A 143,594-nucleotide genomic window follows, 5' to 3' on the forward strand; every position below is an offset into this window, starting at 1 on the left:
TGTGCTGCACAAGGTGATCCAGTGATAGTTTTGCAAAAAACTAAGTACTCCCTGAATTAACAGGACTTGAGAGACACTGTTAAAGGGACAAGACACTGAGAAATGCACAGAGAAGTTTATGCCCTTTCCTGGCAGCCACAAATAGCCTTATACAACAAAGTGAGATCTGATGTATCAGTCTAATAATATATTTCAGTATTTAAAACCACATCTGAGAATAAAAATGTGTATAAAGAGAAAACACTCATTACATTAATGAAATAATGTTGGTTCTTGCAGTTTCTAACCTAATAATAGACTTTCCCCCACTCCGAGAACAAAACACATTTTCTTGTTAAGCTGTTTTTAACAAATATGTTCGCTAGTTCATTAGTCACTACTGTACACACAAGTATGTTTCAGTGAGCACAAATGCATGAATAGGATTCATTTTATATTATTCTATGATTCAACTCACACAGCCAAAGCTTGGAAGTTGGCTTGGAAGTTCACTTGCTGTGGTTGCAGCACGTAAAGACAAACATACTTGAACTAATCAAGGTGAATGCTCTGGGGTTTCAGTACTTACAGACCTTTCATCAGTGTGACCTGAGACTAAATGAAAAAGTTGAAAGTTCTGTGTATGCTGCTCAACAGAGTTAAACAAGATGGAATAAATATGTATTAAATTAAATGCACAGTCACAGCTATACTAAATGCACAATCACAGCTTTGTACATAATACTAAATATGAGAAAACTGTAGTCCGTAAAAAGTACTTCACAATGCTATCTCTAAACAAAGCTGAGCATACTTTACTACCCTGTACTACCCATTTTGAAACAGATACAGTGAAATCAAAATAGAATTAGGCAGATATAGAGTTACTACTCAGCTGAATCTGGCATATGCAGATTATTGCGTATTTCATACTTTCATATCTCAAACACTAACACTTTTTCTTCCTTTCTGAGAAATGTCTTTCCTTTCTGTGGCCCTTGTCTGCCATTAAGCACTAAGGAACTCAAAACTGTGCATCAGGTAAAAAACAGAGTTCTACTTTCAAACCTCATGAAACTTGGGAGATGACAGAATTTGACCTTGATCCCAAGTCCAATAGTTGTGATTTAAACCACTCTTTTGAGTCAGCCAGTCCGGGTCAGTCACCAAAGGAGCAGAACTGCTGTCTAGTTTTGCTTTGTAGGAGTGGGCTATATGTCCAATAAATTGAGCATGGGATTGAAAGTCACAAGCCTCACAAACTGTTTATTCTATTTCAAGCTCATCATATGACAGTGACCAAGTCATCCAACTTCCCCATCTTCTCATTCTTTAAAATGTCACTGTAAATATTTGCCGGTTTGAAGGTTTAAAGGGCTCATGATAAAAGCATGCATAAGTAAAAATCTTTGCTGAGTGAAAATCATGAATAACCACACTGGTCAGAGAGTTCCCTATAACTATAGAGAAATCCACAATGCTATGCTTTGCAAGTGACTAAATGCTGCCATTGGCAGCTAAATTATGCTTAGCCTTTCTGCATTCAAGCTTTACATTTGCCCTCAGTGGTTCATCTGTCTACACTAGTGCTGAACACCAAAGGCAGAAAGTCTTGTTTTCAACCTCCTATCTCATTGGACAATACTTTGCTTAATCTCTTTATGTTTTAATTTCTTCACCTGGCACTTTATCTGTTTTTCTAAAGAACTCCCTTGTCAACAAAATACAACCTGCTTAGTAATGTTTCCCGTATTGCAGCAAGCTAAGGCACGTTCACAAGTCAGAGTTCCAGGACTCAATTTTTCTGATGCCCTATTAAAAATATATAGAGTCTGTTTATTCTCTTCTTCATGTTCTTTCTTTTATAAAAGATCCTGAAAATAAAATTCTATAGTGTTATTAAGCCTGTCTTGTGTGAAAGATTGAGGCATTATATTCAGCTAGGCAGAGAGGTGTTGTGGTCATCTCACTGAGGATATAGGGATTAGTGTCACACTGAGAATTATGTACCAGCCACACTGCATTCACCAGCAATCCAATAAGATAGACCTGCTCTTCCCCTTTCCTGCATGCAAGAATTTTCTGAAGGAAATTCATATTATAAGGTTCTGATGGGATCATTACAGAATCACAACTACTTGGAGCATGGCACACTTGCAAATATGTATTCTTTTTTTTTTTAAACAAGTTTAAAATAACAATGCAGTGAAGGTGTGTAAGATCAATAACACTATGCCTTGCCCACTAAGTGAGCTGGGACATGCCCAGCTTTAGCTGTGCCGGCTGAAGAGGCTGTGCCCAGCTGCTCATCACCTGGCTGACTAAGGCAAGTCAGTGGGAGCTCTCACATGGAGATCTGCCAGCTGATCCAAGGGTTGGCAACACCCACCATGTGGGTGCTGATGAGCAGATGCAGATGCACGGGGGTGCAGATGCCTCTGCTGAAGGCTGGAAAGGTCATATACTCACAGCCTGGGGTCCACTGCATGACTGTGCATGGGTGGGTGTCTGTGCTTGTCAAACCTCCTGATTCTTATCCTTGAATTGGATGAAAATTTGGAGATAGTCAAATATGAGTCAAGAGGAAGAGACAAGAAACCTCAGAGGAAAGGTTGTTGGACCTGATATACATAGTCAAATGCAAGAGCTGTTACACAGACAGCCAGGTTATATGTTCCAGCATCTTCTCTTGGTCTTGAAGCCTAGTAAATCTATGGACAAAACACCTGTTCTTTGTGGAGTCACACAAAGCAATTACAAAAAAACTAAAGCAACTTCTACTAAAGTAAATAAAACCCATATCAAAGGTTTCTAATTCACTTTAGGGCTTAAGTTGTTAAAAAATGGACTAATTGGAACACTAGGAAGAGATTCACAGTGCAGTGAATGACTGAAAATGGTGAGGTTTGAAAGTGGCATCTGGAAATGAAAAGAGAAAATAATGCTGGGAATGTTTGTGACTTTTTCTTTCTGTGTCTGACTATGAAACAGCTGTGGGATTTTTTTGTCTTACTGTAATATTCTTTGTGGTGGTCATATGCTGTGGGAAAAACACTTTCCTGGCATTTCCAACATGTTGGATGGTGGCAGGTGATGCTACCAGTTGCCAGTTCAGTGTGACTATGGTTATACTTCCTTCCTTCCTCACAAATCTAGATTCAGGTCCTTCCTGGAATAACAGCCTTTTAGGTGCCAGTGTTCCAAGTCTCCCATTTTTCACTGTAATGGGTGGCTCCTGCTGGGAAGGGAGCAGGGCTATAGTAATACCAGATATCTCAGTGGCATTCCTCCAAGGTACAGTAAATGCCTGCAGTGCCTGCTCTGTCTCTTCCCATCCAAAGCTGTGTGTTTACAATGCATGTAAACCTTACAAATAAGGCTGGCAGATATGGAATATATATTGCTGTACAGTAATCTTAATCCAGATACTAGCATGGGAGAAAGTTAGCTCTGCATTTAATTTTTGGTTCTGCCACAGATCTCCTTCAGATGAGACACATTGTCTACCCTGTGGTTCAATTCCCACCTTTGTAAAATAGAACTAATATTTTCACATCTCTCCGAGATGATATCAAGCACAGTGCAAGGCAAGATAATGTCAATTAATTTCAAGAAAACTGGTATGTCTTGTATATCCACTGCAACACACAACCACACAGGGCTGCTAGCTGGAAGACAATATGTGCAATTCAACCTTGAGGAGAACTATGGAGAGTTATAACAATGTTACAAGTATTCTTTCAGGTCCATAACTAAACTGGACTAAGGTTGGGAATCTCTGGCTCTGGCTAACATACATGGTGTTTGCACTTGCCACAGGATTTTTTCTTTTATGTAAATATATAAAGGTCAGGAATAAAATGACGAGCTCTCTCAGAGTATGTTGACAAAATTATTCTCTAAAGTGATTCCATATTTTTTTTACATGTAAATCTTCAGAAATAAGAAAAAAAAATCCGTAATTCAAATCAGCCTCTACGTATCTGTGGGTTTCAAGACCAAACTCCTTCAAATGAAGAGTAGACACTGCCTGGTTTAGGCCACAGATTAACTGAGTTGCCTTCAGGGTGCTTATTTGCTCTTTTGACCAAGGAAGGTACATTTGGTGACGGTGTGCCTAACTTGAGTACCAAAACCTAAGGAAAGTAAATACATTATGAATGGATAAATATTTTTATTCTGTTTTGGACCAGTTACCTAGAGCAAAATTGACACTTCTTCCCTTGCTCTCTATCTTAGACTAATTAATCTACACTCAGAAATACTGTAATAACCCAACATTTATCTGGGTTCTGCAAGGGACCAAATATCTCCTAAAATTATAAATCACTAAAAACTAATCACTATAGATAAAACCTTATTCAGCATGCATATTTTGTATCCCTCTCTCCGGGACACCTTTTAACACTTCTTGAAAGAATAAGTCCTACAAATAATAAGGAATGTTGAAACTCAATGTAATGGCAAGAGACACAATGGTATCACCAAGAGGAAAAACATTGACATGTGGCAGTGTGTGTCTTCCTTTATCAGGCCTGTGTTTTCACATTGGCAAGAATCGAACTTGTTTTGAGTTAGGACCCAGCTGAACTTCTCTCCAGCAAAAATTCCTCTCTTTGACAAATTGTCTCACTATTTACATCATTTAATACCTTATCTCCAATGTTGCTGGAGGACTTACAGGTTTAAAGAGATCTTTTATTTTAAGATAATGAACTGATGATGATGACAGTCATGATGATAGGGGTTTTATATACACATAAAGGGCATTGAGATATAATGGTAGCCAACACATAGTGGAACATTAGATGAAGAGATATGAGAAAAAGAGATGACCCCATAGCTAGGTTACTTCAACTGACATTTGTATTTCATGCAAAATGTGCAAGGAAACTTGTTCAGACTATGTCCTTGACAGAAAATGCATGAATGCCCTTCTGCTACTATCCTTTAAAAACTAGTTTTGGAAGAAAACGTCTGAGTGCAGGAGTCAGCTGACAGTGTAGGCTTACACTGCTCATTCTGGAGCTCCTCACATAAGGCTGCCTTGTGACCACAGGAAACCAGCAGACTGAACTCATAGCATCACTAAGAATGTTCCTTTTTCTCATGACTCGTTTTTCATCACTTTTCCATCATATGTTTTCACCTCCTTTTCCATAATAGTACTATTCAGTTCTGATAAGACCAGATTCTCTGCAGTCACAGCACATTAGATTTCATAATATCAATAATGAATTTAAGTGTCGTCATCCAGTGCAGTTTTATGAGGACTCTAAGCTAGAAAGACTGCACAATACTGCAAAGACTTTTACTAACCTTGGGCTGGCACACTCCCAGGAAGACATGCTCAGAGGAAGGCATACAAACATGGTTTTTCTGCAGTCATCCCTCTCTGACTGCTACAGGATGAAATACCTGCAACATTTACTCATGAAGTCACAGTGACAACAACTGCGTTAGACTCAAATCCATGTATGGGAACTAAAATGGAGGTCAGGGCATTGTTTATCAGCTATTTTAACTAGAGGTCAGTTTATCTAAAGAATGCTGTAATTTTCCACTGGTTTCTACAAGGATGGGAATTACTTTTTTTTTCTCAGCACAGCCCTGCATCACTCTGTGATCCTGTGAGCATAATCCCTTGGCACTAAAGCCTCTTATTGACAGTGCAGTAAACCTGCTCTGTAAGCATCAGAAAAGGGAAGTAAAAGATGTTCGAAATTTGTATTTCACAAAATATGACACTGAAATCAATTAGATGTTTACAGATCAATAGGTGCTTCAGTCAATAAACCTCTTGTCAACAGTGTCTAGAAGACCTATTGACAGCATTCAAAAGCTCCAGATTTAAAATCTCTGTTGGGGTTGTTATTAAAGCTGTTACTCAGTTCCTTATCCATTTGCTGCTACTCATAGACACCATTTTTGGGGGAAGCATGAAGGTCTTGACTGAAAGTTTTGGCTGTTGCACATAAAACTTAATTACAAGGCTCTTTTTGTTCAGGATTTACAGGAGGAAAATAAAAGCTTCTGAAATTTTGTTTCAGAAGACAGATGCTGTTAGGGAGTCTTCTGTAGTTGGGGGCTGTGTCATTCCTGCAGTTCAAACTCTGAACTTAATTAACCCAAAGCCAAATACTGCTGAAAGTATTTGCAGAATTTGAAGAAATTTCCTTTCAGAGTCAGCCAAGTAATTCTAGGAACCTGCTGCATCCTAAGGTCTTGATTCAACAAGATAAGTAAGCAGGAATTCATTTATTTAGCACTGAATTCATTGCCAAACTGAAGTTCAGAAGCTATCAGAGAACTGAATTCCTGAAGGATTGAGTTGATGAGGAAGGAGTTCCACATCAGACAATGAGGACCAGTACAGAATCAGAAGGGAGCTCACAAGTTCTAGTTACCATGTGGGCTGCTAAAGCCTCTGACCTTCCTGAAGGGCAAGAGGGAGAAGTTTCTCTGTGCCCTGAAAGCAGCATGAGGCAGGACTAACGCCTGCCTGCCCACCACAGATGAATAAGCCCTCCAAACAGCGAGACTTTTCTAGGAAGATGAATTTACACAGCTCAACTACTGCTGAATGTGCTTTGAAGTGCTTTGAGCAATACAGGCCCACGCTAGTGATGAGCTGCTGTTTGTTCTTTCAGATAAATCAATTCCCGTCCCTCCTGGCTTTATTTCAGGTATGTCCCAATCTCTGAGTCAGCAGGACCCTGGGGTGCCCCATACCAGTAAGCCAGCATGTTGTGTCTGCTCTGCCCTCTGCCTAAGTGTCCCATGGTTCCAGCAGAGTCTGTGTCTTTCTGCATCTCACAGCCCGGCTGCGGGGCTGTTCTGAACGCTGTCATGGTGAAGAGCTTGATGAGCATCTGTTTACCTAGTGCTACTCGTACATAGAATACAAATACTTGGCAGAGCCAAATCCTTCACATTAGGTTACAAAATCAAATCAGTTCTCTTCCTTCTTGCCAGTGAGCAGCAGTTCCTGGAGTTTTGTGGTACAAATAAAACAGTATCATGCCACCCAGAAGTGCAGTACAAGATTGTCAGAAGGTGAGTATGTGCCCAAAGTCCATGCAGGTCAGTCCGGGTTACTGGGTTAGCTGGTCACTTATCATTATCTAATACTGCAATATTACATGAGAAGGAAAAAACAGACAACTATTCAGGGATATGCTTCAACCCATCCCTGGCTTACAGGGATTTGTGGTACAGGAACATTTCAGGTCAGACATGCTGCCTGTGTAGTTAAATCTTGGGTGTTTTTTTCCTACTGATTTGTCCATCCATTCTTGAACTCACCCATTCTTTTGGAGTGTGCATATCCTGGGGCAAAGAGTTTTATCAACTTTTAGTATTCTGTTTGTGGAGTTTCTCTTCTATTTTCAGCATCTATCTTATTCTTTATTATTATTCATTTTGCTTTGAAAGACTCTTAATTTAGAATTTCAGGACAGTTTGTCAATTTTTTTAGGCTGAGGTAGAAGAGTAACATGAGTGTGGAACATCACTGTGATTCTTTGATTCTTTTCTTGTATTTACTTTTTAGCTGTACATTGTCTCTACAAATTTTTGATGCAATTTATTGAGATATTCTGATGCTCTCCTGTAAGACTCGGCATCTGAGAAATGGGATCTTTGATTACTTGTTCCTTTCTCGTGTTCTCTCGTGCCTTTTAACTCTTGAGGCTTGCTGCCGTCATGGTTAGGAAAAGTTTAAAAACGCAACTTTAGGACACCCCAGGCTTTGGAGAACTCTGTTCATCAGCTTAAAACGCTGAACTAAATTTAACTAATAAAATGATAATAATTCGTCCCTTGGGTGGCATTCCTCCCACGTTAAGGACATCGCTGCTACGAGGGCCCTGCGCGGAAGGCAGCAGGTGTGTGCCGCACGCAGGGACAGCGGCAGGGACAGCGGCTTCCCGCGGCGGGGCGCGGCCGGGGTGCGCGGCGCCGGGCCGGGCGGCGGGCGGCGCGCCCCCCGCGGGCAGCAGCCCCCGCCCCGCCCCTGCCCGTGCCGGAGGAGAGGGGAGGGGGCGCAGGGCCGCGCCGTGGGTGCTCGCACCGCGCCCCGGCCGGGGGAGCGTGGGCAGCGCAAGCTTCCGTGGGGCAGGGCCGGCCGCGGCCGGCAGGTCAGGGAGGGCCGGAGCGGCCCCCCCGCCCCGCTCCGCCCGTGCGTGTGTTTGTGTGCGCGCTGATTACAGTAATTTTGAGGGTGATGTTGCAACGGGGCAGAGTGTGCGGGGCGGCCCGTGCTGAACTTTATAACGCTCCCGCATGTCAGCCGCCCTCGATAGTGCGTCCATAAAGGGGTCAGCGGGAGCGCCGGCCGGCCTCGCCGCCCTCGCCGCCTCCCTCCTGCCTGCGGGCCGCCCGGCCAGGAAGGGGAGTTATTCGGGATCGCAGCAGCGGCCGGGAGCGGGAGCCCAGGCACAGCCTCCGCGCCGCCGCGCCGCGCCCGGGGTCCCGGCTGGCAGCAAGATGAGGGGCAAAGAGGAGAAGTCGTCGCTGAAAGGTGGGTTCACCGCTCCGCCCTGCCAGGAGAACTGTTCTCCGCGGGGAAAAGAACCCTCCCAGCAGCGGGGTCCCCGCGCAGCGATGCAGCGGGGGATACAGGCGGGTGCGTGCGGGGGACAGCCGAGGCAGCGCTTGGCACGAACAGAGCCCAGGTGACTTGGCGAGAGCAGCGGAGTCCTTGCAAAAAGAGCGACGCAGAGCGGGGGCGAGGGCGCTGGTGTAGCCGGCTGGAGCGGGGGCGCTTGCGGGCGGTGTGTGGGGCCGCGGCTAAGCCCGGAGCACGGCAGTGGGTGTCAGCCTCTGGCAAGCTGTGCAGAACTGCGGGTGGGTTGTGCCCGAGGCTGCCCGGGGGCTGGGAGCCGCTTGCCTCTCTGCAGAGTCGGCAGGAACGTGGCGGGGGGACATCGTCATGTAGCCTGGAGATGCCAGGGGACAGGGGACGGGGATTCTGGTGACCCTCTAAACTGTGAATCTCGAGTGGTTTTTAACAGCAGTACTCTGAAAACAGTACGAAGGAGCAGAGAAAACGGTCTGCATCTTTCAATCTATCAAGGGGGATTTTTTGAGGATAGTTTTAAATCCCAAAGTTTATTGTGGGAATTTTTTTGTTGTTGTTCTCCACTTACATTAATGAGAGTGGCAATTTCTATGTGTAACAGAGTGAGGAAAGCCACAAGTGGGAAAACTTAGAGCCCCGCCAGCTGCAGTCGGCATTTCCTTGCTTCTCCCGTCGCCGCTTCCTTCCCTGGCGCCGGCTCCCTTCCACTTCCCCGAGCCGGGACGGCGGGGCCGGGCAAGGGCCCCTTGATCCGGGAAGGCCACCGGAGGCTCGGAGCGGAGCCAGCAATCCTCCCTCTTTGCTTTTTCCCTATAACGCCTTTGCAGCGCGTTTGAAAGACCCGTGCCCAAGTGGCAGGGGTCTCTCTCTCCGGCTCTTCAGCTCACCTTTGCACAGCTCATCTTGCTGTTCAGGGTGCGCTGCTGCCTTTGCCGGCTGCCGTGCTCGCCATCCCCCCGAGGCGGAGGGTGCAGCGGCTGCCAAGGGATGCCACCCAGCGGCCGGCAGTGCTTGAGGGGGGAGGCAGCAGCATCGGGCACAGAGAAGAAAATAAAGAGTAAAAAGACGATCTCCGGGTGGGGGGAGGACGGGGGCAGGTTGCAGCTGGAGGCGCTGGCCGCAACCCAGCGCCTTTCGTTCAGACAGCGAGGCGAAACACGCGCATGAATAACACCCCGTCGGGTGGAAACTTCCAGCCGCCTGTAGGGCGCAGGAGCTCGGCAGCCCCGGACGCGCCTGACCCGTGCCAGGGCTGCGGGTGGGGATGTGCCCCGGCGGGGGAGCCTGGCGGGCGGCCGTGCTCCTTCCCGTGTCCCCCGGGAGGAGGGCTCCGGATGCATCCTTTCACCTTGGGCATCGTGCATGCACCAGAGCTCCCGGTGTGCCCCCGGCGCGCCCGTAGGGAAGCGACTGAGCCATTAAATCCCTGGTACACGGTGTTCCCAAATGACCGTGTACAGTAAAAACAAAATCTGCAGAGCGGGACTGTTTCCTTTTCTCACCCCCATCCCCCGGTTACTGCACTTGTCCAGCCCTGGGTCATCTCCCCATCTTTTATAGAAGCAGATTTCTGCTCTCTCTTCCTAGTTCAGAGAACGGAGTATTTTTTCCCCGTTGTTTCCCTTTTTGGCATTAAAAAATACTTTTTTTTTTTTCCTTTTAGTTATGTCCCAGCCAGGATTAGGGCAGTGCACAGAAGGGACATTTGTTTGTTTTATTGAAAACCGGGCAGGAAATTTTGTTCTTCTGAGTCACTGCGGCTCCTTGAGGGAGACGTCAGCGTCCCTTATCGCCGCTCAGCCGGTGCGGCGGGACCGGGAGCGGACGCAGGCTGCGGGGTGGTGGGGGGACACCCACACTTTCGGGAAAAGGTGGTCGTCCTAAAGACAGAGCCAGATTTCAACTTTATATAACCGTAAAATAAGTAGAGCCGGATGAAAAAAGGGGGGGAGGGGGAGAGAGAAAGTCGGGGTTACGCGAGTTTGCTGTCAAGGGGAAAAAAAAAAGGATTTGATTCGTTTGCCTGTGGATGCTCGGCATCCTGAGGCAAGGTACTGTGTGGGGGCTCCCCTGAGGGTTGCGCCCAAGGTAGGGCGGTAGTAAAGACAGCGACGATTGCCTTCCCCTCCCACCCTCGGCGTCCCCGAGGCGGCCACTGGCCGCCCCCCCAAGGACGTCGAGGGGGGCGCGATCGTCGCCGCCCCGCCCCGGTCCCGCCCATCACCGCCGCCACTTAAACGCCGTCGGGCGCCTCTCCGAGCTAGTGCGGTGCTGGGAGCTGGTGGTGCTGTGCTCTGGCAGTGGAGCCCCCTCTCGCTTCAAAATGACCGTGAAAGCAGCTGAGGCGTCTGGTCCTACCTTAACTTACTCGAAGATGAGGGGCATGGTGGCCATCCTCATCGGTGAGCGGCGTGGGGACTTCTTCGAAGATGCTCAAGGGGCTGTGATTTTTCTGTCAGGGTGGCTTAACGATTTTGTTTCTCCTTTCCTTTTACTTTATAGCTTTCATGAAGCAGAGAAGAATGGGACTAAACGATTTCATTCAGAAGATAGCCACCAACTCCTATGCATGCAAGCAGTAAGTGTCAGAAATCGTAGCGGGGGGTTTCAGTCACAAATATGATTAGATATTGGGAGATCTAGTTTAAAAATAATGTTTGTTTACTGTAATTCCTCCGGCATTACTGTTACGGAAGAGTTTATTTGTCTTGTTGAGGTGTTAGTCACTTCGCAACCATCTCCATGAGCTGGGTTTGGAACAAATAAGTCAGAGACTTCTAGTGACTTGTCCCTATTTTGTGCTGTACTTAAGAGTATATAAATTTCTTTGCATGATGGAACTTTCTGTCATTAGGAAAATTTACCCATAGAAAAATCAAATAGATTGTTTTGGTTGCCTTCTGTAGTAGGCTCGACCAGAACTCTTCAGCAATACATGCTTGCCCTCTGGCGGAAAGATCTGCCTGTGCTGCTCCTGGTAACTCCTAATCATGTGTGCTCTTATCCTTGCAGCCCTGAAGTTCAGTCTATCTTGAAAATCTCTCAGCCTCAAGAGCCTGAACTTATGAATGCTAATCCTTCTCCTCCGGTAAGTAGATTTTACTCAGTATGACGTTTTTAGAACATCAGTTCGGCCACTAATAGAAGTGTAGTGAAATTAGCATCATGAGAATTGCATTAGTGCAATCTCGTAGCACACTAATGTAAACAAGAAAGAGTAATTGGGTTAGACTGAAACTTTCTGTTTCAACATAAAGAAATGTTTAAAAAGTGTTATGAGTTGTTATTATGGCATGTATGTAAGACTTCAAGCATTTTTAAGTAAGCTTTGGTTGTTAGTTCTTAGTCATTAGTTGTTTGGTTCTTAGTCATTAGTTTAAGATACCTGTTAAAGATCAACTTTTAGTGGCAATAAGAGTGTTATTCTTTATTTTCAAGGTCACTTATCCTTTTTAAAAAGATAAATGTTGAGACTCTCACTGCTGAACTGTTTTAATGAGCATGGTTTCTGTTTATCTTTTTAGCCCAGTCCTTCACAGCAGATCAATCTCGGTCCATCATCCAACCCACATGCCAAACCATCAGACTTTCATTTCTTAAAAGTGATTGGAAAAGGCAGTTTTGGGAAGGTAAGCGTAACTGTTATTTTCATTTAACTTTTTATTTTCATTCATTTACTCTTGAGCTCTTCTGTGAAATACCGGAGAGTGGGGTTTGTACTGCTTTTGGTGAATGGTGGTCACTTAAACCAAACCTGAGCACATCGAGTGCAGGAGCAGGGACGCTGCATTTGAATGAGTCCTAGAAGAGCCAGGGAGTTCAGTCCGCTAGTGCTGGGAAGAATAGATAGACTTTGCTTTTGGAAGAGAAAGAAAGTAGATGTAGTACCTTTGGGCTAGATAATTCTGCCAGAATGGCAACAGTGTCAGGCATTTCCAGCAAGGGGCTTGCACATTGAACCAGAGGGATGTGGCAGTGCTCAGAATCTGACATAAAGGCTTGTTGTTGGTTGTCATTACAAGTTGTTCCATATTTCAGTATTGCTCAGTTCTACAATTTTATGCACTTTCAGGTCCTCCTTGCACGGCATAAGGCAGAAGAGCAGTTCTATGCTGTTAAAGTCCTGCAGAAAAAAGCAATCCTGAAGAAGAAAGAGGTAAATTGCCCTGCACAATGCCGTTGCAATGTTCATCAAAAAACATTTTTACTGTTACCACTAAGCAAGTGTCCTAAATGTTAATGGATTATTTCTGATGTTTTCAGGAGAAGCACATTATGTCAGAGCGCAATGTCTTGCTGAAAAATGTGAAACACCCCTTCCTGGTTGGGCTTCACTTTTCCTTCCAAACTGCAGACAAATTGTATTTTGTCCTGGATTACATCAATGGTGGAGAGGTAAGCAGTAAGAAAATTTTTAGTATTTCCTATCATGTGCACGGTGGCAAGGTAGACATTTTCACCCTTCCTTTTAAATACAAAAAAAAAAGTTGCAAGGGGAAAAGTCAAGCAGGAGAAGTTGCTAGATTCAATGTTTCTGCCTGCCAAGTTTTGAATTACCAAAGGATCCTTAGGCCATTTCCTGCTATTGTTCTCCTGTGCTATATATGTTGAGTATAATTAAGTGCATTGTTAACAGGCTTTGGCGCCGTTTACACAACTTTGTTCTTTCTGTCTCCTGTAGTTGTTCTACCATCTCCAGAGGGAGCGTTGCTTCCTGGAGCCGAGAGCCCGATTTTATGCTGCTGAAATTGCCAGTGCACTGGGCTATCTGCACTCCCTGAACATCGTTTATCGGTGAGCAGCCTTGTTCAGTTTGTGTACAGAAAAAAACATGTTCTTTGTTAAATAAGCATTGAAAAGTTCAGCTCAGTAGGAGTTTGGAATTGCTTTTAATATTTCGTGGTGGCTTAGTGAACTTCTCTAAACAGCTGCACCTAAAATATTCTCACTGCATCTCCTGTAACATTTATCTTTTTCATCTCTTCCTGCAGAGACCTGAAGCCAGAGAACATCCTGCTTGATTCACAGGGGCATATTGTCTTGACTGACTTTGGACTCTGCAAAGAAAACATAGAGCACAATGGCACGACCTCCACCTTCTGCGGCACACCAGAGGTACGACCAGCCCTCAGCCCCCCGCTCTCAGAGGGACAGCAAGAGCTTTCATTGATAAGACCGTTGTTATCAATGAAAACTGACTTCTCCCATGTGTATGTAAGGCTGGTTACATGAGCAGGGAGCATTACGGGCCTTCTAATAATAGGGCTGCCAGTGAGGACATCTAGGGTGCATGGAGCTTGCTGAGCAGGAGAGACCAGCTCTCAAGCCTCTGCCCATTTGTAAAAATACTGTAGCTTTCCTTTAGCTTAAATGTTGCTGGGATTCAGTAAGCTGCTTTTATTCATGAATGAGAAGGCTTTCTTGATTGTAAAGATCCCTGTGGCTCACATGGCTCTTTCCCTTTTCTTACACAGTATCTTGCTCCTGAAGTTCTCCATAAGCAGCCCTATGACCGGACTGTGGACTGGTGGTGCCTTGGAGCAGTCCTGTACGAGATGCTTTATGGCTTGGTAAGCAACAAATCCTTCATGACAGATTAAACTAGCTTACTTGACCTTTTCCCACAAGAAACCCCATGCCTGCCTGTCAGCCTCAATAACTCCTCCTTTTCTGCTTCCCACAGCCACCCTTTTACAGCAGAAACACTGCAGAAATGTACGACAATATCTTGAACAAACCCTTGCAGCTGAAGCCAAATATAACCAACTCAGCTAGACATCTCCTGGAAGGCCTCTTGCAGAAGGACAGGACAAAGAGACTTGGTGCCAAGGAGGACTTTGTAAGTGCAAACTGGCCAGTGCCCACATGCAGTGCTGGAGGATGACTGGGCTGTACTGTTTACATTAACTTGGGTTTGAATTAATCTATTTTTCTCTGTCTCTTAACAGATGGAGATTAAGAATCACATCTTCTTCTCCCCAATTAACTGGGATGATCTCATTAATAAGAAGATTACACCCCCTTTTAACCCAAATGTGGTACGTATCACTTCTAATTATAGAGTGCATGGAGAGTGTCTTTCTACCCCTTGTCTTTGTGGGGTGCCCAGGAGCCAGGTGCAAGTGCCGGATGGCTGTGTTTAGGGAATGCAACTTTCCTTCCCCCGTGTCTGACCACAATAAAGTTAAAATAGGTGGTAATTGACTTTTTGCTGATGATCCATCTGAATTTGGCTGGTTTTTTTTTTGTTGTCTCACATGTTTCATATGCATGGCAATTTTAAAATAATGCCCAGCCTCCCCATTTTGCCAAAGGGGAAGTTAAGGTATAGGGAACAAGTGGCTTCCCTGTGGCAGAGTTACAATTGGCTTGTCAGATACTAACATGTGTTAAGTGAGGGATCAGGTTGTGGAGGTTGTTCTCCATCATTTCCTGAGCATTTTATAAACTTCATTTAATAACTACGAGATCAAAGTCCTGCTATGCAAACTGCTGTGTGCAGAGTGGCATGTTTACATTTAGCTTCTGTTGCATGAGCTTAGTGGAGGGTAGCGATACTAAATCAAATCATCTTGTTTTTAGTGAGACAAATGTGCAACAGGATACAAAATGGCCAAACTAAAACTGTCAAAGGCTGCTAAACAGTGGGCCTGAGGTGATAACACTGTGAGTCTCTGTGCAAGGGTGCTTCTCTCCATATTGAATTGAATTGTGCTCTCAGAAAAATCTTTGGGTCTAAATTCCTTTTCTGTCCTTTCCACAGAGTGGCCCCAGTGACCTGCGACACTTTGATCCGGAGTTTACAGATGAGCCAGTCCCTAACTCCATTGGCCAGTCCCCAGACAGCATCCTCATCACTGCCAGCGTCAAAGAAGCCGCTGAGGCTTTTTTGGGCTTCTCGTATGCCCCACCCGTGGACTCTTTCTTGTGAACATTTTTCTTTTATTCTTTTTTAATAATAATAACTATTATTTTTATTTTTTGTTTGGCCTTCTGGTGGAACTGCCAGTTGACCAGTCACCTTGAAAGAGAATTTGCACATTTCCACCATGGCAGCTTTGCAGCCTTAATTTCAACTACACTGTTTGCTGGAAGCTTTTTTGAAGAGCACATCACTCTCTAAATGAGCTTTACAGGCTTTTCATTTCCATTTGTTCTTCCCCCAAAGTGGTGCTGTCTCCTTGGGAAAGAAATAACATGACTGCTGCCATAGACTGCTATGGCAGATCGTAGGAGTAAGAACAAGCTGTTTTGTAATCGTGCTCGAAAAGCCTTGCCTGAAGATCTATCTGAACGTGATATGGATTTTATGAAATGTGCCTTTTTTCTGATGAGATCTTGTGAGCTCCAAAGCTTTCCCTGTTGCAGAGTGTGTTTCTCAGTTCATTTATGTGGGTTTACTATGTGAACAAATGGTATGCGTGTGGTCTGCGTACTACAGATGGACTTAGTTTAAAGCATCAGTGTGACACTTGCAGGATACCACAATGTGGGGCATTGTTTGTTTCTTCCATATTTGGAAGATAAATTAAGTGTAATTTTGAAATTTCTTTTGTAAATCTATACTGTTAACTAAAATTATTGAAATGGGCTCACAATTACTTGTATCCAAATGCTTGAAGAAAGCATTGCTGCTATGAAAAAAGATTTCTATTTTTAGAAAGGGTTTTTATGGACCAAAATGCCCCAGCTGCAGTCGGTCAAAGCTGTTGGTTTCTTTTCTTATTTTATTTTTTTCTCTTTTAGTTTAAAATATATCATCTGTAAAATGGGCATTATTTATGGTCTTGGGGTTTGAGGGATTTTCATTCCTGATTGTATGTATTGTAAAAAAGATCTGTACATTCAGTTGTAACTCTAGATGTATATTTAAACTTACAGACTTACTTGTAATGTATACCATCATTGTAATGTAATATAATTAACATGGTTATATGTATCATATTTTTTGTGACCAGACCCATAGGTTTGCAGTAAAATCCTGAAAAATACTTCCATGAACTCTGTCTTATTTTAAAACAAAGGTTTTAGTAGGATTTTAAAAAAATTAAGTCCAAGCTGCCAGTCAGCTAAGATGATTTTGATTAGGCGTGTGATGGTTATTCCATCAAACTGCACCCATAGAATTCTTACCATGGATACAACTTTGCAAAGTACACGAATATGACTTGGTCTGCCAACTATGGGTGTTCAGAGGGATTGTGTATCAGTGTGGGTGTTCTTTCCTGGTACATATGCTCCCATTCCTGCAAAATTATTTTCTTTGCCTCAAGCAAAGTGAAGGTACTCCTCTCTGGTGTGGACAAGGCACAGCTACACTTAAATTATGTCCTTAGGTAACAAAGACAGGAGCTGTTTTAGCACAGCATTGCAGACATACACTAGAAACAGACTATTGTGGGACTTTGGAAACAGCTCCTGCTGGGAGTGCATCCACGAGCATCTAACCTTGCTGCTGTGATGCAGGGCAGTGCACTGTACCCTGAGTTTACCAGTGTTCCAAAATCTATTCAGGAGCTGGACTTCACTCTTGTGAAATCATATGATTGCAGCTGGAGTAAAACTGACTGTTTACCTAAAACTGTTAAATAGTTTTTTATTACTGAGTACTACTACCAGATGGCCTGCAAGAGGGTCTTCTGGCCAAGAAGCACGATAACCACTTCTGGGGTGATCCTATTCAGTTTCTTTTGTGTGGTGATAGATGGCTTTTTTTCCTGAGGAACTGAGCATCTGCACCTTCTTTACAGCTCCCATTATCCATTGGGTATTTCAGTTGTTGTTAGTGATTCTGAGAAACCAGAGGAGCAGTTGCTGAGAAAAGTTGGACAGCCAAATGTTGCTCAGGCTGCTGTGATAACAGCAGTGTAAGCAATTCGCTAATAGGGGTGGTATTTCTATTCATTACATTTCTGAGATAAAAGCCTGCAGTAATTTTCCAGCTTTTATTATGCGTTCGATGTAGGAACAGAAAAATGTGTATGGCTTTAGCTATAAACTGTTTCTGGGAGACCACACTCAGAGCTGAAAATGCTAATTTATAGCAGCCAAGAAACCTTTCAGATCCCGTTATTATCTGAAAGAGATGCAGTCACCTCCCCCTCAAACTCCCAACAAACTCTCAAATTCATGCATTCAAAAACTCTTTGAATAGTGCACTGACAGGCTCTGCAAAGTCCTCCACTGCTATAATGCTCCCGAAACATCTTTTGTGCCCATGACTTTGTAGACTAGAGATGTTAAAATATATAGTGCTAATTTGTCTCTACAGAAAATGAAACTGTACTTGCCAAGCAACCAAGCCGTGCATACACATTATCTTTGCCTCACATTTCCCAGTCATGAGCAAGGTGCTGTGTGCAGATACGCGAGCAGAGAGCTGCAGCTCCAGGGTAACAGAACATTAAATACTGCCTATCGTTTTCAGGGGAAAAAACCCGCTGGAGCAATTAATAGCGAAGAACTATAAAACTTCAGTGACTCAAAGGTGTACATCATGTGCTTTTCATCTCTGCCAAGATGTAGGGTATTATTTTAATGGGTTCCTTTTAAAAAACAATGTCTGATTGTAATTCTAAATGTTCTGCCATGCGTAGGCTTATTATGCTGCTGCTGTTTTCTGCAAAAGTCTGCAACTGCTAGCAATGAATATTCAACACATGCCACCTCAATTGTTTGGTGTAGGAAAGGGGAAAAAGTTGTCCATGATTTTAATCTCGCCGATCTTGATGTATTACAGTCATGCCTGTAGGAGTAATCTGTGGAAGTCACCTGGGTTTTGGGTTTGTTGTTCTGTTTGTTTTATGGAATTCTGTGTCTATAAGATCTGTATTTCCTTTAGAAAAAAGTCTCTGCACTGAGACGCAAAGTGCTAGCATTCCTGAAATCACAGGTGACATAGGTGTTATGAGCTGTTTTGACTAAGACCTGAATCTGTAGTTTAATTTCACACATTTGTAAAATGGAAGTAGTCATCCACACTTTTTGCTGGTGGCAGTGCGGTAACCACCACCAGCTTGAATAGTTTTATTTAGCAGAATGGTCAATGCAACTAAACTTCAAACACTTATTATATTGTACTCTGCACAGTGAGCATAGCATGCTTGGGCTTTCATATGCTCCTTGGGTGGAGTGTATTGATAATACATGCAAAAAAATTTAATACCTAAATGCAGATATCTCACGTGGTTTAGTATGTGCCACTTATCTCCGTGTACCAAAAGCCATGAACCGTTTCATGAGCCTTAGGGAGATAAGAGAAACTTCTTAGTGACTATTTTTCTTGTGCTCCTTATACTCAGTAGGCTGGAGGACAGACTGGATCATAAGCAAATAAAGCAGGAGATTCCTGTCTCTCCCCCAAAAAAATTCTTAAAAAGTAGTTTATGCCTATCCTCTGTAGACTTATAACAAGCCTGGAGAAATTAATGGAAAAAACCAAGATTTTAGTACAGCCTTGCATCTCTAGTGAAACATTTATACAGATAGGTGCAAAAATGAGGGACCCTGCTCAGAAAAGAGCTTTGGCTAGTGGCCCTAAATCCAGCATCGTACCTGGGGTACCTAAAGGTAGGCCAGATAAATGCAGCCCCATCTGGACTCTTCTAAGGAGAGAAATGAAATATTGCATAAAATTATGTTCCTATTTAACTGCAGTACCAGATCTACAGATGTTTATGTGATACCACGTGGCTGTAGTTACCCTGATAGGGCTGGTATGACAGCTTACAGTAAAAATGCTTTCTGATGCTCCCCACAGCTGCAGTTTCAGCTTTGAAGGCCTACATTTCAAGATCAGGATAAAATTTTCCATGCTGGCTAGGCCTGGTTATGGAAAATTTCTGCAAAAATGCTTCCAAAACATTCCAAAAACGGTGGGGGGACGACACGGCCATATCTGAAATAGCAAGCTTCAGACAATTAATCCAAATATGTAAAATCTGTCCAGCAACTGCCTGAGAGTCAGGCCGGGCTCTGAAAGGTCGGTGTCTTCTTGGAGAGACTGAAATGTGGTGGCTTCTGGCTGTCCTGCAAAGGAACGGGAGCACGCAGTGCCAGCGCAGGGTCCCCAGGCGTGTCCTGCAGCTGTGTGCAGTCACTTTTGCAGCTCTGGTGGCCGGGAGCCCCGGGGAGAGCAGGATCCCGCTGCCTGCCCGGAGCGCCCGCGCTGGCGGCCCGGGCCGAGGGTGACACCCTGTGGTGCCGCTGGGAAAGGGTGGGAGCCTGTGGGAGCTCAGGAACAGCAGGGAAGGGAGACGGTGCCTCTGGGAAATGGTGCCCTCGTCCAGCACCTGTATGAGGCATTGGTTCAAGCTGGTGCTGAGAGAGGGGCGGGAGCCATGTCACAGCTCCGGTTCCTCTCGCAGACAGGCATCCACCCGAGATGACAGAGCAGCTGCCTTCCTGGAGCTGTGCAGGCCTTGCTGAGCCCAGGTTTCCTTGTCAGATTCAGTCTCCCCTGTAACATCCCCATCTGGACTCATCCGCCTCTGGAAAGCACCAGGCTGGCACAAGAGTTTCCTCCTGAGTATTTTTGGTGCCTAGATCGCCAGCTGCTACAATGAGTGCTGCCCCTCTCCTCCTCCAGCAGGAGGGATAAGCAGCACCAGGGGAGAACAGCACTGCGCTGTGTCCATGGCTCCTTCAGCAGGTCCTTGTTTGGAAAGGTTGGACTGTTTAGGGAGTGATCCACAGCTTTGGCCAGTTTATTTCGTAGGGATCTGTTCACTGAATTATCTCTCCCCATGAGTGAGGATGTGAAGAACTCCCTACTCTGTGGAGGGTCTCTCGCATGTTGATGAGGAGATATCCCACGGTTCAGGCCATCTTTTATGAATGTAGTATATGAAGCACACAAATAAGTAGTTTATAGGATAAAGCCTAAGGCTTCTTAGACTTTTTCTGCTTTCTCAGTTCTTGTAAACATCCTTTCCTCTGCACTTTATAGTTATGATTTGTCTCTTATGGTTTGGTATTGAGATTTTCTACCCTGGTACAGAAAATCCATATATTTTTAAAATCTACAGAAATGTATCTTTACTTTTGTAAAGAAGTAATATTATTTATAGTCTACCAGAGAGTAGAAATCTAGCACACAGTCCTGTATATATTTTTTCAAAAATATAAGTCAGTCAGTTACCATTTTTTCTTTTCTTAGGGAAATAAATTATTAGTTCAGGTAAATCCACATACTGCTCTGAAGGCAGCTGTACAGCTAATAAAAAATACATAGTATTTTGTATACTATATGTATTCTATACTACTTGGTATACTATACAAAATATATGCTATACAGAGTAGTTTCCTGCTGAGAACTGCTCTGTATCAATTCAATTATAGATGCAAAAAATAGTCTTTGTACGGATTTGAACATATGTAATATATACCATACAACCACAGTTAATGACTGATTGTGCTGAAGTGAACACTGAAATGAAAAAAAAAGAACGATGTGTGGGTATACAGGGACCTAGCTTTTCGGAAGGGACAAAGTAATCCATATACTTCTTTTAAGTAATACCATGAGACTATGGGACATGCTTAATTGGCTACTGCAAAAGAGGGTCTCAAATGTGACTTATGTTTCCAGATTTGGGTCCAAAGTTTCTCTATATTCCAGGATCAGTTTGGCTTCCCGATGTCTGGTTGGTACTAAGGTTATATTTTACTGATGTGCTGTGAATGATAATTTTTCAGACTTGTAAGAACCATTCCTGCTTAATAAGGGATTATCCAGTTGTTAATTTTTCAACTCTGAATGTGGAACATAATCTCATTAAGAAACACTGGGCCACATGTCAGTTAACAGTCTATGGCTAAATTAATAGAATTTATTAATCATACCTCTTGATCAGTATGAGTCAGACCTGAGCATGCAACATAATCTCTCCTTACAGCGACTTTCCAGGTACCCAGAGAGAGAAAGTGATCTCACTTGTCTTAAACAGACATGTTGGGTGCTCTGGAGGGGATGGTTTCTTTCCATTGCCTATAAATGGAGTTTTCACTGACTTGTAAATGCACTTGCTTAAAACAGATTCCTCCTCCCTCTCAGATGATCATTCAGCATGTGCATATTTTGCTTACCATCTATGTGTGTTTAGCAGATCACATCCTAGGCACGTGGGATTGCTATCAAAAGACATGGAACTAACTGGAAATGATGCAGCTCACTAGGGAGTTGAAGTATTTTACCTCTGCAGATGCTGATAAGCTCTGCAAGCAATTAAAAACATTTAGCAGAGAAAAACTGTATTTGTTTAAAACATGACTGCAAGCCAGAAGAAGGCTTAACAGATTTGACAACCAGCTTCCAAAGCACAGATTTTTAAATTAAGGTTTACAGATGACTAGTGATATACTGCTCCTTATTTTGTGGCCACTACAAAGAAGTATTTCAGCAACTGACAACAAGGACATGAGAAGTAGAACAAGCATCCTATAAAATGGAAAGTGCTGGAGAACAAATATGAAAAGAAAAAAAAGTTTTATTATTTCTAAAATACTTATCACTTTGGATATCTGCCCTGTTATATATTAACAATTATAAATGTGACATTGCATCCCTTGGCACGTTCCCATCATGCACAGTATTATGACAGGTAATGGCAAAGAGCTGAAAATAGATAAGCCACTGAGACACTCCACTAAAAAATCAGGAAAGTAGTTCTTGTGCCAAGATCTACAGGGAGTTATACTAAATCATGTAAACCTGTAAACCATTTTTTCATGTAACATGAGAGCATCATTAGCATAGCCATTCAGCTGGCATGAGTCAAACAAAACATTTGATGGGGCCCTGTTACCATCTGGGTCAAAAATAATTCACCAACTGTTCACGTTAAAATACTGTGGTTAGTCACTCTGAACTAGTTTTTAGAGCCTTACAACAACAAAGCCCATAGCATGTTCACTCCACTGGGACTATTTACATAAATAAAAGTTAATGCTGGTAACTACCTGCTTTACTGCTGCATGTACTATAGCTCTCACTGATACTTTCTGATGTGTATTTGTCATATAATCACAGAATGCTTTGGGTTGGAAGGGAACTTAAAGATCATCTAGTTCCAGCCCTCCTGCCCTGGGCAGGGACACCTTCCACTAGACCAGGTTGCTCTGGGCCCTATCCAACATGGCTGTGAACACTTTCAAGGAAGGGGCGTCCACAGCTTTTCTGGGCACCTTCCTTCAGTGCCTTACCACCCTCATAGTAAAGAGTTATGTATTTACTTTTTTCCTTCACTCCAACTGTGCAGCGTCTGTTGCAGCGGACAGATGTACATGTTTATTGGTTTCCCTGTCACCTTGACTGGAACAGTCTGGTAAGAAAAACTGCTAATAGTGCTCGTGAATTCCCTCCCTTGCCTTATGGAGCCATTGCTGAGGTGGCTTTTGTCCCTCCTGGAGGCTGTAAAATAAAACAGGGTCAAGCTGCTCAGGTGCTGTTTTACTTCACAACTGGCTTAGACCAACAGCGCTGATGTGTTTCCACAGACCACTGGGCCAAAATAGCAGTTTATTTAAACAAAAGAGAAGGGTCCCATAACACCCCTCATTTTCCTTATTATGGCACAGAATAATGGTCCAGCATAGGGGTGGAGTAGTAAAGGGGAGTAGAACAGTAAAGGGGAGTAGAACAGCAATATTCTGGTAAAAGTGAAACTTGTCTCAGCATTCTCACATATGCATTAAGGCCACTGATGGTCACCCACCTGGGCTATGGAAAATCAATCCCTTTGAGTCATATGATTGTAGCTGCAGGTTAGAGATGCTGACCCGACGCTGCAGGCTTTTGGCTGTTGGCAGCAGGACCTTTGTTGTTGCTTTGTCTGTGTACAGCCCTATGTGTCAGGGCCCGAGGCTATGGAACACAACAGCCATCCTCCAGCATGCACTTGGAATGTTCATGGATTGTGCAACCTTTTGAAATAGTTCCTATGTTTCAACTATAGTGTCCCCATGAAGGCTCTGAGAGAAACATTTATCTTCCACATGAGCATAGATTAAAGATAATCTTCTCCTAAAGATGTTCGTGCATCCAAGCTTTTCTTCTTCTCATTATGTAGTCAGGTCTCCAGTCATTTCAGAAATCCAAGAATGCTCATCTTGACTGTCTGAATGCCCCTCACATCTTTTAACTTGATAAATTTGATAAATATATATTGCTAAAATTATTTTGGAAATGTCACTGATTGTGAAGTAAGAAAAAACAGAGTGAGCTTTATTTTCACCTCTCTTTCTGTCTGTTTGGTTCTGGCACAAGATTGGCTTTATGGAAATTAGTCTGAGCTTCCTGTGCAATTAAAAAAATTTGGTCCCACAACCACTTGAAAATTAAAAGCAGGTTTTTATAATGCAAATATTTTTTGACGATATGTACTTACCATTTTCTGTTAAGAGACAGTTTTATGAGACAGTTTTATAAGACAGTTCTAAATTAGACAAACCACAAATATCTACCAAGTGTGAGAAATTGCAAATAGATTACTTGCATCTATCCTCTAGCATTTTATGGATGCACGTGAACGAAGCAGTGATTATTTTTCCCTCGTGTAGCCAAGTATGGTCTCTATTCAGTGTTTTCATTTCAGCTAAGCTCTTTCATCTGTTTGCAGCAAATATACCTTAATGTTATGAAATCATCCTGAGAATCCTCTTCAAGTAAAGAAAAAAAAGTGCTGCATCAGTTCCAGAATTGCCTTTTTGAATAGACTATTTTAAAAAAGATAGCAATATCCTTCCCTGGATGAGAATTCAAGACCTCAGTTTTCAGTGCTCTTGTTCTCCTGTCTCAGTGTTCACTGCTGATGGATGACACTTGGATATACTGTATTAGTCACACAGGCACGTGCAGTACCCAAACCCATGACACGTGGAGATAAGATACACATTGCTTCCAGTTTGGAATTCAGCAGCTACTCGTGTAACCTCATATTAAAAGTAGGATCTATTATACCTCTCTATTTATCCAACACTGAGTTGTGTTTAGAATTTGATTTCACAAGGATGACACCTGAAAACCCATCACCCCAGTTGCCTGTGACCCCCTCTATTTGTCTGCCCTTTGTCACACCCTCATCTCTGAGTCCTTGTCAGATTCAGACACATTTTCTCTGCAACAAAGAAATCTCACACCTTCTCTTTTCCCTCTGTAGATACTATCTTAATGTTCTGTAGTGTACATTTGACAGCTTTCTTTCTGATTCTTTTGATTCAGGCTCTGCCCTGACCATGGCATAGCAAACCTCTCCAATCTGACCCAAATGTTTTAAAGTTATAGACATCGCTTACAATATCCTATCAGATCTAAAAAGTAAGGCCTTGCACATCTCAGCTTTTCCCGGCTCTATTGCCCATTTTTTATTACCAGGAAAACTTTAATTCTAACTGAAATTTTTAATTCATAAACTCACAAACAATTTGTTGCAGAATAATTATATTCCAAATTAGTCCTGGAGGCTCTAAATCCAAATAGAAATTTATTTCTATCCGAAAGACTGAAAATATTTAAATCTTTTTTGAACAGGCCAGTTTTCAAAGAATTTTAAATATTAAAAAAGGAAAAAAGGAGAAAAACCTGCTGTTATTGATGTTAACATAAGTTACAGTAAGGCTGAAGAGTCCTGTGGGTTTTCACAGTTAAAACTGAAAGCAGAATTTGGCCACCATGGTTGTTATCATCACAAAATATGGGAGTCCTGCTTAAGAACTGAAACACCTGACAGTACCCTGTTCCCACAATGCCATTAGCTCTGACTACAATGCTTTCTGTTGCCTTTCCTAAATTTAGGCTGTCAGTCTACAATTTTAGATTCTCCCCCTTATGCTCACCATAAATCAGGAGTCTTTTTCAACCGATCTAAATCAGGTGAAGTGCTAATGCCAAATTACTTGCTGGCTAAAGACAAAAATACACTGATTAAATCTTCAGGATATAAAAAGAATGTTAAGAAGCTTGTGAATTCAATTGTGGTATTTCCAGGAAGCTTAGTCCTCTATAGGCCTTTTTTTTTAATTGAAATCAATACTTTGAAAAGGCAGCTGGAAAGGCACCGTCACTAAAATGAAGAATCAATTCAGAACCTAGCTGATCACATCAAATGCAAAATCTAATCCCCTTCCCTCCTTTGAATATAATGCATTTTGCCAATATGTCTTTCAGAACTAGGATTATAGAACTTTTCTAAACTCTTCATCAAAGAGCATTTTTATTGCATTTATTTTAAATATTCTGTAATGATTTTCCACAAATAAACTTATCAATGACTTATCCTTAGGGAATTGTATGACAAGTTGATTTACACTTCAAATATAACAAAATAGAAGGTGTAGAAGCACAAGCACAAACACAAACACTGATAGTAGCTGCATCTTGAAATGAGCAGAGGTGTACCCTGATATTTTCTCACTCCACATACGCTACTTCTATCTTAATCCTTTTTACCTCAATAGCATGAAGAGCACTATAGGTCAGGTTTTCTAACTTCCAGGTAAGTGATATAAGAAGCTTTTCCCATTTGGGTTAATCCAAAACCACATGACAAAAGCACCATTTTGCCATGCTTAGGAGGAGGCATGGTATTGCGTGTCAGCAGTAGGAAATCCTCTTTCCCAAACTGTAGGTAGAACCCTCCCCTGGGAGGGTATACACCCTGTAACCAGAGCATGCCTGCATGAATGCACAGGCAGCCTTGAACTAAATTTAAGGCACCTGTAAGCTGCTGTGCCAAAGGAGATGATGTGAACATCCCCAACCCTAGGCAGGGGGCTGCTAGCAGGGAGCTTGACAGGTCAAGTACTTACTGTGCTTCTTAGCTGCTTTTGACAGCCTGCACTCAGTTCTGCTGCAGGGACATCATTAGCTTGATGGATGTTTACCCTGGTCAGCTCTGACAGCAACAGAGAGCAAGGTGAGACAGCCAGGCTTTCAGTCTCGGCTCTGCAGGCCCACAGGGGACATACGGTCCTCACTTCAGCAGTGAGCTTGTGCAGAAACCACAGAAAATGTTCTTCACTACTGCTTGTATTCCGGCTCGCCAGATTAAGTTTCAACAAAGTGCAGTTCCTTGTCCTGTCATCGCACCTTCTTGGGGCAACAGATTTCCCACGTTTCCTGATATGAGAGAAAAGCGTCCAGTCGAACAGCACAGGTCATGTCTTGTCTGTCAGTTTCTAATGTGAGAGGACAGCTGTGGTGCTTGTCTGTGGCTGTGAATTATCTCTTCTCCCAGATCTCTCTTCTACCTCTTTTCCCTGATGAATTACTTTGTTAAAACAACAGTGAATGATCAATCCCTGTTCAGCCTGTCCATGATACTGTGATTTATAAATTAGCTGAAGGAGAGAATAAGTAAGGAAGGTGAACATCCATGATTAGCCAAAAAAGGCTAATTTTATTCCATCCAGGAGCCTTACTTAAGCTGTGCACATTGGTTCTTTGACCCTGAACAAGAAAGGGCAAAATTGATGTTAGCAAAGACCAAGAGGAGAACTAGAGAAGCACCGTGTTCTTCCTAAACCACACAGACTTCATTGCAGTGGCAGTGCTGCTGAGGGGCACTAGCTGCCATGAAATAAAGACAGCTGATGTTTGTGTAAGTGTGGAATAAAAGTGGTCATGTGTGCAGTGGCCTAGCTGTTCCTTCCAAAATCATAGTTCACAATGGAGCACTGGAAAGGCTCTGCTTCAGTTCCTGTTCCAGCCATCCCAAACATGAGTGGCTGAGCTAAGCAGGTGAGGGTTTTGCTGTCTCTGAATCCTCTAACTCTAACTCTGAGTCTCTAACTCCTTGCTGCCAGAAACATGGCTGAGCTAAGCAGGTGAGGGTTTTGCTGCCTCTGATCCTCTACACCACTCTTGCTGCCAGAAACACTAGGAGGTTGCAGCTACCTTCTCTATCTCTCTTCCATGTTCTTCCCACAGCTGGGTGTTCAAAGGAGTAACATTTTGGTAAGAACTCAAAAAGCCCAGAAACAATACAGCCAACACATTTAGTGCTCTGTCATGAATTGCTCCCTGCCTGACACCTGCTGCTCTCTCACAAGCAGGAGTTGAACTGCTCCATTGCTGATGGGGATTGTGGGGGCTCTGAGTTTCATGCAGGAGGATGATCCCTTGTCTCCTGACCTCCTTTGGTGGAGCACAGACAAGGTGATGTCCATGGAGGAGTGAGGTTAGGAATGTGGGTAGACCCAAAAGTGGACGAGAGAACAAGGAGATAACTGGGATAAGGCTTTGAAAATTGTTGGGGACAGAACATAGAAGGGGAAGATTTCTGCAAAGGCAGAAAAGGCATTAAATGGTTCATGTGTAAGCCATTGCTCGTGGAGCTGCACAATGTTTGGCAGCTGTATTTGCCGTTGATGTCTGTTGATTCATGAGCAAGGCACAACTTTCTGGGAAGAGACTCTTTTAGTTTCCCGTTGCCTGGCCTCTGACCTGGTCTGTCAGCAAAGGTGAAGTTCCTTTTGATATGCTATGGGCTGTGCATCATGGACTGGGCTATTGTGCACCCTTATCTCCTGGAGCAGCAGGATGTGTGATGGCCCTGCTCCCCTCTGGAAAAGCATGCTGAGGCCTGTGATTGCATTATCCATGGAAAAATACAACCTGGACCAATACAGATAGGCTGTGGCTCTGCTGCAGGACCTGATCCTTTCTAAACGATGAGGCCTTAGGCTAACAGGTTAAGCAGGGCTTCAACTTGACATTGCTGCAATGACATGGAGAGAGAAAACTGCACAGAGCAGCTCAGGGGGAAGAAAAGTGGACGCAACATTGCTGCAGAGAAACGAGGGGAGCTGTGAGAAGCCTCAGATTGCTGCAGTTGAAGGCCAGTTTTGGTGCTCCCTTTGGGATACTCCTATCTCCAGATATGTAAGGGACAGAGAACCAGTTTAATAACTGTTGCTGCCATCCTTGGTTCTGATGAGGGTGTTGTATAACTTATCACAACAAATTTGATATTAGTCATCTGTGATTCCACTCACAATGGAGAGGTGACAACCACTTGCTGAGCTCAGCTCCGAGCCCGCAGGAAGAGGCAAAGTAGCTGAGAGCACAGCAAAAGCAGTGCCTGACCTGAGTGTGTCCCTCATGAGTTCAACTGTTGCTGTGACCCCAGACTAGGTCCCCACATGGCAGTGCCTGACCTGAGTGTGTCCCTCATGAGTTTAATTGTTGCTGTGACCTCAGACTAGGACCCCACATTGCTGCAGTGAGGAGGCAGCAGAAGTGTCACAGGTAGGGGTATCAGCCAGCCTAGTCCAAAGTGTTACAGACTCTGGAGTAACCACAGGGCCAGTCTCAAATCTGGATTAATGTATCTTGACATAAAATATCCTCATTTACTGAGCTGGCAAAGGAGGACCACAGACCAGCCTAGTCCAAAGTGTTACAGACTCTGGAGTAACCACAGGGCCAGTCTCAAGTCTGGGTTAATGTATCTTGACATAAAATATCCTTTCTGGTCCTCATTTACTGAGCTGGTTAAGGAGGAGCACAGAATCTAATTTTAAATCCTTATTTTAATTTACACTTCTGTTAGAGAGTATAGTTGTGGCCTCAGCAGTTTGAAATAACTGCTCAGTGCACTTATTTTGGTATGATCTAACTTTTCTAAGCTATCCTTTATGGCGTGAACAAACTAGTACAAAGTTAAAGTGCTGGGGTATTGTTGGTTGGTTGAGGGGTGGTGGGGTGTTTTTTTCTGTGGCTTGATTTCACTTGGTTGGGGTTTTTTTCCTAGAAAAATTATCAGCTACCAAAGCAGAAATCTTGTGAGATGGTTCTCAAAAGTAGTTTGGTACAGCTATTCTGGAATGATTAGCTGGTCAATTGTTAAGTTCCAAGTGAAGTTCTTGAAGTGAAATTAGCTTGTTCTTTCCTGTAGTATTCTTTGAAAAATATAGTGCTGGTGACCTCTAGTGGAGTAAAAAAATAGACCTTTTTATTTATTTATATTTTTTATTTTAAGAATGTTCCCAAAAATCCCCATTAAAAGCAGAGGACTTTTCTCCCCTCCAAACTGTACTAAACTGCAACACATACAACAGAAGCTTATTTTGCTTGTCTATGTTCAAGAAGCTGAAAGCAACCATACAAAATCTGCTCCTGTGAGCTCACAGTTCTGATAGATTTATGTAATGCAAAGATTTTGATACGATTCTGATAAAGAAGACACATAACATTTGTGTCATGCATTTAGCTGTGGATTTTGAGAAAAGGCAAAGAACATAATGGATAATTCCCTCCAAACCTCTGATTCTAGGGAAGTTGCTTACATCAGACTTTCCGAGTGAGTTTGTTCATTGGTAGATGCCTTGTTTCTTAAATGTGTGGAAAATAATTGCAGTAGGGATACTACAATTATTTGTTATTAATTCTTAATAAATATGAAGAATTATTAACAAAAAATTGTCAAGTTGGAGAAAAATCTGTGGTTGCTTCTACAGTGGTCTCTCCTGGATTTACTTCTTTTCTCTTGGTTCTCTTCCACCACTCATGTCATTAGCAGATGTGTGTATTGACTTCGTGTGGGAGACCACAAACAACACCCAGCTGGGAGGGGAGCTGCAGGCACACAGGAGGGCAGAACACTGACAAATTAGTATACAGAGTTGTAAAAGTGTGAGTAATAACTCAGACCACAAAATTATACATTTAAATAAGAGTAATTTACTACAGAATTATGACATGGGATATTGCAGGCTGACTAATAGTTCTTTAGGAATTGAGGTTGTAGCATACCCCATGTTATTAATGTTGACACTGTTGGGCAGAAATGTGAGCATCACATCTGTGACGTATAAGCAGAAAAGCAACACATAAGAGTCATGAAAAAAAGTAAAAAAAATTGCCTTACTCAGCAGCCCTGAGGCATCCACTGGTGTTTCATGTCCCATTCTGGGCAGCATTCCCCAAAGAGGGTGTGATTCAGTGAGGAGTCTTGTCAGAGTCAGCGGCAGATATCCAACATCTTCAAATAGCAGAGAAATATACAGTTCTTCATGTCCCCTGGGGACAAGGAAAGGAAAGATGGACTAGCACTTGTACAGAGGGTTTAAGATAATCATGAGTCTAACAACGAACATAATTAGGCACTGGAAGAGACCTGCCTCAGAAGACAGTGAGATCTCTGTGTTTAGGCATTTTTAAAGAGCAGGTTAGACAGGAAAAATTTAGGAATAAAAATAACCAGCAAAGACTGAGATAGCTGACCTTTTGTTAGAGCAGGAAGATGGACTATATGGCCTACAGGGGACGCTGTCAGACTTATTTTTCCCCTTGGCATGCTCTGAAATGCTTAAGCTTTATTTTCATCTGTGTTCCAGACTCCCAAGTGTGAACCAAGTGAACATTATCTGCCTTTATATGTTTTAAGGCTTGGTTGATACTAAATCACAAGGACAGAGTCTAGGTTTCCCAAACTGGATGTCCAAATATAAAGGATGTTTTGGGTTTTAAAATGACACATCTTGGTTCCTGAACTCCAATGCAGAGTTAATGCTATCCATTCATCTTTTTGTCATGTTGTAAAGGTGGATTAATTCAGTCTTATGAAATTTTTATCTATTACTGTACCATGTAGCATATTATGGGGAAACTGTTAACTATATTTCCATGACGGATTATCTCTATTTCCAAGGTTAATACCACAGGCTGGAAAAAACAAACATCGTAATGCTCACCATCACTGTAGGTTATAAAGGAAGCAACAGTGGTTGTAGTTTTGTAGACTGAGTTCTGATGTACCACAGACCTCCACAATATTATTAGCTAATAATTATCTTCTTTGTGTACTGAACAAGGTGAGAGTGTGTGAAAAAACCCGTATGCAGTACAGATTTTAAACAATCTGTTATGCATGTGCACAAAAGTGCAGAGTAAGAGAGACATGAATATCCTCTGCTTCTGGGATTCACCAGCTTGCACACAGCTGTCCTTTGTAATAGTGTTTCCAGGTGCCCCCATGCCTGAAATCAACCTATGCAGTACTCAAACATGAAGAACAAATTTATAGGATCCTGAGATTGGCTCAGCTGGTCAGAGTATGGTGTTAATAACACCAAAGTGATGGGTTTGATCCCCATACCGGCCTTTTACTTTAGAGTTGGACTCGATGATCCTTGTGGGTTCCTTTCAACTCCGAATATCTGTGATTACCAGGGATATGACTCATTGAGACAAACCTGCGTTGTCTTCAAGAGGAAGCTATTTGGTTTATTTCCTGCTCAGTTAAGCTGGGAGGCACAACACAAGCTGTAGCTGAGATACTTGTGAGCTGCTCCCTAGCTTCCTTTTTCCCAGAGTGGCACAGTCCAGGCAGGAGCCCCATCTACAGGGAACCAAGTGGCCCCTAGCCTGTTGGGCTGCTCAGAAATCTCTCCTGTCTAAACTCACAGCAACCTACAGAGATCAAACCTCAATTTGATCTGGCAGTCACTTGGAAATGAAACTGGAGGGATGGAATGATGTGGGAAGTCTCTGAAAGCTGTCTGAAAGCAGACTTGCCAAATCTGAGAGCAGCTTGTGCAGCTCCAGCAGACTGCAGGGTCCATGCAGAAGGTGCAAACCCATCTGTTGGCTGCAAGCACCTGGCCAGCTGCAGTTACCATGCAGAGCAATAACACTTCTGCTTTTTCTCCAAAATGTTCCTTCCAAATCCCACTTGCTCCATGACACTCATTATCTCTGAGGAACTGCATTCAATAAAGAGGTGGAGACTTTGATAAGTTGCTCTGCTCCTTCCCCAACCTCCCAACACGTGCAAAAAGACATAGGAAAATAGTTAAGGGGAATTCCACTGCAGCTGTGTTGCCCAGCCCTCACTGCTCTAGCTTGCCACTGGCACAGGTGTTTCCCTTGGCAGGGAGGATTTCAGGTGAATGAAGCATTTGTAAGGTGTGCTCAGGCCCTCCCTTTTAAGTGGCAAATTGAAAACTTGCCTTTTAGGGGTGTTGTGTTTTAACCCCACACAGCAATTACGTACCATGCAGCATCCCATCCACTCCCCTAGCTTGTCCCAGTGTGATGAAGACAAGAATAAGGGGAAAAAAGGTAAAACTGGTGGGTTGAGATATGAGTAGTCTAATAACTGAAATGAAGTAAATAATAATCATCATCATCAAATGAGAAGGGAGGAAGAGGTGAAACCTAAAAAGCCCCACATGATGTACAATCTGAGCACTGTCCCTAGGGTACCTGCCCACTGCTGCCTCATCCTTATCAGTGGTCCAAGGACTGAACTGTTCCAACTATCCTGCATTCATAAACCTGAAGGATTAAATGTCTTCTACCCATAAAACTGATTATTGTCCTCAATTTTAATGTCTTGTATGTTCAAGCTGAAGATAAACTGTTAAACACATAAATGTTATACCTTTCAGAACATAATCATAATACTGGTTTAGAAAAACATGGCTTTTAGAACTAGAAAGTGCTGAGTTATTTAATTCATGTTCTCACTCTCAAGTTTCTTTGAATGAAGCTTAACTAACTCAGGCTTTTAAGTTTTTACAGCTAAGAGGGAGGTTTGTGTAGACGTGATAATCATAAGACTCCAGGAATTAGGCACTTTAATATGTTGCTTCTGATTTCCATGGCATGTGTCCAAGAGATTGAGAGCTGGCACAAGTGTATTAGCTTCTAGAATTGGCAAGGGATCCAAACCCCACAGCGGTAAACATGGATATATAGGTCTAAACATGTTAGTCAGGAAAAAATCTCTAAATCACCTAGAAAGCCATTTTGGAGTCAGATGTCTTGCAGTGAACTGGGACCTTTTTCAATAGGGTACTGAAGGTCTGATTTCCTTTCCTTACTGCTTTGCCCCTTTGGGTGGGGCTCAGGTAGAGGAGAGAACATGGTCAAAGAGCTTGGAATATGAAAACGCTTGGAGTGTGTATGTGGTAGACAGTGTGAGGTCATATTCACTGAGAACAACTGAAATTTCAGAGCTGCTATCTGGAAGGAGCAGATACCCACTGCAAAAAGCCAAGGTGCAGCTCAGGCAAGCCACAGACCAGGAAGGAGAGAGTTTCCTTTGAGAGGTGGAGTGCATTTTGATAACTACCTAGGAAAGGGTAAGATTTGGAAAAGAAGGTGAAGCATGAGAGATATATTCAAAGCTCCCAGTCTGAAGGGGGAGATGTTGAAGGCAGTGCCAAAACTCATCACCAGCTCTCTCAAAGATCAGTGAGATGAGGTTGGAGAAGGAAAAAGAGTCTTTCACTTTCTCAGAGGAGCCAGAAAGAGACTTGCAAGTTTCCTTGCTCTCATAAGAGTAGCTGCAAGTAAGCAGCAAGTCTAGTGCTGCTCTGTAGTTTCTGATTACTTTTTGTGGTGTGAAATTAGCCTTCAGCCAAGTCAGCAGCTTTCTGCCTATTGACTCCACGAACCCAAAAATCTTCCTCATGCATTATATCCGTGGTAGGAAAGTCCTTTCCAAGAGCTAAACTTTATCAGAGCTAACTCCAAAACTATGGTGTGTTCCCTCTTGTTTGACAAGACCCGCTGAAGTTAGAAGCTGTATTGGAAGGCTAAAGCACTGTGTGCACCCTGTTTGCTGTGAACCCAATTCTTTCCTTGGGGCATTCCTGCTCAGAGGCAGTGCAGTGCTCTTCAGGACACTGTGAGTGCCCAGCACAGCACATGCTGTACCACTGAAAGTCCCTTGGGCTTTGCCAGCACCTATTTCATCAGTGTGAGTTTAAACAACTAACGCTTCAGAGATTAGTCTGCAAGAGAGAGGTTTAAGCCAAGCTGAGCAGCACAGAGTCTGAATCTGAATGAGAAGGGAGGGAGGAGGGTGTCTGCTGAGTGGAGTCGCTCATAGGCTGGCAGCCTCTGCCGTGTAGGAGGCAAATGAGTGCACCAGGACTTCTGTAGTCTTCAGAGAGGCCCGAGTCCTGATGCTAAAGTCTCTTGCACAGAAGTAAGTCAGCCAAGAAGCCGTGTTAGGATGACAGGGACTTTGGTGACAGGTGGCAGCAGCCTTCTTGTGAGGCTGCCTGCCTTTACCAGGGGCGTGGAGGGTGGCAGCAGCAGGCCCTGCAGACTGCAGTTCTCAGCTGCTCAGGGAGCTCCTTCAATACAAATCATGCTGGTAAACTAAACAGAAAATTACAAGAGAGGGTTTTCTTCACAAAATCAGATTTGCCAGAGATGATATGTATCTTTGTCTTTAAAAACAAACAAACAAATAAAAATGCAAACACCAGAAGAGCAAATGCCAGCCCCTGAATTGCAGCAAGCTGCAATCCCCCAAATCATGCTGGTAAACTAAACAGAAAATTACAAGAGAGGGTTTTTTTACAAAATCAGGTTTGCCAGAGGTGATATGTATCTTGGTCTTTAAAAAAAACAACCAAACAAATAAAAATGCAAATGCCAGAAAAGCAAATGCAGGCTGCAATCCCTACCAAATGCTTTTGGAGGATGTGTGTCAGGGATCCTCTCTCAGGCCACAGCCCAGCTAAAGGTTTCTTCCCTGATGAGGGTCCCTGTGGCTCCTGTGGTTGCCCACCCAACTGATCTGTGTTGGATAACAAACAACCAAACAAATAAAAATGCAAATGCCAGAAAAGCAAATGCAGGCTGCAATCCCTACCAAATGCTTTTGGAGGATGTGTGTCAGGGATCCTCTCAGAGGCCACAGCCCAGCTGAAGGTTTCTTCCCTGATGAGGGTCTCTGTGGCTCCTGGGTTGCCCACCCAACTGATCTGTGTTGGGTAATCAGGCAGCTCCTGCCCACACAGGCACAGCCTGCCTCCAGGAGCTACACCACATGGAGTGAGTGGCCAGAAACTTGGTGCCTAAAGGGCATTCACTCCCTGCTCATGGTGAATAGGAGAAAATGTAATTTAAGTGGGAAGCAAATGAGATGATTTCTCCCTGGCCTCTCTCTGCCAGCAAAATGCCTACCTGTGCTTCCAGGACATACAGAGGAGAAAGGAAACTGTCCCCTCTGGCAAAGTGCTGCCAGCATAGCATTTCCCATATCTGTATTTCAAAAGATGGGATTTTGGTGTGTGCAGAGGAAAGGATTCTGGGGCAGAAACCCTCCATTTTTTTCCAAAGAACCTCTCCTGTATTGTCCTAGGTTCTAACAGATCTGTCACTCCATCTACTGAGTTTTCATTATCTCCAGCTCTGAAGGGGAATGGTAGTCTCAAAATAAATCTGAGACACCTCCAGATGCACAGTGTCCACTGAAGACTGCCTTTGCTACCTGCTAATGGACTCAGGTGACAGAGGTTCTGGGGAACAGGTGACCTGAAGCATTTATGGCATTGAGGGAGTGCCCACGGCTCATTCCTTCAGCACTGCTGGGTGAACACAAACTGACCTGTGCTTTGGAGGCTGGCTTCATTTCCTGCTTGCCTGCAATGACTTGAAAATTTGGATGGACTTTGGAAAGCTTTACCCAGACATTTGGTTTTAATGAGTGCATGTAAAACTGCTTTCAGATTGCCAGCTGTGGTCAAAAACCAGCAAGAAGGCGAAGCACAGCATTAATGACATTTAGTTGTTTATTTTTGCAACAATAAGATTTTCAGGAGAAAACAAAACACTTTGTCAGTGGAAATAATTAAAACCATGAAAATGACTGCATTTCCTGTGTGACTGACAAATTCCATGTGGGAGAAAATGTTTCCCAGCAACAAAAAAAAATACATTTCAGCAACTCAAACTTTTCTTAATAATGTACACCTCTTTCCTTAACTGGAACAGGCAAAGGGAATTTCAGTTTACACATTTTTAACAATTCATCAAAACAGTAAAGAACAAACTCTCCTTTCCACTGTACAATGATCTTAAAGGAGTCCATTTTTGGCACCCTACTTGGAAATTCCTAGAAACCACCTGATTTCAAGCCATGGGCAACATTACTAACTTGCTTCTCTGGGCTCAGTCCTTGTGCTGGGAATGTGCACTACCTCCCAGTTTTATTTTAGATGGATAATTTTCTTTCAAATGTGAGGGTTGCTGTTTTAACCTTTTGTTAAAAAAGAAAACTTAAATATAAAATATCTGAAGCAAACAGGAAAGAACACTGTGTCATGACAAACAGCGGACATATTATTCAGCAACAAAGTACAAGTGGCCCCTTTGGATTACTCAGAAGCTAAAAGACCTTTCTGTTTGCTTGTTGGAAAGGCTACACAGCCATGAATGTGGAAACCTGAACAAAAATTTATATTTTATTTTGTTTTCTCATCTCAATTCTATTTTTATTGTATTTTCTACAGTCTTCAGTGCTTACCTTCATTTTGATTTCAAGTTTTTGTCAAAACATAACTCTCAGAGTTGCTGACCAAGGCCACACTGTACTTCTAAAGAGTACTTTTAAAGAATACACTAACAGAAGACCAAAAGATTAAATATTTGTGCCATGAGTCAGTGGGACTCTGGAGGGAGTCGTGAAGTGTGATGAGCTCTAGACTATGTCTATGATTGAGTTTTTTAAAGCCAGATAAAAATATATTGGTATAAATCATTGCCTCTGAGTGTGAGTAAGAACATGACAGAAAGAGTATGACCTTAGTAAGAAACCACAGGACTTAGAGTGAAAAAAACTTGTGTTCTCAGTTGTCATGAATTTTCTATATGACATCAGACTATATTAGTTATTTACTTACTAAGTATTATCCATTTATTGATGCATCTGTACTTTATTCAGTTGCAAAATTACACAAATGGCATAGCCTAAACATTGTGTTAATGAAATATACCTTACATTCATAAAAGGCATCTTTGCAAAACTGACTGATGAATTGTAATTATTTTGCTGCACAATAGTAATAACAATTATCTTTATATTCAAAGTCCCTGAAGGATGGATCACTTTACTTTCTTGAAGCAGCTCTCATTTTTTTCATCCAGCTCTCATTGCTCAGTAACTGGAATTTTGGCATATTTTGCTCCTTGTGTGTGGTTATCAATGTGTCAACACTAATGGTAAATGCCACTCATGCTTTACTAGATTGGTACTTTTTTTTCCTTTCATAAATAGTATGGTTTTCATTTGGTTTTTCTCCATTTCTTCCTTGTCTCTCCTCTCCATGTCACTTCCATTCTTTCATCTTCCCAGCCTTCCTCCTGTTGTTCCAAGCCAGCTATCTCATGAACATGTTCTGCAAATGGCAAACTATTTGTTCTGAGAACAAATTTCAACAATCAAAGATGAAGGCAAAGTAACTTAAGCTGATATGTCAAGAAAATGCTCTTCATAGTTTGCTGAAATCTTTGTTTCTACATTTTAAAATAAATTAATTGAGAGACTTCCACTATCTTCTTTTTGAGAATCATGAAATCTATGGAGAAATAAGATGACCTTCTTTACTCCAACTCTCACATAAGTGGTCTATGCAAACTGGTTCAGAAAACTCTTCAACTCTTAATTAATTTCTGTTGGCTTATCACCAACTTCCCTGTCTCTCCACAGTCCCAAACTTGAGTTATTAGATCACCAGAAATACAAATACAATCCATGACCAGAGATTTGAGAAGAAATCCCCCCATCAGCCTCACAGATTTTTCAGACAGATTATTCAGCAGTTTAATGTGACTATCTTATCTTCTTTTTCTAGTCTAATCATGTTTCTAGTACTAAAGTGTTTGGCTGGTTTTGAAAGCAAGGAACTGAGAAGATAGCAGAAAAGGTGATTTCTTGCCAACTGCATGTGGATAAAACCAATAGGGGAATCTCATGAATGAGAGTGTTGCACTCATACCCCTTGCCTGCCTCCTGACCCTCTCCTGCTTTGAGCTTTTAAATCTTTCCCACTCTTGTTTCCCACTCCTGCAGGGTGTGACCTCCTGCCCAGCCTCCCAGAGCGCAGCTATGAGCCCAGGGCTCCTGCTCTTCACAGCATCATTCCTCTGCTGCCCATCTCAGCATTTGGAATAGGTTTTCTTCTGGCAACATTTCTCCCTGCCCTTTGGTTCCCTTTCCTGGGTAGCCATGAGAAGGGAGAGCAGGCTCCCTGGCAGGCTCCTGCCCCTGCTCTGAGGGACACCTTGCTCCCGGCACAGAGCCCAGCCCAGCCATTGTTTTGAGCATTGTGCACAGGTGAGGCAGTAACAGGAAAACAACGGAGAACTGAAAAGCATCAAGGCACCCTTCTTTTTCTTCCTCCTTATCCCGGTCATGTGTGCTGTACCAGACTTTTCCTTGCTTGGTTGGCTGTTTATTTCTGGTGGGGAACAGAGGGTTTGTGGCCCAGTGGCCACCAGCAAGGGCTTCAGTCGCTGCATTTCACACTATCCCTCTACAACTGGCTTGACTGCAGAACCAGCACAGGCTGTTTGTTTTCTCTCTCTGTTTGCTTTCATTGGCTGCAATCAGCTTTTTTACAGTTCCTTAATTTTCTGGGTTCCCAGTTAGCACCAGTAAACACCAATAACATCAATGCCTCAGATTTTTGCCACAGTTGTGATAAGACATCTTCACACTGTGGCTTTTCATATCAGCTGAAACTGATGACACTGCAGCCCATCCCTCATAACAACACCATGCAAACAGCAGATCTCAGGCTAAAATATTTCATATTTCCACTTACTGGGAACATTTTTTTCCAAAGACCATATTACACAGATTCAGTTTTTACAGGCGTAGGGTATACCTGAGGGAGAAGGTCAAAGCCCAGGGACCTTTCTGGCACTTCAGCAGCACCCACAGCTCAGCACAGCAAGGGTGCACTGTCCTTTGGGCAGCCCAAATACAAGCCCTCAGAATAAGGACGTGTTCCTTCATATTTTCTCTGGCAATTATAGTTTGTACTGTGTCTACTGGCTGCTTTACCCTCTGTGCAAGCAGGTACATACCTTCTGAGATTACCCCAGGGGGCAAAGTTAAACCATTGCAGCTGGCATAGATACCATGACATAAAGGCAGAACTAGAAAGGAAAAATGGATTATTTGACTGGATTTCTTAGTAAACAAGGAGGTAAATATTTAAAATAATTGCAGGCTCTGGCTTTTGAGGGGACTGAACACTAGGTGCAAACAGTTAAAATAAATCCTACTGTTTGTCTAAAATACCTTTTTCTTCCTATTAAGCAAAAAAGAAATTCACTATTGTGTTCACTTAACATTAATTTAGTAAAATCTATTAATCCCAAGATTTGAGAACTCAATGTAATGCAGTGATTTTATTACTTATTCCTGAGGGTAATATTCAGGGGAAGGTGCAGTTCCTAGCAAGTTTTTAAATCCTCCTAAAGCCTGTACGTGCTAGCAGTTGTGTATAGTCAACATATTTAATCAGAGGATGGCATTTAATTTAGGGGGTTTTTGAACAGTTGTGTTACATCTCTTCTTTCCCCCCTGTCAAGTTGCCACCTCTGGCATTCTCTGACACCTCCTCCAGGACCATTACACGTAAAGGCACTTGGGATGTGGGAACAGCTGTGCAACTATGGAGTCAGCTGAAGTTTCCAGAGAGCTTGCACTGACCTGAGCTGTGGGTTATATGAAGTGTGGGTTGTTAGAGGAGGTCGATTACACACCACATTATCACAGAGGAATCTTATCACAGCTGAGTTTGATCTATGAAAACATTTCCTTTCCTTCCCCAGCCTAAACAGCCTCTCTCTTTTTTTTTTTTCCCAAAACATACAAATAATTTTTTTAAAAGTTAACATTACTTTTTGCACATAAACCATGAAGAAATAACACCTCTGTGGATGTGTTAAGAAATTGTTAATAGTGCTGACAGCATTCTGTAAGATGGACATTTTACAAGGAAAGTATGTAACACGTGAGAGCAGAGTTAGGCTGGCTCATGTAACTACATGTAAAAGGCACTGCCAAAGCCCAAACTCCCTAATGGAAGCAATGCCCCTGTGGCATCCCTGGCAGTCCAGTTTCTGAAGCTGACAGTGAGCCAGCTGTCAGATGGAGCAGTTACAATGTCTTTCATCACATTTTTCTTGTTAAGTAAACATCGATAAAGGGCTTATTATGCCTGCTCTACACAAGGAAAAAAATGTTTAGAAATTCTCCTGTCTGGAAATACTGCAAAGCTACCGAGGTTCTATGTCTACCTTTCCCTCCCATGCTGTCTGCAGGCATTAGTGTATTACAACAAAAACAAACAAGCAAGCAAGCAATCAGAGAGCAGAAATAAGAAGCCTGCAATACTGCCAGATTATACAATAGTGATTCCCATTGCGGGTAACTTGGACAACTTGCCTGATGGAGGCAGCAGGTCTGCTGAGAGCCCTTGGAGGCTCTCCCAGGACTGGGACAGAGCAGGGCAGGCAGCCTCTATAGGCAGCTCACCTGCACCCAGAGCAAACTTTCCCTCCCGCTGCCATCCAGCCCCTGGCCACTGCTGCCACAGAAGCAAGCAAGGATGGAGTGACTCCCAGCAGCGAGCAAAATCAAGTCCTTGACTCAAATAATTGTCATGGAAAAGAGGGTGGCTTGTCCTGCATTTGCTTGTAAAATATCATGTGCATCTTTGCCACGTAAAGTCCTGGTTCCTACTATCACAGGCTGCAAGGGGCTGCCATGGTTGTTTTCCTCTCCACTACTTCTCACCATAATTTGCTCATAAGTTGCAAGAATGAAGTGATGCCGTGTGTGTGTGTGTGTGTGTGTGTGTGTGTGTGTGTGTGTGTGTGTGTGTGTGCTCAGTGCCCTAACTTTAGCTGACAGAGGAAACACTTCAAACCCTCCCCTTCAGTGTGCCTTCTCTGCTAAAAACCTGTGCGTATGAGCACAGGGAGAGGAGGAAAAGAGAGACAGGAAAAAGAGAGAGACCCCCTGTAAGTGAATGAGTAAGGAATGTGCATGGAGCTGTGCATGGATAGATGTCTGATGTCTCAACTATTTGTTCAAAGGCAAAAGCAATACTTCCGACAGACGGCCCTCCCCTCGCCTGCAATAGGCTCCCCAGAATAGCAACAGCCTGTGTCACTGCAAAGGGCAAAGCCTTCTGAAATAGCAACAAAGTTGTTCACGAACCACTTTGTGGTTTGCATTTGGTTTCAGCCAGCTTCAGGAACTTGTTGCCATGAGGAAAACAGCCTGCCCTTTGCTGTGCGGCCGGGGAAGGAGCGCGGCGCTGTGAAGTGCTCCCGCGCAAGGTGCGAAGGGGCAGTGCTGGTACCTGGGCAGAGCACGGAGGAGCTCAGCCAGCAGAGGCAGACCATGGGCGCAGGGGAGGATGAGGAGCGCAGCCGGGGCTGCAGCCGCTCCCGGCTCCCGGCTGCAGCAGGTAAGGAGGCAGGAGCTGAGTGCCAGCTCTTGGATAATGCTCGGGCCAGGGGGAGAGCGGCCCCAAAGCCCAGGGACTCCCGGGACGTGTCTTCTCAGTTTCCAAAAGTGCGAGAGGGGAACATGTGAGTAAGGACGGGGAGTGCCAGCTGGAATTTTGAATGGAGGTTTGTGTGATACTTTCCCTAAAAGGCCTTGGTCCTACTGCTCGTGTAGGTGCTGTCTGTTGTGTAAATAATTTTCCTTTATGAAGATCAGCCATCTGAAAGATAGGAGAACCTGCTGCCCTCTAACAACAGTGGTCTGGTCCTTGCACACTCATCCCTTTCACCGGCGTGAGTGGAGGGAGTCCAGGCAGGCACTGCACCTGTCCATGCAGGGCAACAGGTCAGGGTGGGGGGACAGGGTCTCCCTCCTGTTTTTACTTCCCTAGCATCTCAGGAAGAAACAGGGTTTCTGTGCTGACAGCCTCAAAAATCAGCTGTAACTTTTATTCTGCAATAAGTTTTTAAGTGCAGAAACTGAATTTCATAGCTCTTCATCTTTGCTGTCCTACCCAGCCAGTTTTTTCAGTTGCAGCATGGTTTTGCATTTTCAAACTCTTCCCCAGATGATAAAATGAAGGGGATAATGTCCCACAATCATGATATTTCTCAGCCACAAGGCTTATTATGCCTTATTAAAAGCTGTACCCAAACAGGACAGCATGGTAATGAACCAGAAATGACAATGTCCCAAGGAGATTTTGTTCACTTTGAGGAATGATTAATACAAGAAAATATTCAGAAACCATAGGCACAAATGCTTTGTTGGAGTGTGATAGTGATCTGTCAAGCAATGTCTCCTGATACTGGAATCAGAGGTTAGCCAAGAACAGAAAGTCAGTAGGTGTGCAGACACATTTAACATTGCCTTTGGGACTGAGGAGAACAGTGCAGATGGTTATAGGATAGCAATAAACAGATAGCAAAGTTTCTGCAGTACATGGGTTAAGGTTAGAAGAGTACATGCAAATTGCACATCTGTCCTTACCCTCAAAAATCAAAGCAGTAACCTGAGGAATATATCATTACATAGTTAGAAATTAAAAGAACTTGTTGATTCTTACTAGAAATGAACAAAACAAAACACAAATACCATTTAATGTAATGAGAGGACAGGCTGCCTCTTGACATAGTGAAATTACATAGCAGAGCAGTAAGAGGGGACATAGCCATGCTGGGTCTGTCTGGGATCTGCATTCCCTGTCTTTCCATCATTGTCAGGGGGCTTTTGTTAATGAAATTGAATATTGTTTACAAAGTACATTATGGCTTATGCTGTACAAAGTATTCAGTGCTTCCCACCACTGGAGGAGTTTAGATGAGTGGTACATTGGTTTCCTTCGACCTTCGCTTTTAGTTCAATTTACAAAGTATTTGTTTTGGCTTTGCCTTTCACATTTGCGTGGGAGGATTCCCATTTGTCAAATGATTGTGATCCCACATGGCCTTGATATTATTTTTAGTAGGTCAGATGTATTCTAGCTAATAGGAGAAATGTACCTACTGAGCAGCTACTGGATCTAAAGAAACCTCAGGTGTCGGAATAGAGCAACAGGGTGAGATATATCTCTTTATACCCAACAATTGGATGAGCTAGAGAAATTGGCTGTGGCAGCACAGTAAAGATCATGATAACATGAAAATGGGAAAATTACCTTTTATGAGAAGCAAAACCATGGTTTAATTATGCAGCAATTTCCAATACATGCCATCAAACATTTATCCTAAAAAAAAAAGATCCTCATGTTACACACTTCAGCAAAATATTGTTTAATGACAGCTTGGGAAATTTAAATACTATATCCCTTGAAAGACACACTTTTTGCATGTCAGACAGCACTCAGGTAGAAAACAAATACATTATTAGAGACAGCTTAAAATTTTCAAATACAGATGCTATAGTTTTAAAATTTATTGTAGATAAAAGTAGAAATAATTCTATTGAAAAAAGAGATATTCCATGCTGTGGATTTATATCTAGGCAATGCATTCAACTCATTAGGGTTTTCTATCCTGTGCTTATTAACCAGTGGTTGACAGAACTTGAATTCACTTTCCAAAGGTCTAAAAAGATCAAAGAAATTACAAGGATTTAAAGAACTTTCCTGACAGGAAAATACTTTCCTTCCCTTCCAAACAGAGATGTTTCTCATCTCAGATTAAATCAAAGTAAACAGAAGAAAGTAGCATGGTGGAAGAGATTGATGAGTCTCCTCCTTTCAAAATAGATATATTTGCACCAGTTACATAAAGTAATATCCCTACTCCCTTCCCAGCAGTTTTCTCTATGCACCCTGAATGATCTCCTGGGAGAAAGCGAAGAAAAGCTACATCATAGAAATCTCTGTCTGGACTAACATGGAGCATGATGCTGCCAAACTAATCTGGAAAAGGCTCCTTTCCCATATCTCTCCCTCCCATTAGGTGGGTGAAGAGTGCTGTTTCCCAAATCAGCCTGCTTGCAGATCTTCCCTGATCAATTATCCATAATGCCCATAAAATACATGCACAGACCAAATACTGTGCCTTTGGAATGAATGTATTTTCCCAAATATGTGCTTGAAAGTGAGTAAAGGGGCACACCCTTAGTACTTGGCCCCGTCCAGCCTCATCGTCAGTACACTGTGCTGCTGTACAACTGCAGTTGGTCTCCTTTTCAGGAACCAAGCATAAACACTTCCAACAAATGTTCTTAAAGATAGGTTTCTTTGCCAAGTAGGGCTGCTTTTGACTAGAACAAAAGTTGTGAGAAACCACTTTGTTTACATGGGAAACTGGAGAATAGACTTTCCAATCACTTGTCACATACCAGCCACACACTCATTAGCCATGGTGTTAGTGGCAGACAGAAGGAGAAAATTCTCTGGTAGCTATCATTAAAATATTTTATTCCCCTGGGCTGTACACTGCCATATGTTCTGTTGGCATCTCATAAAAATAAGAGAAATATATGTATAAATATATAAAGAAGCTTTTTGTTTAAAAAAAAAAAAAAGGAATGCCTAAGAAGTGCCAGCAGCATCATTCAAAGTGACACTTAAAAGGATTGTGAGTACAACTACTGCAACATTTTTTATCTGGAAATGTTAAAGCAAAACATATGCTGAAGTCAGAGGGAATTTTGCCTAGAGGAAGGTCATGAAGGGAAACTGAGCAGAGATTTCAAGGTTTAACTCAGCAGGCAGTGGTGAGCAGGCAAGTTTTGGTTGGGTACCCCGGTTAAAACAAAACCTCATGGTGATACAACAGTGTTTTTCAGTGGAATAGTGCCTGTAAGAGACAAGAGACACTAAGTTAAATACTGACTTTGTTGCTGCTAATGCAGAAGGACAATGTGTCTCCCTCTGCATCAGGTCAGGATCTGCTTCTCATTCAGAGGTGCTCTAGTTACAGCCCTCCACTATTTCTGTACAACTGTGGGTATGTGTCACTGGACACATGAAGAAGGATACCAGCTGACCCAGTAAAAACAACAAAAAAATAAACATTAAGACATTGATCAAGTTGCTCTACTTGGAGAAGCAGTAAATATATGGGCTTGAATGCTTCCCTATCAATTCCCAGGTGTCCAATCTCTACATCCAGCTTGCACAGACTCTCAGACTAAAAATAAATAACCATCTCAGTTTCTCTGATCCAAGGACCACAGGCTGATATGAGCACAGTTTGGATTGTAAAGAACAGTGCTCTGGTGGTGGACTCTATCAAGATACTTGACATGACACTCTCATTCAGAAACTGAAAACATACAAAAAGGGCACTCCCAACATTTTAAGAATTAAGAACTATGCAGGACACAGACTTCAAAGTATCAATAGAGTACACTGTCCATGCTGCTGTGTTTCTGCTGAAGAGCCTAAAACTCAGTTTTTGCCCCTCTGTTACTTACTGTTCTCAGTTTCTTGGAGGAAAATAATAGCAGATTACTTAACAGGGTGATAAAGGTGATGGGTGATCAATAAATGGGACATGCCACTGGCTGAACGCAATTTGGATGCCTTGGCCTGCTGACTGCAAGTGAATGTGCTGTCTGGGGTTCCTCTCTGCTAACTTTAGACATCTGCATCTGAGCAAGCCACACAGCTTCCTTTTATAGGCAATGGAGGGAAGTCGGCATCCGCCCTAATTCAGACGTCTAGAAGTGCCTGTTTTTCTCAAGTGGTTACAAGAGAAATCTAGAGATGATGTAGATGTCTCACAGTTAGGTAAGTTGAACCCTAATACCAACAAATGTAAAGTGATTTGCATTCCTCATTAGGATAAAACGAAGCAGGCCATGTTTAAAGGCAAGGCAGTTCCTTGGAAAGAATCCAGTCAGAAAAGAAGTAGGTTTCCCTGAATGATAACCAGAAGATAAGCTTCTATACATGTCTGAGAGAATCCTTGGACAAGTAGAGAGAGAAGTGTCCACCAGGACTGAAAAAAGTTATGCCAAGTTTCTCTTTGTCACTATGTAATCACTGCAGGAACACTGGGTCCAGATCACAATTTACTGAAGAACTTGGTGGTCTGAAAAAGTTCAGAGAACAGAGGTTTAAATACTTAAGGGATTGGCGAACTTGTAAAGCCTCACAGGGTAAGTAGCTAAAAAAGGAAATGTCTGTGAGATGACCCAATGACAGGCTATAAGTTTGTACTTAGAACACAGTTAAGTGTGGGGAAATGGAGAATGGGATCTAATGGCTGGAAGATGAAGTTGCAGAAATTAAGTCTAGAAATTATTTACAGATAACTTACAGTGAAAGCAATTAACCATTGGGATGACCTATGACTTAAAGTCATTGGTTTTCAGTAATTAGACATTTTTAAATCAAAGCTGAGTCTTCTAAATCACCTGGTTCAGATAAAACGTAATTGAAGTGTGTCTGAAGGATCATGTTGTGCTGTTTGTGAGTGTCAGACTGGATAAAGACAGTGCTCTCTATCCATAATATATAAATTGAGGTAAAATCCTACATTAAATATATGTGGCTCAATGATGTAAAATATTCAAGAGATATTCAAGAAAGCACAAACATCAGCACTGAAGAGTAGTTTGGGCAGAGCACTGCAATCAAATTAGCAGTTTAGTTTCTCATGTGCTCCTTCCTTCAGCACAACACTGTGTTGTTATCAGCCCAGATTCCCAGCCAGGATTCATTGGAAGGGTATATTCTCCAGATACAATAATATACAGCAAGCAGGCAACTCAAAAGTATAAAGGGGAAGGAGAAATTATGTTTTGCAATGATAAAACAAATACTGCATGTGTGCATTGCAGGATGCAGCACAAAGCAGCTTGGCTGTAGTCAGCAGTACTTCCACTGAAGTACTGTTCAATGGGTGAAGGAAGTACAGCAGGACCTAACCCATGCTTCTATTTAAAAGAAGCGAAATTATCTCAGATAGTGCAGATATAAAAGAAGAAAAAGCTTTGGAAATATTAACAGATATGAACAACAACAATATAAAAAAAATTGTTCTATCACTGGAGCATTTTGCATATTTGTTTCTGTTATTTTCTTCAAGATGTTCCATCTCCATTCCCAATAAATCTACCACCCGCCCCCATCTTCTGAAAGACTTTTCACAATAATCCCATTCCCCCTGCGTCCTTACAGCCCATCAAGACAAAACCATGTGCTTCTCCCGTCTCTTGTCTGTCTCTGGTTTGCCAGCCACACCAGCTCAGTGGCTGAGTGAGTTGCATTTGTTGCACAGCACGCAGTATCTCAGGGCTGCTGCTGTTTGGCTTCTGCTGTTTGGCTCAAAGTTAGGAGAGGTAATAGGTGATACTTATCTTAAGAGACTTAATGGGCTTGCCCATCTCCCCTGATCTCTGAGGCATTGCTTATATTCACAGTTGTGCTGTGCTACTCTCCATGATAACCTGTGTGCCTGTGGAGTGGCTGCAGGGTGGGGTGGTGGAATTGTTTGCTTCTGGGAGTTGTTAGGACAACACAAGGTGGCTTGGGCTGCAAATGTGGCAGGGATCCTGCCAGCAGTTTAGTAGGGTATGTGGCCACATGCCAGGGTCTGGGCCTGGGCTCTGGCACTGTTTACTTTAGCAGCGCAGATGTACTGCTAGGGCTGCTCTCCTTTTCTTTATTCAAGATTTGCTTTTGAAATGTAATATCCTCTATCAAATGGGGCTGATGCTCACCAATGTGCTGAAAATTATTGGCAAAGAACTCTGAGCAGTCAGTGTGATCAAAGGGCCTTAACGCCTTAGAAAAATGAGCTAAACATAAACAAACTCCATCTATCATTTCTAATTAGACCATATACCACTCATTCCAGGAGAATTAACTAAATACGGACTCTGTTAGTCTGCAAAAGCCACCTCTCCTCCGACACATCCCATCTCTTTAACTAATTGCAAAATCAGAAGTTGATTTACTCTTTTCCTAGTTGTGTGGCAGCCAACATCATGATGTGAGGAAAATCATGCTGGGAGGAAGAACAAGACCAACAATAACAAATTGATATATTCCTCAAGGTTTAGAGTGCAAAAGGCTTCACAGTTAGTAGAATATGATCAGTCAAATCTATCTTGTAACAATAAACAATGAATCACAATTGTATAAATTGAGTTTGTTTTAAAGGAGAGATTCAAAGGCATATGATCTGCATTGTTTTCATCATCTGTTTCTTGTTCCTGACATTAAAAGCAATGCAAAATATTTGATCAAGATACTCCAAAGAATCTGAGTTTAGATGTGAGTAAAGCCCATAGAGTTCATGAGTTTACCTCAAAGATCAGTTTCCCTAGAATATCCCAGATACCTGTATCAGCCTGATGCTTACTGAATAAGTCTCCAGTTTGGCAAAGTAAAAACAATGGTACCAAGAGCTTTCATGTCATCCTCAGGCAAAACAAAGGAAATAATATGTGGTGAGGGAAAACTTGTTACTTATTTGAGTCAAGGTTGAAGCAGTTTGGCTGAGAAATTTGTGCTTTCCTTGCTCATGGTACTCTAGTTGAGTAGATGAGACTTTCTTTCTTTGTTTAGGAAAAACACTGAAAAATCTCAAGGCAAAAGTTTTCTCACCATTTTTTTTTTGCAATAATATTCTGAAATAGAAGGTTTAATTATTTAGCACCTGATCAAAACTTTATTGACTTTTGATCAGAAAGATAAGGGACACAAAGGTGTCAAAACTAAAGATTTAATATTAATTTGGTTTGGTTTTTTTTTCTTTTCAGAAATAGTTTTTTATGTAAATAACTTTTATGTCACCACTGCTGCTGGTTGTGTACCTAACTGCTTTGCCTAAAAGTTACAGAGAATTTTTTTTAAACTGGTAGATCAAACAAAGTTATTAATTGTCAGAATGTTGCAGAAATCACTCTTTCAAGGTTTTTTGTTTTATCCTCTTATTTCAGGTTGTGGAACATTCACCTTTCTATCTTCTGCCATTGCTGCCATAAGTGGACTTCTGATGGGCTATGAGCTGGGCCTTATCTCTGGGGCTCTTCTTCAGATGAGCAGCATTTTAACACTCTCTTGCAAAGAGCAGGAAGTCATTGTAAGTTCCCTGCTTTTTGGGGCCTTATTTGCATCCCTTACTGGTGGATTTCTTATAGACAGATTTGGAAGGAGACTTGCTATTATTATTGCATCATCTTTACTTGTGCTGGGGAGTCTGATTTTGCTGCCCTATGAATCATACGAGATACTCATTGTGGGCCGGATTGCCATAGGCATTTCCATATCATTATCATCAATTGCAACGTGTGTGTACATCGCTGAGATCGCCCCACAGCACAGAAGAGGCCTCCTTGTATCATTAAATGAACTCATGATTGTGATAGGCATTCTCTTTGCCTATATTTCAAATTATGCTTTTGCCAGCATATCTCATGGCTGGAAGTACATGTTTGGCCTGGTGATTCCATTAGGTGCTTTGCAGGCTATTGCCATGTATTTCCTTCCTCCAAGCCCTCGGTTTCTTGTGATGAAAAATAATGATGAAGCGGCGAGAAAAGTACTGGAGAGGCTACGGGAAACATCAGATGCCACTAAAGAGCTTACTGTGATTAAGTCTTCCCTGAAAGATGAACATCAGTATAGTTTCTTGGACCTGTTTCGTTCTAAAAACAACATGAGGGCCCGAATGCTGGTAGGGCTCACTCTAGTGTTTTTTGTGCAAACAACTGGGCAACCCAACATTTTATTTTATGCATCGACTGTTTTGAAGTCAGTTGGGTTCCAGAGCAATGAAGCTGCCAGCTTGGCTTCCACTGGAGTTGGAGTGGTTAAGGTGGTCAGCACAGTCCCAGCCACATTTTTTGTGGATCAAGTTGGAAGTAAAACTTTTCTGTGTATTGGCTCTTCTGTTATGGCAATATCATTGGTCACTATGGGCTTAGTGAACCGTAACATACATGTGAATTTAACCAAGGTCTGCAGAAGCCAGTCTCCAGAGGATTTCTCTCTCCAGAGACCAGGAAACTTCACTGTCACCAATGGGAGTCTCAAGGACCTCTTTGCTAGCATGGCTTCAACAGAAAGATTGTCATTTGATGTACAAAGCCCAGATGTTGCCAGGACAGGAGAACTGAACAGGACTGCCCCGGCAGGAGGCAAAAGCACAACAGGGTCTCATGTGGAGAGTGGGGAGGTTCCTGTTGTCCTGAAATGGCTCTCACTGGCCAGCCTGCTTGTCTATGTTGCTGCATTTTCCATAGGTCTTGGACCAAGTAAGTGTTTAATTTTTCTAACTGTTTGTAACTTAGATTATTAAGTGCTGGGATGACATGCTTAGCTTGGCATTAGGCAGTTCTTAAGTTGGGCAAAGCAGTGTTGTCTGCCAATATGCACTGGTATTGTAACACACCATCCTGGTAGGCCTGGCATGTACTTCTTAGGAAGAGGTCCTGCTCCTTAAGGCCAATGACCTGATCTCCCTTCTATTCACTGTAATTAACTGGTCCCTCTTCAGTAATTTACTGCTGTTAGCTTTGTACAGCAAAAATTATGGAGCCCCTGGCTATCTTTCCTCTTTCTAGTCTATTGTGTCCTTCCACTGGGAAGGTTAGGATGTAGGCATTTGCTGCTGCTACCTCCTAAACCCAAGATAATAATAAGCTCTGGACCTCTGTATTGTATGACATTGTCAAATCTACAAAATACCAACCTGTCTGAAGATCTGTCCTTCTGACTGTGTAATAGTCTTCAGCTATAGAAAACACATTCAAGGTACCATAATTCAAGAGCACGCTGCTCCATTGCCACTGCCTGGGTGGAACAACACAAGTGGGAAGACACAAAGGTGTGTTCCTGTACAGCTGGCACTGTACTGCTGCATCTGCCATCACACCTGCATGGGTCTCACTCTCTCCTGGAGAGCATGTCTGTCATTCCAAGGGACTAAAAATTAAATCTTTTCTTTTGTTTTGTTTCAATAGGACTTGCATAATGTTGTACTTTGAAGGGGTTGACTTTTTAAGTCATTCTGCAAAACCCACATGCCCAGTCCATTATTTATTAACAGACTTCATGTGCTTTTGCACTCTGGCTCAAACTTGCATTGCAAACAAACTGTACTCTCCTGTACTATTATGATAAAAAGCTTGCCACAAGGATACAACCCAACAATTGCACTAACAACTACTCCCCTGCAGTATTTATTTATTTTAAACATTGCTCACAGTGTGAGATAAGCATTCATTGCCAGGGTTGCAAGCTTGACTGTGTTATTACAGCATTATTAATTCCCTTGAAGATTGTCTTGGGGCTGGGTTCTGCTTTCTGTGACATAGGTTCAAAACCAGGGATGAAACCCTGAAAAGAAAATGTTGCTTGAACTTTTATTTGGGCGTTTCAAACATATGTTTAATGACTCTTAGAGTGGGGTCACATGTTCAGTCTTGGCCTCCTGCTGAAGTCTGCTTTCCTGGTGACCTGGCTGTAAATGGGTTCTTAGTCATTTGAGTTGGCCTAATGTACAGCTAATGAGAACAGTGTCTATTTTCTTGAGGGCTACAAAAACGGATGTGTTTTCCAGGCTGATCTGAGAAGTCTCTGGGGCCAGTGCTTGTTTTTTGACCTCTTTCCTGACTTGAGAGCTCAAATGCTTTCAAACAGAAAATGGGAAAGAACAGGCACCGTCTCAGCTCCATCATGGAGCAATCATGTATAAAGCCACTGTGAAGCAATTTGTACTGACAGATGCATTTGTCTAGCAAGTGAAGGCCAGACCTAGTAGAGATACAGGCATTTCAAGTTGCAGCTAAATCCTTTCAAGGCATTTTCCTGCCTTTAAAAGTGCACTGTTCAGTTAAAATTTTAGTTAAAAAGTGTAGAAAATGCAAGGGTTAGAGAACCAATAGATTATTGGAATCTTCAAAGGATCTATCATGCTTGAATAGTCTGGAATGGGATGCAAGGTTAAAATTTGTGTCTCATGTACAGTCTACAACATCTCCTGTTTGGAGCCCTAATCCCTGAATGTGTTTTCAAAACCTAGCTTTCTTACCCTCAGTGATCTTTTTTAGTGTAAAGAAAAAAAATTAGCCCCTCTGCTTATATAAAGTAAATAGTTTTAACATGTTTATGTTCTTCATCTCTAAATCTGGCCTGTGGTCTGGACCAGACTTTTCAGTGGGAAGGAGGCATCGAGGCTGCACTTGCTGGCTGCTGTGTCCAGGCTGTGCCTGGGGCACCTGGGCACAGAAGCTCTGTAACACCTGCACCACTGAATTTTCAGTGGGAAACTCTGATTCTCAATGCAGTGCCTGCCTCCATGCAATGGCTGGCTAAGGTGAGGGTGGTGTTGAGGACACCTGTCTTTGTAGATCAAATCAACATCTTTTGGATGTAGAGCACAGAAGATCTTGCTCTTTTCCTTCCACACCACAAGGCCATTTCTGGAATAAATTCACCCACATTATTTTGAGTGCATGCTGCACTATGTTCTGTGGGGATAAAAGAGACTTTATGTAGGACCATTAGGAGATGACACACTCTTCACAGGAGAGATCACACAATCTGAGCTCTATCATCTTATTTTTTAACTACTTTGTACTTTTTTTTTAGCCTTTTTATTTTTATTTTTTATTCTGGTCAAAGTGAGTTACAATCCAGATTAGTGTACCAGACATTTATAAATTATTTCTCTTTTGTTGCCAAATTACATAAAGTAGATTGATTTTTTAAAATGAACTAAGCATATGCTAAATATATTTATTGCCTTTTATCAAAACACCCAGGCAGCACTGTGATGAGCATTCAAAAATAGACAGTGAGAGATAAAAGTCATTTTTGCATTACAAAAGAATTCACAGACTAGCAAGCATCTGCTTAGTCAATTTTTTGATTCTGGGGTGCTCTGTATTTATATTATCAGCCCTTACACAAGATAAAAGGGGTATTTCTGCTGCTGTGTTTCAGTTTAATTATGTCTGATGAACTGCAATTCAAGTGCTTGTTCACACTCAATTTCACACAATTATGAGGACGTTTTGTAGATGCAACAAATCAGTGTTGCATCACACCACGGAACAGCACATGCCATTTCTCTTGGGGTGTTTGCAGAGGCGTTTCAAGGCATGCAGTCATTAGCTAAGGGGCCTTGCTTGACACCCCTGTTTGTCTTGGGTTACCCTTTGTCTGTGTGTCAGAAAGGACAAACTAGGATCAACAGTTCTCACGAGGGAGTGATGCCTGCAGAGCCCTAAAGAAACCACTCCCAGCTGCCGTGTGAAGGGTGAGGGGTGTGAGAGGAGCTCCTGGTTTTTTGCAGCACATGCTTGTAAAGGGAAGCATTGTAACCTGCTGTATGTGGACAGGGGAGGGACAGGAGAAGCCTGAGCCTGGCAGAAGCACTGCTATGCCTTTCACAGGAATCAGTGAGTGGAGGCTGATGAGACAAGTGTGGTGTGGAGGTAGATCACCCAAGCTAAAATGTGATTACTCAGTGTGACCTTGGAAATTAATTTAACACAAAGGAAACACACAAATAATCTAATCAGGGCTATGACCATGCATGAACACTTACTAAATGGCATAGAATTAATAGTTTCAGAGCATCTCATTTGCCAATTGCTGTGTTCAAACCATTTGAGAGGCAAAAACTAGACATCCTTTCTCAAAAAGAGGTGTCACTTCCTTCATTCACCACTGTGTGTGGTGCAACATGTTGGGATGCTGGAACAAGGAAAGCTATGCTCCTGGGATGTCAGACTTATTTTCCAAAATGAGGCTGTAAATATAGGATTCCTATGTTTGGATAGAGCGTGTGCAAGAGAGTTCTCTTGGTTAGCAACTGTAGGGCAGCTATAGCCTCTCTGAAACAGAGTGGGTGCCCAGAGCTCTGCTGCTCTCCTCACAGACCTGATGAACAAAATTCAGATGTCAGATTGCACCCATTACCAAAGATCTGCTTTTCTGCCTTGACCTTCTCCTTTTGCACCATTTATGATCAAATACTAGCTAGGGGCAGCTTCCCCCAATATTTCTTGCATATCCCCCTGAGTGAGGTGTTCTCATCAGTAAGTAGCTGGAAGAAATACAGTAGCACCACACACAGGTATGCAGGGATGCAATGGGGTCTAGAGGCAATGCTCTTTATCAAAAAGAAGTCAGAGTGGCTCCAAGAAATCCTAGGCTGAGAAGCAGGTAATGCAGACTGATTCTGGACCAAACAGAGTCTGTTTTCCCAGTCTGAATTTGTTCTTGCAAATTAAAGGCAAGTGAGCAAAACAGGGCTTGGGCAGTACTCTTTGCACATATTGTGGGAGTGAAGTTCAAAGGAATCCGTGAACATCTCAGGGATTTTTTGGTGTGTAATGAGGAACACCTTTAATGAGTGAGGGATGTCAAATGTATGCATTTGGACTGCATGCATGGCATTGGTGCTTTGCACAAGAGCTCTTCCTCTGTGAGTTCTTTAAACACATTTCTGTGTAACTGCAAAAGCATTTAGGCAGTTGGCCAGTGAACTTTGGGATAATCTGCTGGAGCAAATCACATCAGCTCTGCTGGCTTCATGGCATTTCATGCTGAGCATGCAGATGAAAATCCACAAAAACACCTACAAGTGAGACTGAGAGGCAATTTTGTGACATGAATCATCCTAAAAACTCCAAAATGTAGCTGTAAAAAGTCCAAAGGTACTTACGTCTTTGCCAACCTGGGACAAAGATGTTCTATTACTTCATGTCCTAGAGCAGCTGCCAGCTTTCTGTGCCTCTTCAAAGCCAAGGGATAAACTCTAGAGCTCTTTTCTTGGAGACAAATTCCTCTTTCAGGTGACAGCTTGGAGCTGCAGGGATGTCCCAGACCCAAGCACTTAGAGCCTTCTTTACACACAGATTGCTGTGGCCACAACACACCCAAGGCAAGTCAGTGTCTGCAGCTGGAGAAGTGCTTCCTTGGTTTCAGGGTTTGGCACAAAGAAATACCTTTCCATGTAGATATAAACATAAAAAAATATTTTTAACATACTTATGGTCAGCATATTGAGTGCATAACCAGATCTTGGAGGAGGAGTTTAGAGCTTACTTCAAACCCTTATTTTCCATGTCAGTGTTGCAGTCCCATTGAATCATAGCTCCCATGAGTGGGTGCTTGTAGGCTTGGCAGTACTTTGGTATTACTAAATACCTGTTAAAGAATTAAATTAAATCTCCACGGGAAGCCTTCTCAGGCTGGGATATAATGGCCTCTGCAGCCATCTGCTATCCTCAGCCACCAGGTGAACATTTCTGATTGGAAAACTGGAAAAAAAATCATGTGCTCATCACTCTTTCTTCTTATCTCCTGAAGTGATCACATTACCTGCAAAATAGGAGACCAGCTGACTCCTGGGAGCAGCACACCAGTGCCTAGGGCTGTGAGGTCCAGACTCCCAGTGGATGCAAAGTATGTCTGCAGGGCATGTACGAGGGGAGGGTGAGCCACAAAATGGGGACATTGCAGTTTTGGGGACAGTGCTTCCCCCCAGGATGGCTCTCTGATGGACTCTTAGCCACTCACTCACAGCCACCTCAGATGAATGCTCCTCCTGCATTTGGGGATCCCTAACATCTCTTTTCTCTCCTTGTGTGGATGCAGAGGCATTTAGAGAGGCAGATTCAAAGTTGTTGGAGCAGACACAAGAGAGGATAGACACAGGTGAACAAACCAGGGGCTTGTGGTCACTACAGTCACTTCCTTTACCTTTGTCCTAATGCAGGGAAGGCTGGCAGGCCACCAAGCCTGCCTTCGTGTTTTACTAGTTTCACACCGGTTAAATTCCTCCCACATGAAAGACCCAGGATTGTGTCTTTGTGGTCCCCAGGCTGCGTTCCCCCAAGATGGTGCAGGGACTGTGGTTTCCAGCAAGCCTTACTGTGATGCACCATCTTGCTGCTGTGGGAACTGTCTGTGTGGATCATCAGCCCTGGGAGGAGCAAAACCCATGCAGAGAAGTTGGTAAAGACAAGTCCCTAGTGAAGGCACACCTTAAGAACAAATTTTTACTGCTGAAAGTGTAGTTTAGGATGATAGATGTCTATTTCTAGTTTAAATCTACGCAGATTTGCCATATTGAGTATATCTGAGTTAAATTTATATCAGCTTGAATGAATACTTTAAAACTGAGATAATTTGTACCTAAAATGGAACAGATGTTTCAATGTGTTTGGGAATCCAACTGATGCAGGAACCAGATTCCTCAGATTATCCAAAAAGGCTAATATTTTCTCCACCAATGGGGGCTTTCAGATCCCCACTCTCTTACTCAGGGCATGGTGTGAATAAAACCAAGGTTGTGAGTTCAACCCCTGTTCTATCCCTGTACAGGCCACTCACTCAAAAGGTGGACTCAGTGATCCTTGTGGGTCCCTTCCAACTCAGCATGTTCTGTGAAACCTGTGAGACCTGTGACCTTTCCTTTGGCACAATGCTCACTTCCTTACTGGCTGTTAAAGGAACTTTAGGATGACCGGGAAACTAAATTAGACAGCATTCCACATGCAGTATGTTTTAACTTTTGGTAAGCCCTGAAATGGTCATGCATTTGGACTAGACGACCATTGTATGTCCCTTTGTACTGAACTATTCTATTCTATTCTATTCTATTCTATTCTATTCTATTCTATTCTATTCTATTCTATTCTATTCTATTCCATTCCATTCTCATCTAAAAACTCATTTGTTTTCTCTGTGTCTTATTGTGAGCTGTTGCATTTAAATGCAGCTTTAAACCAGTGTTGGAGAAAGTCGGGAAGAAGGAAGAAGGATCAGGCAAGAAAGATCAAGGAGGTTGGATGAAAGCTGAAGGGTTCACAAGAAAAGTGAAATCCATGGAGGTGAAGAAGGAAGTAATCCATCCTCAGTCCATCACTGTCTTTCTTATACAATCTTGAGTGGTTTGTGGTGGTCTCTATGTGTTTTATTGGATTAATCAAAGCAAGACCCAGAGCTGGAACACTGCCATAAGGCCCAGAGAACTATACTGGAGGCAGATATAGTTCCTTTGACTTTGGTCCTGTAATTGTTAGATTAACTGGCTACCTGAGTTAAAGCATGATTCACTAGCACAGTTAAAGGCTGAACCTTTTACGTGTCTTTCACCTCAGTCACTAAATGCACCTGTAACAAAACCCAGAACAGCTGGTTTGACACATGACACTGCACAGCCCAGGGACTCGATCACAGAGGTCATCTCTTGCCACCCTGACAATCCAGATTGCATGGGATGCTTTTTCCCTGCCCCTTAATGCTCTTGGGCTTAATCTTGGCCACCAAATGTTTGACCTGAAACCGGAAAATCTTGTGGGAATGAGAACTGTCCGTGTGGAAATCCTGAACTTTCCATGGACTTAGTTGGCTGTTCCCGTGTTTTGAAATATCATAAGCTTAATGGTTTTGCACTGTCTTGGAAAACATCGGTAAAAAATCAGATACCTAGAATTTGCCTCAATATCTCCTACATTAAAGCAGTATTTCAGGCTTCTAAAAGTATGTTGTATTAATTTGTAGTGCACAGAAATCTAATGTTAACAGACATTCATTCTCAACATTGCCTTGCATGACATTTGTTTACAATGTTTTATTTTTGAGTTTCTACATTTTCCCAGCAGCTGTGGCCTGACCTTATAATTCACAGAAATTAGAAGCTTCAATTTTATGATTTTTTTGTGGTTTATTTTGGAAAATCGGATAGTGACAGGGACTAAATCAAGTATTCAAAACTAATCAAGTGCTTAAATGCTATGTTGGAATTTAATGAAGATAATAAACCTTGGGAATATGCATGTTTCACTGAGAAACAGTACAGAAAGTCCTATTTCAGATAATAAAAAAAGTTTATCTTGGATTCTTTGTTTTATGACAAGATTCCTAGCACTGTTTATTTGTACTGAATCATCTTTTAATGCATGCATCCATGTGGTTTGAATATGACAGTCCACGTGCTTATCTAGTCCATCATTCCTGTGCTATTCAAATGCTGCTTCACATGGCCTCTATTTCACACTGTGTCTGTACTACCAAGCTGCAGTAGAAAGGCAAGGCATACCAAAATGAAAAATAAAGCAAGGGTTGTAAATTGCCCACTTGCCCCATATAAAGTTCATCTGAAGCCTCTTGTAAACACATCGAGCTATCCCAGGAATAGGTTTGCCTTTTCAAAGGCTGATTGGTAGTGAAGTGCAAACCAATTTGAGATATTTTTGGATAGCTGGATATTAATTATAGGATTTCAAATTGCAGGAGATGCTTTCTAAAATATCAGATTAATAGATTTGTCTTATCTTACTTGATAAAACCTACAAATTTGGGGGGCTTTTGTAAGTGTCAAAAAGGTCATAAGAAGGGAAAATTGCTTGTGTGAGAACAAGACATGGGAATGTCAGTGGGAGCTTCTTAATTGCTTTATTATGTTATTGTATTTCAACCCTAACACTGAATTTAAACTGTATATTGAAATGCACCTGAAATCAGAAACATGATTTTCACTGACATTTATGTTCCTGTTTGTAACTCTAACGTGTTAATGAGGGAAAGTCTTGGTGAATCAGGCCAAAGGCTTTGCCTTCTGAGAGACAGAGCCCTGGCTACTGTGAAAAGAGGGAGAGACCACAGCATGCCCCAGCCACTCTTCCTGTGTCTCTGCAATGACAGTGGTTCAATCTGCTGTTGAAAAGGTAGGTGACTTCCTGTGGTTTGGCATATTATGCTCCACTTAAAGAGGGATTTGAGTCAGTATCCTGAGCTTGGTGCTCTGCATAGTGTTAATATCTCTTTACTAATAGTTCTGTGTTAGTAAACCCATTGACACAAAGGTGTTGCTTAAGAGAAATGGAGCCTGTGCTTAAAATTATGCACAGTTTTAAAGTTTAGCTCATATTGGTTTTCTTAACCATGTTCTAGGAAATAAGGCCATTGTGATACTGAAATCTGTAAAATGTTTGCAGGTTATCTGTCAAGCTTCGTAAAATCCAGTTTCCTTTGTGAAAGAGGGCTGGGGAAGAATTTTTTAGAGGCAAGCTGATCTTGGGCTAGCTTTGTGCAGAAACTAAAACTGTCAGTAGGACTTCAAGTGCAAAGTCAGTATTTTATGAACTTGTAAAGTTCATGAAACTAAAACAGGTATTATAAAATATGAGAAAATAGTTATGCTGAAAAGGTAAAAATGTGTAATCAATCACATAACTTGATGGCTCTGCTGAGGAAGGTGAGACTGTCAGCCAAAGCACAGAGAGCACGGTAAGTCAGTGCATGAAGTCAGGAGACTGTTTCTCCCATGGCATCCAAGTTCCTGTGCCACACTGAGGTCTGGGAGGAAAGCCAGGAATATTTTCTCAAAAGGAAAGGGCATGCAGGAGGGCACCCAGCTTCTGCTGCCTTGGAAAATCGACCCTAAGTACAGAAAACTCTTATGGAAGATAAGTAAAAGACACTTTGTGGTGGTTAAACCCAGAGCCTTCACACCTTCCTCCAGCAGCCACCAAGCAAAACGTGGGCAGCCATTTTCAGCAAGGAACTTAAAAAAAACTGTATCAGTACAGGCTTCTCACTAAATAAGTCACTATTGTAAAATGTTGTTTATCCTTTCTACTAGGAGTTTTGTGAGGCATGTGCACAAATAAAATCTCTGTTTTTCAAGAGCAAAGGCCTAAATTGCCCCCAGCTGCTGTGTCACAACAGGTATTTTCCGCTGTGCAACCCCTCAAGGACCACCAGTAGCCCTTGGGTACTGGAAAAACAGGTTCACTTATCCCACCCAACTGAGTAATTTCTCCTCTGCCTACTTTGTAGAAGAGAAATATGTGATAAGCTGAACTAATTCACACAGAACTTCCTCATGAATTAGAGCTTCTGGCTTCTGCAGTCATTCCTTTGCAAATGCCTCAAAGGATTATCCTGGATTCAATATTCTGAACAAATAAACACCCACAAATAGGAATACATATTTCAGGTTTTAATTAAAAGGCCTTTTTTGGATCGCAGTATATGTTTTATTATAGTAAGCATATTCTCCCTTTAAAGCTTTTTAAAATTTTTCCTTTTTCGCCCTTTTTAAAAAAAATCTTTTCCACCACTCTGCACGTTGTTCTGTCTTGATGGGAGAATTTGAGTGTCTACATAACAAAGGGTGAGAGAAATGGTGACTGTGATGCCCAGATGCAAACAGAATTTTGACCTCATGCATCAGTTCAAAACAACTTTCCTTAGGGTACCTGAAAATACATACAGACTGTTACCATATCTGCCAACAGCAAAGTTATGATGCATTCTTCTTTTTTAACTCCATCTGGCAACTAAGTACCTCACAGCTGCTCGCTCACACTTTCCCCTGCCCTTTGCCCACTAAGGAGGAGAATTGGAAAAAAAAAAAGTTAAACCTCATGAGCAGTTTAATAATTGAAATAAACAAACCAAAAGAACAATTCTAATTATAGTAATTATTATACCAGTAATACCAATAACTGTGATGAAAAGGGAAGAGGCAGAGAGGGAGAGGAATAAAAAATGAGAAACAAGGGATGTACAGCACAATTGCTCACCTCCCACTGACTGAGGGCCAGACTTATCCTGAGCAGTGATCGGTGGTTCCCAGCCAATCTTCCTAGTTTATAATCTGGGCATGATACTCTAGAACAGAATATATATTCTATATATAGTATAGAATATCCCTTTGGCCAGTTCCTTTCAACTGTCCTGGCCATGCTCCCTCCCACTTTCTTGTGCACCTGCTCACTGGGAATGGAAAACTGGGCGTAGGAAACTGAAAAGTCTTTGATTTAGGGTAAGCACCACTTAGCAACTAAAACATCAGTGTGTTGTCAACATTGTTTGCATACTAAATCCCAAACACAGCACTGTACCACCTACTCAGAAGAAAATGGTCTTTCTACCAGCTGAAACAGGACAATTCTACTCATAGATTTTCTGCTGAGCACTTTTATTGGGCAAGATGGTCTGCAAATCACATCAACTAGAATTCTACCATTTCTAGATCCTTATGTATTTATCACTACTTGCCCAGTAATCCTTCAGATAGGGATCACCTCTAAGAAATCTCATTTGTGGCTAGTTTTTCCAGATGAAAATGAACAGTAATTGAGGACCACTGAAAACAGATTTAAGAATATACTGAACACCTTGCATTTAAAAGGAAAGCCCATATGATCCATAGCATTTCTTTCAAGTTCATGGAGATGAAAATTTGAATAGTAAAACAAAACAAAAAAAATCATTAAAATGCAGCCCTGCAGTGTTGAGAAGGTTAAGGGAGGAAGGATCACTAGGAAAATCTGATGTGAATTGCATCTCACTGCCCTCCTTCTCAGAGCACAGATGATGGAGGTAATGTTTTGGAATCACTATCTTCCCTCAAACCCTTCTTGCTGCCCTATCATAAACTGGAGGAGGCATGAGTGATTTCAATGGCCCACCACAAAGTTCCTTAAAGAAACACATGGGAGTGCTCAGCCTGTCTCTTAGATAGTGATGAAAATAGTACAAACAGTGGGCAACAATTTTTATGTACTCTGATACAGCCTCAGAGAAAAAAAAGGATTAAATCCCATTTGTCCTAGTAATGTTACTCCAAGGAGTCAGCCTAAAGGGTTAACCATTAGAAAGAGAATTGTGGTGTACCAGAAGAAAAGAAAAAGAATTTAAATTTGCTGCAGCACATCAGTTCCTTCTAGATCATCAGTGGCATCAGGTATCTTGCAACCAGTAGTCTGCTGCTTGGAGAGAAGCACCTTGGCAGCCACAGAATTAAAGTACGTATTTATAGCCTTCATCTGCAGAGATCAGGATGCAGCCAGAGGCATAAGATTAGCTGAGGCTTCTCCTGACTCCCCCATAGCTCAGCAATACAGTAATTCCACTCCTTTTGATGGGCAGACAGAGGGTAGGACTTGACCCTCTCAGGCTGGCTCTCTGCTGGCAGCTTCCATGCTCTCCAAAGCAATACAGCTGCACATTGGCTCTGTATTTGCCAGATATTAATTTTGAGCAGCCATTTCAGTTTCATATTATGGGGCAGAGCCAGAGAGAAAGATATCTCTTGTTAAGCAAGGTCATAAGTTGGTGACTGGTCATAGGCCAGTCACAATCATCTACTTTGTCCTCTTGCACAAAACTGTGGGGCAGAGCATAAGTCCACTTTTTGTATATCCTATCTCCTTTATCTGCTTTGGAAAAGGACCAGCTCCCTCCCACCCTCTCCTTTTTTCCACTTTAAGCATCCCTCACTTTTGCCAGCCCCCCCGATGACTTTCACTGGATCTTCTGTGCAAGCCTTTGCCAGAGTTACATTATGTGGGTGCTTGGAGACCTGCTGGGACAGTGCTGGTGTGTGACAGCAGCACATGTGTCCCTCCAGCCCAGCTCTGTCCCAGTGTCCTCTCAGGCACACACCTCACCACCACCACATATTCTGAAGGCTCCTGCAATCCCCTTTGATGCACAACGTGCCCTTTGATATCAAGATCAGCTTACTGCTGAACCTGGCCTTTAGTGGGAAGTGGTGGCCACCTGGCTATTTCTGGGGATACTCAGAAAAGCCAGAAGCCAGGAAAATGAAAAACCTGTTTGGTTTCATAAACCTGGAATAAAAATCAGGTCTTGGGAAAGCCAGTCATTGGCCAAGTCATGCCAGTCCTGCCATCTCATGGGAGCTTTGCAGTGACTTGTTTGCATCCTTCCCTAGCACTGATCATTTGTTACACACTCTTAGATGGTCTGTCTGTTACTTCATGGGGTAATCCCTTCCTTATCTTCACCTGGACCTTGTTTTGTTAGCAACACAGGCTTCCTTTTCAAAATATAAAGTACTTCTGCCCACTTCCCTCCTAAGCTGTAAGTCCAATTAATCACTTTCCAGAGCTTATATACTTCAGAAGCCTGAATTCTTTCAAGTATTGCAATGACCATTTTCTGAATCTCACCATAAAGAATTTGATCTCACACAATGCAGGTACAAGAAAAAAAATGCTAAGCAACAAATGAATACCAAGGGAATCTAATATTTCACTAATAAGAGCTGCTGAGCAGCTTCCAATTTGCTTCTACCTCCTGGCAGCAGGAAAAGGTCAAAACAAGGACGTTTTTCATTCATGTACCTCACTTGAACGTTGAGCACCCTCAAGCTTACGGTACTTCTCAGTTATTCTCAGATTTTTCTGCTTCTCTGATGTATGTTAATTTCTCTTTTTAAAATTTATTTACTGAATACCAGTAAATAAAGAAGTAAGGAAATAAGGAAGTACAGAAGTAAGGAAGTAAAGAAGGAAGATGTCACATGAAGTTTGAGATGTTTCTTTGCTTACAGCCCAGGTATAAAGTTCATTAGTTTGGCCGTGTTGGCTCAAACAAAAAGTCCACTTAATCAGTGTGTTACCCTGTCTCCAACCATATAACCTACAGCCAATAACAAGTGCTGAGAGACAATGCAGAAGAAGAGGCCCATGCAGCATGCACAGTTGTCCTTCTGCCTATCTGTAGTTTAGAAAACTTCAAGAAAAATATTGAGGAATTAAACAATTGGCTGCCTGATGATGATATTGCAAGTAACATTCCAGCAATCATACTGTGGTTTTTTGTTTTTTTTTGTCTGGGCACAATGTACACCTTTTCTAAAGACACTTTCCTATTTCTAATAGTTTTCTTCATTCAGTAGTTTATCTGTGCTGAGCTATTTCTATTTTTTTTTTTTTTTTTTTTGGTCTGGGCACAATGTACACTTTTTCTAAAGACACTTTCCTATTTCTAATCGTTTTCTTCATTCAGTAGTTTATCTGTGCTGAGCTATTTCTAATTAATTTGGTTGTATGTATATTTTAAACCTTCAACCATGTAGTTTAAACATCCTCTGGAGCACCATGGAAGCCCTTACCCTGATCTTTATACAAAGGAGGGTTATGTTAATATTGTTCTCCTTTCAAAACAAAATGTGGTAGACTTTTCCCTTTCTACAAGAATATTGAATTTTAAATGTTATTACCAGTGTAACAAAGCATCTTGCTCATGGTTGCATCTTGAACTACTCAGGCTCAGCACTGAAGCATGATTTGCCATTTTTCTCTCATTAAACATCCAACAAAGTGCTTAAAGGAACCCTCATCTCTGGTATGTAAAATGTACTCCCAGCACTGTGCTCAATTATGCATGATTTATTCAATCTTAATGGGACTAGATGAAATCTTCCCTTACTATTCTGTTTCCTGCTCACTCAGCCCCCGTGACTTTGTTTAGATGTGGATGTCACCATCCTGGTCATGGGGCTGTATATTATATCTGAATCCTTTTCTCTTTCCACTCGGGCAAGGAATATCAGGCCATCTAGTTTCTGTGATATTTAATGAAACAGTTAAGCTCTCTGAGCCAATGCAGTATTCCTGTCTGCATTTGCAGTGTGTGTTCTTTTCTCTATATTGTACCACGATAAAGGACCATTAAGCTGCACAATTTTTCTTAACTGCTGTCAACACACAACAGACTGTGGGTCAGCAAAGGTGAGTTTCTGCCTGCAGCAACAAACCCTGCAGTTGTTGAATCCAGCACAGAGAATCATGCTGCCCAGCCCTTAGCCTCATCTCTTGCCTACATCTCACCTGGGGATCACCAGCTCTTTTCCCATCCATTCCACTGACACCAGCCAGGGGTGGCCAGAGCAGGCTCTGAAACCTACAGAGTGTGTGCAGTGTGATTGCTATTGCAGCATCCTTTGGAAATACTGCTGGATTACACAGCAGATGGGGGGCTGGGGGGTGGTATTTGGATCCTCTTTTCAAGGACAGGCTGATTTCCCCTGTAGAATGCCACTGCTTAGGCTGGGAAGGCAGAGCACACGGGGGGCTTGGCAGCAACTTTGGGAGCGTTAAGGTTAAATTTCTGCAGTGTGTGTGCACAGCACAGAAGGCAGCAGCAGTCATTATGAATGGGAGCCTGAAACTGGCTGCTGGCTTCCCCAGAGCAAGTCACATCCCTGCCATACCTTCAGCAGCTGCTGCTTTTTGGCAAAGCTACAAATAGTAAACACAATCCCAGAGAGGTGCTAAAAGCAAAGAATCGATGGTTATTGCTGCTTCAGCTTGAGGAAAGGAGTAAACAGACAGTAGTGTCAGATTTCTACAACTGCTCTTTCTCCTGGAGGAATGAGCTTATCCACTCCTAAGCAGAGATCAGGGCCATGCCAGCGGGTGTAGCGACCATCAGCAGACATGAAGAGCAGTCCTGGTGTTTTTGTGGCATCTGTCTAAACTAAATAAGTGGTTGCAATAAAAGCAGCTAACCACTATTACAGCTGATGCAGATCCTCAAGTATTTTGGTTTCTTAACAGGAAAACAACACGATTCAAACCTCCAGACGAATTATCAGTTAGGCTGAAAGGGCCAGTCTGTTGGAAAACTGCACTGGAGTACTGGAGTTGCTGCAACGCCACACATTTCAGCTGCACCCCATCCTCCAGTGCCCAGAACACTGCTTTGTTCCTGGATGTTGGTTTATGCCCAGCAGAAAGTGGGTTTGGATTCTTTCAACCTTTATTTTAGTTCTAATGTGATGGTAAATATCCCTTTTGCCAGATTTTGATGTGTAACACTTTTTGCAGCTGAGCTTTTGTGCTGGCTGGCAGGCTGTCCTGTGGAGATGAACTGCAGGGGCTGTGAATGCACACCTCAGAGTGGCTCCTTTGCCTCTTACTTACTTGCTGCTTTGCTTTTCAGCTCCTGAAGTGTTGTGACTAACAATACTAGTTTCAATAGCCCTGGTGCTGAGGGCGTGCTGAATACAATCGTGACATCCCCATGACTTTGCTCAGGTGCAGGGCTAGCTGCCTTCTGCCTGAGAAGTCAGTTCACTTCTTCTTTGTTCAAAATTTGTCTGTAGGCACACCATAGAATGCACCAAGGGTGCTTCTTTACACCAACATTTGTCTTGTCAGCAGCAAGTGTGTGAAAGCTTGACATGATCCAAGTCATTAAAAAAAAAAAAAAAAAGAAAAAAAAAAAAAAAAGAAACAGAAGCCTCTCTATGGCTGCTGTTAGATGTGGCAGCTGTGTTATGGCCACTTGACTATGCCCAACAGGGTTAGGCCATTATAAAGAGTGGTCTTGATTCTCTGTAATAAAATTATCAGTCTTGTGGGTCACTCGCATGGTGGGAAGTGAAACTTTTTTTATTTTTCTTTAAGTAATATAAAAATCTGGGCCAAGTCCACAAAAAAAAAAAAAAATCCAAATCTATGGTACTAAGAAATCTAGAATTTGCTCAAATCTGCTCTGTTGACTCTCAGCTCAGGGGGTTTTTCCCCATTTAAGCTAGTCCTTTTTAGTTTCCTCCTGAAGCACCTTTTTTTTCCTACCTTTACCAGTGAAATACACTTGGACATACAAGAGCTTGGTTTTAAAATGTATCTTCTAGACTGCCCAGTGCAAGTGTTCTGGGTAAACTCCTATCTGTCACTTTGCTGAAATAACAGCACAGATGAGTGATTTATAATGGCCAAGGGCCTGAAGACACAGCTCATCCATGTGTACCTTCCTGCTCTTGTGCCAGTCATCTGCTAACTCACAACCTCTCCACACAGAAACCTCTTGCTAATGCATCTTGCTTGTCAACAAAAGGAGAGGGTGAAGCAGGTTTTTGGCTGGGCTTTGGGTTTGTTTGTGTATAGGTTCTTGTTCATTTGTTTTCTGATAAATCAGGAACAATACAAAAATATGTCTTTTTTTTTTTTATTTTTCTCTTGCTATCGAGGTGATTACACAGCCAGCTCTTCATGTCTGAATTTGCTTTTGGGAGCTAGCAGCACCAGCATTTAGATCACCTGTGGTGTGGTGTGGCGTGACATGAAGGAGTCAAAAATCAGTCCCTCTCTCTTCATTTATACCTCAGCAATCTCATTTATGTGGAGCAGAGAGCTGGAATAGCAAGCATAGTTCAGTATGGCAGGTTGATTTATAAGGTGGCATAAACACACAGTGCCCCTCTGAGGCTGAAGATTGCTTTGGTTTGCTGCCCCACTTCCATTAGTGTTATGTCACTCGAGAGTTATTTAGTCAGACCTCTCTTTCATACCCAGATGTGCAGTCAGAGCTCACCTCCCCAGTCCCGTGCCACCTGTCACTGGCTCAGGCACCCACTGGACAGGGATGAAGGGATGGTGATCCCAGGTGATGCTGATTACTGCACATGCTGTCTGCAGAGCGTGGGTCCTCACAAAACTAACTCCCTGAAAATCAACTTATTCTTTCAGGTGGCGTCGCCTGAATCCATGGACTACCTAGAATTACAGCAAGGAGAGCCATTCTTCCAAAGAAACATTTTTTTCCTTGTATTTCAGTGTCCTGGTTGGTCCTGAGTGAAATTTTTCCTGGTGGGATCAGAGGACGGGCCATGGCTTTGACATCTAGCATGAACTGGGGTATAAACCTCCTCATCTCCTTGACGTTTTTGACTGTAACTGGTAAGATTTCTCTGTGTCCTTCCAAGTTGATATTCTCCTAGTGGGCAAAATAAGTCTCTCTTATACAAAAGCATTGCTAAAATTGCAGCTGTGAAAGCCCAGGAGACAAGATCTCTGTTTAGGTGTTGGTGTAACTTCACCATCCTCACCACACCTTTGTGCCAGTGGCTTCAGCCCCACAGTGCTGGCTGTCAGACCAGCTGGCACATCCACTGCACAGGCTGTGAAACTCAGGTCTCAAAAACACCATTGCCTTGGTAGGCTGAGAGTGTTTAGGATTAAGTCCTGCATCTTCTGAAATCAATGCAAGTTCTGTTCTAGAACAGACCACAGCTTTTCTGATCAGACATTTTTAAACACAATCCCATTTAATTAATTCCTTTTCACAGGAATGTCTCGGCTCTCAGAAAATTTTCTTTAGAAAAAAAATGTCTTTGTCAGGTAAAAGTCTTTCACATCTGAATGCAAGAAAGTAGAAGACTACCATGTATGACTTCTAATTTGATGATAATCAAAGGGGAACATTAAATGCTGATGCTGAAATTTGTTGATTAGCAAATTTGTTTATCTAATTTTATATTATATGAGGCTTTGCAAATTTTAGTTTTCAGTCTTATTGTGAGGAAAATTATGTGCTGAAAATCAAAATATATAAGAAAGCAGAAATTCCAGGTTTCCCTTATGTCTACATTACTCTCCACCAGAGCCAGACAATCAACTCACAAAAAGTCAAGGTAGTTTTTATCCCGTTAGATATTTTTTGAGACAGATTTGGAAACGAATGTGATCTAAACTAAAACTAAACTGGGTTTCACATTTGCATTTTCTTTAAAAAAAAAAAGGCGAGAAAGAGAGAAAGAAAGAAACCACATCCTCCATTCTGAATACTATTTTGGTTAAAACTAGGAAAAATATGATAGGTAAAGTTCACTGTGCTCACAGTCTCACTTCAATTGGATCAAGGGTCTTCTTCAAAAAGAAACCATCCAGTTACTCCCACTCACTGCCCCGCATTTTGCATCACAGAACTGCACTCCTGAACTGCACAAACTTTTGGACAAAACCAAACAAGAAAATGCATATTGTAGGTAGTCTGGCTGCCAACACTTGCTCAGTCCTTGGACCAGACTTGAGTTATTCCTAAGGAAATGTCCCCAAAACCACCTGGTGCACACCTCAGGTGCTCAGTGTCAGCTTTTTCACCGGGAGGTCCCCTCTTGTCATGCAGCATTACTTGTTAATGTACATCTCTCTGTTATCCTGGTCTCAGTTTCAAAGACTGTAAAGCCCTAGTAACTCCCTTGGCTTAAATGGGTCTAATCTGGATTTATGAAGGTGTAAGTACAAGAAAATATGCATACCTCGTTTGTGGTGGAAAGGAGGATTGGGAAATCTGTTGTCAAATGAATACACGTGGAGGTCACAGTGGCCAGCAGCATCTGCACTTAGGTGCTGATGCAGAGGTACCAGCTGGATCAGGAGCTTCAGCTGCAATTTTCAGCTCATGACACAACTGGCAAATGCCTCAGCTGCCCAGGTTTATCTTACCAGGGAAAAGAGCTAAGGGGGCTGCAGCACGCTGTTGGGTTTGTACACACTTTACTTTCCAGGGGCTGGAGTGCATCCCTCAGCCCAAGGATCTACCTGGCCCTGGACTGCAGGCTCAGGAAACCTCTAGTTCTTGGATGGCCCCATTAAGTGTTCACTCTTGGATCACTTTCTGGCACAGCAGCCGTGACTCACAGTGGAAATGCTGGGCACTGACAGGTGGGGAGGATTAGCTGGAGACAACTGTAATAGTGTGAAAAATGCTTGGATTTACTCCAAGAAAGAATGTGCACCAGAAAGAGACCCCGGCAAAAATCCAAGGCACTCATGATCCCCACTGCCTTCCCACAAACCAGTAACAATGGCTACTCACTGTTTTCATCCAGAGTGATTGCAAATAAAATAAACCAATAGGTTCATGCTAAGTGGACCACTAGGAACTCATTAATTTTCTTTCATAAGGCATATTAGAAAAAGCAAAGCCACTCTTTCAATGTATGTGAGCTAAGAATAGCAGCCTGGCTTCTTTCTAACTTCTCCTGTGCATTAGGGGCTGTATCCTATAAAATACAGCAACAGGAAGAAAAATGGTAGTATTTGAAAATTAAAAAAGACAATGTTTTCTTCCTTTGTAGAGCTCATTGGCTTGTCCTGGGTGTGCTTCATTTACACAATAATGAGTCTAGCATCACTGGCTTTTGTTATCATGTTTATACCAGAGACAAAAGGATGCTCTTTGGAGCAAATATCCATGGAACTAGCTAAACAGTAAGTACCAAGCATGGACTGCATCCCCCAAGTGCCAGAGGGACAAAGCCTTTCAGCGCCATGTATAAAAAAAAAAAAAAGAAAAAAAAAAAGAAAAAAAAAAAAAAAAGGAAACTATTGGGAAAAAGGAAACTATTGAAAAAAAAGGAAACAAAAGGAAAATTCTGATTCTCTCAAGGCTTGAGTTTGCACATGTTGATCTCAGCAAACAACCAAACATTTTGTTGGTGCTGAAGGACTTTCAGCCCCATTTAAAAAAAAAAAAAAAAAAAAAAAAAAAAAGAAAAAAAAAAAAGAAAAAAAAAAGGAAACTATTGGAAAAAAAGGAAACTATTGAAAAAAAAGGAAATGAAAGGAAAATTCTGATTCTCTCAAGGCTTGAGTTTGCACATGTTGATCTCAGCAAACAACCAAACATTTTGTTGGTGCTGAAGGACTGGCCCTAAAGCAAGGTGGTTTTTGACCACCCCTTAGAGGACCACTTGCAGCCAAGGCTGGCTCCCCATCACTTTTGCTGTCTGGCATTCCTGGATGGGTGGGTGACTCTGATCTTGCATTTAGGACTGTTTGTTTTGGGTTGCATGCAGGAAATGGGAAGGAGAGATCCTGTATTGCAAACTGGTTTGTTCTGGATGTCACTTCAAGGCTCCTTGTGGATTTTGATAGCTGTTGTAGATGAGCTTTTCTTGTGTCTTTACGAAATGGTGTAGACAGATGAGGGTCAGTCCCTCCTCCCAAGCAACAAGTGACAGGACAAGAAGAAGCAGTCTCAAATTGCACCAGGGGAGGCTTAGATTGGATATTAGGAAAAATTTCTTTACTGAAGGAGTGGTAAGGGGTTGGAAGAGGCTTCCCTGGGAAGTGGTGGAATCACCACCCCTGGAGATGTTCAAAAATTATCTAGATCTGGTACCTGGGGACTTAGTCTCATAGTGAAGATAACAGTGTTCAGTTAACAGCTGGACTTGATGATTATGAGGCCTTTTTTGACCTAAACTCACCTATGAGTCTAGATACGTTATTTTGTCAGTAAAAAGTAATTAATGTGTGAACATCTTAGTATCATCCTGTATTTCTAACTTTTAGATTACAGGAGAATATTTGCAACTCAGCCAGGCTTGAAGTAGCTTATTTGTTGACTAATTATTTTACGGACTAACCACCGTGCTGCCGCCGACCCTGGGGCTGTCCCTTGCCCACCTCTTCGGGAAAGGCGCCCATCCCTGCCGGAGCCGGAGCCGGAGCTGCGGGAGGAGCGGGCGGGGCCGCCCCCGTGCGGGCAGGCGGGGGAGCACCGGCATCCCGGGCCATCCCGGGGCATCCCGGGCCATCCCGGGCCATCCCGGGCCATCCCGGGCATCCCGGGGCATCCCCGGCGCTGGGGTGGCTGTCCGGGGTGCGCTCCGCCGTCCTGCCGCGCCCCCATCCCTGCCCCGGCCAACGTGTGCGGGGTTTTGTGCTTCTGCAGGAAATACGTGAGGACGCCCTTGTGCGGGGTGAGCCAGCGCAGGGAGAAACTGGTGCCGCTGGAACTTGCCAAGAGAGAGAAAGAGCAGCTCTACTAGACGCGGGGCAAGCAAAGCAGCCTTCACCACAGGACTGATTAAAAAAAAAGAAAAATGCCCTGTGATGTTCACGCTCTTATGGGGCATGCGGTATTGTTATTATACGCAGGATATTTTCTCTTTTATTTCTTGGTAGAACTTCTTTCATTGGCAGTTTACAGCCAACATTAAAGGTTGTTATAGTTTACAACTAACTGGAAATCTAGACTTTGTCTGTTTCAAACTAGCATCCCTCAGATCTATTGAGATTACCTCTTGCCTACAGGAGGTGAATGGAAATTGGAATATTGCACACAATTCTCCTATTCATATTCAATGACAGTTCAGTCTGGAAGAAGTGCAAAGAAGAATCAGGGTGCCAGGGAGAAGAAAGAGTCTCAACAGGAGGAGCCTACCAAAGACTGGTCTGTTTAAGCTAGCAAAAATGGGTCTGAAAAGAGTGAACAACTCTCTGTCAGTAAGTTAGGGAAAACAATGCTATGGAAAAAATGCTATGTCCAGTGCTATGTCCAAAAAATGGACAACTATGGAATTCGAAGGATGACATTAGTGCAGAACTACTGGTACAAACTTTTTATAAATTAATTTAGGATTCAGCTTAACAAGATTTGAAAAATGATCTTGTTCAGATGAACTAAATTATTTATAATGCAGAGTACAGTCAACTTGTAAGAAGAATTTTACATACGTTTTCTCCGTAGGGCCAGGATTCAGTGACCTAGGAAATACTCCTCAGAAAACATTGTCAGATTGTTTAATGTGGGACATTAAATGCATCACTCTACAACTAGCTGAAAAGACATTGTTCTCCCAGGCAATCAGTGACAGTTTGAGAGGAAATGGCCTCAAGCTGCACCAGGGAAGGTTCAGGCTGGGTATCTGGAAGAATTTTTTCACTGAAAGGGCAGTTAAGCACTGGTATGGGCTGCCCAGGAAGGTGGTGGAGTCATCATCTCTGGAAGTGTTCAAGAGATGACTGGATGTGGCACTTAGTGCGTAGTTTAGTTGGCATGGTGGTGTTTAGTCAAAGACTGAACTCAATGATATTGGAGCTCATTTCTAACCTTATTGATTCTATGATTTGCATAATAAATTAATCCAAATTGATGGTGGCCTTACAGAAGAGGAGAGAGGATTTCTTTGGCCTCTCATTTCTAGGAAAGTAGGAAACTGAAGGTGCCAGAGTTGATGCCAAAATAATTTTATTTCTCAACACAGGGCACACTAGACTTTGACTTTTGGACTCAGAAAGTGAGAATTGTGTGGTACATGGCAGCACACAGGGAGTTCAGAAGGATCATAATTATGTCCAGATCTTGGTTATCATTTAATGCAGATCATAAATTATGTCCAGTTCTTGGTTACCGTTTAGCAAGTGTATCCTGAAGTACTCAACAAGTCTCTACAAAGGGTTATCCATATGGCTCCCATAAAAGAACATGGGTATTTTTTTCTTAGTGAGTTAATAGATGTTAGAGTGATCAGTAGATAAATATATATTAGCAGATAAATAATTTATTCTGTTTAAAGAAAAAAGCCCCAAAGCATGCTTTAAAAGCATGTTGGCTGTCTTTGTAGCCACAAAGTGGCATTTCTTCATTGAGGCAGCTGGAAGACTGACAGAGTCAGCTGGAGTGCAGATACTTGTTTGAACTAAGCACATGATCCCACTTTATTTGCTGTCTCATAGCATTAAAACCATCTGATTGTGTTCTGCACTGAAGGAAATGTGACTTGCTGACACAAATAAAGTTTTACTTCAGAACAAAGCAGATCGGTTCTGATCAGATTCTCACATGGTCGCACTTCTAGATACTGACATCACAGATTTATATGCACAAGTCTAGTCAAGACAGTGAGCTCATGTTCAAAACCTGAAAAAAAACCCAATTGAAGCCAGGGCCATTATTTGCTTTTAGTCACTGAAAATTTGGCTACCTCAGGATGAGAGCCTTAACTTTATAGCACTGATGTCTATGAAAATCTCTTTACCTGCTTCATGTTTATGCTGGAGGACGGTTATCAGTATCATGCATTCTACTGAATCAGCTTCAGAATATTAAGAAATATTAAGGTGACTCTAGATAGTCTTTCAAATATGCTACCAACATAATTCCTATACTAACAACTGCCGGGGATTAAATCCAGTAATATTTAGTATTACTGTGTTTTAAGACTATATTGCAGGAAATGAATCTATTTCCTGATCCTGGACTTTACCAGGTAGTGGACTATTTGCATTTCCTTTTGCCTCCCCATTTGCTCTGGCTTGTACTGTTTTCTGATAGCTGCCTCCAGAAAAGAGATGTTTGCACACACAGTCCAAGCCTGTACTGGCTTTTAAATTCTATTACATTGTATTTAGTGAAAGGAGCTTCTGCAAAATCTTTCTCAGCATTGCAGCTTCCCAGTCAAACCTCTGCTGTAATAAATTTTCTGCATGTTCTTACAAAAACAAATTTAACTTAGAACATACCATAGAAATTGTCTCCCCAGTTTACAGGTTTTGGGATAATTGCAAACTCTTCTTAAACTTTTCCTATGCACATTTATTTAGTGAAGAAACAAATAAAAATGTCATATTTCTGAAGAAGGGATAGTTTCAATACTGGTTTTACTGATGAGACAGTGACAGACTCCTACAAGTGATGCTGCTCTAGTCAAGGATTTTTAAAATCATTATAGCTACAGTCTCAGTTGTAGTCCTACAGACTTAGCCTTATATAACCTATAAATGTAGCCATAATTGTACAGTCTTTTATAACAAAGCATCTGATGACACAGAGCTGGCACTCACCATCTCATCAACTATGAAAATACAAGGGGAAAAAGGGATACATTTCACAAATCACATCCCTGGATCTCGGAAGCACTCCACAAAGAAATTTGTCCCAGATCCAAAATTATTCAGTATCGTTATCAATGGACTGGATTACAGAACATGCTTATTAAATACAATATGCAGGCAACACTAAGCTGGGAAAGACTGGGTTGGAATTCAAAACTTTGCAAATTTGTGAAAAAAGCAGCATACAATTCTGAAAATGAAAGCACAAATTTCTCTGGTAACACTAACTGCAAGTCAGAGAATGATAAAATGGTGCTAGAAATGGCAGGAAAAGTTCCAGTAGCTGTGACAACCCACAAGCCAGCAATGAGTCAGAGTTATCAATCTACTGCCCTTAGTGGGGTGTATAAATAGAACCAACCCTTCTCTCTAAAGAACGTGAAATGAACTTTTTATGGCACTGCCAGTGCTACAGCTGAGCGCTGTGGGGAGTTTTGCATGGGATCCACATGGAGAAACCAGGGACAGATGAACAGTGCTCTAGGGAACATGGCCACTGAGGAAGAGGTGATTGATTGACAGGTAAGTCTATCCAAAACACTGCTCCCCACACTGGAGATGAGAGCCATCCTGCTGGGACACACTGGCCGGCCTGGATCTCCTACTGAGCATGCAGGTGCTGGTAGAGCCTGGGTGGAGTCAGCACAACACAGCAAAGGAGCGAATGCTAACTGGTGATGATGGGAAAGGGGGGCTGTGTGTGCGCACAGGAGAAAGCATCAGCAGCAAAGCCTATTCCAAACTGAGGTGAGGACCTATTCAGAGCAGTAGGAAAAAGAGTGATATCCCTGAGAATAAGCATACACCAGCAGATGCCCTTCATCATCAGAGGTTTTAAAATGTAGTTTTCATAGTTTGAGGCTCCCTTAGAGCTAGAAGGACAGGTGGGCACACATTTCAACAGATCTTTTATTTGCTATTATTCTCTTCAATACTACCCTGCAAGTTTAGTAGTGTGCTTTTTGGCTATGTTATGGATTGTTACAAAGGCTTCAAACTGCTAGTGTGGATCTAGGCAGCACTTCAAAAGAACCAGTGCCCATTTTAATACATTGCAGCTCATTATTAGCTTTCATTTTTGTTCTAAGAGACAGATTTCACACTACGTGACAGTACTAACAAAGCAAAATGTTCCTCTTTCTCCACAGATAAATTTAGGAGACACATATGCTTCATAAAAGCTCCAGATATTCACTGGTAGCACTCAAGAGCTTTGTAATTTGATTCAAAGAGGCAAGCCTAATCTACAACAGCTATTGTAGTTTGTAATGGCCAAATCCTCATTCATCAGTTTGGGACTACACTTTGTCCCTCAAAACCCATTACAATTTTATTCATTGTTCAAATACCTTCTGCTTTTCCCTTTTTAAAATTGTAATAATAATAATAACTAGTGTTCCCTAATGGTGGTTTGTTCATTGCTCTTTGACTATGCACAAAAATCCTTATTTATGTCAGGAGTGCCAAGTTCCACGTGATTTGACACAAACTGGAAAACTTAGGTGTAGCAAGCTTTGCTACATATAGCATGCTGTATTGAATTCCCTGACTGTTGAATTCAACCTCATAATTTCATAGTTATAAGCCCTCTTCGAAGCTCAAGAAGTGGGCCCATGCAAATCTCATATGGTTTAATAAAGGTTTAACAAGCTGCACCACTTGGGTCCAGGCAACCCCTGGTATCAACACAGGCTGGGAATGAACAGACCAAGAGCAGCCATGCCCAGAAGGATTTGTGGGATTCTGGTGGGTGAGAGGCTGGACATGACCCAGCAATGTGCACTTGGATCCCAGAGAGCCAATTGTATCCTGGGCTCCATCCAAAGCAGAGTGGCCAGCAGGATGAGGGATTCTGTCCCTCTGCCCTGGTGAGACCCCACCTGCAGTGCTGCATCCAGTTCTGGGGTCCCAGCACAGGAAGGACACAGACCTGCTGGAATGAATCCAGAAGAGGCCACCAAGATGATGAAAGGTCCTGTGAGGAAAGGCTGAGAGAATTGGAATTGTTCATCTGGAAAAGAGAAGACCTAACTGCAACTTGCCACTACCCGAAGGTAACCTATAAGAAAAATGGAGAGAGACTTTTTACAGGGGCATGTGGTGACAGGACAAGGAAGAGCAGCTTTATCTAGAAGAGGGTAAGTTCAGATTAGGTGTAAATTCTTTACTGTGAGGATGGTGAGGCACTGGAACAGATTGGAGTTCTGGATGCCCCATCCTTGGATGTGTTCAAGGCCAGGTTGGATGGGGCTTTGAGCAGCCTGGTGTAGTGGAAGGTGTCCCTGCCCATGGCAGAAGGGTTGGAACTAAATGATCCTGAAGGCCCCTTCTAACCCAAACCATTCTCTGACACCTACACAGAGTTCCAAAAGGCCTTTATGAACATACCACTTACAGCTTATGGCAAAGTTTTGTTTCTTTTTGTTCTGAGAGGATTTGGTGCAGCATTTCCCATACGACTCCTTCCTTTACATACTTTCTGCACAAAACCACTACAGACCACCCCAAGTTCTACATCACCCCATCAGGCAGATGAAATCCGTCATGCCAGGCATTTGCTTCCTCCAGCTGTTCTTCCACCTTTCTTTGGAAGCTGTGATTTCTGGTACAGTAACAGCTCAGTTTACTATTTTTAACACCCCCTAGGACTGAACATTACCTGCAGCATGCAAGAGCAGCGTTACATTTCTCTTCAGTGAGATAGGGAAAAAAGACATACATACATTTATACATATTTATTGTATCTTTTTAAAAGTAGCATTTGCAGTTACTTTTAAGCATTCACCTCTCTTCTGCTTCAAATGTGCACTTACTGAGAGAAACATCTACTGGCTTCCAAGTCCAAGATTAATACCAATAATAATACATGCCAGAATCAAGCTTCACTGCTTGTTGGCAGCTCCTGTCATCAAAACAGTATACAGTAAGAAGAGTGTAGAAAAGGTCTGTGTTAATCATTCAACAATAGGCTGGGGCTGCATTAGAGTGACCACAACATCTTCTCCAGTTGAAGCACAACAATTTTCCTGAAGTTCACATTTAAATTTTTTTCTTTTGCATTGAGTGGGTGGACAAGGCAGTTGTTTTTTCTACAGTAGCTTCATAAGTTGATAACGTAATTAAGCTATCAGACAGCGTCCAAGGGAGGGTCACAAGGTGAAGGGTCTGGAGGGGAAGCCTTATGAGGGGCTGAGGTCACTTGGTTTGTTCAGCTTGGAGAAGAGGAAACTGAGGAGAGACCTCATTGTGGTCTTCAACATCCTCACGAGGGGAAGCAGAAGGGCAGGTACCAATCTCTTCACTCTCGTGACCAGTGAGAGGACTTGAGGAAACAGCGTGAAGCTGAGTCAGAGGTTTAGGATAGGTATCAGGAAAAAGTTTTTCACCCAGAGGGTGGTTGGGCACTGGAACAGGCTCCCCAGGGAAGTGGTAACAGCACCAGCCTGACAGAGTTCCAGAAGCGTTTGGACAATGCTCTCAGGCACAGGGTGTGACTCTTGGGGTGTCATGCCCAGGGCCAGGAGTTGGACTCGGTGATCCTGATGGTTCCCTTCCAACTCAGCATATTCTACAATTCATCTACAGGAAAACACTTGCTGTAGACCTTTATATTTAGAAATGTCTTCTCTTCATGTAACAACAAGAAAATACTTCAAGTCTGGCATGTAGTTAAGAGAACTGGGAACAAACCAAATTTCATCCTCAGATAAACATACGTAACTACTATAGATTTCAATCTAGCCCAAGCACAAAGTTTTACACATACTACAAACAGAAACAGAAGGTATCAGCAAAAGACTATTCTTACATTGTTTCAAATTAATTTGCAACTATACAATTTTAATTGTAATATAAAAAGGGAAGGAATATAACAGAACAGGTATGAAGAGAAATATTTTCCAAACTTTTATTTGTGCACATTCATCAGGTGAAAAAGATAACTTTTACAGCTTCTTTGGTGCCCAATATTCAGCATACAAAAATGTAAAAGACTATTCACAAATAAAACACAAGCTCAAGCTAAAAAAAAATGTCTTAAAGGTAGTGCACATCGTGACAGCTTTGCTTATGAATACACAGAAATTACTGCAAAAATAAATAGAATGTCTTTTTAAAAGCAGCAATTTCATATCTTGTAAACTTCTGTTTTTACAATACAGCACTGTTAAGAGGAAAATCCAAAAGAACTGGAGTCTAAACTGTGGCCATGAGCAAGTAAAAGAGTCTGTATTCCTCTGCTATGGTTGGTCCAGTTTTCCTTTTTGCTTTTAGTCCAATGTGCAGCAGTCTTTGAAGGTGCTCGGTTAGGGAACCTAACCATCAAGTGGTGAATTACAAAATTTATTTCCTGCTTTCAAACACGAATGGATAAATCTGTTCCACAGCACTGGCAACAGCCTTTACGTTTGGCCCTAAGACACAGTTTAAAAAAAAAAAAGGCAGTAGGAAGAGAAAATTCAGGGAATCAGAAATTAAAATAACAACAGTACCTTTAAAAAAACCTTAATATTATTAGCAATCACAACTTCATACCACAGACAATAACAAGTTTTCCCCCATTTCTCCTAACTTAACAAACTTTCTCTGATCACTTTTCATGTGAAAGTCTTTTCTTGTAAATCTGCAAGATGCTCTACATTTGTCAATGGACAGATTACGATTAAATAATACTGTCATTTAATTTCATAACAGCTTGGCTGATTTTCAATTTATTGGCTTAAACAGCCCAGAGAAGAGGCTGAGTGGCAGAGGTAAAATTAGTTCTTTTACTTATGTCAATCTTCTAGGAATTTGTATTTCTTCAAGCCTAGCCACTTATCGCTCTTGCTTTAAAAACCTACCAACAAAAGCTACTGTTAAATAATGCTGGATTTAGCTGAAGTACATTTCAAGCAAGGTTATTATAGGTTTGAAAATTACAGACTATTACTTTCTATCCCGGGTTTTGCAAATAGCTTCATCACTGATCTGAGGACAAAACCTGCAAGCCAGGGAAGGGTTTTATCATCTCAGGATGAAGCATATGAATGTTATCTAACATGATATGATCTGTCAGTATCCAGGCAAAGAAAAGGAAAAATGACCTAGCAATGCTTACTGGTGGTATCAGACCACACAATGAAAAATTAAGATTGCAAATAAGTGAGCATGCTGGAGGATATCTGGATAGAAGCTTGGTGACGCAGGTAAAAGAGAACAGCAATTTCTCACATGCTTTGATGAGTAGGAACGCAGGGTTTCTGTAACCCCACTTTAGACTTCAAAAGCTTTTTCCAAGTATAGAGAACTCTTCAAAATTACTCCCAAAAACAATAACTTAAGTATAAGATACTTAAGTAATTATTGTTTTATGTGCTCAGTCAGAAAGCAAATGGACAAGAATAGGATTCTTCCTATATTTTCAAACTGGTTGAGTGAAGCACCCAGATAAAACAAGCCTAGTGAAAGATACCTGTCTTCTGGGTAGATACTGCACCCTCCTTAAATTTGGCTGCTATTAGAAAGTTGTCAGGAAAGGAGAAGCCTTCAAATAGTGAGATTTTGAGTAGGCAAATAGTTCCAGCAAAAAAAAATGCTACTCCCTCTAAGGCTGAAGAGATGTAAAAATGGGATCATCATTCCAGGGCATATAAGAGAAGGAAAGAACAAAACAAAACAACAAATCCCCCTTAACAACCCCCTCATTTTTCATTTTGGAGTCAAAGAAACAATACTTCTTTCTGTTACACGCTAGTGATTTTTATTATCTTTTACGAAAGTAACAAAATCTTTTTATACTTGTCTCATGAAAAGAACTCACCTTCCAGGGTTTTTTGTAACCTTTCTAATTATGTATCTCAAAATTCAGAGGCAAGTATTATAAGTACCAGTACTACAGAAACATGAATCTTTAAAGGAAACTTCATCTGAACACATTTGAGAAGGAGTGCACTACGGCTGAAAAGTAATTTAAATAATTTTTAGAATAAGAAGCATAAGACTCAGGACATTTTTTCCTCTAGAAGAGAGGCAAAGCAGAAGCCTAGAAAAATCAACAGAGGTCTGAGTTAATTTTTCAAGCTCACTGCAACAACTAAACTAGAAGGATATGAAACTCCTATGTTTACCATACTTGCCTTCCTATTTGAAAGGAAAATTCTAAAAATATGGAAGTGATTTTGTAAGCAATGAAGTAATAAGAATCTTAGAGAGAAGCTGAATCTCATTAGGAGTCTGACAAGACATGCTGAGAGCTTTTTATTACTGCAGTGATACTGCTTCTTATTTATTTTAAATTTAGTTTCTAGTTTTGGCTAGACCAGTTGCACTCTTCCAAACATACTCTGCAATCTTGAAATACTTTTTAGCCCTTCATTTTTAGATTACTGAATCTGATGGAAGTTTGTCTTCTTTAGAAAACACTGCTTCCAATATCTTGTGGGAAATGATCTGCATAAACACATGCATTTGAATTAAGATGTAAAAAGAAATCTTTATCCACCTTCTGAACCAGTAGCTGAGCTCTAACAACTGCAAGACACAATTCCTGCTAAATTGATACAAAATGATTTTTTTGGTTGTATAGCATTTTAACATGTATGCTCTGAAAAACTGACTTCTTGTATCTGGACACTGGTGGTGGACATCTCACAAGCAAACAGAAAAGAGAATGAAAAATGAAAATGATGAAGAGAGAAGAAAAAAATGAGTGGCTTCTCCAAGACCCAGGAAAACCATGTCTCTGATTACATGGGAAAAATCACTAATGCCTGTGATTCAATGGTGGTTCTCAGCTGAGCTTTAACAGAAGAGAGCACAAGTCTGAAGAACTGTAAATATTGGTCAGCTTCATTTATGTTATACTATACAAAATGCTATACTATCCTATGAATTTCCATAAATCTGCAGCTTGGAAATAGGTATTTATGAAAGGGATGTTAATACTAAATGCAGTGCAGTTAACATCTCTGCAAACAGAAGAAAAACGTAAGAAAATTCAAATAGTTAAATAAACAATAATTATCTGCATTCTTAAGTGCTACCTTACTTTTGGATTCATTAAAAAAACCAGACTGTGTACATTCAGTCTAACTAATTTTTTGAACCTACCAATAATAATACTTGCTTTACAACTCTTCTGGCACTTTTGCTCAAAAACAAACTAGGTGCTAGCACGGGGAAACGAAATCCTTTCAACATAACTGTTTGACTGTTTTAAAAATTTTGCTTTCCCAAACCTACTGGCTCTGAAGTTAAATATTCCCAACAAGTTAAATATTTATTTTTTGACATTAAAATACCTGTAACTGTGATACTGCCTGTGGAAAAAATCTGTAAGGTAGCTCTGAGAGATTTTATTCTGTAACACACGGCAGGATGAAGTTCTGGTTCATAACTAGAAAACAAAATGAAAAGTAAAAAAGACAGATCTAGAACTGAAAAATAAAAGCTTAAGAAGTATTCCAGGACTAAAATTCTTTAAAATCCTACATACCTCGCATGAGGTCTGTTATTCTTCGTAAATTCTGGCAATCTTATCTCAAAGGGCATGTTGCACACTGCTAAAACATTCACAACTTTAAAATCTGTGAAAATTACCTTTTCAAAAGAGATGGGAAAAGAGGACATTAGAAATTTACAGCAAGTCAGATGCATGGGTTGCAAAAAAAAAAAAAAGACAAGGCTACCATGAATATTTTGATGAGTCAAGTTAGAATCTTGAGACTGATGCTCTTCTAACAGGCATCTAAAGAGTACTTAATGGACTCAGAACATTTACATTATCCTTCTGTGGTGGAGTATCTGCTGAACTAGATACCTCACAGTTGTATCATGGTCACTACAGCAGTATGGTTATAGTACAGTTTAAGGATGAGACACAGAAACAATGCAAACTGTTGTACTAAACACCTCCCCACTGAAAACAAACTAAATTTAACAGCTCATGGAGCATCAAAGTAAGCAGAGAAAAAGCTTAAATATTGTTGCAAACTTCTTTAATGCCTTGTTGCTATATACCATTTGTTTTAAAGCTAAGAATAAAAAAAAAGGTGACAACTGTTTTGCTTTAAATGTCCAGCAGCCAGTAGAGGAAACTGGTTTTCTACTCTGTAACTTTCTGAAACCCAACTCAAACTATTTGAATAACTTTCAGTTATTCTCTACCACAGACACTTTCAATGACAACAAAACAGCCAACAGATAAATGCTATACAAAGAAACCACACTTCTGAAAGGTCAGTGTTGGCAATGTCACTGGGAAAACTTTTGTTCATTTTCTGAGGTTGCCTGAACTTTAAATGGCCATTCTTTTTCAATCTACACTTCTCAGAAAGATATTAGAAAGATAGTTGGAAAGACAGCTAGAAAGAAGCAACTCAGCCTTAAATCACCTTTATCTTCAAAATACAAACTGCTCACTTTATGAGAAAACTTGGTGTGTCCACACTGGAAGTATTGTGCACCTCACTGACTTAACATTCCATTCCAACTTTAAAGGGCTGGGTTCAAAGTACACATTTGTGACAGCAGGAGTGTCACACTTTTGCTGGGGTCTGATGCAGCATTACCAGCATAGGCTGGCACCACTACCTTTATGTAGTATAATCAAAAGTAGTCTTTCCCTGAAAATGACAGCTACTGTGTCTATTTCATTGTCTGTCCCTAAATTGAACCTGTGTGTAAACAGCACAACAGACTATCAGGAAGTTTTAGAGCACCAAATCATGTAATTTTAAGTGGTTCATGTTGCTGTTTTTCAATCCTTACCATGAAATGCAAGTGGTGTTTCTGACTGGTAATGTTAACCCAAACCCAGATAAAAGAGGGTGTTTCCTGTCCTAAGTATTTTATTTGGCATATTTCCAGCTGTGCAGCATGACAGTGCAGGAGCACTTTTCTCTTCAATTTAAGAAGCTCAAACTTGCCCTTATTCGGATGTAAATGTATTTGCTATTCGATTAGAAATGAGTGAAAATTATGCTCAAGTTACAGTAAAGTTTCAGCATTTTCCAAATAAATCTTTTGAGATATTGTAAATTCTATCTAAGACACATCTGTTCATACATTAAACTAATTTTGTTGTTCATTATCCAGTGAAGAAGCACTGCTCTGAGCTGCCAAACAAAACTCAAATCCACAAAGCAAAACAGCTTCTCTTTAACCAGCATCTGGAAAATGTATTCCTACACAAAAGGGCCATTTGAGTGAAAACACGTTAACTGCTAAATCATTATGCTCCCTCTTCTTTGTTTCTTTCTAAAAAATAAACTGCTAGCATTGCTTGAGTCATGCAAGTCCTTTTCAATCAGAATTACCTGAAAACCTAGTTTCTGTAGACTACGAGCTAGTCGTCTGGCACCGAATTTAGCTTCTTCTTCACTATAAAGGAGAAAGAAAAGGACCTAGCATTAACAGAAATAGAGTATATAGTTGTGCACACACACACACACCACAATAGCTACTCAGACTACAAAACGAACCATTATATAATGTAGTACATCAACCATGATCTCATGGACAGCCTTCACTTCATCCTACTGTAAGTATTACATTTTAACTAGACAGACATTCCAATGGAGTCCTTCATGCCCTATTTGCAGAATATCTTGACACTTGGCTCAAGCTGAAGTGAGAGACATGTTTTAATCATACATGATTTTCAGTACCCTTAAAAGATAAATACGATCATGGGTAGTCTGGAGTTAACATCCGGAACAATCCTCTTTAATTTTGGAACAGAGATCAGACACAGAAAGTATGCAAATTTACTAATTTACCTTACCTTATCCTCACTTCAAAATGCAGACATATCTTAAAGTAATTCAGCTCTTAAGAGTTTAGTGAGTGTGAGATGTCTCTGAACTGAGAGTCTGCTTTTGCTTCTTTCCAGTTCCTCAACACTGTAAAACTTGATTAAATTCAGGTGGGGTTTTGTGAAAAAATAAAGAGAGATCCTCAGGAAAGGTCATCCCTTGATTAAATTCAGGTGGGGTTTTGTGAAAAAATAGAGATATCCTCAGGAAAGGTCATCCTTTCCCAAGTCTCAACTTCTAGCTAAACACACAGAATTCTTAAAGGCTTCTCAAATCTCTTTAGGATTTTCTTAACAAGGCAGTTTTCCTTTCTGCTCTCATAAGAAGGCTAAACTGATGTTGTTTAAGATTTGAACACTGTCTCACACAAAACCTTCACACAGAAAACTTCCTTCCAAATACGTGGTTGACAAGGATCTACATGTGATCCAGTGTGGGCCAATTTAAGCAGCAGTAAGTACTACCTCTTCTTCATTTACAATGTTGTATTTTAAAATACATAAGGATTTAGAGCTAGAGAAAGAATCTTCATGAACTCACCTTGTGGCTCCTGTGCAAATAACTTTTCCTGAGGACCAAATTGTGGCCGTAATCCTAGGTTTCCTAAGTTTCATTAAAACCTTCTAAAAAAGAAAAATGGAAAAATTGGTCATTAGCAGTAATTAAATTTCACACTAAAAAAAAAAAATTGCTTGTTACCCAAATCAACTAAAGTTACACTAAAACTCCCTTTAGTTTTGATAGGATTGAACTGCTCCTTCATCTCTTTCACTAATTAAAAAATCCAGCTCTTGAGAAGAGCAAAATAAGCATGAAATAGCCAATGATTCAGTGTACACAAAATACATGAAGGTATTTTTCACTGAATAAAAAGCTGAAAACTACAAGCACCATGCTGATTTTTTTTCTTATTACAGTGATTTGACATTGCTGACTCTGTATTAAGATATATTTTCTTGACAAAGCCATCAAATTTTGGGAGGCAAAACAGACCCTGAGTATAAGAAGCCTCATCACATACCTTGTACCAAATATTCACCTCACCAAGTGCTGTCTCCTGAGACAGCATTTCATCACTCCCATTTCTGTACAAGTAATGTATTGTAAATACATTAATAAATACCTACAGCAAGAGAAATAGAGAAAGAAAATTCTGCTTTTCTCTATCCATCATTCACAGGTATTAAGCAGAAGAATGTTTAGCTTAAGGAACATTTCTAAAAACAGATTAATTGAGGTATGCTGAATCTCTTACCCCAACATCACGCTTGTATATCACATTTGCTCCCTCTAATGCAATCTTCCTCAAGTTTAAATGACATCTTGTTCTAAAAACACACACTACATTTGTGATTAAAATGTCCAGTGCAACATCACTGTCCGCATCCATTGGGGTGATTTATAACTCAATTTTCCCACCAGCTCACCACGAAGATCACATCCTGAGAAGCAAAAATTATAAAATTAAACATACCAATAGATAATTGCCTGTTAATGCCATTGTATACATTTGCCCCTTAAAAGATACAAGAAGCAGAGTCACTACACTCTGACTCATTTAACAATGTGAGGGGAGGGGGAGGTCTGTATCCTTTGTGCTAGAAAATAGGACGTAACTTGTTCAAAGCCATGTTGCCAGACTTAAGAGAAATGAAGTGCATATACACACACATATACAAGAGTTTTTTAAATTGCCAGTTAAATAGGTTACAATTCTTACTAAGTATATTAAGACACTGTAAAGATTACTGAAACTTCTTCCATAGCTCCAGTGGATAATCTTTCCTCAGCTCGTTTGAGGATGTCATTAGACACCTCAGGAAAATACACTTCTCTGACTGCTGAAGTTGATAATTCTGAACAGTCTGACATTTGTGTTGGAATGGATAAGCCTATGAGTAACTTTGAACTAACACCGGTTACACAAACTGCAGTCTGTAGACAGCTTGCTACCACAGCTTTCCTATCTTCATCCAGCACTCTTGGCCTGTCTGTCCCAATAATAGCTCAAAGCAAACTACACAAAATGTCCTGGTAGCAGTAGCCTGGCTGACTGCACTGCCCACAGGAAGGCATTGCACAGGCAGAGTGAGATGGAATGTTCCTGAGGAAAAGCATGGCTAACTGTGAAGGCACAGGATTTGCATGCACTGCAAATCTACGGCACCCAGGAAGCATCCAGGCTGCCCATGCTCATCAGAGGTGACACTCCTCACACACACCTCAGCTGGGAAAGAGAATCCTAACACCAGCAGCTGGGCTACCACTCATCCCAGCCCAAGAACACCCGACATCTCTTCTGTAACCATACCAAGCCAAGACAGCAGGCATCTCAAATAGAGCTCAGGCGAAGAAATGAGAGGGGACAAGAGCAAGATCATTGGTATAAAGTGGAAAGGACTTTATATAAATATTTTAGCAGTATTTCATCCAAAATAAAGGAGAGTAAAGAGAAAAAAACAAAGAAAAACTGTCACATATGTGAAATGCTCTACATGGTCATTGCCATGGAAGAAGCAGGACACTGTGCATCAAGAACAGTAACATACCTAACAGACTATGATGTATTTATATCACTTTGAATATTTTACCCTTATGTTCTAGATTAAAAATCTTCAAGACACAACATTAATGCTATTATCAGTATTTTCATCTGACTATGCCTTCCTAAACATCATGACATAGTAGGTAATGGAGACCTCAAGGTGCATCTTTTGACTAGGACTCACTGACAACACAGAAGTAACAAACTACCCAGCAGATGTGCTCATGTACTGCGTCTGCTGCTGTGGTCGTTACTGCTTACACTCTGCAGCTTGTTCCCTGCTGAAAGAATTATTCTGTAATTGTTGGCTTGTCCAATATAAGAAAAGGCAAGATGGATGATAATACAGAGGAGATGAAGAAACAGCAAGAGGAAAACATAAAAACCAAAGGTTATGTGTGGGGGTGGAGGGAATGCAGGCAAAGAAGAGAACAAACAGTAACTAATTAGTACTCCCTGATCCCTTTTTAAATCTTTTTTATTGAATCAAAAATTACATGAATCCTCAAAGTTAGAAATTACTTATCCCATCTGGTTTTGATGGACTACTACAGATTGGGAAAGTAATTTATGGCACCAGATCCAAAGATAGCACATGTGCAGATTTTGAATGGCATGCAGGCAGGGCCAGCACGGAGCTGGAACCCATGGCATCTTCAGAGAGGCATTTGTTTTCCACCCTGGCTCCAACTCCTTGCTCATACTGGAATCCAGGAAAGATTGTCAACAAGTCACCTCCAGTCAGCAGTATCTCCCAATTATCAGCAAGCATTTGCTGGCACACTCAGCCTCTACATTCTGGAAGAACATCAGTGTCGAGCATAACACCATCGAAAGGTTGCTAACATCTAAGCAAACCATAGTATTGTATGATAATGTCCCCATAAAACATGGCTTATCTTAAAAAGATCCAGGGAGAAAAGTCACATGCTCATTCAGAACAAAGACAAAAGTGGTTGAAAAGAGAGGAAAATTACAATTTAAAAGGAAAAGATCTATTATTAAGGCAAAAAGGCGGCTGTGGAGCTGTCAGTAAGGATGTTTCCAGCAATTACAACGTATCTTGGTTAGAAGTACAATCTACTTGCATAGATATTAAGAGAAGAAAAATTACACAGATTACAGTGGTGTGCCTCCATTTTAATTAGCCATGTTCTGAAAGCTCAAGACAACAGATACTAAGGGAGGGGCTTTTTAATTCGAAATTGTATATATTATGTCAATGATTGTGAACACACCCATTCCTATTAAACATACAAATAAAATGTTTGAACTCTTCCAAGGCATGGTTTGGAAAGACTGGATAAATCAAAATGTTTCGAGGCTTGGATACTTGTGATCAAGCAGTAAGCAAGTGTTAACATATCACAATCTTTGATTTAAGAATTCATATTAATGTCTCACACCTTACTTACAACAAAGGAAAAAACAATCTACAGAGACGATGTCCTGTTACCTTTCTTTTGGAAGCCTTGAATAACTTCAAATTCAGAAGAACCACGAGAACAAAAGCAACTAAAACTTTCTTAAAAAATAAAAATACATGGACTACATAAAAAAATATCATCTGAAGAACATATTTGCAAAAAAGGTCTAACAATGTCCAAGAAAGAATGATGTTGCTCTTATTTACGCATATCTCCAGCAAGCATGACCAGCTGGAACATTCTGATCCTCCTCTTTCCCAGCTGTCTCTTGTATTCTTTGCTCTTCATACACACTACCGTAGCACTGACTGTTATTTCCCAAAACCTGAATTTCTGCATTTCCATATCTTTTCTGCAAAATGGGGAAAACAGTGCTCCTTACTTATAAGCCTATTTATATTCCATACTTATGCAGTTACACTTGCAGAACAGAGAGGTTGAATAGAAACCAAACAACAGGTTCTTTCCAGTTCTGGATTTGCAAATGCTTAAGTTGAGCTCAGCTTAGGTTTTGTTGATTAATTTTGTCCTTTGAAGGTTCTCTCATCTGAACTGTAGATTTTTGGCAGTCTAAATCTCATTTCTCAAATTATGTTTTGCCAGCTAATGCTAATTTAATAATAGGCTAAATTTGAAAATAATTTGTCTACATTTACAGCATTTCTTTTAGATTATGTACTTCATTTGACTTTCTCAAACACAAGAAACTAGCTAACTTTGATTTCAAACTGTTTTTATCCAGTTTAACACAATCTATCCCAACAGAGGAAACAAGCTGAAATACCTCTCTGCAGAAGTTTGAATTGTTTTGTTTTATCAGGGAAATTTTAGAGGACTGTTCTTTCTTTTCAACATAGATTTCAGGATATATCTGGAATATTACCCTAAGAGAAAAAAAAATGAAGGAAAAAAAGAAGTAGGTAGATTAAGCATGATAACACAAAAATAAAAACAACAACAAAAGCTAATGCAAGGATATTTGACACTGTAATGTATCCTACACTGAAACTAGAGAAACTCTACAGAATAAGAAATACTTTGGAGGGAGGAATGAACACTCAAGTTCTTAAAGCATTACCTCTATATCCACTGTTAGAATCATAGACGTACTATTTTAGATACTCTATAAACACACGTGAAGACAAAACACCCTGCACGGAAATCTTACAATCTTAAAAAAGCCAGCAGAAAGTTCCAAACCAGCCACAGTACCATCATCAAAGAAAAAGGAAAGGCACTTGGGATGGGGTATATAAACAAAGTATTATTTTAAGCTCTTGACTACCTTTGATCCAACAAACTCAGAGCTATAAAGGTAGATGGGGGATATACAACAATGGTTATGTTAATGTCAGAACAGTTTAATAAACACCTTTTTCACCATCAGCCTAAGTATAAGCAACTTTTACTGGTTATTTTTAACCTTTCTCCAAAGCAGTTCACAAACTGACCAACTCCACAAACAATTCCAACAGCCCAGCTGAAGGGATATGGGCCACTACTGTGTCAGTAGACATTTATCAAACTAATGCCTGAAAGGCATCTTTAAAGAAGTTAATATGAACCTCTACAGGACGTTTCCATATGAGAATGGAGAATAAATAAAGCCTGCTGGGAATGGGGAGAGATGATTACATCCTCCCACTGAAGATATAATTTTAAAGATTTGTGTTCAGCCCCTCAGGAAACAGGTCCATACGGAAAGCTGGAGGTGACACACCTCTGAAATCTGCTGGAATCCTTAGACACAGTAAGGTCACAGCGGCTGGTGAATGACTCCCTGAAAACAAAGCAACATAGTTACTACTGTCTGCAGAACATCCTCTGCTCCTAACAACTTTGTTCATTCCAGGCACTGAGCGAGTGGTGCGTGCTTTTACTTTCTGTTGCAATGGCAAGTTAAACCATGCCTAAAGCAAAAGGCCATCTTGAAGTTACTATTCTCACCTTTCAGGATTTGCAGAGTCATGATTATTTATATTTTGGGGGAGAAAAATTTCAAATATGTGCAAAGCCAGTATCAAAGCAGGGATTTGTTCAATTAGATCCATGCACAGAGTGATAATACCAGCTATACCATAAGCAAATAGGACATCAATCCTCCTCTTGGATAAGCCCACTGCATCTCTGTAGGGTTGTCCAACACAAATCCATTTGCAAGAATAAAACCAAAAAGTATATAGAGCAAGGCAAGAAAGCGTATTTTAAATAATTCATTACACGCCATTTTACTCAAATCTTTCTCTCATCAAAAGGCTGAGGTTATATTCAGAGCAAGATGCACTTGAACTCAAGTTTGTGCCATCTTTCCCTTAGAACATCCAGGAATACTTAAATGACAGGCATTAAGAAGAAACCTTTTGGTCTTTATAATATGTGGAAAATCATTGTAAGTACGACAAAAGTCTGAACCAACAAGTTCGGTGGCCATTCCAACATGATAAAACGTTGTAAGAAAATTAAAAATGTTTAGCTGTAACAAAATATTTTACGGCTAAGCCTCTCACCCCCTCCCAGTCAAACATTTTTACCATTTGCGCGCCCCAGCTAAAGAAGCACGAGTACCCTTCCTATTCCCGCTGCTGGGAATCTCTCTGAAAGCCCTATAATGCGCCAGCGTCACAACGCTCTGGCCAACAACTATTTCTTGTCCCCCCTCAACCCCAGCCCGAAAGTTCAGCGGCCAGCACGGCACAAACAAAGCGCAGGCAGCGGGGCGGCCAGGCCACGCCGAGCTCCGCCGCTCGGCAGCGCCGGCTGGCGCGGGCACCGGCCGCCGCAGGGCACGGGGCCGCCACAAAGCCCCGGGGGCCGGGCGCGGGCCGGCCGGGGAACGGGCCGTGCCCCGCGGGATGCCCTGCCCCTTCCTCCCTCTCCCTGCCCCGGCGGCCCCGGCCGCGCACGCCCTGCTGCCCGGGCGCGATCGGCACCGCGGCGGGAGGCAGCGGCAGGGCCGGGTCGGGGCGGGGCGGGGCAGGGCGCGGCGCGGTGCCGGTCAGTGGGTGCCGGTGGCCCGGCGGCGTTCCGGGTGCTGGGCCGACTCGCCGCGACAATAAACATCCCCCAGCGCCGCGGGCATAGACGCGGCGCGGCTAGAGCGGCCGCCGGAAGTGGCGGCGGCGGGAGGGAGGGAGGGAGGAGGGGACGGAGGGGGCCGCGCTTGCGGCGCTTCCGCTGTCGTCCGCCGCCCCCGGAGCCGCGGTGCGCCCCGGGACGGCCCCGCCGTGAGCGGCTCCGCGCGGCTCACAGAGCGCGGCACGGCGGAAGGGACCGCGGTGGGTCATCTGGTCCGACCTCCCTGCTCAAGCAGGGTCGTCCCAGAGCACAGGGCACAGAACTGTGTCCGGACGGTTCTTGAGTATCTCCGGTGAGGGAGACTGCACACAGCCTCTCTGGACAATCTGTTCCAGTGCGCGATCAGCCGCACAGTAAAGAAGTTCTTCCTCACGTTCAGCTGGAACTTCCTGTGCATCAGTTTCTGCCATTGTCTCGTGTCCTAAAGCTTGTAGAACTGATAAAAGGCTCCGGCTCGACCACGTCCGAGGCAGCGCCTTTGCCAGCGGAGCCGCTGGAGAGCTGATGCAGTTTTCGGCTCAGACTCTGTGAACACGCACCAGACATTGCTGTGGGCCGTGGCCCCAGGCATTGCTGTGGGCCTTGGCCCCTCCTCAGCTTGCCACAGCCCCCTGGTCTCTGGCCTGGGCGCTGCCCACACTCTGAGTGACCCGAGCGGTCAGCCTTGGCCCGACGGGAGCCAGCAGGGCTCGCTGCAGCGATTGCTGCTCTGTACATGCATGTTGCACTGCAGCAGGAGTCTGGTCACTGCATGGTGCACACTTAGGGGAACAGAACAGACAGAATGGGACATGTGGACACAGTGTGCGTGCCTAGATAGCACTGGTTCTCTCTCCAGGACAGTGCTCTAAACCTGGCACTGTCCCACCTGTGCTGTCTGTAGGGAGTAGAGCCTGTCATGAGCTACCTTTCAGCTACACTTACATTTTCTCTTGGAAAAGCTGTTGTGCTTCACATGGGAGCCCAGGAATGTGCCTGCAAGGTGGCCCATTAAGGACTCACCACCCAGGCTGAGGAATGAAACAGATGTCAAGTTGACTTCAAGTTTAGAAAGAATATTGGTCTTCATATGAAAATTACATAATTGTATATTTATATGGGTGTACTGCAGAGTATTCACTGAATTGAAAATTTTCTGAAACTGAGATTCTGTAATTATGTACTTCGCTTATATGATGTGGTAGGAAAATAGCTTTAATTAGGATAGAAGGAAGGAACACTATGAAATTAAAATTTTGAATTCTTTAGAGTTGGCGTGTTTTCTTCTGCTAGATTCAGTTTAATCCTTGAAATGCATGACTAGGTTCGCTTGTCAAAAATAGGGATTTCAAGTTCTCCGAATCGGCTGCGAGGACATGCTTTGTCTCTCCCACTCCGGCGTGGGGTAGCGCTGCCACCCTGTGGCTTCCTACAGACACCGATCCCCGCCTTCGGGTGAACACAGGCGAGCCAGGCATGGCTTTGGAAACCAGGACTCTGATTTACCATAGTTCAGATACTCTGCACGGGATCGCCAGCATTTTTACAGAGTGCCTTAAGGCTGGTTTTGTTCTTTATGGGCTTCAGGCTCTGAGTCATTACAATCACACAGCCAAAGTGGGGTAGAGTGGTGTGATGTCTTCGCTCTGACAGTTCTTTCAGCTCTGGATGGCTGTATCACAACAGATGCTGATTTTTTTTTTTTTTCTGAATAGCTGATCACATCGGCAAGTTATGAAGGAAATCTTTATAAACCCTGATTTTGCTTGAATTTTGATTAAGCTTATGTTTTTTTCAGCATAACCTTAAAGGTCTGGAGAAATTCAAAACAAAATGTCTGCAAGCACACACTACCACGGCCTGTCTCCACATGCCTGCTCTTTTCAGATAACTTTTTCTAGCACATACTCCTCAGAATAGTGCAGTCATTCCTGGATGTTGGGAAAATTATTTTTGCTGATGAAGAGATGAACCCTTATCATTTCAAAGTTTTGACTGCTTTGTCAGCCTGAGCTTTTCCTGTTTAGACTAGGACATGTTTTGAAGATTGCATCTTTAGATATATATTTGGCAAATGTGCAAATATAAGCAAGTAGCTATGATCACATAAACGTGGAATGCAAATAAGGTGATTTGACACCTGACTTGTAAGTTTATTGGTTGTGCTGCAATTTTATTCTATACCTATATAGTTTACAAAATTGGTTGTCTTCTCCTTGCCTTCTCCTCTTCCTGGTGTCCATTCTTCCATGCAACTCTAACTTGGCTGCATGGCTGCCTTCACTAGTATGACTGAGATGCCAAGGATGTGGATCTTCTTGAGGTTCTACCTTACCTGATGCTGTTTGATGTCAGACAGAGAAGGCACAGAGGCCATTTCTGTCACTTCTTACTACATGGTTTAGTTCTCCTATGCCTTTATTTTGCAATCTCTTGTTTGGAAAATGAACAGGAGATGGAGATGTGGGGAGGGTGTTTCCTGTGCTTGGACAGTCTGCAGCATGGAATTGTGGGCTGCTTGGGACTATCAGTAAGAGGGCAGTAAAACCAAGGTAACTGAACTTTAGGACACTGCACATGTTTTTTGTTCAGTAATTACAGCAGTGAGGCTGAATGAAGATGCATTTTCATTATGTTGTCGTTCAGCTGTAGCTTCAGGTTCCTGTAAAAGGAAATCACTCTTCAGACTGAGGCAAATGCTTCATTATCTGAATTTTTCTATTTTTACAGGATTAACTTTATATCAGATAAAATCCTGTGCAAGGTAGACTATGGGAAAGTGTAGGGGGGAGAGAAGAAAGCTGGATGGCCCTCTGAGGCAGCCCACAATGAAGGCTGGCTGGAGAGTTTTGTGCAGCTGTGTTGTAATACTGTGGTGTCTCAGTGAAAGACTGCATTGAAGTATTCGTGTTTGAAGAGGAAGTAACCAGGAGCAACCAGTGTCATGGATGTTCTATGGAAATGACCTTGATACTGCAGGTTAATTATGAGACATCTCCCAGGCTGGCAGCCATCAGGGAATGAGCAAGAAGTCAGCCAGGGAGGGAATCCTTTGCTCCAGGGCTTAGTTTATCAGGTGAAACAGTAAACTCAGCTGTGCCTTCTCACACCTCTCTGATGATGTACAGCGTGATAACTCATGCCAGCTCTGTTGAACAGTTACCTCCCTGCTGTAAGTGGCACTTATACTAGCTCCACAATATTCAAACATTGTTTAATTTTACAATATGTATTATTTTATATGTTTGTTTATAGAAGAGATAAATATAGTTACTACATAGTATGTAAATATTTATGTCACATTTTTATATGGTGTTTATATATATTGCATAGTGTGTATATCTGTATATTGCATAATTGCATATTGCTAGGTATGCTTTAAAATAAGCATATTAAGAAAATGGCAGTGAAGTACCTCAACATAAAAGTCGAAGTATCAGAATGAGACTTCTCTTTAGTAAACTTTGCAATAATTTAATACATATCTGTCATTTCAGCCTCTATTCAGACTGAATGGTATTTACAGATTATGCATGCTGACTTCTGCTGGCAGTTAAGAGAGAAGTGTGGTGAAAATAGAATCATAAGGCTGAGTGTGAGGGAAATGAGGAAGAAATGTTTGTGGGAAGACAGTAATGTTGGTTCCTTAGCAGCTTCCCTACAGTGCTGTGTCTATCTGCAGCCAAACTGAGGGTGCTGGCCTCTGCTCCCCCTGTCCAGCTTGCTTCCTACCTACCCCAGCAGAACAATGTTAGCATGTGCAGACAGCACCTACTGCTCTCTGAATTATTCCCATGGATTTAAGTAGAGGAATATCTCAATTCCAGATCTTGGAATTAGCTTAACTTGATGCTAATTGACAATGGTGAGAAAGAGATACTATGAGGGCATATATTCAAATGTTGATGTCAGGCAACTCACAAATCAGGTAGAAAAGGTACTGCAGAGTTAGGTAACAAATGAACAGAGGTTTTCAATGTTGTAATTTAGGGTATAATATTTAAATCTCATGTTATGCTTGTTCTTGAACTTGGCCTTTTGCTCCCAGTGACCTTTAGTCTTCATGTACATGAGTTGTGAGATACAAATAGCAAAGAGGGTCACCACAAAGAATTTTTGGCCCATAAAAGAAGAAAGCAGTTTGATCTAGAAAACAAGTGAGAAGAGCATGAGACTGCAGCGGCCCATAAAAGAAGAAAGCAGTTTGATCTAGAAAAGTGAGAAGAGCATGAGACTGCAGTGAGAAAAAGGCATCAAGTATCTCAATTGCTGTAGTTTCTAAGGCTGAAGTAACACTGATAAATAAAACAAGGCTGAGGCTTATCTTTCTTTGTGTTTGGGTTTTAGCAAGGTCCTTGCTATGCCTTTGGCCTGTTTGACTTTCCCAGAAAGTATCCAAGCATGGTTTTGGGGTACCATATGCCAGGGACTGTTCTTAACCTTTGGTGAGTAGAATAAAACTCAGGTCTGTGAGAATGTGTGCCCAGCCACAGCACTGACTGTTGGAAGCAGAGCGTGGTCCATAACCTGCTTTATCTGTTCTAGTAAGTGATATAGATACAGATATCCAGCCTGAGAGGATCACTCCCCACACCTTAACTGATTCCTATCTTTGTACAGAGTTCAAAGAGCAAACATCCCTGCTGATTTCAGTGTGCCTAAGAGAACAGCCCACAGGTTTGTGCACTGGTGCAAGCCTATTCCAAACTTCGGTGTGAGCCTTCAGCCAGTCATTTGTCATCTTTTTTTCTTCCCATCTGTATAACAATAGCAGCAGCCTCCTGTAGAAGAACATTTGGTCATGAGGGGACAGCCAAATGCTGCAAGATTACTCCTGTCTTCTGTGTACTTTGTGTATGGACTCTGAGATGCCAAGAGCGTAAAAGTCCCTATGTAAGAAAAAAACCAACATATTATCAGCAAGGAAGAACTGTTCCCATTCTGGTCACCTCGGCCATCAAAAAGCATCACAGGAAACAGGATGCTGCAGCAAGAGGCTGTGCTGACACTTGGATTGCTTGTCTCACACGATGGTCTTTGCCTCTTCCCTGACAGGGGAGGGAAGTGCTGCTGCAGCAGCCTGGGAAACCATCCAGGGACAGTTATCTGTGTGAGCACATCCCTGGGAACGCTCTCTGCCTGTGCCCACTCCTCCTCCCCTGCTGCTGCCGTGCAGGCTTTCACAGATGTTCCTCCCAGGAAAAGGCAGCTGCAGCTCTCAACCTCCTGGTTTCCATCTCCCCGGTGGTCTGGCTCCACCCGTCTGTGATGGAGCTGCTGATAGTTCCTCCCTTCCTGAACCCATCCTGCTGCAAGGACTGAGCTGTAGTGACCAGAGGAAGAGGAATCATTCTATGCCTTTTTCTCCCTTTCTTTGTGTCTCCTAGCTGTGTAGCTATACCCTTGCTTTCTTTCCCTAGTGTTTCTGATCCTTGTTTCTTAAACAACTTGTAAACAACCGAGAGAAAACTCAAGACTGTAGATAATCCATATTTACAGTTGGATATGGTCTAATAGTTTACACAACAGCCTGAGGTCTAAATAAGGATTGGGGTTTTTTCTTTGCTCAAAGAGAAGGACCTCTTAAATTTTAAAGTGAAGGAAGGATTTGCACTGGTTTTTATTTTCTTGCTTTTGTTATGATCTTTTTTTTCCTTGCAAGGAGGCTTTGAGGATGGTGTAACAGTGCACGCATGCGCGTTGGCTTAAAAACGCGTTTCATCTGTTTACAAGTTTCAGTTTAAGGGCAAAACCCTAAGGCAAGAAAATGCGTCATCCCTGGACTGTTGTGACCCTAGGGTATGTCCGTGCTGCATTTGGGAAATGGGATGACTTCCATGCCTGGACCTATTCAACATCAGTTTTATACTCGGAGACACCAGTGTCTAAACTGAAACCAGTTACTTGCAGAATTTTGCTGGTTTCACAGTCTTCTGGCAATGGTCCTCCCAAAGGTAACACATGGATTTTCCCTATCCTTGGAGCATAAATTCTCAGAGCATAACTTAGGTCAGACCTATGGCATCTCAGAATTGCAGAAATTCCCTAAGCCATAACACATCAGTAGCTTTGCAGCACTAGCAACAGAAAAGTGCCATTATTTCTAGTTGTGCCACTTCCCATCCATGAACTATGCTGGGCTGAAGAGCATGAAACAACCTGTGGCTGAATAGTGAGCACAAGATGGTATTTAGCCTGTGGGCCTGCATTTGATAGCACAGCCTTAATATGGGAATAGTCAGTGCTACATGGGCCAGCAATGAACACAAACAATTTGAATCTGACTGTTGAAGAAATTCTGTATGGAGGATTTTCCAGGTGTGTATATACATAGGAATTACAGAATGCTTGGTTGTTTGCTGCTACAAGCTTCAATTTCATTGAAATAAAAATTTTGTCAATGTAATTGAAATTTCTTTTGTAATCCTGTCCCTTTTGGGAGCCTAATCTGCATTCAGATATCCAGGCAAAAATTAAAATATCCGTCAATTTTATCAGATTATACCCTCCACTCCACCAGATATGTGTAAGTTTTGTTCTCATTTAGGAAGTTTATAACCTGCAATTAGCCAATGTATTTTGCATATTTTAAATTTTTTAACTAAAAATTATAATGAGAGGAAAAGACAAAAGGGTTTTGGCAAAAATTGCCTTTTGAAAAATATATGTGATTTGTTAAAAGGAAACAAGCTTTTTTCAGGCAGACACAGCTGAGGGGTTGCAAATACAAATATGTCAAGCAAAGCTGTGCTTGTGATCTTATCATTATGTCTAGGATTCAAACCACTTCCCTACAGAAGAAACCACACAGATTTTCTGTGTCTTATTTTCTGAGGTGAGCTGGGAATTTTGACCTCGGAGTCACTTTAAGAAATAGGCTATCTTGCACATGTGCTCCTGATGCACCTTGACGTTTGGGGGCACGACCAGCACTGTGGCCTCACTGCCCCAGTCAGCACCCAGAGCAGCCCGGCATTTTGCAGGTGTCTGCAAAGTGAGTTTCTTGCTATGCTGATGCTTCAGGCTGGCAGATTTCCATCCCAGTGGGAGAATAAGATAAGCCTAAAAGGTATTTTCTGTAAGACCTTAGAGACTGTGAAAGCTTCCGCGAAGGAGCACAATGTCAGTACCAAACCCAGGAGCCTGAGCACTGAGTCCGCACTGCAAATAAAGGCTTTGCTAGTCTCTAGCTGAATTGAAAAATGGTCATGAAGTAGCTGGGTTGAAACCGGTTTCTTTGCAAAGAAACAAAGAAAAAAATACTAATATTAAAATCAAATGGAACTAAACAGCTTTTATAAAGTTCTTGTCTTAAAATATGTATGTCCATAAGCAAGTTTTCTATGAACCCATGAAGTAGCTGGGTTGAAACCGGTTTCTTTACAAAGAAACAAAGAAACAAATACTAAAATCAAATGGAACTAAACAGCTTTTATAAAGTTCTTGTCTTAAAATACGCACGTCCATAAGCAAGTTTTCTATGAACTTATGTCCTGTGACTGAAACAGCATTTGGAGCTTCATCTACAGCTGACACTGCTCTATATGCTCTTGTAGCCAATAAAGGCTGAGCTCATGTTGAAACCCTGCCTTCAGCTGTAAAATTTATAGACTTTTTCTTTACTCAGCTGCCTGTTTTCACACACACAAAGAAATATTAAAAATTATAGTAACTTAGTTATCTTTGAGACCTCTGTCAAATCTAGCTGAAATCAGGCAATGAGTTCAAACATTACTAGGAAGGAATGTATACAGACACTCACACAGCTGCATCTACATCCCTGTAGATACAAAAAGATAAACCAAGTCAACTTTTTTTTCCACATGAAAAAGGGATATAAGTATATTTTGGTAAATAATAAAATGCATCACTTTGTACAGAAAAGCAAAAAAAGCAAACAAAATATTTTCTTTAAGGTCACTGACATCAATATTTAAGCCTGTTCCTTCTTTTCCTTAGCACATTTGCAAGTTCCTTTCAAAAGTATAAATTGCTTCAGTCAGACTAAACATACATTTTCTGTTTGCAAATATTTTGCGGTAAAATTGCACTCAGCAGCAGGGTAGAATAATTTCATTCATTGTTCTCTTGAAGTGCGTAGTAGAACTCTTAATTCATCTATGAAACTTGGGCTGTTGAAGCCAGCTGCCAGCACTGTGCCATTACTGTCGGGTCTGTGCCCTTAACACAAGAGGTCAGTGGACTAGGAGTTCCCAGCCACATAAATGACTCTGGAAAATATGTTCATTGTCTTCAAAATTGAGATAAAGCCACTAATTGTTTTACAGTCAGAGTAAAGTAATTATTTACCTTTCTGTGTGCTGCTGGCTGCTTTTGTTCATTTCTTGTTGCTTTTTGTTTCCTTGTTGCTGAACTGTTGCTCAGAGGCAAGGGCTGAGGAGGTGCAGGGTGCTCGAGGAATAGTTTAGTCCCCAAGAAAATTGCAATGTAGACTGCTAGATAAAGAAACCAGCAGTACGAGAAGCAATGGTGTCTGCTGCTGGCATGTACACAGTAAGCATCTTCAGCACTTACTGTTCCTGCAGCTTTTGGCACATGCTTGCAGCTGTCTTCCTCACTTTTGATGGGGTACCACTATATTCCTCCCTTCCCTTTCTTCAGTGTTGCATTTCAGGTGGCGAATGAACACTGCACATGGTTAATTAGCTAGGAAGGTGCTGAGTGCAGTTAGCAAGAATTGCAAGACAGGGTGGTAAAGAAGCGTGTGTTAAAATATTCAGAATTTAACTCAATTTTATGCGCATCTCAGATGTGTATCAATTTCTGCTTTTTAGAAGGAAATCAGCACCTTGCTATGAATCTTGACCAGTTAGTAGTTACTATGGATTTAAATTGAGATTTTGAGTGGTTAAATCCAATAGTTAGTGTCAATTCAGTGAGTAAATTTAGAGGTTAAATTGTGTGTTTGCTGTATCAGTCACCTGCACTCAGCTTAAGGCCAGGGGCTCTATTCTGTCTCCCCTAAATAGACCAGCAATTCCCACTGAATTTCCCAGTGCCTGTGGCAAAGAAATCAGCAAATCAGCCTGTACAGCCGTGGTTATCAGAGCTGCTTGTCTCTTCAGCAAAAGCTGTGGCTGTCCAGGGTCTGTGTGTGGCCGCAAGGTCGGTCAAGGCCCTGTGTGTAAGTGCACGTCTCACCTGGCGCAGTCCTCTCCACAACAGTGAGGTTGCGCACGGTGAGGCCAGGCACAGATGTCTGCTCTTAATTGTGTGCCATAGGGATAAAGCTGCACAAAAGTGAAATTAAACAGCTCTCCCCTTCAGAACCATTAGGATGATACAGCAGGTCCTGGCCCTTTTCATAATGAGGGTTGAGATGTTTGCACAGTCCTCGGTTCACAGCGAGTTGCTTTAATTAAAGCTAACCTAGCCCACGCATGAACCCGACTGGTGAATTTGGGTCGCCTGGAGGACGCGCCACCTCGTCCAGTTATCTCGGGGGAAAGTGGGGGATGAGAATTAACACAATCCAGGCTGCACGGATGCCCGAGGCAGCTCAACACCGGCCTGCGGGGGATACCCCGGGGAAGGAGCCCCCGGGAGGGTCTGTGGCCCCCTCGCTGCCTGTGACCGCGCCCCGGGTCCTGCCGCCGGCCCCCGCAACTAGCAGGGACGGAGAGCCGGCTTGGTCCGGGGGACGGCCCTGCAGCCCCTGCTGCCCCTCTCCCGCTTTCGGCAAGAAAGTACCCAGGTATCAAACGGAACCGAGGGCTGGTATTGAAAGAGCAAGTGAGGCGGAAATTTAAAGCCCCTGTGCTAATAATAACAGTATAAATAACCGAAGACATCTTGTAAACAGTGCGGTCATAACCCTGAAACATTAAACAGCGCGGTGGGATCTGGCGCATCAGCTGCCGGCGGCCGCTGCCGGTGCAGGGGGAGCGCCCCGCACTCCTGTTTATCTCAGCCCCATCTCCCACGGGTGCGCTGATCGATAGAGAGGAGATGTTTAAGTTAAAAATTCCCGGCGCTGAGGACCGACTGTACTTCATCAATAGATCACTGTTCCTGTCCCCGCGGAGCGGAGCGGCCGGAGCGGCGGGGGCGGCTCCCGCAGCGCCCGGGCGCCGGGCTGCGGAGCCGGGCCGGGCTCCCGCGGCGAGCTGCGGACCCGGTCTCCCCCTCCCCCAGGAGTGTGCTCCAGGTCTATAGCTCCGGGGAAGCAGACCTCCTGTGGCCCGGGGCGGAGGGACGGGATCCCCGCAGCGCGGCCGCTTCGTGGAGCGGCGGAGCCGGCGGAGGCTCGGTCCTTCCCCCGCCGAGCCCGAGAGTCTCAAACGAACACTTAACACCGCGCCGTGTTCAGTAGAAAGGAAGGTTTATTCACAGAAATAGAGCAGAATCTGCTTGAAGAAAATATATCTATATATCTTTAGGGTGAATTACTTCATAGAGATGACTGTCAAAGTCAGTTTTTCTAGGCATCTACATATTTCACAGGTCTCAGACAAAAGATACACGCGGGGTAGGTTTTGTTTGATCTCTGTCTTTTCTCTAGTAGCTCTTGAACCAGCAAGGCTGTGGTTGCAGGACACTCGACTGTACACGCATTTAATAAAGTTAAATAGAGTCAGGATCTCTCGGGGTGGATGGAGTCTTTCCTAGGGCATATTTGGTCTCCTCTGCGCCGGGAGAGCGGCTCTCCCCGTGGCTCTGCCGGGGCCCGGGGCAGCGGCGGGGCCGCGGCGGGTCCCTGCCCGCCCCGCCGCCCGCTCCACGGCCGCGCCGGGACGGACGCTGCTGGCCCGGCCGCGGGGCTCAGGATGCCGTCGGGCCGCACAAGCGGTTTGTGTTCACCACTTCTTTCAGGTCACTCTCGGGTTTGCCGGCTACCATAAAAGGCCAAGTCTGTAGCCAGGAAAAGACACGAGTGGGAAGGGGGTTACACATGGAGAAATGCACATTGCAACGCTCATACCGACAGCGGGTCCGGCTCAGGAGCGTCCGGGCGGACCGAGCCCGGCATTCCCCACCTGAGTCCACTTCGGGCAGCCAGAGCGGGGCTCAGGCCGGGGCAGTTGCCGCTGGCTTCGGCAAGGACCGTTTTACCTTTCCCCGGCGGCTGATGCCGCTTTGCCTCAGCCCCGGTGGTCCCACCGGGCATCCTCGGGACGGCTTTCTCCCTCCCAGAAGGGAGGGAGAAAGGAGCCGCCCGGCTGCGGCACATTCGCATGCCCCCGGTACAATCGCCGCGGGCACCCCTCGGCTTTGGTCGAGACGGGCGTGGGGGCTCCGAGCCGCGGGAGCCTCCTCACGCCTCGCCGCTACCCCGGGCACAGGAGCTGCCTGGGGCCCCGGCAGCGCCCCGGCCGCTCTCCCTGGTCTCCCGCGGCTCGGGGAGCATGTTTTGGTGTGCCTCTGTGCGGAAGGGGAGGGAGGTTATAGCTATTGGGTGCTGGTTTTGGTTTTTTTTTTTTCCTATGTTGTTGCGCTGAGGATTTTGTTTTTAATCAAAAATTATCTCCCAGGCCCTTAGCAGCTGACAGAGCGGGTAACGTTCTTTTCCCCAGAGTCCAGAGCTCAAAAGGCAGTCTGACCTCAGTGAAACGTCCCCAGCTCCCCTCTGTGATCCATTTATGAGTCAGGGTCTGCACGTGTGGGCAGCATAAAGGCTGTATGTCTAAAAAGAGCCTAGGCAGATCTTGCTTACCCCTGGTTTACATAATTTGTGTATATTTTTAGAGCTGGAAACTGGATATTTCTGGCGGCCGGGTATGGTCAGGAGATCCAGGGCTGCTCGGGAAAATTTTATGTGGTGGGAGCAGCAGGAGGGACACCACACAGCCCAGGGAGAGGCATTGTGGAGTGTGCCTGGGGCAGACACCTCCTCTGGGGAGTCTGCATTGGTATTTATTTCTCCTGTGCCAGTTTACAGGTATAGGATAAATTTCCTGGATGCAGCAAACCTGAACAGTTGAGCACAGAACCCCAAGAATCCTGCATTTGAAAAGTTAGGGCCTGGGGACAGTATTGTGTCAGGAAACACTGAGGTAGAAACACAGGATAAGAATAAATCCTGGGTCCTTCCTCAAACACACCCTTTTCTACCCAAATTCCTATACCTGCCCGCTTGCAGGTAGAAAGCCTCTGTGGTTTCTCAGTCATTTCACAGGCAGTAAAGTATAAAGCCTGCCCCTGCTTATTTGTGGCCAGCGTGGCTGCCTGTCTCCTGGAAGGGATTGCTAGGAGCAGCAGAGGGGGCCTAGGAGGCTTGGTGCTCAGGGCACAGGGAGCCTGTCCCCTTGTACAGCACCGATTTCCACCCCAGTGGCAGCAGGCTCTCTGTGAGAAGCACAGCAAAGTTTTGTCCCCGCACATGCCCCATGCCAGCCCCTCGCCCACCTCTCCCCACGCACACGCACGGAGTGCCTGTCCTCGGCGGACTCTGACTTACCAAGTTGACTGGGTGGATGTAGCCGTTCTCATACTTGTCATTGGCCAGGATCTGCCTCAGGTGAGCGATGTAGCTGGAGGCCAACCTCAAGGTGTCCAGTTTGGAAAGTTTGGTGTCTGGGGGCACCCAGGGTAGGGTGGTCTTAAGCCTGGAGAAGGCTTTGCTAAGGACCCTCATCCTCGCCCTCTCTCTGGCGTTGGCAGCATTTCTCTGTACCTGCTTTCCCTCCTGGCTCACTCCATTTAAAGGGCTCTTCTTGGGGGGAGCTTTTTTCCTCTTGCCCGAGGCCCCTCTCCCCTTCTGAGGGGAGCCATTCTCGCCATTGGATCCCTCCTCGTTGCTCTCGGTGGACGCCCCAAACTCTTTGTTAGTATCCATTTTCAGGCCATCGCACTCCAGCATCTCCACCTCCTGCAGATCTTCCACATCACTGAGGGACCCAGTGGACATGGTCTGGAAGATGCCAAACGACCAGCAGGAAAGGGGGGAGGGGGGGAAGAAGGGCAGCTCCTCAAATCTGTTTCAAGGCAGCGTAGGAGAGAAGGGGCGCCAGTATTTTCCTCCCCTTCCCTCCCCGCCCAGGACTAAGGCACAATACCAGTCCAGAGAGGATCCCCGCCGTCCCGCCCCCCAACCCCGCTTTGCCTGTGTTTGAGGGAGGGAGTGAGATTGTGTGAGAGAGGGAGAGAGAGAGGGAGAGAGAAAGCCGAGGAATTTAGTGAGGACACTAGTAATTTATCTGGGGGATAAGAGAGGCGGATCCAGCCCAGGGGAGGGGCCCTGCCCACTGAGCACACCACATCCCCAATCACAGACCTTTGCACAGGACAGGGAATGAAGTATCCCAGCAAGCCTTTGCCGAGAGCACGGAACTGGGATTCAAATCTTCACAACTGGACTAAAACAACTTACTTACTCTCCCTGTGCTCTGTCTTTCTATCCTCCCCCTTCTTCCTCCTCCTCCTTTCTCCTTCTCCTCCTTCTCTTTTCCTTCCCCACTTCCCTTTACAGCCCAGGGTTGCTCTCCCCCTCTCTGCCTCCTAGATGACCCAGGCAGCTGGTGTCATGATTCTTGATGAAAGCCAAAATGGGTCATGAGCAGAGAGAGCAGCAGATCCACCAGCCAAGCCTTCCAGGGAGCTTTGTAATGCGTGCCGTCGAAACGCTGTCCTGTAACCTAATCTGGGGGAGATTTGTGGATGATTATATTTGCGAACGCATCCTGTCCAGCTAGTTGCATATTCCAGGAAGGGAGTGCTCCGCTGCCTGGCCAGCAGCGTGGACCTTGCCGTCACAGCCCAGGGGCTGGAGGCAGGAGGATCTGACTTCTTCCAGCCTTCCGGGGTGACGTCCGACATGTCCCGGTCCCTGTCGGTCTCTGAGTCCTCCCAGCTGTGAATGTTGCGGAGGCTTCCTGATCCACAGGTGTGCCAAGCGGCCAAGATCCCAGCACTCTGTGAGCCCCACTGAGCCGAGGGAGAGTGTTGTTCTGCTGGGGAGGGTCTTTGTGGCTGTGGCTAGGGCAGCAAGGGTGTGCATGAAGTGAAGGAAACGGGGTGGGGGTGGGGGGTTATTGGATGGTAGAGTTCCCACAGAAGAGAAACCTTTACTGGGTTTGCTGAGCAGTTGTCAGTGGTTCATTCCTCCATACCCGTGGACTGTTTTGTCTGCTGATTCGTGCATGCTCAAAAGTCAGGGGTTTTGCCTGAATGAAGAAGCAAGATAAGGGATAAGGCCCCTCCTGTGCGACTGAGGGCATTAGGCTGGGCTCTGCAACCCCTGAAGCCAAACATTCCCAGTGGTTTTGCCACAAGTGTGAGTGACTGGTTGCTGTGTAGTTTGAATGAACAGACTTATGCTGATGTTACAAACTTATGCACTTGTGTATTCAGTCTGAGCAGGGCAGGCTTTTGAAAACAGTTAACTTTGTGCTATCACTTCTTCCCCTCCATGTAAAATAGTCTCCTAAATCCACATTTGGAGCCCAAAGAGGCCAGTGAATCAGGAAGTTGCTCCCATAGCTCCTTCCCTACTCACACTCTTCCTGAAACCTCACAGGTTGCCCTGCAGTTGGGATTTTGAACACAAGGGGCTAAAGAACTGCACACAGGGACTGCTCTTATTGCAGGATCAATTCCACTTATTCGCTTATCTGAGGATTCACATAGCTCCAGAAAAAAATATGCAGCCTCAGATGTCACCAGTGGTTTCATAGTTAATCCAAAGTCACTGCAGCCACAGGAAAAGTCTCTTGCTGATCTGTGTAAGCACCACATAGAGTTTTCTGAATGCACTAAAAAACCCAACAAAAACTGTGAAGAGCCAAGCTGGTATGTCTGTCGAGTGCTGTGTACTGTCTGCAGATTACATTTTCAGTAGGAGGCAGAGTGTCATTTTTAATAGCCAGCAAGGAAGTCTTGCCTATCTCTTGATCCATCTTTCTTCTTTGGCTCATGTAAGCCAGAAGAAAAAACAGTAGATCTAAACTTTAAACCACCTCTTTATCATTTGTCTGGAAGATAACACCTTCCCACTCACAATAGGATAAATACATTAAGATATCGTATCTCCAAGCCCTAGGCTCTTGAGAATTCACTAACTTCTAAATTTGTGTTGTGTTAACTGTGCCTTGTGTGTGTTTTCTCTGTTTATAAGCTAAACTAAACAGATTGTCAGCATATCAGTCCTAATTAATGAATTACTTTTTTTTTTAAGTAACATTGCAGTTGCAAGTCCAAAATATCAATAATCACCAGTGTGGAGATTTATGAGTCTCCTTATTTTCTAGGCCTGATTGTTGTTTGTGCAGGTGGAGATTTAAATGGCCATATCCATTGCAGAGATTTATAGTCCAAGTGATTGATGCCACAATTGAGCTAAAAGACTCTTGCTGGAGCAAGGATGACAGAAAACCAAGTTGAAGTTGCTTGTGTCTCTAAGCATGAATGACCAGAGACGACAAAATTCCATCAGAATTTCAGCATCAGAAATTCCCAGAAGACAAAACAACTAAAACAATATATACTTATAGCCTTTCCATTTTTAACTTTATGTTAGTACTTTCTAAACTTTTGTTGTAAAAAGCAGAAGGAATGATCTGGCTCTTTAAAAATGCCTGTACTATGCTGCTACATATGCATTCTGAATATCAAGGTATGCATATCTGTGTGCCATGAGCCTTTTGAATTTCCACACATTTGTAGTTTTTACTTCTTTACATTTTTAAATACTCAGGATCATTAAAATTGACCTAATAAAGGCCACACACATTTGAAGAGACACAGGGCACATTTTTTTTTGTATTAATTTTGCAGAGATTACTGCATGTATATGATGCATACTCATATACATATTATACATATATGTGTCTGTTATACATACAGTATGATATACTTTGAGTTCTTTATGCATACAAACTGTTATACACTCTTAACACATTTATCCATTATTCCCTCTCCAAGGGGGGCAGCATGGGCAGAGTTAAAAAAACAACATATCTTCTAATCTACTTCATTATTTGTTTGTTACAAACTTGAACCTCTGCTTTTCCAGTCTTGCTGCTTCCTATGTCTCACTTGGCAAGCCCAGGGCTTGTACCCCTAATCTGACTCCCAGTTTCAATCCTTTTCCCCTCACCTTTAGCCCAGTCTTCCTGACTTTCTGAACAGCACTTTCTGATTTGGACTAGAGACTGGCAGGGTGGAAACCAGCCCAGCTCTGTGGGAATGGTGAAACTGGGGTGGCTGCAGCTACCCAGATAATGGTGGAACCCCTTGCTTCTCCAGTCAGATGAGTGGTTCTGCAGACTGGCCACTGGGTTAGTAACTGGCTGGGAAAGACAGATGGAGCTACAGTCCTTTTGGCCTTTCCAGTGCATTTGTGTCTTCATTCATGTTTTAAAAAGGAAATTGAAATGCTGGCATGAGGAACATCAGTGCAAATCTGTGGATTTATCCTGTAGTTTACTTTCTCCTCTGCAGTGCTCTGGTTATGCAGGACCATGTATCTCTCTCTTACTCCTAACTAACAGACCCACTAAGACAGGCCATTTGGGACATGCTGGGGGTGCTGGGGACAGAGATTCGGGATGCCTGGTCTGATGGGTGTCAGATGAGGGACACATCTCACATAGGCTTATGCTGGTCTATGGCAGGTTACAAATTTCCCTCTAGAAAGGAAGTCCCACTTTTTATGCCTCCAGTCTTCCCTTTCTTGTGCAGGAGTAACATGGTAATTTAAGAACAGCTTTGGGACTTGAGGCCAAGCTTTCTGCGAGTGTTTAATGGTTTTGCATGACGCAGCTTGGTTTATTTTCTGATTTTCTGTGTGATTTATCAAGGCACCATATTTTCATTACATATTAAGCAATCACCTAAGAACAAACTCAGTTCAGCCAGAGCTGAGAAAAACATAATCAGTTGCTGGTTTTGAAATTATTTGCCCAAGTATAATACAGGTGTATTATTTGGAGAATAACTGAGGAAGTCACCCACAGGCAGCCAGCTGATCATGGATTGTGTTCAGCCAGGTTTGAGAATAATCAGTAAGAAAAATACAACTGCATTGTTTTCAAGTTGCCTCTTTTAAAAGAAAACCTGGTTGCACTGAGATTTCTCCTGGTTACTCTTGGTCTCACCCAGAAACCAAATGAAATGGTAAAAGGTCTTTAGAAGCATACCTTAGCATACCTTAAGTGAAAAAATGCCATAATATAATACATACAAATAACTAACACTAATAGTATTAATAATATAAGATATTGTAGAGTATGAACTGTGCTAGGGAAATTGATCAAAATTGTTTGTAACAGTGGGAAGGGTCTGAAGTTCTTTCACATCTAATTTCCAGTGCTATGTATATGTTTCTGGTCACAGTTTAATTTGAAAGGTAAAAGACATTGTGAAATATAACATAAAGCAATACAAGGAAAAAAAGTAATACTGTTACCAAGGGAGTAAAAAGGATGTCCAGAAGAACTGGCTCAAGGTGATATCACATATTTGTATGTGACATCAGCATCACTGTCCCTCCCCGAGAAATCCCAGTATCTTCCTTCAGAGCCCTGAAAAATAAGAGCTTCTTGTGAAAGGCTTTTCTGGAATAGTTTATTGTGAGAAAAAAAAAACAAAAAAACCCCAAAAATATTTCCTTCTGTGTTCATTTTAAACTGAAGGTTTTGTGGATACCTAGAATGGAAAATTTTCAGTCTTATTGATTAGAAAATTTGAAAGGGAATAAGCTGTAATTTGAAGAAAATTTATGTAGAAAATTGTGCTGGAGCCATAAGTCCATTTCATGTGATTTTTTTAAACCTTGAAATATCACAAATCCATTGAAACTCTGGGAAATAAAGTTCAAGAAAAATTTCTCCAATTTTTGAGAATTGATATTGAAAAAACACTTTGCAAAACTTAAAATACCTAATTCCAGATTTAATATTTTCATCTCTTTTGCCACATTGATGACAAAATCTATGACAGATGTAAGCAGTGTTTTGTTTACCACAGGGAGTACCTGTTCATGTAATAACTGGATGACTTTTACCTGCCAGCCTTATTCCACCCAGTACCTTTTCCTTGAGTGGCTCCACAAAAATCAGCAGGACTGCTCACAGGGCAAACCAGTGTGTATGAACCAGAATAGCAAAAACTGCCTCTACAGAAGCAAAGCCATGATTAAATATCCTAATGCCTAAGAGAGATACCTACAACAAGGTCAGTGTCTTAATCAGGAGTTAAGACAAGTCTTAATCATCAATTCATCAAATCCTGGTGTGGCTCACATCCCCCTCCTATTCCAGATCTGTGGTGAGAGCTTTGGGTCTGCTGATGTGTTAAGCAATGTCTTGCTGTGATTTAGAACCTGTGTACACCAGAACCATATCAGATAGAGAAGATAAAGAAGTTACTGAAGCAGAAACAAGACAGCTAATCCTTGACATGAGAGCTCAGCCCAAGCTTTCAATGAGCTATTCACAAATGTGCTAGTGAATCTCCTTTGGCAGGATGCTTGTATGAAGCAAACCTATGAGAAATTAGCTCAGCTGGTCAGAGGATGGGACTGTTAATGCCAAGGGTTTGATCCCTGTATGGGCCATTCACTAAAGAGTTGGACTTGATGATCCTTGGGGGTCCCTTCCAACTCAGAATATTCAGTGAAACCTAAGTGGCTGTGTCGTGTTTATTATTTATTCCTCTACAAATTTATTCCTATATTATTTGTTCCTCACAGACAATGAGGAGAGGTATCCTCTTCGATCTCTGTTGCAGAGGCCATTACTACTGCTTCCAGAATACATCTCTGAAATATTTTTACATTATAAACTGGAGACTCTTTTATGAAGTGGTCAAAAGAAAAATATGCAAAAAAGCCAATATATCTTATGTAAAATAGTCATGGAAGGATTAAAATGCAGGCATAACTGTTTTGTTTTGAATATCTCTTTCTGTGATGTTTCTTTATTGCCTAATCCTTTGCATTTTTGTGACTTTAGGACATGAAATTTGTTGATAAGAAATAAGTTCTCTTTGCCTTCCAGTTATTAGCACATTGGATCAAGTTTTGGAAAACAAAAGACTTTTTTCAGAGGGAAGTTTGGAAAAGAAAAACACTTTGTAGGGGAGTGGCAGGAAGAATATCAGCTATTCTGGTAAGATTTTATTACTCTTATGGTTTATGGCATGATGTGTGTGTGCGTAGACACAGATTTTCTGAAATTCCTATTCACTTAAAGTGCTCACAATTTCTGGAAGTCTGATTCCCACAGCATCCATCATTAAACACAGTAGGTTGGGCTATGTTCTCTGTTCCCATCCAAGTGAAACATCACATTCTGGAACCCACTCTTTGTGGGCTGCTTTACTCTATTGAAGAGATTGAGTTGGCCACAATTTGTGCTGCAGGACTCCCTTGAGCTCCATTTGTCACAGGGGCTTTGCATTTTACCATAGGTGGCCACATTAAGCCTTTAAAAACACATGCTGGACTGCAGTGACATAGCTGCAAAACTATTTTGGCTAAAAATACTGATATAACAAACCAGCAGACTGGCAATACTCAGCTATCCATGTATGTGATCACACAGAGGGGTTCAACCAACTCAGCAGTCAGCTGAAGAGTGTGTGCATTGTGGATGAGTCTGAAATGGGAGTGTTAGCTGGAAAGACAAAGGAGAAAGCAGATTACACACCCTACTCAAGTGACACAGAAAGACCACAGTCACTGTGCATTTCTTTTGACTCTGACAGGCCTTGTACATGCCTCACAGACTGTGACTCTCGGGGCTCCTGGAACATCCCCAAAGTGGGGTCATGGCACTTTGCCACAGTGCAGTCCTCTGATTTTATGGTGCGTATCGTAGTTCATAATACATATAGAAAATGGTGTTGTTTTAGAAAGCAGTATGGCAAAAGCACATAATAAAAGTCTATTTAAGTAACTTGGAGGGAAAAAAAAATAGTTTTGACAATGAACCAGGGATAGCATGCAAAGAAGACCATAAATGTGTTGCAGTGGAGTCCCACACAAGGCTGAGAAAGGACCAAAGAACTGAAAGTACAGAAGTGAGGGAGGAAAAAGCCTCAAGTACAGACTGTGAAGGCAGGCTGGGTCTCTTTCTCCTCCCTGCTTCTCTTTTTTTCTTTTGTGTGTACAGATCTGGGGTGATGCTCAGACTCCCTAGTATGCAGTTCTTAACTGGGGGTGTGAGTAACCCAGAAGGAAAGCTGGTTAAAGGAGGAAAACAGAGAGATGAGTCATCAGACCTTCTGTTAGCCAGGTCCAGCACACTTGTGCATTTCTGTAAGGGGAAGTACAAAACAACATCTATGAGCTTCTCCGAGTCTATCCAAAGCAGAAAATGAAAGTTTTTTTTAAATGCCTGGAAGTTAAGGCATCTGCTTCAAGGGATTAAAGCAGCCCTGTTTAATTTTTTTTTTTTTTTTTAGAAAAAAAACAGATTAACAGATATGTATTTGTTAATTTTTTAATATCAGATGGGATGATGGTTGAGGCTAGTATGGAGAGGTGTGTCAGCCAGAATCTCCTGATTTTAAACAGTAAGGAAGGATTTTGATGCTTTATTTCAATCTCCATATGATTTCAGCTTTTTCCACCCTGAACAATAGACCTCTGTTTGCCAAATTTTGCATCAAAATAAGTCAGGTCACTCATTCTCATGCAGGATTTTTGGATTACGTAGAAAATTTGCCAGATATCACATATAATCCCATTTAATATATACCAAAATTTGTTGGCAAGTATCTTGATATGTATTCTGTAAGGCCTGAACAAAGATGTACATCACTAGGAGCTGGATTGACTGAAATTTCCACAGAGTGGTTAAGATGTGTAACATTGCACCCACAAGTTTTCTCTTAACACTGTGAATTAATTCCTCAAAAAGGATTTCCATGCATGCAGACCCATCACTGGGGAGCTGCTCAGGCAGTCTGAGCACAGGGCCTTTAAAGGGAGTCAGTGCAAGCATCAATAGGGTGTACACGGGGTGTCTGGAGCCAGCTTGGGCTCTCCAGGATGAGAGCTGTGTTTTGTTCTGAAGAACTGGTGGTTCCAGTTCTGTGAACTGCCTGGTGCAGCACCCAAAGCAATAGAACACATCATCTGTCTATTCCTCTTCCTCCCATGCCCTGACTCACTGTAGTCTTTCATCTCTCCTTGGCAGTGTGTAGCCAGAGCCCTTCTTAAGATGCAAGCCCCTGGTTTGTTCCTGCATTTCTAAGTGTTGGTGGAATAAGTCTTACAGCTAATGGCCAAGGACATGTCTAACACATCTTTGCTTCTACAATTTATGGTGCAAATTAACTAAGTGCAAACTCGGGTTAATTTAAAAGAGACAACCTCTTCTTTCATTAAGACTCTAGACAGAGAGCTGGCATATGTGTATTGATTTTCTTCTATGTTACAGACTTTCTAAGTGTCCACAAAAGTGGGATCCTTTCTGCTCCAGTCTCTCAGTGGTAAAACAGGGATGAGAACACTTCCCTGCCCTACAGAAACATTACAAGGGGCTTAGGCACTATGGTAATGGATACAGAGGGTAGCTAAGATAAATAACCTGATAGATGCAAGAAAATGATTGATGTTAGAATACTACAAATATGTTGAAAGCCTAAAATATCTTTGTGATGTCTCCTCATTTCTTGAAATGCCAATTAACATTTTTCACTCAGATACCTGATGTTTACATTGGCACATTTTTATGCTCACATGTCTTACAAAATGGATGCTTGCCTGACTTTGATTTTAGATGAAAGCACTCATCTCTCAACCTTATAGTTATTCTGAAAGATAGAAAAGTTGCTTTCATAGGAAGAAAAACAATGAGTTTTGATCCTGCTAGTGATGAGTGACAAGCCAGAAGTTTAATAAACAGACCAGGAGTACCATCATTGGTAACACTATAGCACGAGTAGCAAATCACCATTGACTAAATTACTCCACAGTCCCCAAGCTCTCTGTGAAGAAAAATAAAGTGTTACTTTGGTTTCCTGTAATCCTTCCCCAGTAAAAACACAGGATTCCCTTAGGAGAGTTAAAATCCATTACTAGGCTTCTTTATGCCTTTTTGTAACTAATTGTCTCTTCCATGAAGGGTCTTACTTCCTTGAACCATGAGCTAATGCAGACTCTTGGGGTGCAGTGAGGCTGTAGAGAACTCAGCTTTTATCCCATCTTCTTTCCTGAGTGATTTTTTTAGTTTCCCCACTCCACCTCATGGCTTGCTAAGACTTTCCTGTGCAGTGGCCATGTCGTGTGCAGGATAACATGCTCTGAAGCATCTTTTTGCTGTGGGAAGTAGCCAGCAGGTATGATACCAAAAGCAGAGCACTTTGTACCACAAGCAGAATGAAGCTGGCTTTGTTAGAAGGAGTAGAGCTTCCTTTCCTTCCCTGACAGATAAGCATACGCTCAGCTCATCAAAGCAAGCCTAGATGTTTTCTTCTCACACAAGGTACTGCTTTTTCCTACAATAATATATCAAGACTACTTTTGTTTCCCATCATTGTATGCCACCCTTCCCCTTTTCAGACTGCATGTGTCACAGCAAATTTTTACATTTTTCAGCTTGTTCTGTCCAGCTGTGTTTCTCAGCAACTTAAAAAACTCATCTAACTAAAGCTGCTAAGGAAACTTCTCTAATAATATTCTCTAATTTCTGCATTTGGATGGTCAAAGCACACATTTGTAACCCTATAAGCTGCATCTGAGCTGAGATTGAGCTCCTCAGTATACAAAAATAAATGCAAACTTTATGAATAGGTAAATGTATTTATGAGCACAGTTGCAGAGACTGGGCCCTGCAATATATCATGAGGTCCTTTGATACTAAACTTACTTGTACATATGGCATGTAATGATACAAGTGACATGATGTGCATGCAATTATAATAGTCAAGTAATTTCTTTATTGATTTATCCCTTTCAATTCTGAACTATTGTTATTACAGGAAAGTTGTAAAATACATATCTTGCTACTTTAATTTTTTGTTTTCATTTGAAGAAATGGATGAGGAAAGCTCCAGAATATACAACCCAATACAAGGTGTTGGAGAGGGGGGAGGGTGGCTCAGTGATGAATGACCAGTCGTTCAATTGTTTTCTTTCTTGCAGAAATCAGAGACAGAGTACAGTTTATCTTACCCTGACTTTTAGCAAGACAGATTGGCAGGCAAAACCTCTGGGTTGAAGTCATCCAACCACCAAGTAAAGAGACCATTGCTGTTACCTTTACAAGACTGACCCCACACCCTCAATGCCTTTTAAAAATGGTGTTTCTTTCTGAGGTTCTAGTATGAACTTTAGCTACTTTGACACCATTTTTTATGCTCAACAGAATGGTTATGGAATGGTTTATTTGGGGCCCAAATACTCCACTGTTATATAGTCTGAGACTAACTCATCTGTGTGTATCCCTTGCAAATGACAGTCCCTGGTGCAGAATTCCCCATCACACTGTGTTTAATCCCCCCCATACTTTATTTCAGCTGTCACTGAACATGTTTAGCTCTAGTTTGAATGTTTCAGGCCTGTGCTACTACCCTGAAATCAGTCAAACCTCTCTTTCACCTCATGGGTGTGAATGGGGAGAACTGTTTGCTGGGAGGTGAAAACCCCTACGTAATGGCAAGCCTACTCCAAGACAGGCTGTCATTGTCCCAGATTTTTTCCTATGCTTCCCTTTAGTTATGCTTTTCTTAGCAACTCCATTCTAGTAATTTGGAACAATAATTCTGGATGTGGCATCCTGAATTTATTTTGCCCACATCTGAGAGGGAACATAGATCTTAAAAGGCCTTAGTCATGTCCTGAAGGTGCATATTTCCCTGTGACGACTATAAATGAATCAGTAGCTTAAGTCAGACAAAAATAAACTGGGCCAACATGCACTTTATTGGACAGTTTAATAAAATTCTGAGGAGAACAAAAGGCAGGACAGACAGAAAGAGTTAAAAGGGAAAGATGGTTGCACTTGCAGTATCTGTTTCTTGCAAGAGACCAGAATATGTTTATACAGCTCTCAGCTAGGCTAGCAGATAATTAAAGGAAAGGACTGACACTAGACACTACTCCACCTTATACACTATGGTGTGGGGAAAGTCACACAAGTGGGACTGTAAGAAAACAGCAGCAAATTCCCTTCTCTTCTTTTTGACAAGCTCAATCTCTTCTATCTTGCAGTTAGAAGGATGCCTGCCTTAGTCCACCCTGGTGGGAAGGTGTTAAAATATACTGACAAAATTAGGGTCCAAGCTGACCTTTCAGCATTAGAATCAAGTATTTTATAAATTCTGACCACAGCAGGACAAACACCCTTCCTATGGTCCCGCTCAGCAGGATGTGCCCTCAACAGCATAAATCCATCCCATTATCTGCCTATTCCTACAGCTACAGACCACACTTTCATCTCAGACGTGTCTTTCAGTGAGATCAAGTATAGAGCTGAGTCCTTGTCTAAACTCAGATCACCACATTCTGGGTGAGGAGAGAAGTCTTGGTAACGACGTGATTTTGGTGCATGTTTGTGATTGGGGAAGTAATTACCTGTTCTCTGGCCATGTGAGGGGTCAAAGAAGACCACTCTCCTTCTGGACTGCCCAGACAACTTGGCCAATTTGTCAAGAATCCCACAGGATAAATATCTGTCTCCAGAGACCTTTATAGTGACAAATCCAAATAAATCAGAGTCACTTTTACTGAGCACTTCAGCAGACAGCTCAGATTTAATGAATCAGCCTTCAGACCCCCAAGGAAGATTTTCTTTCCCAAGCCCAAGCAGAACAAATATTTGACAAAATTTGCCTGCAGGATAAAATTCTATCAGTCCATTTAGTAACATTTTGTGATTGCAGTTTGCACACCCCTAACAGTGTTTTGAAAAGCACTGGGAGTGCAGCAAAAAGCTCTCAGGATCATCTGTATGATCAATGTGTTCTGTGCAGAGAAAAGGAGGCTGCGATGGATCAGATGATTTTCCTTATCACTGATTGAGGGTGGACTTTGCATTCTTTTACTGGTTCCCTTCTGCCGTCTTGTCTGAAATTCCCCATCAACAAGAAAAAAAAAATAGGGGGGAAAAAAAAAGGAAAAAAAGGAATCAACCATAACCCCCTACATCACCAGAAGTCATCATGCAGATAAAGCCTCGCAGGTTAGTTGTTGTGGGTCATTCAAACAGTTTTAAGACTTAACATCTTGATCCCCTCTAAAAACTTCCATCTCCATTTCCTTCCCCCCTTTGGGATCCATCCAGATGCCTGCTCAAATACCTGCTGGCGCCAGAGGAAATTCTCCTGTAATGGATACCCTGCGATGTAAAACCAATATTTTGTTTCCAGGGTCATCCCTTTCACACTCTCACAGATCCTCTTGCTTCACCAACCTGCCTCTTGGTGAAGCCAAAACATGAGAAATTGTGAATCCAAAGGGTGGGATTTCGAAGGAGTTTAATAGGCTTGGTGATTGCTAACCCACACATTTCCTCGGCTTCCTCCTCCTGTTGTAGTAGCCTTGTCTGATAATTTATGTCAGGTTAACAGTCTGCTGGGCAGATGCCTCTGCTCACAGTTCAGCAAAGAGAGACAAAGAGAGCAATTTAACCTGACCCAAAGTGTTCATGATGATCAGAATGGTAATACCTATTCAGATGGGCTTGTTCATAATACAAAAGCCTAGTAAGAGATATCCTGAAGTGCTGGGATGTGAGTGCATCAGGATCCAGTGCCAGGTAAAACAGTTAAACAAAAAACATTTTTCAGTGTCATTCATATACAAACAAAAAAGCAGAAACATTTCATTTGTAATGGTTCCTCACCTCCTATTTAGGGAATCAGGATGGCAATAAGAAGTGGATCAGTGGAATTTGGCATTTGGTTAGGAACTTCTTGTTTGACATGATCCCATTCTACTTGTGGTTTTTATTTGTGCTCTCTGGATTTTTACAGATTTACATGACAATCAGCATATTGCTTTATACTAATGTGTATCAATATAATGAGCTTTGTTAATAGTCTTATGGGATACGTGAGAAGTTCTTCAGAAGGGATCAGAAATAAGCACTTTTAAAGTGACATTTCAGGTGCTCATTTCTTCATTTAGTCTTATAATAAATAATACAGATTTATTACCTCCAGGATTATAATTGAAGAAAACATTTAAAGTTATTTAGTTATATAAAATAGATAATCCTACTTTTTATGTAGCTTTAATGAAGTAAAAGTACAATATCAAGGATTCATTTCAGGCACTATATTGGATTGCAAGTGAATTTTATTTAAAAAACTTTTTCTTTTTAGTTTTTTCTCATGAAGGAGAAAAGCAGAATAGATGACTTTTCTTTTCTAATTTCTAACTTTTAAATGAAAAATAATATATAAAAATGTCAGGAAACTAATATTCTTTTGCCCATACATGAAAAAACAGAATCCATAAAACACACTTTTGCAAAATGGCTGCATGTAAGAATTTGCCATGGAGTGGGCAATTTATTATACTAGAAATTTGTCATCCAGAATCCTGTCGAGTATACCAAAATGCTTGTTCATTCCTTAAAAGTAGTCTCTTCCATTCTGATATAATATATTGCATAAAGTGCAGAAGAACACGAGTAAAAGTGTGTTTTTTTAATGATTAAGGACTGATCTTGTTCCAATTTGTCAGTGGCAAAACTCCATGGAATTGAGCTGAATATATGGGTGTAGATAAGATGTTGTTCACTGTGCTGTTTCTTTTTCTGAGAGCAAAATGTAAATGAAATATATTCCTTGCACAAATTAGATTATCCTTAGTCATCTGCTGACTCCTGCTTAAAACAGAGTGCAGGGATCTCTCCATGTTCTCCAGGAGCTGCAAATCCGAGTATCTATGCAGCCTTAAAGACACTCTTGCCACTGTGTGAATTGGCTGCTGCATCAAAAATGGAATGGACACAGTCATGGAACAAGAGTTCATGAGATTTTGCTCGTATATATAAAAGAATGTAACATTAATAAATTTTCCCAGCCCTCTTTCAGCTGCAGTTACAATTTTTTTTTAAAGCATCACATATCTTTGTGCAGAGTCTTGCCTGGTTTTTGTACAGCCATGAGCAGGGAGAGAGTAAGTTGTTCCTCCATGTGCCACGTTTGAACAGAGCAGAGGGAGCACAAACTGCATCCCTGGTGCTGCAGCAACTGTGTGGGCAGTGTTCAAAAAAAGGAGGGAGAAGTAAAAACAACCTTAAGTTGTATTCTGCCAACATCTGCCAGGTAACATGGTGGAAATGGAGGGAGATTATGCCAGTGGTGGAAATTATTCCTTACAAGCAAGCAAACAGGAATAGAGAAATCACTCTGCTCGTCTCGATTTTCCCAAAACACTTATTTGAGATGTAAAACTGCCAGTTTGCACATCTTCAAGTTGAGACTCAACCAGTCCCTTGTATGATGAAATAAGAATATATGCCAAGAGTGCTCTCATTTTCATTAACAAAATCTTTGGAAGACAAACAGTCTGACAAACTCTACCTAATTTCTTCAGTGGCACAAATCACTAGTCAGCTTGTGTAATGCCTTATCAGCAGAGATGGAGCTGCATGAAAAAACAATTCCCTCTGAAACAGGAGGTAGAAAGGGTGCTGGAAATTCTACAGAGAAATGTTATTAGGAAGTGTGAAGGAGGAGTAGGGAGTTGTTTACAATAAACTGACCTAATGATTCCTAAGTCATTGGCTGTAAAATTCATCTCTCCTCAGGTAAAAGCTGCAAGGCAAAATGGATCAATAAGTTTACCCCCTTCCTTCTCTGGCCCATCCTGGTGGGTGATAGAGCATAACAGTGTTGGTTTTGACATTATTAGGTTATTCTGAAAATAAATCACTTTTGAAAAGGTGAATAATTGGACAGACCTTAGTGCTGACAAGCTAAAGGTTGGAGGCTGGGAGGAACGCAGTGGTGAGGGGGAGAGGGAAGGGGGGCTGTGGTGTCGCATATGCAAACCCATTACAGGAGACCACCAGCATGTGAGGAGCTGCAAGCCTCATTCCAGTTTGCAATTTGGCAAATGAGTGCAGTTTTTCATCTGATAAATATCATTGTATTTACAGTTTCTGAAACTATTTTTGATCCAGCAGAGAAATGAGGCATACCTTTTCATGTAATAGAAACTCCAAGAGACATGCCCCTGCCCAGTAAAATTAAAAAGCAGGAAAGTTTTTCCCTGTAAAAAGAAATTCCCAATTTTCCCAACATTTAGCTAATCTGTGGAGTTCTCACTGCCATAAGGGGTAATCAAGATAATATATTGTGGCTGGACTCTAAAAGAGCTAGATAAGTTTATCACCATCAGCAACATCTGTAACTGTGCAGGTGAAGATCATGATAATGGCAGTCCAAACACACATTTTACAGCATAAAATAAATGCCTTTGGGGACACAGGAAAGACTGGATAATTGACTGTTTATCCAATAGGTTGTTTTAATCCTTATTCTAACACCTAAGAGACAGAGCACCATTAGGCACAGGGTACCAGATTATTTGCTTGTGTCTACTTCTACCAAAGACTGGCAACATGTCAAGTGTTTGCTGTGAACTCAAACTTCACGTAGAGATGTCTGAAAGTTTGGTACTGAGAGTGCGCTGTAGCTCTTTATTGAGATGAAAATTTAATTAGACCATTCTACCATTCCTGGAAAGTTTTCTGAATGTGAGTGCTGTGGTTCTGGAGCAACGTTGGCATTTAAGGAATATAGGTTCACATCCTAATGTCCAAACATTTGCAATATGATCACAAGTGTATCAGGCCTACACATTAGCTTACCCACTCCAAATGAGTGGTTTTCTTTCATTCAGTGTCTTTTGTCTCATCCGTTCTATCTTAGGCTGTCTAGATGAGGACTCTTGCATCAATTTTATGCAGTATCTGACAAAAAGATACAGTCTGCATCCTCAGTGGGGTTTACTGAGGCAAAAACATCTGTTAGAAACAATGGATTTAATTTTGATCTTTACAAAACCTTCAGAGCTACACTCACCCTGTTTGTGTCACCAATCTATTAAATGTTGCCATGGCTTGAGGAATAGACTCTCCTTTGGGATTGAAATAATGAAAAGAATCCTGAAAATGCAGTTCCAAGTAGCATAAAATTCCATCTCTTTCTGCCTTCTTCTTACCTCCTAGCAGGTACTTGACTTTCAGAAATCTGACTTCCAAGAACTTCTCATCCCAACATCCCTGTAAATGTCACAGTTCTTTGCAGTACATGCTGGTGGTATGGACATTCAAACACAGGGAGCAGAATAACAAGAGTTGTCAGGGAGCTGGGTAAAATTTTGCATGTCTTTCCCCAGACTTTCTAATATTTTTGAGAAACTCCTTTACATTCAGAAAATGCATATTGAGAAATTTATGGTAGGAAAACACCAACACATGAAATGGGCCACAAGTCGTCGGCTCTTAGGGTTCCATGAAAGTCCAAAATGAGCCCTGCTCTGAGGGATCCCTTATAAAGCAGTGCATTTTGCAGTCTGGACTTGGTTTTTCTACAGGCCCAAACCCTGTGGTCATGGACCCACTTGAAGAGATTCTCACCACCATCTTTGCCTTTACTGCTTCTTCCTGTCCTCTTCCCGGTGGTGCTGGAGTTCACGGCCTGCTCTGCTGTGATGAGTCAACAGTTTGGCTGGGTATGCTCCTGAGCAGATTTGTCATAGTGTCTGCTTTCAAAACAGATATCTATTTTCCTCTTTTTTCTTTTAAAACCGGACCATTCCCCAGGTCTGGTTTGGAGTTCAGCCATCAAATTGTCACATCCAAGAGGAGGTAACTCCTATCAAGCAAGGAAGGAATCTCTTAACACTTCTCTGCTTTTAAAGAATTTGTGCCCTGGAAAAACACCCTGTTGTTAGATAAGAGGCAACGAAGAAAAGTCACCGTCCATGAAAAGGGGAGGGATATTTCAGGCCACACTGCTCTTCTAATAGAGCTATTCAAATTCATTATCACTACATGATACAATCAGTCCTATATAGTTATCAGGTTCTGGGGCTGTTTTCTTTTTCTGCCACTGACAAATAGGCCAAAGTAAAGCAGGTCACTGATAAGACAGACCCCTGGGAAGATGCTCTGCCATGCTTGATGCATGGATAGGGATTTTTGTTCATCACCACATGACTTTGTCTTGCAGCATCTGTTTATTTTCCTTCTCCTTTCATTGCCCAAGTTTGAAAGCAGCCTGAAATAGAATAGGATTTATGCTACAATCTGCAAACCCTGAACTTTTTATTTAGGAGATTCAAAGACTATAAGGCCGAGAGAGGCCTTTGGTATCCTCTTGTCTGACCTCTGCTACAACTGAGGCCATTAGCTTTCTCTGACTTAATTCTTGTTTGGTCTATCTACTGGAAAAACATCCAGTCCTGATTTAGGAATTGCAAGCGGTGGAGAGAATTCATCACAACTCTCCACAAACTGTTCTTATGGTCAATTACCCCATCTGTTAAAAAATTTCCATCTTACTTCAGTTTAGATTTGCTGAGCTTCAACTCCCAGACGTTGGCTGTTGTCCTTGCTGTGTCTTTGTAACCCTAGATTTCCATCCAGAGTCAGCTCAGAGAAAGGGATGGCAATTAGGCACACACATATATATATATATATACAGTCTATATACAGTCATTATTGCCTCCTGAGCAGAAATGGAGTCTGAACAGAGTCAGGAGGTTTTCTGAGAAACAGATTAAAATTTGTTATCATACTAAATATTTACATTTGTGACATTCGAATTACAGGCATATGATTTTGCAGTACCTGTGGAAATGTAACTCCCACTAAATGCTTTTAAGGATGACTGGGTACTTTTTCAACAGAGAAATTACCTCCCTTCTCTTACACAGAATAGCAGAGGATCCACTTTTCTCATTGCTGTCGGCTGAATTAGATCAATACATTTTATTTGCAAAGCAAATTCAACACATATAAGAGGTCAAAGTGAATTCAGATATCATACTTTTGATGCTACACACTTATGAATTAGAACTGATAAATGGACTTGAGATCTGTTTCTGAAAGGTGCTGTCATATTGTTGCAAGATGTTTCTATTATGTGATGACCCCTTCCCTTGCCTGAGGATGCTCTGACAAGTGCTGTCCAGACCAAGATGGCAGAGCTAGATTGGAAGGAAGACACAGCCAAGGCCTTACAACTTGCCTTTTTAATTGCTCTTTCTGACAGTATTATGTAACTCCACCCTTTTTAGGGCAACATCCACTGAAACACACTCACTTCAGATGACGCCTCCTGATCTGGTTACATGCAGCATTTTCATGAGAGCTGCCAGGGATCTGTTGTCTTACCCTGGGCGCTGGATTCTGGCGGACCTGGGGTGCAAGGCGGACTGGATGTTTCCTAATAAATACAGGAGTAGGCATTTGGACCGCTTTAATTCTGTGCATCATGGTCCCCAGGCAGGAACAGCTGCCTTTGCTGCCTCTTTGCTCTCTTGTGTTGCTTAGTTCTGCAAGCTCATAAGGCCGGGACAGATTGCGATTTGGATCAGGGACATTTTCCCCAGTGAATTATGCCACCAGCCAGTGAAGAGCTGGCAAAGGCATGAGGAAATGCCCTGTGCCATGTGTGCACACCCACACAGAGGAAGGAGAGTAAGCTGGTCTAGGAGGAAGCTGTGGTGGGTTGATGCCAGCTGGGAGTTTTCCTTTGCAGATGACGACTGACTCTGTGTAGCTGTTTAAGATTAGCTCACACAGGGGGGCAATAAGGGGGCAACTTGGCCCACAGGTAGATCGTGCTGATGCTTCCATGAGACTGAACTGGCTGCACCAGAGCCAATTTAGCAGCACAAATCAGCAGACAGGCTGGTGAAAAGAACTAAATCCACATCTAAGAGAGGACAGCAGTAAAAATCGGCTGTCACTTTTGCTACTCGGGTGTGGTCCCCCCACTCTTAACTGCTATCACAGTTTTTTTCTTTCAATGCCATTTGACAACAGTCTGGTACTGGGAAGAACATTTTAATAATAAGAAAATTGAAATTTAGTTAATTTGCAGTGAAACCCTCTAGTTGTTCCAATAAATGATGCTAGATTGTTCATTAAGAGAAAATCTCAATGCCACATGTGATGAGTATGTAGGAACAGCTTACCTCTTGAAGCATAAATTGGTTGGTTTATGGGGCTTTTTGTCAGTAGTAGGAATTAATACTACATGTGAATGGACAAGAATAATAATTATGCTCTGCAGTTAGAAGTTCCAGTGTTTTTTGTTTATTTAATAATTTTCTGGAATAGCTCACAGACATTGGCACCCATTGTCCAAATACTTCATTCAGATTCCACTTTATAGCTGTCCTAAAATGTAACTGGTCATCTGGCCGAAACCAGAAGGCAGCCAATTAAATTCACAGGAAAACATTAATCTGAGCTGAAGAATTCACAGCACATGTGTGCAATCATTCCTCCTTTTACGTATGCTTTCTGTTCTTCCTCTGCTCCTGCTCCCCCAGCTGCCACCCCCCCGCTCCTTATTTCACCGGTGGAAGGAGAGCGTGCCAACTCTAACAGCACTGTCCGAGGGAAAGGGAAATTAACACCAGTTTTGCTTTTATGTGTTCAGGACTCAGGCCAAGAAGGCCACTAGAGCTGGGTTTTCCCCCTGCTTTTACCAAGTCTGGGATCGGCCCAAGCTTTGTGTTGCCAGCATGTATCAGTGCACAGGGTGTGAGGACAGAGGAGGCAGCAGCCAGGGCGTGGGTGGAAATGAATGAGCCGCGGGCTAGAAGGCAAGGATGAGATGGAGAGTGAGGGCTTGCAGGAGCTGAGGAGGAGCAAGGGGAAAGTTGGGCATGCTGGGAGCAGGAGCAGAGGTCTGGGATCATGAGGACACGTTCTTCCTGGGCCTGGGAGCTGAGCCTGGTCTCCTTACTTCTCTCCTGTCAGTGAACATCTGTGAACAAATGCTGGACGTGTGTTTATTGTCTCCTTCTCTCTTCTGTGTCATTTTGCAGGAGGTGACCCAGCTCTGCTGTGAACTTCAGCAGGGGAGAGGTGTGCTGTGGCTGCAGGGAGGTCATGCAGGGAGCCAGCTAGGCTGGAGTCACCTTGATTCCACCTCAATCTCAGGACAAAAAGGAAGGTGGTGTTTTTCCAAGGAAAGGATTGCATCACAAAACAAACAGTTAAGCATTTACCATCTGTGAAATAAGGGCAAAGCTAGTATTTGTACTCTCTCACTGAAGGATAGTTTTATAGCACAAGAGGGAAATGATCTTCCTTAGGTGTAGTGAAAGGTGGTGGTAAATAAAGTGGAAGAAGACTGGAGTTAAGGTGCCTAGTTAATGTTCATGGCTAAAATTATTCTACACATTGTCTATGCCAAAATGCTCCTTAACAGTGCTGAGTCCTGTGTTTCCAAAATTAAGAATCTAGCAGTTAAATAGATAATTATGTATTCCCCCGTTAGCTGGGATGCCTTGCATGGTTCCCGGGCTGGACTTTCACAAGTGCACAGGTGTTATCAATAGACATGTTTTGAGCTTAATAGCCATTGCAAAAATGCTCCACACATTGGAGAATCAGATCCTGGCTGTTGCAGGGCCTGCTGTTCCCTGGGCATTCAGATTCTGCTGTTTAGCTGTGAAGAGTCACACTGCTTACAGGTAGGGAGTCTCACAGTATTGCATCACAGTGTCTCTCAGGTGAGAAGTGATCTCTACATGCATGGAAAGTTATTTGAGTGTAGTAAAGTGCACAGATACCTATATATATATTATTCATGAACACTGGATGAGAGATAGTAGATCAGCCATACTCTTCTATACCATCCATAAGGGTCTATGTGAATAAGGAACTCTGCCATAACAAAGCCATTTAGTGCTTTTTAACACCCTCATTGATGGACATAAAGAAATATGGTTGAATGGGGAAATACATTATCTTCTCAACACCAGAGGGAGCCCACCTGGGATATAATCCACTTTTTGGCATAGGGAGTGTGTTCTTTTCTGAATGTAGCTCCAAATATTTTTTTTGTCACTGTCTTGCATTGGAGTGCACACACACACAAGAACACCACAGTTATATCCATTCACAACAGATCCATGCCACTTACATGCATGTGTATATGTGTGTGTATAACCAAGATACACGATGTAGTGTGCTGTATGCGGTTTGTTTTGATTTGGTTATTTAATTCATAATTCAGTTGAGATCTGAGATACAAATGCTAAGTAGTTTTTTGGCTTGATGTCATACAAAGTTTTAACACAATGCTTTTGCTCATGGCCTCTGGCCAATGTGTATGCCTTGCACGTCATTTGTGGATGCTCTCAGGAAAGAATGTGCAGAATTGCATTTATTTTTTGGCATTATGAGTTGCATGAAAGCTACTTTAATGCTTATTCTAGTCCGGCTATTCAAAAAAAAAGTAATACTACTTGAATTCTATAAACAAGAGTTTAAACAGGGCTGGTTTATGTTATTGTTACTTACATTTTACAATGAAGAGGCAAACATGCCGATTATCAGAAGTCAAACTCTTTGTTTGCTTCCTAGCAAATGTATAAGTTACAGGTATGTTGAAAACTTTTCTTACTGTTGTGCTCAGTTGCTTCTGACAGAAAACACACAAACTGCAAAGAGATTTCAACTCTCATTTAGTTAGAAGTTTTGGTGTTGGTTTCAAAGGAAGCAGGAGGAAATGCAAATGTGAAGGACTGTTCATAGGGCAAAATCTACACAGATTGTAAGAAAGTATGCTGCAGGCATGGACATAATTTTCACTCTATAGATGTGAAATGCCTGTCACTAAAAACACTTTCTGACTGGTACTCTCTGCAATATTCTATGAAAAAAAATGGGCTTAGCCATTGTTCTTTCTATATACAAAATTCAATGTTACAGCAGTTCCAAAGGGAGATGGCTGGAGAGGTAAATGCCTTGGGTGCCTGGTTTGTAAAACTCCTGAAAACTAGTGTTTAGAAGGTGAGGTGTGGACCACAGTCTGGACACACCTTCTCCATTTCAGCAGCTTTCCCAAACTGCATGTCAGCCGCTGACCTGTTCCTGCAGTTCTAGGTCCTGTCACAATTGGTGGCATCATGATTGCAATAATTTCTGGAAAATGTCACAGCAGATGCTAGAAACAGAGAGAATTACCAGGTGAAATGTGTATATTCATTGATTTGCTCCTCACAGCTTGGTCCTGGCAATCTCTTGTATAGAATGAAGGGAAAAAATCATCGCTGAGGATCTTTGGATTTAAGGTCTGTGATGCCCCTCTACTCACAGCCCAAAGTGAGCAGCACTTTTGGCTTGCTCAGAGGAATATTTCTCTAAAATGTAACAGAGGCTGCTCTAATTTACAGCTGTCTGCACACTTCTTAGCAACCACCAGGCAGGACTGCTAGCTTTCCCATGTTTTTCTTCCTCCTTGCAGTCCAGCACTTGGCAGAAACTAAGGCTTAAAGAAAGGGAATGGCTTGGAGTGATCCTATTCAGAGTCAGTTTGCTTCCCCTCAAGCCAGCCTAGAAAGCTCAAAGAAGAAAGGAAGGCTAATAACAGTAACAGCTTGGTCTGGTGACATTGGTGTGATAAATACCTGCAAAATTGCAGTAAATACTGAGAGCCAAGAAATATAGTGCTGATGTTGTACAAAATGAAGAATCCTTTGGACATAAGGAGTGATGGAAGCACAGGAGGCTGTGGACCATTTTGTTTGGAGAGGCACAAATCATGTACTAAAATACCTGCTAGACAAAAACTCTAGCAACAGTTTTAAAATGACAGCTATTCAATGATTTTGTAGTGACTTTCAAGGGTGAGTATAATTAGTTCTGTAAGAAGAGAAAATGATGTAAGGAAACATTATGCTGAAGTACAGCCTTCAGTGACTGGGGCTGGATACCTCTGCTAACTCAAGGTTATTGGTTTAGAAACAAATACATCTTTAGATTTTCCTCTGAAGAGGTGAAAAAACAGCTAGAAATTATTGGAATATATTTTGTGTAGTGTGAAAAAGACAAAGAATTTATTTTTTCACTTTAAAACATCCCTGACTTCAGGAATTTTGTCTTGATTACTTCAGGTGAAGTTTATTTTATTATAGATGAATATGAAGATTGCTGAAAGAAATCTTATGGGAATGCTTATTATTGTCTAACCATCTAAGTACTTTGAATCCAAGCAGTCTGGAATTAAATGAACAGCTAAAAATTTATGTGCTTCCTCTGACTTTTCAAGTTCAGTATGCCTGATATTTTGTGGAATATTAATACATTAATTAAAAAAAAAAAATCGAATAGTTTTACAGTTTCCCAGCTTCCTGTACTTCAGACTTCTTTTCTAAGCAGCTACTGCTGCTGTCTTGTTCAACACAAAATTCTAGGAACAAACAAATTAAAATCTCTCAATCAAATGCAAAGCTAAACACTGCAATCTGTTTCAAGAAAAGGAGAGAAATCCATGAGGGGATCCTCATCAGCAATGGTTTTTAAGGACCTTGTTGAAGAAGCAAGTGTGGAATGAAACAGATGTAAATTAACCTGTACTTAGGCAAGGGAACGTTCCAGATGATCTCTAGAGAACCCTATGATTCTTTAAATAATTTTTATCATTCTAGAATATAAATGGAAAATTAAATTGTAGTTTTTTAAAAAGTATCATAAATTCTAGGGTTTGATAGCATGGGTAAAAATCTGCTTGGAGACACATCATGGTGGTATATTGAATGTGGTTTTTGATTTTTTGAAATAGCTGCTGAAAAGAACTTTTCACTTGATGTTTTGTATAATGACCTTGTTGCCACCTTCATTAAGTCCTCTGGCACTTCTCCAGAGGATTAACCTATGGTAATCAAAAACAGCAGAAGCCTGTCACTCAGGCTTTGCTGCTCCTTACCAGGTGCTTGCAAGATGAGCAGCATTGCAACAAAGTCTGAAAACCTCTCAAATTTGGATACGGAAGCTGTGCTAAAACACAGTTTTAGAGAATTTTATATGCCATAAGAGCAAGTGAACAGCCCTCAGCATTTTTTGTGTGAGAGTTCAAGTCATATCAAATCAGAGGAGCCATCCAGAGAGGATGCACTGGCTATTAGCAAAAGGGAGTTAACAAGTGATGAAGTCAGGAATGTGCTGATGTCTTTAAGCTGAATGAGGGGGATAAAGTGTGGGAAGTCACAGCTTTCTAAAGACAAAGCCACTGTTGGGTTAATTAATTGGGGTGGGATGTTGGCACATTGCAGAGAGGAAAGGAGCTTCATTTGGTACATGTTCTAAGTTCTGAGCAGCAGTTACAAAGGACTGTGGAGCTAGAGGAAGGAGAGAAGTGTTTGGTACAGTTCAAACAGGCAGGAAGCCAAAAAACTTGTCAGATATTTGTGAAAATAGGTTGCAGCTGCTAAGGCAAGGAGGGCTTCACGGTGTAAGCAGCACTCTGGGACTTAGGGAGAGCCCACACGGACTGTCCCCACAATTTCTGACAATGCTCTGTCTGCCACACGTCAGATTTCACAAGGGGGGACTGGGTTTGATAAAATGAAATGCCACTCAGCAGGCTTCCCACAGTGTGGCATCTCCTTCTGGCCTGACAGTGCCAGGTGAAGGACTCAGATTTCTTTTGAAGAAAAAGAGTATGTGCCTGTTCCTCTGTGCTTGCAGAATATGAATCTTCTCCCTGATATTTGTCTCTACAGCAACATCCAAGCAAGGAGTTTGCCTTTAATGGCAAATCAAAAGAGTTAATGTCACTGCAAGCAATTTGCCCTGATACCAAGAAGTAGTGGCCATTCAACTTACACTCAAGAAACTTTAAAAGGCTTGGTGCTTGTTTTCCTTTCAGTACCATACTCTTTCTCATTCTTCCTCTTCCCATGTTCCTTTGTAAACTTTACACTGATAAACTTTATCTCAGAGCTTAAGTTTCCTGCTAACTTTGGGGGAGAAAAAGATAGTATTTCCAAAACTAATTTCTCTGACTGCCTAAATACAGATTAAAAAATTTACATGTCCGCAGGATTGATCAGATTGACCATCCTAAATATATGATGTACTCTCCACCTCTAGAAAGAATACTCCTTTGTTTTGGGGAAAAGGGTAATTTTTGGAGACAAGACAAAAAATCACCAAGATTTTGAGGGGGAAAGGGGTGGGGTGTCTTCAGCTTGCATAATATCTGTTAGCAAAAGACTTGCTAATGGCAGGACTTTGAATTTTAACAATTTTATATAATAATCCTTATAACTTTTAATGTACTCTTTTTTTTTGTATTTTTAGGTGCTTTAAGATGAAAATACTCTTTTGTGGAAGTTTCGGTGTGTTGACCTGGCCTCAGGTAAGCACCACTATAGCACAGGTTTTAGCTTTCTCCTCTCAAAAATGACTGTTTGTTTTTAAGAGGAAGAAGGAAAAGAAAGGAAGAGTGATGGTTTGTTTCTGTTGTTTTACCCTCATCTTAGTCTACAATATTAAAGTAAAGCAGTATCATGCTTATAGAAATATTGGCATCTGCTTACAACTTTCATAGGTTGTGCAAGGCTGGAGTCAGTGTTTATTATAATGGTTATGCCCATCCTAAGGCTTTCCATCATCCCGTGAAATTGGAACAAAGTGTGCTGAAGGTAAAGGAAAGGATCCTCTTTTCCTGCTTTAAAATACAGAAAAAGCACAAAATGAATCAAAGGGACAGTTGCACTTCACTGTGTTTCAGTGCTCACATATTGCAACTATTTATTAACATTTTATAATATCCTAAATATAAGTCAGGAAAGGCTGTGGAGATGAATCCTCGTACTGGTGCCTCAGCTGGAATGTATCACAATACCTGATTTACTCCAGCTGAAGGTCCCCAGTTTTGGATGAGGCTCAGATGTTTCACCTCAACCCTGTGTTTGGCCCTGAGAGCTACTTTGTACATTTATAAACTTATCTAAATGTGACTAATGACATTTCCACATGCCCATCAATGCATGTTTTCCTTCTCTCTTTCAAACCTGCTTAAAGTGAGAGACAAAAATCCAGGAGAAGGACTGCCTGCCTTTTTTATCTAGCCTGCCAAGGGGCACAGACAGGAGAATGTAGGTGGAGCTCCTCCTCCCACTTTCAGGACAGAAAATTAAGGCAGATCTAGATGGAGAAGCAGAAGAAAGTGAAAAGGTTTTTTTTTTCCTTCCCTCCTTTCCTTATTCCTCTTCCCTTTTTAAAACATCTAGTCTCCTTGAACTGAAGGACTGATGTTTTTATCTCCATTTTTCCCTCCACTCCATCATGCAAAGAGTTATTCCAAAATCACTTGGCAGCTGTAAGACAAGCTATTTCCTAACCCTCAAAATAACTTTTGTTTTGAATAGTTCCCAACTCCTTAAAAATGCATCCATATGTATGCGTGTTTTGCATGGGAAAGAAAACTTATAGAAGTAAATATTCATGGTTAATGATTGTTAAAATCCTGCTACAATTATTATTAAATTTGGGCTTGTTCTGTATGGAAAGTTCTAGGTGTTAATCAGTATGAATTTGTGGTGTACACTGTGTAAGCACCAAGGAAAGAGGCAGTCCTAATCCCAAATTTCTGCCATCTAGACAGAAAGGGTGTGAGTCTGTTAGACCCCCAAGTTCAAAACAGGGAAGGAAATTTTTTCCTTGCTACAGTCTGAAAAGGCCTTTTAAACAATTTTTGGCTACTAGCCACATAAACAGAAACAGCAAGGCTGGCATACACAATACAAAATAAAACCATGGGGGTTCAGTTTGCCCAGTTTTGCTTGACAGTCTCACTTCACTAGCTAGCTGAGGGTCAGTGCATGTTGTTGAACACTTCTGTTACCTTTCATCTGCTCACAGGCTGCCTGAGCATAGACTTGCCAGGACTTTTCTTCCTAGCAGTGCTCCATAGTAAGCTCAATAACTTCCTTTACACTGTGGTTGTAACCATCCTTGTCATTTTCATAAAAACAGAGACAACTTTGGTATTCCTCTCTGAAAATTCACTAGGGGCATTACAGCAGGAGAAATTATACCAGTAAAATAGACCTTGGACAAGAAAAGACATCTATACTTGGTGAAAATGAGGGAGTAGCAAATAAGGCTGGCCTTTTTTTGCATCTGGACCTAGCATTTCTTGTCTTTTCCAAAGCACAAAAAAGTATGGATAACCCTACCAACATTTCCACTGTAAAAAGCATCTCTCTTCTTCAGGGCATTAAGTGGAGAGATTTCTTGCAGGAGAATGAATGATGCAATAATAAAAAAAAAATTTAGAATTGCTTATTTCTCAACAGTTATCATATTTTTCTTCTTAAACTAACTCTTCCTGCCTAAAGAGACCCTGGGGATTCCCAGCCTTCCTTCCCCTTCGAAATGGAGCTGTGAAGAGCTGTTGTTTCTCTCCTTCCCCTGGGTTTGTTGATGTCTGAGGCCTATCACCCTCTTCCTTTTTGTGAAAGCTGAAGAATTTGAAAAACTCTACACTACGCAAGGAAAGAGAAAGGCTTCCATGTGTATCAGCATCCTCTTCACAAGCATATTTAAAAAAAATTCCTTTGTTGCTGATTTCAGCAGATCTCCAGCCTACTGATAATTTGTTTCTAATTAGCTCTTCTCAATTCACTAATAAATAAAATATACACCTCTTATGAAAATGCTAATGACTTGATAAGGCCAATTCAAAGGAAGAAGCAAAAGAAGGTAGAGTTCATTAAGAAAATACAAGGCCAGGACAAAGAGTATAGAGATCAGCAAGTATTTGACTGTGATGCACCATTAGACTGGAAAAGTTGAACCACTTAACCTCTGGAGGACTTTTCCAACATGAATTTATCCCATGATCCTAAAAATATTGGACTTTCTCATCCTGCAAGATTGCCTCCAAAATAAAATGCCCATTTAATGTCTTTTTTTTCCCCTGTAGTTCTCAGAAGTCAGCACCTCTGCTTGCTCTTTTCTTGTCTTTCCAGCACTGGAATTACAGCAGTAAAACCAATCCCCTCTCTGCACATAACTTGGGCAAGGATTGGATACTTAAGGAAGATAACAGATTTGATGAAGAAATTCAGAAACGCAAAACTGACAAATGAAATAAACAAGTTTATCGTATTTCCTGTATGAAAGCATAAAGGGGAAAGTTTCAAAGGAAACAACTTTCAAGTGACAGAACATGTAAGAACATGTGATTTAAATGAGTTTACGAAGTAAGATTTAAATACAGGCTTTTAAGTTGGCTGGATGATCTCTACTCAGTTCTTTAAAGATCCTGAACTGTTTTGTTCAATGACAGAAATGGTTTAACTTTATTAATAATTTTATTATGTTAGTTAAACAAACCAAAACATAATGAAATAGATAAAAAGAACAAAAAGAAAACCTCAACAACTTAAATCCATCAACACCCAGCAAAGAAGCCCCAGACTATCACTCGGTCTGGGTCATTAAAGCTAACATCAAAATAAATTAGGAATTAAGCAATGCAGCTATCAAATTAAGACCAGGCCTATTATCAGTCTTCCTTCTTTGAACTCCTTTTTGGTTATGATGATTTTGCCTCCTGGAACTGCATCAAGCAGTGGGATCACACAACAGACACCAGGAGAGCAGACTTGACAAGCCAGTTGTGGTAACATGCCTTTTGCAGAAGCTGTCTTTTCAGAGCTCCATGGACTACTAACACAAACCATAAAAATGGTCCTATTTCAGCTCTTGTAAATTTGTTAAATATTTCTTACTGAAGAGAAAGGACCACGAAGCTCAAGAGATGAGGCATGAAAAGGCAGCAGCACCGTGTGAAGGACAGGCTGGCCTTGTCTCTCCGGTGAATGTTTAGGATTATTTCAAATGGGGGCATGTTTTGGCTGTGGTCATAGGTCCTTTCCAGTTCAGGTAGATGGGATCTGCCCTTGCTGTTCCCCAGCTGCTTGTCACCATTCTTCTGCTAGTATATAAGCTTCTTTCAGGTGTTCTGATGACTCACTGTGTGTGAGCAGTTGCCATGAAATGGGCTAAATAAGCAATCACACAGATGTGAAATGACCCATTTTATTTTGTCTGTCCAAAGTAGTTCTGGGTGAGGAGTGGGCCCTAGACAGTTTGCCATTCCTTGTGTAGGACTGAGCACTTGAAGCAGTGGGGTGACGGCGAGGATTTGGGACTAGGCTGGAGCAGTCATCTGTGTAGGGAACAGCTGAAGCTGTTCTGAAGCTGAAGGAGGAGTGTCCGCAGTATAATCTTTTGTGATGGGGAATTTGACCCTCATACAGACCTGTAGCAATTCCAAAACAAAAATTCAAGTATTTCAAAAGACTGGGAGATTTCCCAGCTAGAGATAAATCAATGGCTAAAAAGAAATCCAGAAGACAAAACAAAAAAGAAGGAAAAATATGCAGTTCATGAACTCCAGCTTTCACAGCCATCAAAACTCTCTTAGAATATATCCTGGTATTCTATTCAAAAAAGAGACAGTGCTGGCAAGTTCTTTCTACTAGTGGACTCACCACAAGCTAAAAAAGCTTTGGTAGATGTAGGCACAGTCTCTTTATTGACATCCTGAAATTCTTTTCCCCAGGAGGCCTGTGGAGAGATAGAGTGACAGCAAAACTCCTGACTAAGGGGCTCCTTGGTCTCTCCTTAATCTCTTGCAAACAGCTCTCAGTGTGCTTGGTCCTATCTGCCTCCAGACCTATGAACAATGTGCAAGCTCTGCAACTTTCTCTAGCTGGCTTCAGATGTGGTTCCCTTGGTTATTGCCTATTTTGGGCAAATTTCTACTAAACCAAAATTTTGGAAAATATCCTATTTTTGTGTTAGAGCATATATGTCTGGGATCTTCTCCTCCAAACAGCAGAAATGTCGACACAGAACACCCGCATTCCTGTAGAAGCCAAGATGGCTTTATCTGAGTGACAAGGTCCAGGGATGATAGTATGTTGCCAGGTTATGTAAGGTCCAGTTCACATATCCAATTAAAAAGAGGGCTTTTGTCAACAACTGACCACTTAATGTTCATTTATCAGTGAAGATATAAATTAACAAACCAGAGAGCTGACAATCATCTTTCCATTTGGAAGGCACGTAGCACTGGACAGCCGTTCTTCTGGAATCTGTCTCAGTACAGAAATGCTACTTTAAAATTTCTGAGATGAAATGCAGTTAAGCAGTAAATTTATCTCACCCTGGTGTATCATTGCTCTCACCATGTGTAATGTTCATTTCCTCTCCTGGAACCCTGATGTGCAGCAGCAGGTTACACAGCCCTGGCTTCTGTGAACCCATTGGCTTCACTTAGGATACATGTCTTCATTTTCAACAATGTTGTCATGTTTCTTCCTAATCCAGGCCACTGTGTCTGCTTATTAACTAATAGGAGGTATTTCCTCAGGACAGTTCTTGTCTTCATTAGTATGTTTGCTGGTTTATCTCAGACCTGCCAAAATAAAGAATGCATAATAAATTTCAGAATAAAAGCCCTGGACTTTTTAAAACTTCATCGTTACAATGGAGAAATAATGTCCAAGTTTTTGACCTCTTCTGTTCCCTTTTGGAGGCACAGTCTGAACATGCCAAGAACTGGAACCAAAACAACCATTAACTAATTAAGATTTATTAACTACAGTCCATGAATGAACTCAGAATAGACACCTCCTGTGCCTGTCTTCCCCACCGGGTGCTACACTTCTGTTGTGAGCCCAAAAACTGAATGAGTCAGGGCAAAATTTAGCCCTCAACAGTCTCAGTAAAGGGGCAAGTCCCAAGACCCATGTGAGTAGCATGACAGCCAGCATTCAGTCTTTCAAATGCTAAAGCTGTTACAGTCACATCATGTCATAAAAAAGCTCTGCTGAAACAAGTTTAAAACCCTCAATGGGAAAGCACAGGAACTGGGACATAGAGGGCTTTAAGGAGAAATTTTTAAAATGAGCTGTGGCAGCTCAGTCCTGTAGTCCTTTTCTAAAAGCCACTCATCTCATAGCCAACGGAAATGTCACCTGAGGGAGGACTGTACGCTCCAGTCTGACATCAGCAGCGTTCTTGGTATTTATAGTCCTGTAAATTATGGATATGCAGCCATTTATCTTTCCTGGAGTAGATTCAAACGTGGTGTGAGCTCACTGGGATTACAGCTGGGTAGACTTGGCCCTTTTTCTCTTATACAGATCTTACTCCAGAAAAGCACTTAACTCTTAGGGGAAGAATAATCTGATTATTTGTGCTGGAACCTTCATGTTTGAATCTAGGCATGTATTAGACTTAAAGGGACCTCAGCAAGGATGTGATTTGTCAGCTTACTCTCACTGATGAATAAAAATATATTTTTTCCTGATTGCATCTGAAACTTTCAGCTTTGAATATAACCATTTTCTTTCTGTTTTATACTGATACTAGCATGCAAGGGCAGCTAGATGTCTCACTAGAACAAACTTTTCCTTTCCCAACCAGGATCAGCTAGAGTCTCTTAGTTATTAACTGTATTCTCCCCTCAAATTACAGAACATATTAAAAAAAGTCAGAGAGGGAGCTTCTTGAATGGCATCACAAATAAGTGACACTGCTCCTCCTCTGTGTAGCTTGTTCTGAAAAATTATACATAGGGTAAAACCACCTATTGTCATTTGCATTGTTGGATTGTTTCAGTCCATTTTGTAAAGCATTTACCACAAGAAAGTGAAAATCTCTTGGAACAGAGAGCAGTCACTATTTTCTGTGAAATTCCACCCACTCATGATTTTTGTCAGAATATCTTCACTGAAAAAGAACTGGCATTTTCCATCTTTCTATTGACTATAATCAGTATTGCATCAGGTTTTAGTAGAGGGTGAAATTATGTTACTACTTTACAAGCCAGCCAGCATGATCTTATTGACCTTTAAGAAATATATATGTGAGCATTAAACAGCCTAACAACCCTGAGAAGTGGTTTCACCCCCAGAGAGTCACGCTCTAGGATGGATAATGAATAAAGAGCTTATCAGAATCTTTGTAACATATTAGAAACATTCTCCAGATTACCCATAAAATTCATTAGAGACTAGTGACCCGTGCTGAAGTCTGATAAGACAGAAGCTCAAGAAAGAGTTGAGAAAAACATGATCCATCAGAGTCATGGAAATCAAGGGTTTGGAGTAGAAGTATATAAGTCTAAGTGTATAGATAGGGAACATTGCTATTTGGAAAAGATAACGAAAGAGCAAAAAAAGGAACAGGAAAAAAGTCTTAGTTCTTAATGCTGCAAATATCCAAGGTGAGAGCTTCAGCACTGAATTGTATAGTTTGTTGGCCATATCTTTGTTGATAAGTACAAGAGGGTCAGGAATCCAAGCATTAAGTACAGACTTGTGTCTGCCCTGCTCAGGGCTCACCCCACCCCTTGCTGGGGGGTGATGGGCACACAGCATAACAATTCTGTGAATCCCCTATGGCCCTAAAATACAAATGTCCTTTTCTAAATGCTTTTTAATTTCAGGTGTCCAAAATATTGTCATGGACACCTAACTGGTGCTTTAGAGTGTGAAAGGGAGCGCAGGCATGATATAACCTGAGGTGTTTGGGAGTGGACTGAATAGACGGCAAAATGTACCAGTGCACAGCCCAGGAGAAAGACCTCTGGAGCAGTTTAAAACCAAAGTGAGGGAATGGGAAAGCAATGAATCAATATGTATGATCAAGGACCTGTCTTGGCCTTGTGTCCAGCTCTTGGTAGCTCATAAACTGGTCATTCTTTCAGAGACCTCTCATATTTGAGTGGTTTGCGATAAGCTGTAAGTTTAGATCTCTAACTAAGAAACAAGCCAAGAGGGTTATGTTTCTATAGAGTAACTCTGACACCACAGAAGGGGGAACATTTGCATTCACCAGCCAGCATGTACCTGAGTGGGACTGCCTTGGGATCAATTGGAATACAGCATTTTTGCATGGAATATTAGGTATGGACCTAAATGTTAGGCAGATGGTCAAGGCAGAGGGCAAGACTGCCCTCTTGAAATAAAGAAAGAGAGGGGTCTTGGGCAGGAGCTCTTAAAAGAAATTCAGTATCTCTCCATGATGTCAATGGAAGATGAAAAATTTATTAGCAGTAGTTATAGAAGTGTATGTCTGGAAACACATGTAAATGCCAAGAAAGAAAGCTTGTAATTGTAAAATGCATGAAAAAGTAGAAGCTGCAAAGAGATCATTAAAAGCACAAAATGATACTGCTTATATATAACTGTAAAATAAGCATAAAAGTGCCTAATTATAGGATTTAAAGTTATCAGCTGCAAAAAAGAAGAGTAATTTTCCTGCTTTGCATTTAAGTTAGGAAGAAAATTCATCTTGGAATCATTAGTGGTGGTTAGAATTGCTGTATTTCGTAGGGAATTATCAACTCTGATAACTAGATGATATTGCCTTATATGCTTTGAGGCCTCTGAGCCTCAAAAATACATTTGACTTTCAAATTACTCTTTGTCACAGTAAGAATCATTTTGGTTAGCATTAATGAAAGCTTATTACAAGCTACCCTTAGAACTGGGATTTTGGTGACAATGCCAGACTGCACAATACAGGTAGTGAAAACAGATGCTTGGCGTCATTAAGAAGCAACAAAATTACACAGAAGTAAGATCCAGATGCAATTTCAAAACCAAGCGTGGTCATGCTTGTGGAAAACTGAAAGTAAAAGAACCCCCATCTAATCAAAGTTTTACTTACAGATTCTTTCCCCTGCTTTTTATTATGTTTCTACCAGTGGTGCTGACTGGACATAGGGGTGCAGTATCTTTCATCTGAAATAAATGTTTTTCAGCAGTGTTGCTAGTGTTAGACTAAATGACAAAATTTTATTTCTGTTTCCCACTTTTCATCCAGAGAGTGAGTGAGCCTTTAAGGTATTAATGATTTTATTAATCTCTAGAGTTTCTCTTCTGCTCTAAGTAGACCTTCTTCCTTAGAAAGTATCATTTTTGAGAAACAGACATAGAGTAATAGAATCATAGAATAATTTGGGTTGGAGATGACCTAAAAGCTCATCTAGTTCCAACCCTTTTGCCATGGACAGGGACACTTTCCACTAGACCAGGTTGCTCAAAGCCCCATCCAACCTGGCCTTGAACATTTCCAGGAATGGAGTATCCACAGCTTCTCTAGGCAACCTATGCCAGTGTCTCACTAGCCTCACAATAAAGGATTTCTTCCTGATATCTAATCTAAACCTGCATGTGCACCAAACCAAAATAAGCCAGAACTATCACAGAAACCACCAGTCCTCAATCGTCCTGTCCCTGCTGCTTGATTAAGAAAAAAATTATTCGTTTTCTCTTGCATCTTTGGAACAAAAGCTGGAGATGTTCTTGGGGCATGAAAGAGCAGAACAGGACTTTCTGGTTTATTTTCAGCTGTGACCTCTGCTAATGTTGGCTCAAAATGCTTAAGTGAATATAAAATAAAGGCCTTGGTTTTAGCCTGCTCTCGCTTAAGTGAATATAAAATAAAGGCCTTGGCCTGCTCTGTTAGAAACTAAATCCATATCTGCCTGAGTATATGGAAGTTTAAAACATTCACTTGAGGCATCTTGACTTGTTTTTTTCCTCCTTCCTTATCACAAATGCATTCACTAAATGAAAGGGCACACTTTTGCTGCCAGTTTTCACAGTTATGATTCAATTTTCACAGTTATGATTCAATTTTCACACAGCTTCCAGTGGAAATCCCGGACTCATCTCCGTGGACATGAAGTAAACAATGTTTGCCTCAGTGTCTTGCAAAGCTAAGTGGTTAATGCATTTAAGCAATGGCTTTGGAGTTAGAATTAATTCTCACCTTCTCCACAAACACATATCTGTAATTCAGTACAGGCACCATCACTAAGTGCAGGGAAACCTTTGATTTAAGGGGAAAAAAAATTAATAAGAGTTATTGATGAGCAACATGACAACTATTTCAGTGCTATTTAATTTATTTTATAGAATCAAAGAATGTGAAGGGTTGTAAGAGACCTTAAAGATCATCTAGTCCCACCCCCCCTAGTATGGGCAGGGACACCTCCCACTACACCAATTTGCTCAAGGCTTTATCTAACCTGGCTTTGAGCACTGCCAGGGTTGGGGCATCCACAACCTCCCTGGTCAACTTGTTCTAGTGTCTCACCACCCTCAAATGAAGAATTTCTTCCTAATACCTAACCCAAACTTTCCCTCTTTCAATTTGTACCTGTTACTCCTTGTCCTATCTCTCCAGTTCCTGACAAAGAGTGCCCCTCTGGCTTTCCTGTAGGACCCTTCAGATACTGGAGGACTGCTATCAGGTTTCCAGGCAGCCTTTCCTCCCAACTTTCTCAGCCTGTCTTTGTAGAAGAGGTGCTCAGTACTTTTACCAGCTTTATATCCCTTCTCTGGACTTGCTCCAAGAGTTCCATGACCTTCTTGTGCTGGGGACATCAGAACTGTATACAGTACTCCAGGTATATCAGCTTGAGGTTTATCAGAGAGAATTTTATCAGCTTGAGAGAGAAACCAGGGATATTGATCAGCTTAAGAAAAGCTATTTGGCTAAATTTATATCTCTAAGCTAAATTCAGGCTGTGATGTAAGCAAATATATTGGCTTATTGATTTCATATTTCTTACACTGCTCAGGTTTTGGTGTACAAAATATGTTTTTCTAATGTTGAAAGAAACAAAGTACATAATTTTTAGTTCATAATTGTCTGATTATTGTTTTGGCATAAACATTAGTAAGAAAAAATATTGCATAACACAATATAATATAAATATACTGGCCAAGCCATGTGTTGCTTTCTTAAATTCAAGTTCCTTATGTGAATCCCTATCCACTAACAGAAATGGGAGGAATCTTTTGACTAGAAGAGAGACAGAACTTATTCCTGATGTTCTTAAATTATTATTCCTATGAGCAGATGAAATGTGATCTTTAAAGTGTTTTACTTATCAGGATATCAATACTGCAGTTTTTCAATCTGTTTTGTGTCCAGATTTCTGAGTTTGAATCCTGCTAAAATTTCATGGCATGCAGACAGCAAACAGCCAGGACCCAGCCCCTGGGTTCAATCGTTCAATCTGTATAGCAGGTTATCCCACACACAGCTGCACTGACACAGCAGTAAGAGTTCCAAAACCTAATCCAAATGAGATTTCTGGATATTTTATGGACATTAACTAATTTGATCCTCCCATTTCTTTCATTGTTTCCAAATTTAAATAATTATATTTGTGCTCATTTCACTCTTAAAATCTGTGTTCTGGGAATTGTATTTTTTGAACTCTTGCAGAATTTTCTAAATCTTTCAAAAAACTGCCAGAACCCTAAGTCAAAATTCCCCCATGCCACAGCTGCGTGCCGTGACTTCATGGCAATCCAGCCTGTTTCCAGGCTGAGGGCATAACACTGACAGACATTTTGCTAGAAGTTAACCTCTCTTTCCCCAGTGCCTCTGGCATTCATTCCAGATGACAGACAGATGCAAAATGGCTTCAAACTTGTTTTATTCTCAGTCACTGGAGGACAGTTCTTGGGATTTGCACAGATGACCTCTCTTGAGTTGAGAACGTCTGAGGTCCAAACTGCAACAGCCAAGGACAGGTTTTTAGCCATTGCTGGAGACTAATGAGTACTTTTCAGAGCACCTTTTTACACCAGGTGCTGTAGACCCTCCATCTGGCTACAAAAGGACTGTTATATTACCCAGAGCAGTTCCAGTGCTGTACAGTAACCACACCAGGTGAGGTCCATGAAGAGAATGTTCAACTCCAATGGTATCATCTGTTTAGAGCCTTAAAAGATGCAGCTGTACAGCTTGCAGTTCTGGAATTAGTACAAGTAAACTGTAGGGCACCTCTGTATTGACTGCAAGAGGACCAGAGATCCTTAACTTTTTCATTTTAATAAGTATAAAGCAAATTATAAACAGTAAAGAGATATTGAGGTACTTTCATAATTGAGAAACTCAATAGTCTCAAGAGTCACCGAGTCCTGATACAAATGTACATCACTCCCTGCAATCTGCTGCCCCTGCAGCACAGCTTCTTGATCCAGCCCACCACAAACATGTGCTTAACACTGAGAAACAGTGGAGTTTGCATATTGTTGTTGCGCCTATTACAGGAGCTGCAAGATAATGATTTAGTACCATAACTGACATTCATTTGTGGCGTATAAAAGGCCATTTCTTATCCTCTGTTCCCTGAAGGGCACGACCACACCTGAGCCTGATGTCATGCATGCCCTGTTATGTGAGAAAATACTGGTGAACTCAGTTCAAAATTCAGATAAGTGTCATTCTTTTTGAAAAATTTACCTCTATTTTGGTCTAGAGATTTTCTAGTAACCTGTTTTTCAGGGCAATAGCAAACATGAGATTGGTAGCAGAGATTTGACTGAGGTCCCAGCCACTTGTAAAGTTTTCTGGAGGTTCTCTCCAATATGCCATGAACTATCCTTTTTTTCTGTCACATATACTCAGTCACATTTACATTTGGGTACAGTACAGGCCAGTATACTAACACAAGTAATTTCAAATTACAGCTCTTAGTCTTTTCTGGCTCTATAGTATAAGTTCCAATGCAAAATGTACAGAACACCCACGTAACCCATGGCTTTTAGATCTCAAAGTAAATGTTTTCACATAATCATGGATTGCATCCAAGCAAATGTCTGTAAGATGACATTTCTGGAAGCTTTTGCATCTTTACATTATATTTAGTTTACACAATATACTGTACAACTGGAAAAAGTGGCCATATGAGCCAGACCAACATTTGACCTCTTGTAGAGTGCCTTTGAGAACAGGCTATTTCTCTACCCTCCTCTACGCTAACACCTTTTACATCAGACAATTTCCAAATCAGGAATTTCTTTGAAGTTTCTGGTCTTTCTTCCATAGTTTACTTTTCAAAACATCACAAGGCTAGTGGAATTCATGTATTCATATGCTGGGGGCCCCCATGCAACCCAGCCTGGATCTGAGTTACCCTCTCTTCTTTACACCCACCTTCTTTTCCTTTCTTTGTGAAGCAGTCCTGTTCCAGTCTGATTCACTGGAAGTCCTCAGGGTTTGTGGGTGGAGCTGAAATTTGGATCTCCTGGCCCTATCATCACGCAGCCTTTGTCCTTCAGGTATTATCCACTGTTTCTCAACACAGCTCAGCACAGCCATTGTGCTGGAGCACCTTTGGTGTTAAGGGAGACAGGATGCTTGTCCCTGTAAAGGCCCACAAATCTACAAAAAAAAAGATCCAAAAAACATTTAGGGGAAGGGAACCAACACACTTCTACTGGAAATGTATCGAAGGACAAAATTCAGTGCTTTCTATCATCTATCTGGCTTTCTGATACTATACATGCTGTTTCCAGGGCTTCTGTGAAAATAGTCAGTGAGCTGTGCTCTCTGTGGGAATGGCTGCAAGGAGGGCATAACAAGGGGAAATAATTTCCTTTGGAGTGTTTTCGAGTATCCCATGAAGCCTGATCCAAGCCCCACTGCAGGCATTGGCAGGCCTGCCGGAGAGACTTTAATACTCATTGCATCAGGCTTCAGCCTACTCACATGTCAGCAAAATTTTTTTCATGTTGCTACAGCAGTTACGGAAATTGCTGTGGTGCCATCTGGGAAGAAGGAGAAGAACATTTTCATTTCCTGAGCATAGGTAAAGGGACTTTTTTTGCTTGTGAAAATCCAAGATGCAGTTATGCACGCATAACTGAAACCACAGCTTAAGATTTAAACTTTTATCTTTTGTTTTTCATTTTTCCCATATTTCTCAAATATATAATTTAGTGAGAAGAATCAAAGAGATGGGGCAGAGATCTCTGACATTTTCAGTTGTTTGGGTTTTTTTTCAGTGCAGTACTCTCTGGCTTGCAGAAAACAAAATGTCTGTCTGATAGGAACCGTGACTTTAGATTAAAGGAAGGAGAAACATAAAAGGTGGATGAGACAGCAAATTGCAAATATGAGGTGTGTGACAAGCAAAGGAGTTAGCTTTCTAAGGAATAAGCTGACTATAGGGCTTTACAGAAGAAGGTTATGAGGGCGGCGTGTAAAATATTTTTTATTGGTTTCTATGTCAGATATTCATGCATGTAACATTTGTTTATGCCTGCAAGCTGATTCTTCTTAAAATTGAATTTACCTTCCAGTGTCAGTCCTTATTTTGTCCTCTATCTTTTCAGTGCCAGACTCAGCTATTCCCTGCAGAATGTCTTGTGGGACAAGGTCCCAAGGTATCAGTCATTCCAGGAATGGCTCACAGCAGGAAGAGTTGTGCTATGAAGCAGGTTCTTCAATGTCCCATAAAGATAAGGCATCAGCCTCCTCCTCAGAAACTGCATAACACAGTTTATTTTCTCAACCAAATCAACTATTTCCATGAAAGATGAATTTGTGTGTGTGTGTGTGTGTGTGTGTGTGAGGC

The 143,594-nt window shown here is 41.9% G+C and overlaps 4 protein-coding genes across 9 annotated transcripts; 2 read left to right on the top strand and 2 right to left on the bottom strand.

Annotated features, from left to right (window-relative positions):
- Positions 1-8,023: 8,023 nt before the first annotated feature.
- On the top strand, positions 8,024-16,551 carry LOC120501191 (serine/threonine-protein kinase Sgk1). 3 transcript variants are annotated; one of them, XR_005627240.1, is made up of 13 exons: positions 8,024-8,500; positions 11,063-11,138; positions 11,573-11,648; positions 12,085-12,189; positions 12,633-12,716; positions 12,824-12,955; positions 13,242-13,354; positions 13,552-13,675; positions 14,035-14,130; positions 14,244-14,399; positions 14,509-14,598; positions 15,143-15,226; positions 15,324-15,454. XR_005627240.1 is itself a non-coding variant. In XM_039707073.1 (12 exons), the coding sequence occupies exons 1-12, from the start codon at positions 8,263-8,265 to the stop codon at positions 15,489-15,491; spliced, it is 1,458 nt and encodes a 485-aa protein (XP_039563007.1). In that variant the 5' UTR covers positions 8,028-8,262; the 3' UTR covers positions 15,492-16,551. The 3 variants fall into 3 exon arrangements, 2 of the variants coding, with proteins under 2 accessions (XP_039563007.1, XP_039563008.1); XM_039707073.1 differs by lacking the exon at positions 15,143-15,226 and having other exon boundaries at positions 8,028-8,500; positions 15,324-16,551; XM_039707074.1 differs by lacking the exons at positions 8,024-8,500; positions 15,143-15,226 and adding an exon at positions 10,828-10,962 and having other exon boundaries at positions 15,324-16,551.
- Positions 16,552-32,554: 16,003 nt separating this feature from the next.
- SLC2A12 (solute carrier family 2 member 12) lies at positions 32,555-71,806 on the top strand. Its single transcript, XM_039706866.1, has 6 exons — positions 32,555-32,621; positions 41,519-41,791; positions 49,201-50,517; positions 67,609-67,731; positions 69,915-70,047; positions 71,516-71,806. The coding sequence occupies exons 1-6, from the start codon at positions 32,555-32,557 to the stop codon at positions 71,610-71,612; spliced, it is 2,010 nt and encodes a 669-aa protein (XP_039562800.1). The 3' UTR covers positions 71,613-71,806.
- Positions 71,807-77,180: 5,374 nt separating this feature from the next.
- Positions 77,181-90,728, bottom strand: TBPL1 (TATA-box binding protein like 1). 4 transcript variants are annotated; one of them, XM_039706817.1, is made up of 8 exons: positions 89,947-90,728; positions 89,011-89,110; positions 85,510-85,696; positions 84,795-84,877; positions 83,757-83,820; positions 81,935-82,038; positions 81,741-81,835; positions 77,181-78,872 (listed from the first exon to the last, which is right to left on the bottom strand). In XM_039706817.1, exons 3-8 carry the CDS (start codon positions 85,642-85,644, stop codon positions 78,802-78,804), a joined length of 552 nt encoding a protein of 183 aa, XP_039562751.1. In that variant the 5' UTR covers positions 85,645-85,696; positions 89,011-89,110; positions 89,947-90,728; the 3' UTR covers positions 77,181-78,801. The 4 variants fall into 4 exon arrangements, with proteins under 4 accessions (XP_039562751.1, XP_039562753.1, XP_039562752.1 ...); XM_039706819.1 differs by lacking the exon at positions 89,011-89,110; XM_039706818.1 differs by lacking the exon at positions 89,947-90,728 and having other exon boundaries at positions 89,011-89,905.
- Positions 90,729-101,614: 10,886 nt separating this feature from the next.
- On the bottom strand, positions 101,615-104,892 carry TCF21 (transcription factor 21). Its single transcript, XM_039707783.1, has 3 exons — positions 104,515-104,892; positions 103,699-104,151; positions 101,615-102,152 (listed from the first exon to the last, which is right to left on the bottom strand). The coding sequence occupies exons 2-3, from the start codon at positions 104,146-104,148 to the stop codon at positions 102,063-102,065; spliced, it is 540 nt and encodes a 179-aa protein (XP_039563717.1). The 5' UTR covers positions 104,149-104,151; positions 104,515-104,892; the 3' UTR covers positions 101,615-102,062.
- Between the last annotated feature and the right edge of the window lie 38,702 nt (positions 104,893-143,594).

This window comes from Passer montanus, unplaced genomic scaffold, assembly GCF_014805655.1.
Source record: "Passer montanus isolate IOZ18808 unplaced genomic scaffold, ASM1480565v1 scaffold2, whole genome shotgun sequence".
Taxonomy (NCBI): Eukaryota; Metazoa; Chordata; class Aves; order Passeriformes; family Passeridae; genus Passer; species Passer montanus.

What these genes read in the sequence shown, in the direction of transcription:
- LOC120501191 (XM_039707073.1), top strand. Translation starts at nt 8,263, where the DNA reads ATGTCAGCCGCCCTCGATAGTGCGTCCATAAAGGGGTCAGCGGGAGCG. An exon ending in AACTCCTATGCATGCAAGCA is followed by an intron (nt 11,139 to 11,572) that starts GTAAGTGTCAGA and finishes TTATCCTTGCAG; the next exon opens with CCCTGAAGTTCAGTCTATCT. An exon ending in TCCCTGAACATCGTTTATCG is followed by an intron (nt 13,355 to 13,551) that starts GTGAGCAGCCTT and finishes CTCTTCCTGCAG; the next exon opens with AGACCTGAAGCCAGAGAACA.
- SLC2A12 (XM_039706866.1), top strand. Translation starts at nt 32,555, where the DNA reads ATGCAGCATCCCATCCACTCCCCTAGCTTGTCCCAGTGTGATGAAGAC. An exon ending in GACGTTTTTGACTGTAACTG is followed by an intron (nt 67,732 to 69,914) that starts GTAAGATTTCTC and finishes CTTCCTTTGTAG; the next exon opens with AGCTCATTGGCTTGTCCTGG. An exon ending in TCCATGGAACTAGCTAAACA is followed by an intron (nt 70,048 to 71,515) that starts GTAAGTACCAAG and finishes GTGCTTCTGCAG; the next exon opens with GAAATACGTGAGGACGCCCT.
- TBPL1 (XM_039706819.1), bottom strand. Translation starts at nt 85,644, where the DNA reads ATGGATGCGGACAGTGATGTTGCACTGGACATTTTAATCACAAATGTA. An exon ending in TATACAAGCGTGATGTTGGG is followed by an intron (nt 84,878 to 85,509) that starts GTAAGAGATTCA and finishes TTTCTTTTTTAG; the next exon opens with AAGGTTTTAATGAAACTTAG. An exon ending in AGGCAGTATCACAGTTACAG is followed by an intron (nt 78,873 to 81,740) that starts GTATTTTAATGT and finishes ACTGTGTCTTAG; the next exon opens with GGCCAAACGTAAAGGCTGTT.
- TCF21 (XM_039707783.1), bottom strand. Translation starts at nt 104,148, where the DNA reads ATGTCCACTGGGTCCCTCAGTGATGTGGAAGATCTGCAGGAGGTGGAG. An exon ending in ACATCCACCCAGTCAACTTG is followed by an intron (nt 102,153 to 103,698) that starts GTAAGTCAGAGT and finishes TCCTGGCTACAG; the next exon opens with ACTTGGCCTTTTATGGTAGC.